The following is a 139,263-nucleotide window of genomic DNA, read 5'->3' on the forward strand; positions in this document are numbered from 1 at the left end:
ACGACAAAGCGGTCGCTAGTACAAAGGCTACACTAAACCGAAACATAAACAAAAGCTGCCGGGCTGTACTGCACCCGCTCCCTCTCCGCTCAGAGAATCTCTGTACCCGCAGCCCCATATTTCCAGAGCTTTTAATGCCCTCTCAATAACTCTCTCCCCTGCACACCAACAAGGCAACAACCCATGCAGTGCAGCTGTAAAAAAAAAAACCCATGCAGTGCACGGCAGGCGGCAGCGCTCCCCCGCTCCGCTCCTCCCGTATTCCCCAACCCTATCAATTCCCTGTTTGGAAATTATTCCTGATTTTTCTCGATTGGATCCCTATTTAATTTGCGGGCTGAAACATTTCTCTGCGGTGATTTATGAGCAGTATAGGCGTAGTAACCGTTACTAGTTGACTCGTTTTGTCCTCTTTCATTGTCGTTTGGCCGTTTGCTGCCTAATTGACCTGATTCTTTCTTCTTTTTCCATTATTACCTTGTCGAGTTGGTACTGACACATTAAGTTAGTCTTAACGTTGTTCTTGGGACAAAAAGCCTCATCAAGAAAACAAAACACCACCAACTGCTCAATCTCTATCTCTTGGTTTCTGTGGGTGTGCGTGCTATAATTAAGAAGATCTCAAGGCAGACTCGTCAAACATAGGTTTCTGGGGAGAGAGAGAGAGAGAAGCCAGCAGGGAGGATCAGGCCACAATAGAAACTGCCCCTGCCGTCTTCAAGAAGAGCCCCCCACCTCCTCCAACTATTCACTCACCTGCTGAACTTCTCCCCATTGTGATCCCCCACCATTAACTGCCTGAATTGTTGGTTTCTTCAACCCCTGCTTGGTTTATTGGAGTGGTTGGATCAGCGGGTGCCCAAAAGGGTCCACGGATTGCTGACCTTGCTCGGCTTTCTATCGTGGGGAGCCGTTTCCGGCAGTGGGAGGGAGAGAGAGAGAGTTCTTGGAGGCGACAAGGCCAGCCCTGCCCAGCGATGGCTTGAGTTCTCGAGTGGTGGTTGGGGTTTCTTGTGCGCTCGGCTCCTACTTAAGCGGCGTCCTTTGGAAGAGACCGGCCTGTGCGAGCTAGCCGTCGTCCAGGATGGCCGCGTCCGTGAAGCTGGGATCAAAGCCTGATGCTTTCAGAAGGCAGGGTCAGGCATGGTATAGTTCTTCCTTACTTATCAAGTTCTTCCCTATTCATATTCATCCCAAGTTCTCCGCGTTAGTGAAATTTGGATATACATGCCCCCCCCTGTCCGGGATAAAGAATTGGGTGCTGTTGTCTTCTTCCTGCTGTTCTTTTGCTAGCCGAAACCTGAAAGAATTAGGGGAGAAACTAGGCGAAGATTATGTGGATGTTGTTGTGTTTCTGGCCAAATTGGCACCAATTTGGCGTTCTGTCTGGAAGTGTCATTATTCAGAAGTCAACTAGGTTGGCTGGACGGCACTTCTGCACTGTACACGCGCTTTCCTTCCGTGATTCATCCGTTGCAGTTGTTCTTTTCTGTAAATATATAGCCATTTTCAAAGAAAATTTAGGGACATTAATTTCGAATGTTATGCCAGTCGCAAAGTAAATAAATGAATTTCGCATATTTCTCAAGAAACCATGGAATACACCTAACTTGGTTCCTCATAGCACATGCTAGATGCATTTTCACCATTAAAGCATGTCGAGATGTTATTTACTTATTGTATCCACAAAGATTTAATTTGATTGCAGTTGACTGCTTCTGCAATTAGGTTGTGGTGGGGATACCTTGGAGCTTTTCATGGATCCACATCACATTAGCTGGCAGTGGGATGCTATCGCTCCTCATTATGTAGGAAGATGTAACCATCATGTAATTATTTAGTAGGGAGCAGGTTTATATTTGCTTTCAGTGGAAACTTAAGCTTCCCATGTTTCATGAAATCAATCTCATTCAGCATCACTGTTCGTGACCTTGATGGACTTGTATTTTAAATCTGCTCAGTCAAATTTTGTATTTTAATATCTCCAGATGTTGACTTTTCTTCTGCTTTTGAACCACCTAGGTTCTGCACAACTGGGCTACCCAGTGATGTTACTGTTGAGGTTGGGGATATGTCTTTCCACCTTCATAAGGTAATCTGCACTTCCTATGAATGTCTATAGATTATCTCCCCTTTTAGGGCGATAGAACTGATGGTGTTTAAAGCTACTGTATTAATTGTTTCACCAAAGCACTCTTGGTGAATATTATTGAGTTTTTGGAATTAAAGAGAAATATGTTTGACAGTTTTATGGAGGGCTAACAAAGTTTAGTTGGTCATGACTATTGAGTTGCTTGCTCCTACCAGTTCACCTAAAATCTCGAGCCAACAGGGAGTTGTACAGACATTATAGTCGACACCTCCCCCCCCCCCCCCCAAAAAAAAAAAAAACCCTCTCATTTTGGGCTATGGTGAAGCGCGGCAGCCAGCAGGCTACAATTAGTTTTTTTTCCATTAAAAAAAACTCTTGGTTGTAAGTTGTGTCCCAACATTATCCATGCAAAGTCCTATTGTAGAATTAAAGAGACCAGAGGGCAAGACGTAGCCTAACTTTTAAATTAAGTGGGTGAGACCTCGAACTCGGGTGTGTGGGTTCACAAATCACAACCATGTGTGCCCACCATTGCACCCCAAGAGACTATTGTATGATGTCCCATGCCAATTGTGCAGGAAACATACATAAGGGAAAACCACTATTCACTGAAAAACTTGAAAACATCTAATCCTAGCCATTCGATCTCTAATCACGAGTCCCAACTCGGTTTGTGTTATTTATACAATACGTTTAAGAGATTAGGGGTTCCACCTTTCATCTAATCCGTTTATTTGAGATCTAATGAATGTTTTCAAGTTTTCAGTAAATAGTGGTTTTCACTTGATATGACTCCCATATATAAATATGTTTATATTTACAAGAATACCGAATTAACAGTCATATCTGTTGTTTGTATGTGATCTTCGATCAGTACTACTATTGAAGTTTGGATGATTGCCAGTCTGTCCATGGGTTGTTTGCACGTGATATTATGTGCATATGTGTAAAGTTTGAATCACAAGCCGGTTGCTTGATCATTTGTACTAAACTGACAAGTTAGTTGTGCACGGTGTCACATCAGCACACATAACTAAAATTCAGATCACGAGTCGACCGATCATTTGTATGTGATATTGTAGGTGTCCACCAGATCAATTGGTTGTTTGCGATTGGTTTAGGACTTAGGTACAATTTTGGTTATTCATGTACGTTTATTGGTTTCTCTTGCCTTGTAGACCTTTAATATATGTCTGTTGTTTTTCTCCTAAATGCTGGTTATCCCCCTTGCAGTTCCCTTTACTTTCCAAAAGTGCTGTTCTCGAACAGTTGATCGAGGAGAGTTCAGATCAAGAAGAATGCACCATCACACTAAGTGATATCCCTGGGGGTACAAAATCATTTGAGCTGGTGGCAAGGTTCTGCTATGGAGTGAAAATAGAACTTTCTTCTGCAAATGTTGTCTACCTACGTTGTGCCTCTGAGCATCTCCAGATGACTGAAGAAATATCTGAGGACAACTTGATTGCACAGTCAGAAATGTTCCTTAATCAAGTAGTCCTCCGTAACTGGAAAGATTCTTTAAAAGCGCTGGAAACATGTGATGACCTCCTCCCTCACGCAGAAGATCTTCAGATTGTGAAGAGATGCATTGAGTCATTAGCGGCGAAAGCTACTACTGATCCAAACCTCTTTGGTTGGCCGATAAGGGAACATGGCATCATGCAAAGCCCTGGTGGTAGTGTGCTGTGGAATGGTATCAGCACTGGTGCAAGGCCCAGAAACTTCAGTTCAGACTGGTGGTATGATGATGCATCAGCATTGAGTTTTCCCATGTACAAGAGATTGATCTCCGCTATGGAGTCTCGAGGCGTACGACCTGAGACCATTGCTGGTTCTTTGGCATACTATGCGAGGAAGTACCTCCCAGGACTTAATAGGCGCAATAGCACGGGAATAGCTCCCCCGACTGCTACTCTTTCTGAGGTTGAACAGAAGAACTTACTCGAGGAGATCAATACACTACTACCTGTTCAGAAGGGTTTAGCATCTACAAAACTTTTGCTCGGGCTGCTTCGCATAGCCATGATTCAAAGAGCCAGCTCCACTTGCATTTCTGACTTAGAGAAACGGGTTGGCATGCAGCTAGACCAGGCCAGCCTGGAAGATCTACTGCTGCCAAATTTCTCTTACACCATGGAAACTCTGTATAATGTCGAGTGCGTGCACAGGATTCTTGAGCACTTCTTGGCAATGGACCAGGCTAATGGTGGCGCTTCCCCATGCATGGACGATGTGATGGCATCCCCATCGATGATACCAATCACTGCTGTTGCTAAATTAATTGATGGCTATCTTGCAGAGGTTGCATCTGATGTCAATCTGAAGCCTCCAAAATTCCAAGCTCTGGCATCTGCTGTGCCTGAGTATGCACGGCCATTAGATGATGGCCTCTATCGGGCCATTGATATATACTTGAAGGTAGATCTTTTATCCTACCAATTTTTTATCTTTGTTTGCAACAACAATTAGTTAAGTCTTTTGTCTTTAGAAACTGAACGTTGGCTTCTGTCTGCATGACTTCTCTACAGTCTTCCTTCGCAGTTGTTTAATAGCATGATTGTGTTGCTCACAGGCACATTCCTGGCTCTCAGAAGCTGAACGAGAGCAGCTCTGCCGGCTAATGGACTGCCAAAAGCTCTCCCTAGAAGCATGCACTCATGCCGCACAGAACGAGAGGCTCCCACTGCGTGTCGTTGTACAAGTCCTCTTCTTTGAGCAGCTCCAGCTAAGAACCTCGATTGCTGGGTGCCTGCTCGTATCTGATAACCTTGAAAGATCTAGGCCACTACGGAGCGGCATCGCAACATCTGGGGAGGCTGGGGGATGGACCACAGCAGTTAGGGAGAACCAGGTCCTGAAAGTCGGCATGGACAACATGAGGATACGGTTGGCCGAGCTCGAAAAGGAGTGCTCAGACATGAGGCAGGAGATCTTGAAGCTGGGGCGTGGCAAGAGTGGGGGCTGGACTTCTCATGTCCCCAAGAAGTTCAATCTGAGGATCAAGTCGCAGATGTGCAGCGCCCAGGAGGGCTCGGTCAGTGAGCAGCAGAAGAGCATGAGTGCGAAGATTGACAAGCTGCAAGCAAAGTTGTCGAAGCAAAAGAAGCAGCTTTCTGCAGATGCCTGAAAATCCTAAACCCCCTTCTCTTGTAATTTTAACCTGGTCCTGATGTTAACTGTGTTTACTTGTTTCGTTTCCGTAGAGGTTAAATGTACTAGTACCAAGTGCCAGTGGTTTGAATTCCTTGATGTGAACATTTTCTGATGTTTTGGAGTGTTAGTGAGAATGGAACTGTGTAGCGAAGTTTGATGTTTTCCATTGACTGAAGTAGCACAAGTGGTATGTTCTCGTAGTTCCATTGACTGAAGTTTGATTGTTAGCTCTTGTACTACTCCGTACTGTATAAGGTTCTATTTGGTTGGATTTGTGTGAAGCAAAGTAGTTCAGACACCCAAGCCTAGTCTCGCTGGCATGATTGATTCATGACTTATCTCTGAAAGAGGAACTACAGAAGTCCAGTTGATTTCCTTGACTCCTGTTGCTAGCGTGGCCGTCCGGTTTGTGAACGTGAGAAGAGATGCACATGGGTTCAGAAAGGAACACTCTTCGATCTGACTGCAAACTCCGTCGACACCGAAGAGTCTTTGATGCTCCAAGCAGGCCAACAAGCAAATAGCTGACCAGATCAAATAGGCATGATGGAGTTGGCGATGCATATCTGATGAAAAAATAAATCCGAATTGCTAAATTGCCACACCATAAATCTCTATGTTCTTTAGGAAAAGAAAAATCTACACGTGGTTTAGGTCTTGCCAATAGCGCCAAGCGACCACGGCAGCAGCAGACAATATATGGGCAGAAATAATCAAGATAGCACGCTAATTTGGAGTAATCCTTCCGACCCATATTACTTGCCTCAAATTTACCCAAATATAAATGTATGTATGTTTAAAAAACGTCTAGATACATGTAATATTTTGACAAATAATATAGGTCCAAGGGAGTACTATAATTGACACAGTTGGAATACTTTGGCATTGCCTGCTCTTTTCATTGCTGTACGTATTCTTGCTTTTGTCCATCGACTGGCTCCACGAGCACGTACATGTATGCATCAGCTGGGCTGCAAGCTACATTTGTTAGTTTGTTATACTGATACTACTACTATATTTATCCATGAAAGGAACCAGTCATGCATTCATTTGTACTAGTACTATACGTTGCTCGTCTCTCGTTTTGTCACCTGCAGAAGACAGCTTAATATAGGTTCATTGATTATTCGGTGCATCATTGCGTAGTCCGAAGGGATTATACATAGCGTAAAAGACAGCCACGCGCATTCTTTTCTAAAATCCTGTGATGGATGCATCATGCATGTGAACCCTTGGAGACAAAAATAGCTGTAATTCTGTTGTAGATGGGCAGTAGCTTTCGTCGTATGTTTATATTACTCTCTTCGTCCGGAAATAACGTCACCACCGTGTATTTGTATAGATTCTTATATAAATCCGCGTCACTTATTTCGGGATGGAGGGAGTAGAAAATAAAGTTTCCCAATGCACATCGATATGGACCCATAATCTGGGAAGAATTCTTTCTTGCTCTTGGGGACGAAGAAGTTGGTTCGACTCATGAAATTTTTTCATTCTCCAGACGGATCATCAGCATGACAACCGACAAACTGAGATCACAAGAGGTGGAGGGGATGGAGACGCTGGCGTTTGGCGCGCTGATTCGTGTGTGCCGACGCGTGCTGGATTCAAATTTTGGTTGCCGGCATACGTGAGGAGCTATCGCGAAGGTGCGAGCTGGTTCGAGCACACGTGTTCCGGAGGTGCGCCGAATCCAGGGAAGATTAGCCGTTGGATCCAACGATTCAGTGTTTGATGGAGGGTGGATATCAGTGAAAGAGAAAGAATTAACGGTTAGGATTGGTTTCATATTGTTAAAGCAGCTGGAAAACTGAAGCGAGGGTGGTAAATCCGAACTCAAAAATGCTACACTATAGTTGACAGATAAAAAAAAAACATATTGAGATCAGTACGATCTTCCGCGAGTCTACTCTTTTTCTGTTTTCTCGGAGGAATGGACAAGTCCCAGCGAATGCAAGTACTCCTCGACAAGTCAATGCGTGCGTGACTTTATCGCGTGCATTCACATGGTACTTCCGGCCGGCTTTCCAACGTTAGCCGTTGACCCAGATTATACTTACACATCTGATCTGTGCTGTATATCTCGTTATGCACGGTTAATTTACTGATAAAATCATGCAACGACGATGTGCTCCGATCATGCGAGGGAGGGTTGACTTGATTCGGTGTATCGGATCAGATGGTCTATCATTATTGGGCCCCTCTGCTCCCTCTGGAACAAAAGAAATTTGCAGAGAAAACAGAGGACTGTGATCCTAAGTTTTTTCTCTTGTGTCCTTTGGATCATAGGCGTTTTTTTTCTCCTTCAAATTTTTTTACACGCATCTTCGCGCTTTGAGTTAAACATTTCCGCAGCTTGCTTGCCGGCCGGACTGCCTGTATTGAAATGAAGAGGGTTATGGTGCTAACCAAATTGCCATCTCATCGCCGGCATAGATCCCCACGCCCAGGTTACCCAGCCCAGCTACCCTCATTAGCTAGTCATTCCCATTCTTAAAGTTAAACCCCGCGCGCATCAGCTGGAGTATATATTAAGCGGACACCACAAGGCCGGGGCGAACCCCAAGCCAAACCTGTCCACAAACAGAGTCAAGCAAGACAAGAAGAAGAAGAAGCAGAAGCATGGCGGAGGCGGAGGCGGAGGCCGATGTAGGCGGCGGCGTGCGGCGGCGGCAGCGCGGGTGCGCGGGGGAGTTCTTCCCGGAGGCGTCGTTCTCGAGCTGGGCGGCGTACGGGCGCGCGCTGCGGAGCACGGGGCCCCGGCTGGCGGACCGGCTGACGTCGCGGTCGCTGGAGGCGACGGAGCTGCACGAGGTCCGGGCCCGGAGCGGCGCCGACATGAAGCGGGACCTGACGTGGTGGGACCTGGCCTGGTTCGGCGTGGGCGCCGTCATCGGAGCCGGGATCTTCGTGCTCACGGGGCAGGAGGCCAAGGAGGTCGTCGGCCCCGCCGTCGTCATCTCCTACGTCGTCTCCGGCGTCTCCGCCATGCTCTCTGTCTTCTGCTACACCGAGTTCGCCGTCGAGATACCCGTCGCAGGTCTCTACACATCTACTGTACCTCTCTTCCTCTACATATTTTGGCCTAGTAGCTTGCATTCAAAATCGTAAAAGAGAAGGGGAAAAAAGAAACGCCGATCGATCCAGTTCAAGAAGTCTCTCATCTTGTCAAGATTAGGCCGCTTTTAAAACACAGAGTGAATGAACGTAGATCGTAGTATAATTCACAGCTATTTATTTTTTTGCGAAGAATAATCCACAGCTAAATTGGTTGATGAAGATATAGCATCCTTTTAAATTAACTTCGCGCGCTTGATGGATAAACATGCACCTACTGAGAAATTGGAAAGATTCTTCTCACATATGTTCATTGAATAAAGAAACTAGTACTCCCTCCGTTCCTAAATACTTGTCGCTGTTTTAGTGCAAACTTGTACTAAAACAGCCACATGTATTTAGGAACGGAAAAAGTATTATTTCTCGGCTAACCGTAAAGCTTCTAAATAAGTCCAAACAGGGAGAGTAAATCAGAAAGATTCTAAAACAACCTGAAAAGATTCTAAGCTGCTGCTACTACTAGTAGTAATGTGCTGCTAACGCATACAAGAGAGTGTGTTGTAAATGACTGGTATATGCGTGTCCGTGTCACCGTGTGCACGTACAGTTGATCTCATTAATCTGCACATATCGAGATGTGTTTACACTCTTCCGGTCGATATCTCACTCACTTGAATCTATCCAACAAGTCGCTAGCAGCTGGAATTGAAGTGACTATGGCCTTTATACTAGCATAGTCTTCAGAATACGGCGCCTACTTGTCACGATTTCTAAGCGATCAGTCAAAGCTAGCTAGGCCAGAGCTACTCCCTCCGTCCCATAAAGATTGGTACGGATCTGAACTACCGTCCAAATCTTTATGGTTTGGCATTTGAAAATTAATGCATGGTGTGGTTTAAAATGGAGTCGACCACCGCATCAACTAGTTCATGGACTAGCACAGTACAGTTGATTTGGTCCAAATACTCTGCTTTGTCGCGATGAAGATTCTCTTTGCTGACCAAAATATCGTCAGTATCCCCTGAAGTCGAGAGAGACATGAACGTTATCGGACTTGCGAGTTGTGACCTCATAATCTAGTAACATTGAGGTTATATGCATGGGTATACGTATTACAGTGTTTTGACATGCTATATGCATCAGGTTTCACAATATGAAAAAAAGGACCGAGCATAATTCGTTAGTTTAGATTAGTCGAGTGTTATATAGGAGTATGTTGAAATTCAAAAGTTCTGTAGCAGATTTTCTAGCAATCTGAGTCATTCTTGCGGGAACAAAACAAAGTGTAATTAATGTTAATGGCGACAACAAGATAATTGAAGTGTTGGACGAAATTCTCGTGATCGATCATCCATTGGGGAATTTGGACATGCAGGCGGTTCGTTCGCGTACCTCCGGGTGGAGCTGGGCGACTTCATGGCGTTCGTGGCGGCGGGGAACATCCTGCTGGAGTACTGCATCGGGAGCGCGGCGGTGGCGCGTGCGTGGACGTCCTACTTCGCGACGCTGCTGAACCACCAGCCCGCCCAGTTCCGCATCCACGCCTCCTCCCTCGCCGCCGACTACTCCGAGCTCGACCCGATCGCCGTGGTCGTCATCACGCTCATCTGCGCCTTCGCCGTGGTGAGCACCAAGGGCTCCTCCCGCTTCAACTACGTGCTCTCCATCGTCCACATCGCCGTCATCCTCTTCATCATCGTGGCCGGGCTCACCAAGGCCGACACGGCCAACATGCGCGACTTCATGCCGTACGGGCCCCGGGGCATCTTCGCGGCATCCGCCGTGCTCTTCTTCGCCTACATCGGCTTCGACGCCGTGAGCACCATGGCCGAGGAGACCAAGGACCCGGCCAGGGACATCCCCATCGGCCTCGTGGGCTCCATGGCCATCACCACGGCGCTCTACTGCGTGCTGGCCGTCGTGCTCTGTCTGATGCAGCCCTACGGCGACATCGACAAGGACGCGCCTTTTTCCGTGGCGTTCGCCGCCAGGGGCATGGACTGGGCCAAGTACATCGTGGCGTTCGGGGCGCTGAAAGGGATGACCACCGTGCTGCTCGTCAGCGCCGTGGGGCAGGCGCGGTACCTGACGCACATCGCCCGGACGCACATGATGCCGCCGTGGCTGGCCGAGGTGCACCCGCGGACCGGCACGCCCGTCAACGCCACGGTCGTCATGCTCTTCGCCACGGCCGTCATCGCCTTCTTCACCGACCTCGCCATCCTCTCCAACCTGCTCTCCATCTCCACGCTCTTCATCTTCATGCTCGTCGCCGTCGCGCTGCTCGTCAGGAGGTACTACGTGGCAGGGGAGACCACGGACGCGAACCGGAACAAGCTCGTGGCGTGCGTGGCTGCCATCCTGGCGTCGTCCGTGGCCACGGCGACGTACTGGGGACTCGACGCCAAGGGGTGGGTGCCCTACGCGGTGACCGTGCCGGCCTGGTTCGCGTCCACGGTGTGCCTGTGGGCGCTGGTGCCGCAGGCGAGGACGCCCAAGGTGTGGGGCGCGCCGCTGGTGCCGTGGCTGCCGTCGGCGTCCATCGCCATCAACATCTTCCTGCTGGGATCCATCGACGCCAAGTCGTTCGAGCGGTTCGGGATGTGGACCGCCGCGCTGCTCGTCTACTACCTCTTCGTCGGCCTGCACGCCTCCTACGACACCGCCAAGGCGCTCGATGCCGAGACCGCCGCCCGCAGGGTGGAGGATGGCGGTGCCTCGCAGATGCAGATGGCGCCGTCCTTCTCCAACGGCAAGTGATATGCTGATTTCAAGGTTTGATTGTTGCATGCTGGATGTGGAGCTCTATATCTTTGGTGTCAAGTACAGCGTGCTGGCATGTTATGCAAGACCAGAACTTGCTCGCATGCATATATACATGTGCCAGCAAACTGTTTTAACTAGGATGCACATGAAACCATAAGAGCGTGAATGAGTGATATACTCATGTAAGTTTGTACAGCTGTTGGTATGTTCCGTGCATAAGAGAGTGAATGGGACGCTTTCTAAAAATAGATACATTCATATTATTTGGACAAATTTGAGACAAGTAATATGGGTCGGAGAGAGTATCTGTTTTTCCGTCACGGGCAATCTCATGCACAACCACCGTGCGTTTGGAGCATTCCTTCTATCACCATCGCGCACGCTCCTTGAAATGTCCAATTTCATATCGGCGGATTTTTCTTCTTTTCATAATATAACTCTATAACATATTAGGGCTTTTTGGACCACGAGAAACCAAAAACACATGAACAGAAAAAATGTAGGATTGAAACGTTACGACATATTGTATACTACAGGAATTGAAAACATGAGGATTGCTTGAAAGAGATTTTTGGATGCTACAAAATGAATTTTGTCTTTGAAAAAAAAAGGAATTTTGAGATTAGTTAGTACTTGATTAATTGGAGTATGAGAGGTGAGAGATAGAGAGAAAAGCACCAAAACTTTCAAGGGAAAATTCCCATGAGGTTAATATCCTACGAAATTTCTGCATAACTCGTTTGGCTCCCATCATTTAGATCTGAAATCTTGAAAATTATTTTGGATTTTAGAAACCAATGTATTTGGTTAGCATGCAACTGGGTGCATCATCTCATTGGATTTGTCTATCATTCTATTAATCCATGTGACACATAAACATGATTTTGAATGTAAAATTCAAATTCAACCAAATGAAATGCATGTAACGTGGGCAACCAAACGGGCTGTTAGTGGCAATCCAATGATTAAGATGACATGTATTGAAATTTTTCATTGATATCAGAATCGTCCAGTTTTTTTTTTAGAAAAACCATATGATCAAAGAAGCCCTTGACCTAAAAACAAGGAGGTGCTCCACGTCTTGCTCATTCCTTACTTGAAAAATCGCCCTTCAAATTACCCTTTAATTACCTTAACTCTCAGTTCATCAGCCCGCCCAGTTCATCGGCTTGCGGAACTGGGCGGGCTGGGAGCGACGCGGGGGACGGGGTTGCGGCTTGTTCATCAGCTTGTCCTGTACCTAGCTTGGTTAGGTTGTTTGCTTGTAGTCAGGATTTTTGTACGACTTTTCTTAGTAAGTCGTGCTTTCTTTAGTTTTTAGACCCAATTTTCGGAATCAACTCCTCCTTCTATATGAATTACGGGAACGTCTCGAAGGTCCCTCGAAATAAATAAATTACCTTCCCGATTTTCTCTCTCCCGTCTCCTCCGTCCGTCCGTCTCCCCAACGGCTCCTCCCCGTTTTCTCCCAAAAGAAAGGAAAAAAAAGAACTCCTCCCCATACGTCGCCGCCTCGCCTCTTTCATCTCTTTCTCAACCCGCCATTACTGCCGCCGTCTCCTTCCCATCCGGGCCGAATCGCCGCCGCCGCCGCCCCTTTCTCCTCAGGGCCGCTGCCTCCTCCTTCCCTGCAATCTCCAGCTCTTCCGCTCCACTGGCAATGGCGGAAACCCTCGTCCGCCTCCGGCTAGCCGCCTCCGCCGTCCAGCAGTATCAAATACGGCGGAATCTTATGTGCCACGCGGGCCCACTATCGTCTCAGCCCGTTCCGTCGCGGCCGACTGTGCCTCCAGGCGGTGGTCGCGGCGGAGGTGGACGAGGACGACGCGATGAGAATCGACAACTTGTGCCGCTTCTTTGACCTCAACGTTGGCAAGTGGAACGGCTTCTTCTACGTATGTTCTCCGGCCTTTTAGTCTTGACTTTTCATGTTTCTGGGTTTGTAATTTGGTGGCCAAGTGCTGTTTGTGTGTTTGCCTCTGTTGATCTGTTCAGCAATTCGTTGTGCATGGGAGGGTGCTGCAGGGAATTAGCACGCGGCTGCCCGTGAGCACATATGGGGAGGGAAAATCGTCTCTCTCAGGTACCATCATCTCAATTCGATTTTGGTACTCCCTCCGATCCTAAATTCTTGTCTCAAATTTGCCCAAATATGGATGTATCTACTCTTAAAAGGCGTCTAGATACATGTAATATTTCGACAACAATTTAGGATTGGAGGGAGTATCATATATTAACCATTGGAGTTTGTTTTAATTATGATTGTGCATTTACCATTTGGATCAATTACTCTACTGATCTGTTTAATGATTTGGTGTTTGTTGATTTAATCATAGCTGTATTTATCATTTTGGATATGTTGATTGCACCGTAGGCACACACATAGTTGGACAGTTGACAAATAAGATAAAATGTTGGAACGTAAAGTGCAATTTGGGTTGTTTTTGGTGTTGTGTGGAGAAGGTCTGAGTAGCACCGGACAAAATTCCGGAAAAGCATTTGATATGTAGAATGGCCATCTTTGTACCCCCACTGCAGATGGTTGCTTCCCTTGCCCCCTAACACCTAAGGTCGGCTCTTTCTTGTTTCTGATTTGTTTTTAGGCTTATCAGTTTATGGATTCGTGCAACAGTTGTGCATGCATACTTCACTACATACTGCCATCCTACTGGTTACTTATGCTGCTAAATCATCTACATGTACAGTAAAACCCGTGATATTAAATCTAGAAAACATTTTTACACTTTGTCTGCAGTTGATGTTGTATTCATCAGAGAACAGGGTAGATATGCCACTATATATAGCTGAAGTATGCTTTCACATATATATCTTCAGTTTGACCTGGATAAGACTTTCACTGAATTAGCACTCTATGGTTCACCGAACCAAGACTCACCAATTTCAGGAAACATATAGTTCTTTCTGCTTGAGCATAGAGTGTTTTTAAGATGCCTGTTTTTAAGATGCCGATACTGAAGTTGACTGGTCTGCCGACAGAAAACTAGAGGGGAGTGTTAGTGTTGCTGATGTGTTATGATAATGCCATAACATTTTCTTACATGTTTGTCTAATTTAGTTTAAAACTTTACTTGCTTAGTTAAGCATAATATCTAACTTTGGACAAATCTACTCAATATTTTATTAGAACATGCTCCCTCCATTCCTTAAATTAGGGCGTATATTGTTTTCTTTGACCGAGCCTTTGACCAAGTATTACTCCATCGACGTGTGACTTATGTGATATAAATCATAACTATAAACAAGTACTTTTGAATATGAATACAATGATGTCAATTTTAAAAAAGGGCAAAGGTCTAAAAGAAGTGAACTTATGTAATGGTTCCTTTCCGCTTGTAGATTTTCTGTTGGAAAAATGTACCTCATATCCGATATCACATGCTTAACACATTATCTTCTATATCTAATTCGTAGCTCCTCACGAAACCACGTCACTTCTTTGTCCCACCACCCTGTCCTCGCTCTCGATCCCGTCCCCGCATCACGTCTGCTCTGGATTCCTCGCCATCTGTTATGGGCTATTCCCTCGACCTGGGCCCCCAAGCCAGCAGCCCTACGATATGTGCTTTTCTTCTTCGTTTTCCTCCCGATGTTTCTGCTTCCCGTACCCCGCGCCATCATGCCTCCAGAGAGGCCGCTCTGGAGGGACACCACCGCCAGATCCACCAGCAGCATGTGTCGGCGTCGTGCCGGGGAGGTGAGGAGGAGGAACCAACCAAAGGAGGCGGGATGGGGACATGGGGAGAGGAGATGGTCGGAGACCGAGTGCTGGTTGCTAGGCTAGCAGAGACAAGATTTGAAAGCAGTAGAAGGAAGGTGTTGATGAATTCTGGAGATGACCGCCTCTCTCTCAACAATCTCTCAAGCAGCAGCTCCTGCAGTTGGTCGCTGGTTTCTCTCTCTGATCTGTTTTTTTGTGAATTCTGTCTCATACCATGTGTATATGGTGTTCCTTACTATGTTTAAATGAAGATAGTGCTGTGTAGAAACATGTCACTTGGTCGGCCACCAACTGTTTGTTAAAATGTAACAGTACCCTATTATGCAATATGAGATTGGTAGAAAAAACTTATGATGTTCCATACTTTCTCATCTCTGTCATTATATATATTAGATATGACAGTAGCTAGGGCTGTATTCAATCAGAAATTCTAGATTTTTTTTTCTGGCAGTGGCTAATACTACCGATGACATATGTATGTTTTCTATCTTGCTTGCAGTTGAATATTGTAGATCAACATAAATATAAGCAAGTAACAGAGATGGAAGGAGACACTACCAGGTACAAGTGAAAATACTCACAATAAAGGCCTAAGAGGTCATACTATGTACCTTCAGATATCCCTCAGATATTATGCTATTTGATTTCTTTCCTATATGGTACATCGAGGGCTGTAGTTCCATCATTTTGTTTGGCCTATAATCTGCTGGCTATTATGGAATGAGAAGAAACAAAAGGTAAGACGCTGAATTGTCCTAGCTATTTTGCCCATTTTTTAATGAACAAGTGGCTGATAATTTAGCACGATCCATTGTTGTCTTCTACAAGTTTTGAATAAAGTAATGGCTGATACCCTTAGATATTATACTATTTGATTTCTTTCCTATATGCAAACAATGAAGGATATATATAGTTATGGTACATTGAGGGCTGGAGTTCCATCATTTTGTTTGGCCTCTAATCTGCTGTCTATTATAGATGGAGAAGGACAAAAAAAGGTAAGACGCTGAATTATCCTTAGCTATTTTGCCCATTTTTGAATGAACAAGTGGCTGATAGTTTACCACGATACACTATTGTATTCTTCAAGTTTTGAATGAAGTAATGGTTGATAATTTACCATTGATTTTCAAGTCAAACCATCTAAATCCTCCTAATTCCCGCCTGAACACGTGGGGTATCATCTAGTAATTATAATTTAGGTGCCCATTGTAATGAGCTCTCAAGATGGGTTTCCATGGCTTTCTGATAGATGGACTGTGGTTTTGTCTTCTGTTTGGGGAATCAAGGAAGTAATAATTTCTGTCAACATTCCAAGGTAACCACATGTATCTATCTGTTCTCTTTTGGACTAATATATGGCTAAATAGTGTTTATTTAATCGTGAAATAACTGTTTCCCTCCACGCGAGATGTTATTTCTTATTCTCATCTCTACATGGAGTACTATTTTTCCACATAATGTTATATTTACTAAACTAGCAGATCGTCCATATGAGATTGAAGGGATACCAGATGGAGAACCAGTAGAAGCATTTTTCTATCCACTACATTTAGTTACTCGAGTTTTCTTGATTATGTTGTACTAAGTGTTATCGAACTTTTTTGGCCAAGAAAAGGTTAAAAGCCCTACAACATTTGGTTTTGATTATGCTTGGCCTGAATTATCTTGCTAGTTGCATCTTAGGTTCAGGGTTCACCAGCATACAGATCCTCATACACTACTAAAAAGGATGTACGGCATTGTTGAGTAAATTTTGGTAAACCATATCAGTTGTATTTTGTGTGGCTATAGGTATTTTGAGCGAAATGTTGTTATGACATCTACCGTCTCACATATCTAATTTTCTCTACTCTTGTGATTGTTCTTGAGTTTACATTCCTTAGTTTTTTTTTACGAGGGCTGAATTTATTGTGGTGTTCATCTGTGCTCATTTTTCATGCTATCAATCAGCATATATATAAACACTGTGTATTAAAACTTATTACGTCAAGACACTCTAAATTTCTGCATCTTCGCGAGTCAATCTGTCATGGATTTTTTTTTTTAATCTTGGATGAAGGAATCGATGGATTTTGTTTCCTGTTTACTGCTCGAGTCTTGCCTTTTTTCTTGCTGTTAAATTTGCAAGCTTCCATAGTTCTGCCTTGGCTGTTGCTGTCAATTTTTCTGGGCAGTGGTATGAATCCAGCTTACAAAGCGTACATGCTCATGTGGCCCTCTACTAAAAAAAAAGCCACAATTTTTGTTGTTCATGTTTTTGTAGCTGCCATTCTGTTTATTTGTGTTCGCAATAATTGTTGCCAATCTTGTACTCCCTCCGACCGGTATTACTTGTCTCAACTTTGCCCAAATACGGATGTATCTATGTGTAAAAAGTGTCTACATGTAATATTTCGACAAGTAATTCCGGCCGGAGGGAGTATATAACTTACAGCTTATGGCATTGAAAGATAGAGGGGGCGAGAGAGAGAGAACAGTTGTGATGGTTTTTTTTTTGTCATTTAGATGATGAGGATTTTAAACTAACATAGTATCTGCATTTCAGAGTGTCATGAAGAATATACCTTACGAGCTAAATCTTTTTGGCTGGGCACAATGTAAGCAGGGTAAATATTTTCTACTCTCTAAATAGTTTGTCCCAGTGTTAATGTAACTAATGAGATGTAGTTTGTATATGATTCTGTAGAGAATCATATAGTTTTGCATGCCGGTCCTTTTGGTCAGACGATAGGATATGTCGTGCTATATCAGCACCCAACATTTAAATTAGACTGAGCAGCATTTTTTAGCGCACATGCTGAATGTAGTCCGATTGGTCATTGATCTGTTCATAACGGGAGTCCTTGGCAATTTTTTATGGTTATTACGTCGTATTGCTTGACAACACATATTAGATTAGTTTTCACCTGTAGCAGCTAGCCAGCTACCAATGAATCACTCGAAAGCACCCATACGGCCCGGGCAGCCATGTTGGTGCCGCGCACCTTGTGACACTGGTGTCCCCAACGTGTCCCGGAATTTTCGAGAAAAAACAAATCGGGACACGGTTGAAAAACGCTGTGACACGGTTGTATGACACGGCCGACGGGATTTAGGCATACGGCGCCTTGTCTTGTCAAACCACAGTGAGGCAACGTCCGATCTTCTCTCGCCTGACGGGCTCCATGGACTCCCTTGCCTTCTGTGAGATGTAGATCTTATATGTCTCCATGGGCTCCCTTGCCTTCTCTGAGAGTGGTTGGTGTCGAACCTAGGGTTTATATAGCCCCGACACCACTAAGTTGTTTGTCCTCTTCTTCCCGGCATCGTGGCACGTGCCTTGATCTTATCCTTCAACCCAGGGGACATTGTTGCGGCTCACGCGTCCGTAGCCACAGGTACGACAGTAGCCCCCGGGCGTGGGCCAGCAACTGCCCCGGGCAATTTGAATGCTGATTATGGGGCAGCGTGCTTCTTCTGGTTACGGGGAACGCCCCAGGCCAGTTGCTGGCCTACACTCTCAATTGACTCGTGGGTCCTCGAGCCAGGAGGCTTGCCTGATCGATGCGACTCGCCTAGCCGCGTAGCCATGTGCCCGATGAGGCAGCCACATGTCCACCAAGGAGGAGCGGTTGAGGAAGCTACGCCCTGATCACGCCTTCTTCGGCGACGGCCTGGACTGAGTGGGTGTGGGGAAGCTTGAGTTGGCCCGCGCCTCTGACGGCAACGAGCACGGCAAGACCATGATCTTCCTGGCCACCTTCCTCCCCGCGTCCAACCTCGACGTCCGTGTCTTCTAGCTCTAGTTCTTCGCGGGGATGGTCCCGCCGATTCTCAAATTCCTCTGTGCCGTCATAAGATGGTACGGCCTCCGCCTCACCCAGGTGCACCCAAATTCGATCGTTTTCCTCGCCATTGTTTTCAAGCCCTTGCGGGCCTTGTTCCGGCAATACATCCACGACCGGAAGAGTGGACGCGCGCCGGGGACTGTCAGCTTCTGCTTCCGCGACGGGCTCATCGATACTTTCATCGTTGTCGGCAAGAAACGGTGGGACGAGCACCGCCACGCGTGGTGCTACCTACACTTCCGCGAGTGGGGCGGGTGCCTCCGGGAGCCCGACGGCCTCGCCTTGAGGCTGAAGACCTAGAGCGCCTGCATATGCGCGCGCCGCCGATCTTCGACCCATCAACGATCGCATCTACATGTTGCAGCTCGCCGGGCTGGTAGGCAATCAAGTCCATCGCCGACTTTGTTACGCGGGGGGTTGCCCCGCTCGAGGAGCGGTAACACCCCGCGTGGCTATACATCGGGCTGGACGGCCCGACCCGGCTTACCTCGGGCATATTTCTGCAGATTATCGTTTCTCCTTAGGGATTAGGCGATCTACAATCGAGTTTCGACTAAAGCAAGGGTTGATCGAACGTAGGGGATAATATGCAATCCGAAAAGAATGCAACAATCTAGCACTAAACAATATTTTTGTGATTTTCGTTAACCCAAACAACACTGAACAAAAATGACTAATATGCACAATAATTATTCACGAGCAGACATATAAGAAAATTAAGCCAGAGTCACTAGTACATATTACACACAAATCTCAGGACACATGGACAATTATATGTAGTCACGTTCACAAATCTAACAGAAGAACAACTCAATAATTAACAAGGTCTCACACTGACATTTAAAAAAACAGGTTGCAGGTCCACAAAATAAGCACAAGTTCTGAATTTCAGTTCACACAAACAGCAAGTAACAGGGAGAAAAGGGATGGAATTAGATGGGGATAAATTCATGAGATGATGCAGCACAAGTTGGAGAACGGAAAGAAGTTGCAGGTGGCGAGCTGGTTCCCTTGGCTGCTGCTGGTCATGCGTGGAGGAGCAGTAGACGTCGGCGGAGGCGGCCTGGAGGAGGAGCAGTAGTAGATTGTGGGGGCAGCAGCAAGCTCGGTGGCGCGCCGCCACGCAGGCCTGGCTGCTGCGGCGGCCGGTGGTGAAGAAGCAGCCTGGAGGTAGGGGAAGAAGAATGCCAGGCTTGATTTGGTACGGGTGAGCAGCTAGGGATTTAATCCCAATGGCAGTTCTGCAACCCGGCCCTTTCCTTTCTTCTTGTACTGCTGCCAGGTTACTTCCTGGTTTTCACGATCAGTGGCAAATCGTCTTTTGGTCTTCGACCCATCTTACTCCGAGAAAATGTCTTGTCTCTTCACCCTAACTCTTCACCGACAGAATGTGCAAACATTTCAACAACGACGATGAGCCCATTTGCAAGTCCGATTCCACCCCCATCCTCGTCCCACGACTTCCTTTCTTCCCCTTACTCGGTTGCAGACACACACGCGCTGCTACACCGCAACCGCCAAAGCCATACGCCCCGGCGAAACACCGCACGCGCCCTACCCCATAAAACCTAGGGCACAATCTCCCCCTTGCCTGCGCCCGTAGCCCCTTGGTGGTCGAGGCGGTGACAATGAGGACCCCTTCTTCGAGTCCAAGCCCAAATGCCAGCGAGGAGTCTGCGATGAGGACATTGAGAGCAATGATAGTGGTGATGGCGCATGGCAGTCCGCGGCGTTGATGATGAGGACACGGAGGAGGAGATGGAGGGGAGAAGAAGATGAGGAGGGTGACAGACGCCACAAAGAGGTGTGTGTGTGTGGGTGGGTGGGGGGGGGGGGGGTTGTGATGAGAGGAAGACGAAGATGGAGAGACCTGAGGTGGGCTGCTTTGGCTTTTTAATCTATATATAGTTGTGGGGGTAGTTTGCAAGCTACTTCTAGTACCCTGACTCTGTCCATGGCCATGAAAACTGTATGGTTGGGTATTGCGAGAATCACAGTTAGGAAAGGAGCATCATTTCACTTGGGATCGTATAATGGAGTAGAAATTGTAGTATATGCATCAACTAATTCCGTTGAATGGAAAACCTCTTTCGGGTGGTTGCATTTGGGAGGGGGTGGATGCTGTCAATCAGACTGCAAGAACAGAAACAACACTGCCGCCAGTTTTTGGTGATCTGAAGATGGAGAGTGTAACTATATAGGTTCCCTAGGTTAAAGCAACCGTCCAGTTACCAGCTCTACTGGCGGCGTGATAGGTTCCATACCGAGCGGAAAGAGGTGCTCTCAGGCTTGGACAAGTGTGTTCTACACTGAGCTGAGGGCTCTCATATTAACTAATGCTTATAGAACCATCAACCATAAATTTTGTCATATTCTTACGAGGTTGGTTTGATTTACAAGATGAGAAAGCTTGTTGGTGTAGCACTGTTTGCCTAGAGGGTTCATTTCTCTTCTTTCTTTTGCCACTGATGTTTACATTTTATCTGGATCATATGTGAACTTTGGATAGTATCTGAAACTATAAGGATACATTCAGTGTGGAAATACATACATTTTGACTCCTTGGGGATGCATTTGTGTTCATCATGAAAAAATAGAATGTGCTGTACTTGTTAGTACGAGTCATCACTCATCAGTTATGTGAACTGGACTATGTAAACAGTTGGAGCGTCTAAATTGAAATCCAACATGTATTCGGCAAGATTTTATTAAAGCATATGATAAAAAGAATGTCACTGTTATTTGAATTCAACAAACTTTCCAATTTCAGGGTATTACCACCTGACCCCAAGGATGGATTTAAGCTTCTCGTGAAGCACCAACAACCAGTTACTGCCATTGCTTATTCCAAGCTCCAAGGGTAGTGAATTAGTGATAAAGGTTTTTCAGCATCGAAAGATGGTGTCATGGTCCAACGGGATGTTGAAACTGGAAAAGGTGAGAAGTACTTGTGCCCAAGTGAAAAAGGTATTGGTTTCTCATCATGCTAAACCACCTCTGTCAGCTAAAGGAAGCAAAACAAGTTCTGGCTTTAGCTGTCAGTTCAGATGGTCATTACTCCCTCCGATCCACAATAAGTGTCTCAGATTTAGTACAAAGTTGTACTAAATCCGAGAGACACTTATTATGGATCGGAAGGAATACTTGGCAAGTGGGAGCATATACAGTTAGAGATGACAGGAGAGTTGGTAACAGTTTTTGGGATGGAACTTGAAAAATGTTCTGTTTTGTTAGTTTAGTGAAGTTATAAATTATTTATATTCTGTGTGACCATACATTGTGGTTTCTTTACTAAGGTGTACTATGTTACTAGTGTGAGATTAGAGACCTGAAAAGAACAACCAGACGATGTGTAGGCAAGAGTAATGCAACATCTACATGGCAACATCTAATTTTGGATCAACTACGGCATGGCTATTTAACATCATTGTTCCCATTTGAATCTGAATTTAGTTATCTAGCCGACACCGGGCTGTTGCATGCAATCCGTAACAGCAGAAATATTGAGGCAATTGCTAATTTTTACATTGTATAAGATTTGAAGCAATTACTTCTGTTATCGACATTATATATTCATTTAAACTGAACGATTGTATTGTATTTTCTGCGGTCCAATTTTGGCTTGACAAAATGTCTTATAAGTTATAAATGAGGTCAGCGGGAGTAATATTTAATAATACTGTTATTCTGTTTGAATTACCAAGGAACATTGTTTTTTTAGACCCGTTTCAAATTTAGTACTCCCTCTGTTCCTAAATTTTTGTGTGGTTTTAGTTCTCTATTCTCAAAATAGATATTACTGTATTTGGTTTCTACCTTAATTTTACAAAATGGCGTTGTAGAATCTTACCGGGAGGTGGCTCTGGCAGTTCCTGTTGTTGAGTCTGTATGAAATTCTGAACTAGCTAATCACAAATTCAGCGAGTTAAGTTAAGTTACCTCTTGGTCCCAAAGCTGGGGCCAGATTGCTCAAGTTTTAGGTCTGAAATCTGTACGTGCCCGAGTTTTCTTTGATACGGATTAACTGAACACGATTTATGTTTGATATACAGCATGCAACTTAGTACACTGTTAATTACATCTGTACTAATGAGTGTTTCTGCATTCTAGTTTTGGGCGCACACATGGTTGTAGGGAGCGTAGATTACTCGTCAGTCTTCGATTCAACAGTCATATGGTCTCTAACAGAAACGTTATCTGTTTTACTGGGCTTGAGGGAATTGAGCTCGTTAAACTTGTCACTCCTCTCTAGACTCAAATGTCTCTGTTTCTTGGATACTGACACGAACTGCTCTACCCCGAGTTTCTGGTGCGTGGGCCTTCATGTCCTATTAATATCAAGGAGAAGAACTGACTAACAGACTTGGCCTGGCCCATAGACAACAAAACCTGGGTAGCAAACCTAGTACGGTCCCGTTCACCTCGCCATCTTGGCGCTGTGAGCGAACCTCGGATGCTACGTTTTCATAAGTATTTAGTATTTTGAGTTTTGCGGTCTTCGTCAGCAACGCTATGGCAGAGGATGGGATGCCGTCAAAAATAAAAGTACTCCGGTTTTTTCTTTGTTCCGGCGGTGCCTTATCAAGCAGTGCCATGGGACCAGAAAGTTTTACAAACCGCAGATTCGTTGTGTCCAATTTTGCGCATTTTGAGTTTGTGTCCTCGCAGATCTGTCCTTAAGGATTTGATGAGTTTTGTTAGTATGTCATGATGCTTTTGTGGCTTTGGAGTCCTTCTTTGACGTTCTGGTGAAGATCATGTGATTCGACAACCTGCACCTTTAGGGGTGGCCTAAATACGTTCAACGCTCACGGCTTCCCATCTTTTTTTATGGGCAACTCATGGGGCTTTCTGAAACCTTTGAAATTAGTCAAATCCGTGCAGGATTACGAGTGGTGTTGTTTCCGTTCTGGTCTAATTGCAATCCTTTTGCAAAGCCTAGGTAGTGTTTCGTGTTGACTCACGAGGCCATGCCTATGCAGCTATGCTTCAGCTCCGTTTGAAGCTTCCCCAGCAAGGTAAAGATCTAACTAAATTTGTTTTGCTTGAAACCAGTGATCAGGTGTGCACATATCATTGGATAGCCATGGGTTAGTAATCTGAGAAACCATTTCCAAGAAGAGCATTTCTTAGCTTTCTCGCGGAACAAGACGATCATGTTCTCCATGCCCGTACCGGCAACACAACAACGCCTTTGCTAATTCAACTGTTGATGATTGTGAAACTCCGTGCGTATGAGTTAATTAATTTAAACCTCATGTGCTCTGCAACTTAGAACTTGATTTGGTATTGGTCTGTCCGTAAGCCTAGGATTCTCATGGAAATCATGATGGATTTTTTTTGTAATCATGAGTTTTTCCTAAGATTATCCAGCATATATATGTGGGGTGACCCACTGACTTATCTTAAGCAAGCTGCAGAGGACTTTGATTAATTACGTGGGGGTGTTCACCAAAGGTGAGACACACTGCCAGACACACGAGAATACTCCCTCGTACCTTTCCCTTGGCTCGCAAGTTACGAAAAGCAAAGCATACATCTTGCTCCTCCGTATCATATAAGTGACTCAAATTTATCTAAATATGAATGTATTTATATATTAAAATGCATCTAAATACATGTAATATTTCGGCACTTAATATGGGACGGAGTGAGTATATATTTTACAGTAAGAGGTAATTGCATCACTGGTCCAACAACTTGAGAGGTGGGAGTAGTTTAGTCCAACACGGCCGCCGAGCCGGACTAAACACCACATTTTCCACCTCTCAAGTTGTTGGACCAATGGTGCAATTACCTCTTATAGTAACTATTTTTGGAGCAAATACCAACCCTGCATCCACCTAAAATGATTTATTTATTGTAACTTTGTAAGAACAAAGGAGTTTCGTGGTATTAATATATGGTTTTAGGTCCTGCTTGGAAGTTTGATAAAAAAATCCACCCGAAAACATTTATGAACTTAGAAATCTCGGCACCAAATAAACCCTTGGAAAGAAAAAAAGAAGGTCCCGACATGAGTTTTGTTGAACTATCGGATTTGAGAAAATGACGGAAACTTCATGTCTCGATACGACCATCCAATCGGACTTTTTCAGCAGGAGCGAATTTTTTCTACTGGGCCGTAAGTTACACCCGTATTGGGCCTAAATACGGGAATTCAAGCAGGGGCCTTTTTTTTATACCGGAAACTGTAGGGAAGGCCCCCCCGACAGTAAGTCTATTAATCATTTTAAAAGTATGTACATGGTGATTATTTACAAAAGAGGCTAAGGCAAGTTCCTCAGCCAAAGAAGAAAAGGGCTAATCCCAGGAGGCTTAAATCTATATTGCAACAGAGAAATGTCTTCAATGAAATCCCTTCGTCAAGATCTGAAACTAGGTCGGATGCCCTCAAAAATCCATCTATTCCTTTGTTTCACCTAAAAGTCTAATCTGATGGGGTAATTAAGGAAGAAAATATATTTTAATACTGCTACTCATAGTGAGAGTAACTTAGGTAGTAACATAAGATGCCAACTAGACATTTTGGTGACATGGCATGGTATTAAATGAAAAAAAAGAGGGAGGTGGTAACTAGATATGTTACCATAACATCACACAAACCAAAGCAAAATGATTTTACAACCTAATAAATGACACAATGCATGACACCACATATATGTTACTACCCACTATGGAGGTGGTAACTTACACTAGTAACATATACATGTTACTACTCTATGTTACTTTCCACTATGACCAGGGTTGGTGTATAGTGCACAAATATCTAGAAATATTCTGTTTGACTAGGCTTGTTGAATCTGATGCCATATTGAATCGCGTAGGCACATAACCAGATTACCCAAAAGCTCGACTTGTTAGTGGCAGATGTGCAACATTGTCTCTTTGTGCCTCTTCCCTCCCACCGCCTGACAACCGGGGGTCGTCAAAATGGCCATGAAACAGCACCAACAACATTGTTGAGAACTTGACGATGACAGTTCCGACATTGACATAGGTTGACGATGAGAACAATGAAACCAATGAGAACAATGAAACCAGAGAGAGGTAATCGAGAAACCCTAGATGCTCAAGATTGCTTATGGGATCCCTAAATGATCGGGCCGAACTTTTGGTGTGGCTTGAAAACTTTCCTCTGATGTATCCCGTCCGGCGGCCGGCGATTTCGCCGTGTTTGCGAGTTATAATTTGGAATGTCTGCGTTCCTTTAAAAATAGTATATCATTTTCCCAACCATACCTTTTCTAGGGAAATCAACGTTCGTCGGCTGGTTTATGCACGCAGAAAGCGAAAATCATGTCGTGCTTACCATGGGCCCTCGCATGAGAATTATGAGTTACGCATGTCTGCCTAGATTGTACGAAAGGTAGCATGCATGCAGGCTACATAGCTGGCTAGCATGCAGATCTTTGCATCCACTCTTTCTTATTTCCATGGTATTGATAATTATCATGGTGAGCGCCCTTCACGTACCGACTGCTTAATCATTTTCATGTACATGCACGGCCTGGATTCATGCACGATATGCATCAAACTAGGCTAATTGGAGCCGTTCCTCATCAGTCATGTGAATGCATGTAACTCCGTTGCTGATCTGTCTGATAGATCTGTCCATCAATTGATTCGATCATCAGCTAGCTAGCAAAGGTGCCGTCACATGCTTCAATTCTGAACGCCATTTTTGTGATAATTTTGAATTAGTCTAACAAGTTGGTTTACACAATTCATATCCGAGAATCTTGGCGGCCTCGACGGTGACATTCTTCGTCGGCAGCCAAGTAATGCCGACGCCCTCCAACTTAGCCTGAGTCTGGCATTAAGGTGGGTTATAATAATACGGGTTCTTCAATCAACTTTTTTCTATTTTTTGTTTGACTAACTAAATTTTGTCTGTTTTAATGTACTTCCTCCGTCCCGAATTAACTGACGTGGATTTGTATAGATTAAAATCCACGTTGGTTAAATCGGGACTGAGAAAGTATATTTTTTCAAAACGGATTATAAAAATAATTTCATCGCAACACCTTTCAGCAATGACGAATTGAACCTTTTAGATGGAACGTTAAATTCAGATCTAGCTCTAGTCTTTCACCCGTCGTGCATCTCCTTTTGAACTAACGAGGAAACCGGCCTTATTTTTAATACTCCCTCCGTCCAACAAAGAATGTCTCAACTTTGACTAAATTTGAATGCATCTATACACTAAGTCATGTCTAGATACATTCAAATTTTAACAAACTTGAGACATCTTTTGTTGGACGGAAAGAGTACTAAAGAAATTCAAGCCATCGGTTACGCGGATCTGGTGGCTGATATTACCATCACTTTTCGGAAGGTAAGAAGCTATCAGTAATCTCATAAGGTTAACTGGACTTTCTCTTTTCACGGACAAGAATTTATTAAAGCGTTGTGCTAAGGGCATCCACAAAGGCCGACTCTTGATTGACTATTATTTGGAATTTGCTGGTGTTAAAAAAAATAGAAGAGAGAAGATAATTGCTTCTTTTTCGTGGAGAGTCAGACTCTTAAGGCAAAAATCGACTGAGAGTCAAGTAAGAATCAACTAAGAGTCAATCTATTTACCATTGTACTCCATCCGTCTCATATTAAGTGATTCAAGTTGTCTAAAAATGGACGTATCTATACATTAAATACATCTAAATACATGCAATATTTCGGCATTTAATATGGGACGGATGGAGTACATCACTGCATTTAATGCTAACATCTAATATAAGTAAGTGTCGACTAAAGACACAACCCATTGTATATGTTATTTTCTGCTCAACTCTAAATGATATCGGTCAATATTGTCTCTACTGTTGTAGATGTCCACAACGCAATCTGTCACTCGTAGTGATAATCTGTGAATTTTCTTATTTCACAATTTTCCTACATAGCACGTTCTTGCCAATTTTTTTGTTCTTGGTTGATAGTTTGTCGATCAATTGGATAATACATACGCGTGCAAAAATTTACCTACAAAAACACAAGTTGTATATATTCATGTCAACGAGGAAAATACAGCATCTATAGTTTTCCCATAAAATGCTATCTATGTTTTCTTACAACAACACAGGGCTTGCTCGCCTTATCTGCAAGAACCGATCGAATTTACTTTAGTTTCGTGCAAAAAATAAAACAGAGGTGTGATTAGTCGGTAGATCGGTTCCAATTATTTTTATTTGCAAACAATACCCCAGCCAATTAAACCCCAAAAACTAAAAACTGAGTGTGACAAATTCTGTACTCCAAACAGAGGCTCGGTTAGGTCGTCCCTCACGCGTACAGTACCACACCTCACCGTCCGTTCCGTCGCGCACAAAAGGAGCGGCGCCGGCCTTTCCTAAGCTAAGGGCCCATGCATATTTTTCATGGAGCCATAGGGAATAAAGCAAAGCCACGACGCAGGGGACCCGGCCGGCGGGAAATATATGCACGCGTGCTGACAGTACTTCTAGTCTACTACGTGGCGCGCTGGAATGACTCGCTAGCTCCACCACCGACCACCCGGCTAGGAATGAAGGTGATCAGTTCATCTTCGTTCTGAGCCATCCGATCCTGGCCTAACAACTCGCATTATTTCCATTTCCTACTACGACATATATGGATTGATGAGTACAGTAATATTTACACGTTAACCTGAATGCAAAGGAAACAAATTGGAACAAAACTCAGACAACAGAGAGCTCATTAATTTGCATTTAACAGGCATGTGTGTGCACTAGATGACCTAGCTAGAGATCTCTATATCTAGCTAGGCCATGAACCCGGGCCGGCCAGAACCCCCCAAAGGGTGGTGACATGCGTGCATGGACGCCCACATACAGTACACCGGGCATGCTTTGCTTGCACTACAATGCCAAGGCCCCCACATGCCCCCCCAGCAGCTGATCTCCCTTTCATATTTTCTTTTTGCTTACGAGGGTCGACAGAGATGAAGACAAGGCATGGGAAAAGTGACATGAGCACTCATCATGCCATGCCACGCCAGGGCCAGGGTCGACAACGGCCTACACACACACACACACACACAGAAAGCATACATGGGCATGTACAAATTAAACTGTCTCTTATATGTACACCTGCACGACACAAGCTAGCCAGCCCGTCCCCTAGCATTTGAACCCTCTCTTTCTGATCAAATCCTCTATCTCCAGACCCATCATGGGCCATTAATTTTGTGCGGTTATATATGCATGTTTAGTTGGTAACGTACTTGGTGCTCGCAGTGGTTGCCACCCTTGTCTTTTCCTTGGTGCATCCCTGCACGGGATAAAAGAAAAGTCCCTACCTATAGTAGTACGACGTACCCACCTTTAATTCTCCTTGTGCTTACCACGTTCTTCCAACAGTCTGCAGCCCTTAGTTAAGATCCAGAACGGCCGGTGTCTATTAATTAATTCTGATCGACATGACCGGCCATCATGATGTTTTCAATAACACCAAATTAAGGTATCTACGTACGAACCAGTTTACATACATGTAATTAGCTATAGCTGTATGGCATCAACAATCATAATGCCAAACTTTTTGCATCTTGTAATTATGCAGGCCATGCATATATTCTAAGCCTAGGCTGCTAGTACGTACACTCGGTACGATCGACGATGCAAGTCTTATCGATCCTTTAATTATGAGACGTAACATATATTCTCTGGTGTTGTTGTTGTTGTTATTAGGTTTTGTCCCATTCTTGCATGCACACACGCATTGCGTGCTTAAAGTGACATGACATACGAGAGTATATCTGTATATGCATGTGCTGTACATGCATGTAACTGTAAGGGCACGTATCATTGTTCCCCCAATAACTTTAAGTGAAAATTGTTGCCGGTATGGAGTATGGAAAGCACAAAAATCAGCAGCTAGCTATCTATGCATGTCAAACCTTGGAAATACTCAAAAGGAAAGGGAAAGCCTGTGCTTTTGCGCTCCCATCTCACGCTCACTCTCTCATCTCTCTCCTCCTTTTGAGTGCATAAAGCCAGTGACAAGCTTGGGAGCGAAGGGATGAGAGGGTGCTTGGCCAGCCGGGCCAACACTCTCACTTGTCACCCATGCAAGAGAGGGAAAACAAAGAGAGAGAGGATGGGAATGGGAGAGAAGAAGGATTTTATTGGGAAGTGATGGTTGGTGCCTCCCTCATGCCAAGAAAGCTGCTAGCTTTTAGCATAAAAGAGAGGGTCCTAGTCATATGCATGCTTGCTAGCTAGGGTTTTCAAGGATTAAGAGTTAGAGAGAGAGAGAGAACTAGGGGAGAAATGTGTGGCCATTTGGGCTTCATGATCTTGACAAATCTCTTTTGCAGTGGATTTGAAAGGCTATTTTGTAACGTTCCAAGGGGCAGGAGTGCCTTTTGCTTCTCTTATTTTGATGTCACACTACTCAGCGTGTTCCTCCCCTTTTTGTTAGCCTCTAGCAAAAGCTGGCCACCAGAAAGCAATTGAGAGCGAGCATTCTTACCCCGTGGGATGCCTAGATAGGTTCGTTATCTTAAATCGATTGTGTAATAACTACTGCAAGAGAAACAATCATAGGAGACCTATGAGATTTGTCATTTGACCTGTCATGCACTCACTTGCAAGAAAAATAACCACGTTATATGTGTGCTTTCATCACGTGAACTCTCAGTGTTTGATTATTTTAGGCATTTGTAAGAAAACCTAAAAAAATAAACTTTTAAAAAACGACTCTAGTAACATAACTTGATTGTAAAAATCGCCCCTAGCTTGCTTGCTAGTATGTGTACAAACAAGATCGTTGCACGGCTTGTAGGCAAAAGGAGTTGCTTGCTCAGTTCATCGAGACCACATAGTAAATACAACTCACATCGGTGTCATAGCTAGCTAGCGCCAATTTGCGATTCATAGGAAATAGTGCGGGGGAATGGGGAAATATGTTACTCCCTCCGACCCATATTACTTGTCAAAATATTACATGTATCTAGACACTTTTTAACACATAGATACATCCATATTTGGGCAAATTTGAGACAAGTAATATGAGTCAAAGGAGTACATGTTTTTTTAATATATTTTGGACTTATCAGTGGTGTGGCAACCTAGCTAGGTTAATAATTTGCATGCGTGTGCTAAGCCCCAAGTATGGCATAGGTCACATGGGAAAATTAAGGCGAATAATTAATATTGGCTGGTTTATTTACAGAAAACTAGTTGGATGATCCCCATGATTGGGTGATTATATATATGTAATGGTAACAGTTCTGATACATGTATGGGGTATATGATTGAAATAATTTAATCTACATTGTTATAATCAAACCCAGAATAATATGTGGTGTATTTTCTCAGGACGATAGGTAAAAACCTCTAACCCCTAAACCCTAGTGTAGTAGTGTGCGAGCTAACTTGAAGGCTCCTTTCAACCACTAATAATGTAACAAATTGTTCAATTTTTTAAGCTACCAGACTCGGCTATTTGTATATGTCATGTTTTGATTAGCAATAATAAGTCGCTAAGGAATTCAACTGTATGGTCAGGATCATGAATCAACCGTAGAATTTATGTATAACTGTATAAGCTTTCGTACATTAATGTGATTGATTCCTATTAATATAGTATATACTACTCTTTAGTGATTCAGTGCTTTAACTCTTTAAGCTATAGCAGCAACAACAAACCAGAAGTAGCATGCATGGAAATCTGATCAGGCAAGTTAATATAGACATAGCTGGTTTTCAAAAACATTTGCTAATAATGTACAGGCCAAGCATGCACTTATCTGCAATGGATCCATTCATCCCCAGTTGCTAACCCTAACCTCAAGAATATCTTGCGTCATGTCAGCTTTTACATGTCTCCCTGTCTGCCGTTCTGAAGCAACAAGACGCAAGCATGAGTGCATTAATGCTTTCACCCGAATTATTTCGTCTTTGATATCGATCGTCGTTTCTGTTTCCAGAAACACTCCCGTGTCAGTGTCCGCGTGGCAGCTGCGTGACAGCGATGCAAAGAACTGATCTTGATGAATACTTTCTCCGTTCCTAAATACTGAACCGACGGAGTAGAAAATTGTATGGAAGAGTTAGCTTCTGGTTGCACTAACTTCTTGCAGATGTCAAAGGTGAAAGATGACACACGTATTAATTACAAGTCTTTCTTTATGTTACTTGTTCTTGTGTTTTTAGTTCAAGCTAGCTAAAATGACGATGCATTAACATAAATAAAAGTAGCCATATATAAATTCACATGCAAAAAGGTTATGTGAACTTTATGGCAAATCTTGGCAACTGAAAACAACGGAGACCAAATCTAGGTCAAAGTTACCAAATTTCGGCAAGACGACAAGCTTCCGTTTTACATGGATGCCTATGTGCGGATGTTTAACTGATTCAACACCTATGGATTAATTATTGTTTCCTCGGCACCTTCAAAATATGACTTTTTGATGCACACATTTTCCGCCGAAAACTTTTTCTCTTCTTTTCTAGACGGCCACAATCTGTGATCATGAGCTAAAGCCTGCATTTGTGGGGCTTAGTGGAATTGGCATCCCTTTGTGTGCAAGGCACACATCAGCGAAGCCCGAGAAAATTAAAGATGCAAATTGGTTCATGCGTGCATGCTTTGCTGGCCGGGCTCAGTGCTCCGATTACGTACTAAATGTGCTAATAAAAACAAACATATCTGAAGTACCCCACTAATTAAATACTGTTCTCTCTCTAATGGCATGCACTTTGAGGCCCTAAAGTTCTGTTTTGTTCTTTATTTCCTCTTGGAACTTGTAGGTCCCCAAGGTGGTATGCTTTAGTTTGTTCTGATAACACTGCAAGTGGTGGCTGTTTAGAAATTTCTATATTTGTTCCATTTGAGCACGTTGGATTTGTTTAATAATATATGCTGCTTCCATCCCATATTACATGTATTTAGAGAAATTTGAGTCGCTTAATATGGGACGGAGGGAGTACTATATATATGTGCATTGCTACGGACTAAGAAAAAACTTTACACTACTGCAGGAGTATAGATATAAATTATACGTTCAAGGCAAGCTTGCTTTTTATATACCCAGCATGCATGTGTAGGTGTAAGGAAAATATAAAACGCGAAGCTGCTACTTTTCTTCGGCGAGATTTTAGGGCGCAGCTGGGATGTATAAAGACCAAAAGGTTTCAAAATTTCTGTCAGAAAGGGTTAGGTGATTGCATGCGTCCCCTTCTCCGGGGTGCATGTGGCCTAGCTAGCACGCATGCGCACCACATAGAATTGAAAACTTTACCAGGTTAGGTGCAGCTCGTGCGTGCATTACAGCTTGATATATTATCAGATTTAATTAATTATGCCACTACGTGGTTGCATTTTACCTTTTCAGCCAGTCAATGCCCGAGAAGCAGCATGCACAGTACATGTGGAGGGGGGAAACACTAAAACCAGGCAGGGGCATGAAAAGAAGAATTAAAGGAAAGGAGCTACAGCTAGGACCGAACACTCATATCAAAAGGGGCCATGATGATCCAAATCCAAACATTCCCCCTGCTTCCTCTCGATCAGCTCGCCTCGCAGTTTGCACTGCACATTTGCATGCATGCCCAGGCCATGGATTTATGCAGCTAGCTATACACAAACAGAAAACACAAACGCATGCACATACATATGCACACAAAGAATGTAAAGGGAAAAGCTGATCAAAACTGGCCCCGCCTCGGAGTCAGAGATAAGATTGCACCACTACCTCAGTAACCAACATCACTTCAGTTCTGCCTGTTGTATGCACGGTGTGGCAAGCAGCAGTATGGGGGCCCCTCGGCGTGCGCGGGAAGCGCCGGGCGGTGTCGGCTGCTGCCGCGGCAAAGCCTGACGCCCGATGGAGCACGCGCGCCGGCCGGCCGGCACTCCGGCCCTCGGGCCCTGGCCGCGCGAGCGAGCGAGCTGTGTGCGGCTTCGATCGGTGGCCAATTAATTGGGCCAACGCAACGCAAAGGCGTCCAGCACCAGCTAGCTGCCTAGCTTTAACGTCGCCGGCCGGTCGCGTCACGCGTGTTTGTAAAGCAAATAAGCCTCGCTCTCTGTTGCGGTGGAGTTCTTCCGCCGGCCGATAACCTCTGGAACTGTTGGCCTCCTGATCGACCCGTGTTAGCAGAATCTTGAGTACGTACTAGTACGAGTAGTAATCAGGCTAGTTTCACATAAAGCTTTTCTTGTGTGTTTAGGATTGTAATTAGTCCAGGTCGTGAGTCCTAGTCCTAGTCTGTGTGCTCTTGTACTAAGGGTATATATATACACGTGTAGGCTGAGGTTGTAACGTGAAGCTTGTACCTTGTGATTTGAGAAAGAAAAAAAAAAAAAAGAAAGAGCACGGTACGCGTCCTTGGCCAAATGATCGTCGTGTGCGTGTGCATGTTCATGTGATTGATCTTTGAGCAAACCCAACAACCCGTCCATGATTAATCTCCAGCATTCCGGATTGGGGTAGCTAACATGGCATGCCTCTAATGGGGTCAGCTACTCAGCTGCCCTAGTTACTTGGCTGGTTAATTTGCAACAGCAATCGATCGAGCTACATTAAGACGGAGAGAAAAGTAATTACTTTTTTTGGTTTCTCAACTGGCAGCAAAGTTTAAAAATGGTTACTGAACATGAAATGTATACATTTGGTCTTTCAAATTGACAAAACTGTGTACTTTTGACCACTCTCTCGAATTCAAACAGTTGACTCCACATGAAACGGTTTTCCTCAGATTAATTTTTCCTCGTTGGCGTCAGATTTGACCAAGAAATGTTCACTGAACTCGAAATCGTATATATTTGGTCTCTCAGATGTGCATTGTGGCATCAGATGTGGAAAATTATGGGAGGAAACAACGCCACGTGGAATTAAAACCGATTGAATACAAATAAGGGGCGAAAAGTATCTAGTTTTTGCCAATTAAGTGCCCAAATGTATACGATTTTCAAGTTTTTGCCAATTAAGGGCCCAAAAGTATCTAGTTGTGCAAAGCGAGAGGGAGAAACTGTTGGGAGTTAGAGATTTTTTTTTTTCTTCAAGGGGTGGAGGGTGAGATTAAAGAATTAAGTAGTATGGAAAACATATGGATGCATGGATCGCAGAGGCAATATGTTTACATAATCGAGAATATTCTAACAAAAGACATGTCAACTAAATGTTAGACGGTAAATAAGAAGAAGAATACAAGGTGCCGCTGACCAATAGATCTGTCGGCTTACCGTTGGCCAACATGGCTAGCCGTCCAGTGGAGTGTCAAGCTAATTTCCTGTTGGTTAACTGACAAGCTCCTTGACGTATTTTTGGTAACCGACAGAGCCATAGTTCTTCACTTTGTGTATATTCGTGCTCTAAATAATTAGACAAAATTAGTAATGCAAAAAACCCTGGATGAGTTAGAGCTGTGGTTTGATGTAAATCAGTACTAGTTTGTGTGACATGAGATTGCAATCTAACCACCATGGACATAACCTGTCAATGAAATTAATGAACCAGATGCAACAATAATAAAGTGTACAATACTGTACAGTATACACACGCACCCTACCTCGTTCTTTAGCACTGGAGAAACACATGACTACATGCAAACCTATTATCGATCCATCGATCTAAAGACCGTAGCCGTTGTATACATGCACGAGCTACGAGATGACGATTTAACTCCTGCAGCTTGATTTGCAGCTTATCGTTCCATGCATTCAATAGAAGGAAGAATGCATGATGAAACATGCGAAGGCACCTCGTGCCATCTCCTGGTCTCAAGCCGACAAAATTAAAGCATTGAAGTTTCTGATCGAATATTCGATCTCGAATACTATTTGGGCTCCTCCAAGCATGCTCCTAGCTTCACGTGAAGAATTTTGCTTGGGTTCGTCCCGCAACAGTAACGAAAGTATGTACTCCGGTACAACAAAAAATGTCTCAAATTTGTCAAATTTTGAATGTATCTAGAAATGATTTAGTGTATAAATGCATTCAAATTTAGTCAAAGTTGAGACATTTTTTGTTGGACGGAGGAAGTACATTGATTCACTGTATTCTTCAGTAGATATTTCGTCTTTAACTATCAAAATTAGGTATTTTTCCTTCCTTGGCACTCTATAAGCCCATTTTCTCCTCCATGTCGTCAACACCTAGGGTCTAGAGCGTGAACCAACAGTTCTCCTTGGGGAGCGGGCGCCGCGAGAATCATCGTGATTTGGCGTATGATGCCCCCATTTGTTCACGGTGGATGGCCACGTGGAAAATTAGATTAAAAAACGTTCCATGTTAGCGCCAATACTGCTTTCCGTGAGCAGAGAGAGACCTAGATTGTTCATGTTAACGAATACCACCTTTCACGGGTATTCGGTTTTGGTAAGTAACAGAAAAATATATTTTTCCTAATGTTATTTACATACTATTGTAAATTGAACATGAGGAAAAATATACACATCCCCGCAAAGAAGAGAGGAAAAATATACATTCGATTGTAAATTAACATGATGGCATATGAAGTAGCAAGTCCAGCTAGTGAATCGTATGAAGTTCCGGTTGCATGGCAAATCCGGACCATGTTATTCATCTCAATTTTTAAAGAATGCCTTCCGCAAAAAATTAAATGTAACCATCACATTGAGTAATGAAGCTATCTTTTTCTTTGCAAAAGAAATAATAATCAAGCACTTAACTGATCAGAACAGTCAAACATGGGCTCAATATCCCCTTTAGCTAGGTCAAATTGACATCACCCTTTATCCTTAAATAGTGAGTAAATTTCGCAAAACCACAGTTTTTGGGGTAGTTGTGTCGTTGAGCAACATTGTGTCGTTGAACGACGGTTAACGAAAAACCTTTCGCAGAACTACACTTTTTGAGTCAACTCTCAGTCAGCCCAAAACCGGGTGGTTTCGCGGTTTCGTTTGATTTTTTTACCGGTGGGGCCCACCTATCAGACGCCACGTCGGCCCCGAAAACTTGCGGGAGTGAGAAGGAGGGCTGGGGCTTTAATCATGGGCTAACGGGTCAGGTCAGGTTGCGGCCGACATGGCGTACAACGGGTGGCCCCACGTGTAAGAAATCAAGCAAAACCGCCAAACCACTCGCTTTCGGGCTGACTGAGACAACTTGACTCAAAATGTGTCGTTCTGTGAACGGTTTTCCGTTAACTGTGATTCAGCGACACGACTGTCACAAAAATTATGGTTTTGTGATCTTAAATAGTAGAGTTTTAATCTTCAACACTGATTTGTGTCGGAAGTTGCAAACATGTTTGACGTCTGTGGTGTTTCCACAGATTGATGTGTGACTCTATCACTAAACAAATCAGTTTAGTTAGGTATGTGAAAATATCACTTAAGACTTCAATAGAATGGAAGCATAAAAACTCACATGATAGACCACGCAATCATAGCAAAATAGGAGTTCAAAACAGAGAAAGTACTGTTGAGAAGTATTTGGATGCTGCATAAGAGCACTGCAAGTATATTTAGCGAAAGATAAAGTTTGCTAGAAAAATGCAGAACATTGTCCCTAAGATATGATAAACTCATGTTCGAATCTATTATATAATTAAAACAGAAAGACATGAAGCCAATACGTTCTGCTACAGGCTAAATAATCTCCATCGGTAAAAATAGAAAATAAGATATTCAGATAAAAGTACACATATATAATCGTGCCACCCTAGAAAGGAAAACCAATTAAAAAATTAATAGAGATAGAATCACATTTTACTTCCTTAAAAATACAAAAATATATAGTGAGTCTAAGCGTGCAAACACATGGGTCCGGCTACTTCCTTCGGAAAAAAAAGTATAGATCGCGTTTATAGGAATCCTATAAATCGTTCAAAAGGACCGGCTAGATGTATGGGACCTTTCTAAAACACAGGATTCGTACATGGAACCAGCAACGGATGGTGAGACCAAGCTAGCGCATAGACGATGGCATCACGACCAGACCTAGTTGTGCAGCGCAGCAGTGCATTCACGTACCCCAACGGAATCAGATCAGAGCACAGCACATATGAACAGTTTTATACGCTCTCTCCTCTGCTTGTTTTGTAACACAACCTACCAAGCGTGGACAAGGCAGAGAAAGCACGTATCAGGTGGGGGTGGATGCGTTGGAATACGGATATACATCTGGATATTCCAAAATACGTATCCCATCACAAGTCGGCGTCCTGATCTCTTTGATCCAAATCTATTTATATCTTAAAGCTAGTTGGCACACGAGGAAAATAATAATCTAGGACGGAATTTTCCAATACTCTCACTGATAATTCAGACCCATATGTCATATCCATTTTCGTGCTCAATCTCTCTTCTATTATTTATCTTGCTTCCTAATCGTAAAACGGGTCTAACTGAACAATGCGTAGGTTATGAACATGGGATGTATGCGTCCTCGGCATGTATTCAATCAAATGATTCCAAATCAGGAAGCGTTATCACAGAAAAACAATTGACCAAACGAATTTTAAGGTCAGGAATTAATAAAGTTAGCGCCCTGATTTCAGGGAATAGAATTTTAAAATTCATTTCAGGCTTCCTCTATAAGGTGAAGATTGAAAATGGACTTTTCTCTAAATTAAATCAGATACGTTGGGTCCCATGAAACTTAGTTTTACAAAAAATTGAAAAATATTTGTAGCCTCGTGAACTTTACTCAAATAATCATTGACACGCCCCGCAAAAAACATGTACACTAATGGGTCTGCAGTCAGACAATGGGAGCGGGATTGTTCATTCGTCAGCCTTGTGCACGGCGAGAAAAAAAATCAAACAACGGAGAAGAATCTCTTCTCGTTCGCAAGTGAGGGAAAAAAAAGAGAAAGATGAAGCTGACTCGTATTACCAAAACGCCCCTCCTCCCTGAACACCTCACCATAGTACTCTGCTTTCCCAGAGCACAACACTTGTATAAACAACTCCAGAGCTCTCTGCTTTCCCCTTGTTCCTCCTCTGTTCCACTATTAAACCAACCCCCTCCTCTCTCGCTGCCTTTCCCTTTCCCCTTGCGCGCTCCCACTTCCTTCCCCACCTCACCGGCGCAACAACTCCCCGAAGAGACCACGACCATGGCGTTCACGGGAGGCGACGTGTGCGCTCTCGCGTGGAGGACATGACGCGGCGACGCCCGTGGCCGTGGCTCCTCTCCTTAGTACTCACTCGGTTGGCGGTGGTCGTCCTGGTAGCGGGCTCCGGATGGCGGGGGCGATGGTGGCGGGGTTGCATGGCGGGGGCAGAGACAGAGACCGGGATAGGTCGTCGCCTGGCGGCGGTGGGGCGCCGCAGGTGGACACGGGCAAGTACGTGCGCTACACACCCGAGCAGGTGGACGCGCTCGAGCGGGTCTACAGCGAGTGCCCCAAGCCCAGCTCGCTGCGCCGGCAGCAGCTCATACGGGAGTGCCCCATACTCAGCAACATCGAGCCCAAGCAGATCAAGGTCTGGTTCCAGAACCGCAGGTGCGCACTTGCTCTTCTACAACTCTCGATCTGACGCTATCTCAGTGCTTCCTTTGGGGGTTTTTTGAGTTAAAATTTTGCCTTCTGGTGGAACGCTTCGTTGGTTCGTTAAGCGGCCGTGGCAACAAAACAATTAAGTAAAAAAAATGGTGTTGGCCCTCAAGTTTTGGTCTTATTCTTATGATGTTTCTTTCTGATCCTACCACTGAACTGGCACGCATGTCTGCTTTCCGCGCGGCGGCTTTCACTTTGGCCTTTTTTTGGTTAGTGGTTCTGGGGTATGTCTCGTTTAGTTTGTGGAAGCAGGCACCTAGACACCTAGTAGTATGTGTAACGCCCAAATTTGAGTTTGGTTTTTGGTTTGAGTGGTCTAAAAATTGCTAATGCTTCGTCATGGTTTCCTGTCAATACTGAAAATCGAGTGCCTGTGCCTTGCTCTACTAAATGACTCTTCTCAGGATTATTGCCATTTGTGGCGTGCTGGGGGAGGAGCAGACACTTCCTTATTTTGCTAGTTCCTTGTTCTTGCAAAGTGTTGTTCTAGGAAAGTTCTTTTGTATTCTGTATCTTGACTCAACTAGTTTGATTCTTCTAGAGCGCTTAGAAGTATTGTGTTCTTGTTTACATTTAGAGAGAGTTACCCAACACACTTGTTCATATATATTTACGCAGTATTTTAAGAGTGGCAGGGATATATCATTTTCAGGTTGGACAAGGATCAACATTAGAAGTTATTATAAATTAGAAGTTGCTTTCTGCCACAACAATGTGTAGCTGAAATACCTTTACCTAACACACTTGGTACTCACCTGGGATGTGATATGTCAAATGTTAGCAATAGCACAGGAATCCCGTGCATTATAACAATCGCTGTCTTGGTTTTCTTCATGAGCAAGTGACATTTTTGTAGCTCTTGTTTTGATGTGGCTGGCGTTTGATGTTCCTTGTGTTTGCCAGATGCCGCGAGAAGCAACGGAAGGAGGCCTCTCGCCTGCAGACTGTGAACCGGAAGCTGTCTGCGATGAACAAGCTGTTGATGGAGGAGAATGACAGGCTGCAGAAGCAGGTATCCCGTCTCGTCTATGAGAACGGGTACATGCGGACGCACCTCAGTAATGTGAGATTCATCCCATCAAATACTACTCAAATTGTGAATTTATCTATAGATTCTTCGAAGAGATCATTTGAGAGCAATTTTGACCATGTGCTTAGCTACTGATTTGAAACCTGATTGCCCATGAGCTGAATGGTTGTCGTCTTGTAGGAAAAAAAAACTCATTTGTGTTTTGGATTTATGCATTTTCTGCTGTTCATCTTGATGGTTCCTGCCCCCCTAATGTTCTATGTAATGATGTTTGCAGCCTTCTGTAGCAACTACAGACACGAGCTGTGAGTCTGTTGTTACAAGTGGTCAGCACCAACAACAGCAAAATCCAGCAGTTCCGCGTCCGCAAAGGGACGCGAACAACCCAGCAGGGTAATTGCGGTGCCTATTGCCCTTCATTTTTTCTAAGACCATTTCATGTTCTTTTGCTTAAGTTTGATAGTATTCTTTATTTTTGTTAGTCTACTCGCTATCGCTGAGGAGACCTTGGCAGAGTTCCTATCCAAGGCGACGGGAACTGCTGTTGATTGGGTGCAAATGGTTGGGATGAAGGTAATGTAATCATTGCAAGTGGTGGAATTGTGGCATGCGTTGATTATTTAAACTCCCTTTTCCCGGTGAATTGAAATGGGCATTTCTTTACAGCCTGGTCCGGATTCCATTGGAATCATTGCTGTTTCGCACAATTGTAGTGGCGTAGCAGCCCGAGCTTGCGGTCTTGTGAGCCTTGAGCCCACAAAGGTATGTTAATTCACCATCACGGAGCTTTATGTTTCCATTCAGCAGACATCTCCTAATAGACTACTACATAGGTTGCTGAGATCCTCAAGGATCGCCCCTCTTGGTACCGTGACTGCCGGTGTGTGGATGTTCTCCAAATTATCCCTACGGGTAATGGCGGAACTATTGAGCTTATCTACATGCAGGTATGTGCATCCTCTTACAAGTTATAGTTAACATTGCTTTATTTCTGTGTTGCATGTAACATGGTTGTTCTTTCAATTATGTAGACGTATGCACCGACGACTTTGGCGGCACCACGTGACTTTTGGATACTCCGCTACACTAGTGGTCTTGAAGATGGCAGTCTTGTGGTATTGATTCCTTCTTTGCTAGTTGTGATTCTGTCATTTATGTTGGGTTATTGGTCTATTTTCAACTTCTCTGTTGGGTTTGGTCTGTACAAGCGCCTTTTCTTGGGACATTCTACTGTGATGTTGATGGTACTGGGTTGCCTCCTTCAAACTGTTTATGCTGAGATTTGGTACCTGTTACTCTGCCTTCTTCTGTAGATTTGTGAGAGATCATTGACTCAAGCCACTGGCGGTCCATCAGGACCTAACACTCCAAATTTTGTCCGAGCTGAGGTGCTGCCTAGTGGTTATTTAATCCGCCCTTGTGAGGGGGGTGGCTCCATGATCCACATTGTAGATCATGTTGATTTGGATGTAAGCAGAAGCGATAATTTTCTAATATTTTTTATACTTGGTAAGATTTAAATATGTGTCATATGGTACATGCACCTTACAAATCCCTATCTCTTTGCAGGCTTGGAGTGTGCCTGAGGTTCTAAGACCACTTTATGAGTCTCCAAAGATTCTTGCACAGAAGATGACAATTGCTGTATGTTTTAGCTTTGCCTTTCCCTTGAGATTTACTAGTTGGTACCAAGTATTTTCCTGTTTTTATGGCACTAACATGTCAAACATAAAATGACAATTGCTGGCTCATTTTTGTGCAGGCACTGCGTCACATTAGGCAAATTGCGCATGAATCAAGTGGAGAAATGCCCTATGGAGGTGGGCGCCAGCCAGCAGTTCTAAGAACATTTAGCCAGAGATTGAGCAGGTTTGTAGCAATACTCAGACTGATGTAACTTCTAAAAAAATACGACCCATGCATGCCCCATGACAAAGGTTCTTGACATAATTTGCAGAGGCTTCAATGATGCTGTTAATGGATTTCTGGATGATGGCTGGTCATTGATGAGCAGTGATGGTGCCGAGGATGTTACAATTGCTATCAACTCATCTCCAAACAAACTTGTTGGATCTCATGTCAACTCCTCCCAGCTGTTTTCTGCAATTGGAGGTGGTATCTTATGTGCAAAGGCTTCGATGTTGCTGCAGGTTTTGACTCATAAACCATCTATGTTTTTAGTTAGCATAATTAGTTGAGCAGCTGATGTTCATGTGACCTGACCATAACTAAGCCTGGTCAACTTGTTTTCATGATGTAGAATGTACCGCCTGCTCTACTTGTGCGATTTCTGAGGGAGCACCGCTCTGAATGGGCTGATCCTGGTGTTGATGCTTATTCTGCTGCTGCTTTGAGAGCTAGTCCTTACGCAGTTCCTGGTCTACGAGCTAGTGGGTTTATGGGCAGCCAGGTTATACTGCCACTCGCACACACCTTAGAACACGAAGAGGTATTTCAAGTTAGCTAACTTTTCTATTTATAACATCTTAAGTTATTATAATGGCCTTATGCTAATTAATAATTATTAATTATTAACCAGTTGTCATTCGTCAAACTAACTTATAAATTGCAGTTCTTAGAAGTTATTAGGCTCGAGGGACACAGTCTCTGTCATGATGAAGTTGTTCTATCAAGAGATATGTACCTTCTGCAGGTATGTTTTCAGACAGCACTAATTTGCATCTTTTTTATTTTATTAGTTGCATTCGGCTTACAAAATTATATCTTCAATGCAGTTATGCAGTGGTGTTGATGAAAATGCTGCTGGTGCATGTGCACAGCTTGTCTTCGCACCCATTGATGAATCTTTTGCTGATGACGCACCACTGCTACCTTCGGGCTTCCGTGTGATACCACTGGATGCCAAGACGGTTAGTATAGTTTGCACTGCTTGCATTGATCTTGCCCACTGTCTAAACTAACAATGGCCTGGTATTATGCACTTGACTGCAGGATGCACCATCTGCAACACGCACACTTGACCTTGCATCTACTCTTGAGGTTGGATCTGGTGGGACTCGTGCTGCCAGTGACGCACCCAGCACCAGCAACACAAGATCAGTCCTTACCATTGCTTTCCAGTTCTCGTATGAGAATCACCTTCGAGAAAGTGTTGCCTCAATGGCTAGGCAGTATGTGAGAACTGTGGTGGCATCGGTGCAGAGAGTGGCCATGGCAATAGCCCCTTCCCGTCTGGGTGGACAGATTGAAATGAAGAACCCTCCAGGATCTCCCGAGGCTCATACACTTGCAAGGTGGATTGGCAAGAGTTATAGGTAATTAAAGGCTAGCTATCTTCTTTGTTTCGTCTTTGTAGAACCACCTTGAATTGCACATTAGAGAAGTGACAGCACCAATCCAGCCATCAATTTAAGCAGTGGTAGTCATTTTCTTAATAAAAAATTTTTAACCGCTGGTAGTTTTTTTTTAGAACACTGGTAGTTGTATTGACTTTCTTGAATTTGGCAATGTAGTGATCGGTTGCATTAAAATTTCCAGGTTTCATACTGGAGCAGAACTCCTTTGCACCGACTCACAGAGCGCGGATGCTTCCTTGAAAGCGCTGTGGCAGCACTCAGATTCAATCATGTGTTGTTCCTTGAAGGTCAGTTGTGTGCTTGCTCATGTTCTCATCCATATGCTCACATTATTGGTGTTGCGTGGGCCTAACAGAAGACTTGACTTGCAACAAATTTAGGCTGCCCCTGTGTTCACCTTCGCCAATCAAGCCGGCCTTGACATGCTGGAAACGACGCTGATTGCTCTACAGGACATTTCGCTTGAGAAGATCCTCGATGATGATGGCAGAAAGGCACTGTGCTCCGAGTTCCCTAAGATCATGCAGCAGGTATGTGTTGTGGATGACAGCCTCGCCCCATCTCCTTGTGCAAGCTCAATAGTAATTAACAACACTGAACTCGTCTCGTCTCCAGGGTTTTGCCTACCTCCCAGGCGGTGTGTGCGTGTCGAGCATGGGGAGGCCAGTGTCATACGAGCAGGCGGTGGCATGGAAGGTCCTAAGCGAAGACGACACCCCTCACTGCCTCGCCTTCATGTTTGTCAACTGGTCATTCGTGTGAGAAATTTCCCCCTAGCAGTCAGTCGCCTTGTATTTGTTGGAGCTGTCTTATATAAATCTTAAATACTTATGTACCGGTACTCGGTATCGCTTTTGTCAAGACTTTGTCACCCTGTGGAATTGGAACACGCTGCTAGTGTACTTTGTTGCTCCCTGTATCAATATCAAATGGGCTTGCGTGTCCTGTGAGTTCTGATTTGTGATGATGAGTGGGTTCTTGTTCCAGGCTTTGCCATCTGGTTTGCTTGCTGCCTCCGCATGAAATTGTTTTGCCATAGTGTGAATGAGATGTGATGAGGCCGTTTGCCGACCTCGGACGTCCGCCAAAGATGTGGCGGCAGCGTGGCGCTGATGCGATGGGTGCCGGACTGCCGGGTCCTGGGAAGGTGACTGGCGGTGGGCTAAAGCTAATGTTGTGGCCACATAGCATCCAATGAGATTTGGTTGGCTGCTATGATGGGATCCGGTGGTCAATCGTCAATGGCATGGTCGTGAAAGACTGGAAGTAAGGCGAGAAAGCTGCAGCCCGGGACACCTGAGGATGGCGACGGCCCTCCCAACTACCCGTGCGCCTTGCCAACTTGCCGTGTTTTGACCGGTTCCTACGAGCCGAGAGCACCGCGTTGTCAACACAAGACTGGTGGGTGGTCATGGCCAGAACTCGGACCTTAGAATTTTAAGTCTAGGTCTTGCTTGATGCTTCTTCCATCCAACATCCATCCAACAAACGTTGCCGTATTTTGTTTCGTTAAAACAAAATTTTGATCAATAAAAACTCTATTGATATATGTTTTTTCATACATGGAATTTATACCAACGGATTTGTCTTTAAAAATTCTTTCTAATGATCATGGTTTCGTATCATATAGCTTACATATTAATAAAATAATTGTATCAAAATCTTGTCTTAACGAAATAAAATACACCAGCAATACTTACTCCTGGTTTGAAGTAACAGCCCCAGGCGTAATGAAATCCTGGCTCCGGCCGTGCACAGAGGTGACCACGGAATGACGGAAGTGGAACCGTAGATGGGTTTTCTTGCTACAGTAGAGGAGAGTTGGGTTGGTTCTGAGTTCCGTGCACTAACGCTATGTGTCAACTTGGCAGAGTTGGTTTCCAAACTAGAGTAAGCAAACAACGAGTTTGATCTTTAATTATGCTACGAAAAGACAAGTAGCTCGGGAGCATTCATGCATGCATGAGTATTGGCCCGTGCGATGCGATGACGACCGCAAGCAGCGAGTTGTGCTTTCGTGTCGCCAAGCGCTCCCGCATGACGCCTCAAGGCAAAACCAAGATTTTTTTTTCCATACGCTCCTCGACCTCGTCCGTCCGATCGGCATGCAAAGCAGCAAATGAACGGCCCGCGACGACAACCGCGGTAGGACTAGTACTTTGGAGCTTTTTTGTTGCTGCCCCGTGCTCCCGGATAAAAGGAATACGTGCGCCGGTGTACGTGCTACGGCCGCCCACGCCCAGACTTGCAGTGTATAGCTAGCAGAGCTGCTGCTGCTGCCGCCTTTGGTGGTGTGCGGCGGGGGCCCCGCGCGTGCCACGAGCAGAGCAGACACCCCGCGTCTTGTCAATTGTGCGTAATGGCAGTTTCATTTGTTTCCCTTGTTCCTTCCTTGGACGCTCCCTAGTCCCTGATCTCCGTTCTGTCTGCAGACTGCGGGCCGCCTGCATTGTTTGCCGCGGCGCATTTACGCGTGCTGTACAAATCGTTCCATCCCTCCTGTCCCTATCCCGTTCCATTTACTGCTCCCTCCGTCGGCAGCACCCGTACCGTCCTGCCTCGCATGATTCATCGGCTGGCTCGTTGTCAGGCACATTCAGCGTGTGTGCAGCGAGGCAGTGATGTGATGCGACCATGCAAAACAGTCACGGGGACGAGCCGTATCCAGGGGCCCCAGGCCCAGCCCGTTCGTGGTGCAGGAATAATCAGGAAAAGATCAGACGGCTTCGGTCCGCCGGTCGGGAATAATCGGGAGCCGCGCTGCCTGTGCTGGCCCGCGCGCGTGCGGGAGCGGGGGACAGCCCGAGGTGGCCTCGCCGCTCGCCACGGACGACGCTACCGCAGTACTTATATTGCACGCGAGTCGTGGGAGTAGGAGGAGCAGTAGTACTGCTACGTTGTTTCACGCCCGTGTCGTGCCTTTTACTCTTGTTCTCTGGGGCTCCGCGCGCGCGAGGGGTGCGCTGCGGTTGGTTGGGCGCGGATTCGGCGACCACGCGGGTGACGATCGAGCCATATCTCCCACGGACCGGAATGCCCCTGCTGTTGCCGACAAATCACCATACGGCCACTCGCGGGAAACTGCGGTCCAAAGCCAGGCACGCGCGCGCCTGGGTGAGCTGTCGCGACGGACGCATGCAGGCAGAGGTACAGCGTACGCCTGGCCGAGCTCAGCGGCACACAGACACAGGCTATGATGATGGAGCCTCTACCGCTCTACGCATCATGCAACGTAGTAGCGTACAGGACGAGCTTTAGGTTGGGCCGGTAAGCTGTATACTGTGTGTTTCAGGCTTTTAAAGTTTATAAACTCTGATGTGATCAGAGGGGGGGGGCCGGCGCCAGCCAGGGAGGGAGCTTTGAATGTCGCCGGGTGTGGGGGCGATTTGACCTGACCCGTCGTCCCTGTGCGAGCGTGCCGGTGACCACGGCGGCGCAGCCGGCTGGCCAGACACTCAGCCAGCTGCTTCCCTCCTCATGGTAGGTCCGGTCGGGAAACCGGTCCAGGGCGAATTAAACGTCGGGCTGGTTGTTGCTACTCCTGTTCATTGGCTTCGTTATCTCGGTTTTAATCACTCGAAAACAAGATTGCCGCTAGATATTCCAAACAAATTAACGTTGTTGGTACTCCTGTTCATTGCCTTCGTTATATCGGTTTTAATCGTTTGACGTCGACTCGAAAACAAGATTCCCGCTTAGACATTCCAAACAAACACAGGAATAAGAAAAACCTAGGGTAAAAATATTACGTGAAACAAAAATAAAGAAATTTCTTGAAACAAGTGTTTGGATTCTACAGACTAGAATTATATATAAGATTAGATGGTATTTTATTAGCTACCTCAGCAAGTTTGGAGGCTCATCCAATTTCCGGATAGCTTATGCACTCAAGTCATCAAGAAATTCGAAATAAGAGAAGAATTTATTTTTTGACAATTTACGTAACTCATATGAAGTCAATATTAGCAGTTACAAAATGTAGAGTCAGCACTTTTTTGTATTCGAGATCAATGCATTTTGTATGAAGAAAAACTCATGTGAATGTGACATGACTAAGTTTGGACGAGAGCTCCATCTCGTGTGAGTGCACACTGGATAGAGCTCTTCTACAGTTCTACTGCATCACCACAAGAGGTTCAACTCATCATTGCTCCCTCCGATACATAAAAAGTGTCGTCCATTTTATATTAAGTTAGTACAAAATTTGTACTAAGTGAATGACATTTTTTATGGATCAGAGAGAGTACTTAGGGAATCCTCAAAGACAGACTCTTAACTAACTCTTTTTTAAATTGCTTGTGTGGAGGAGAGACAAGTTAGACTTTTAAGAAAAGAGACGACTAAATCTCAGCTTTCTTTTTTGAGGGAGTGACTAAGAGTCAGCTAAGAGTTAACATTTTAACCATTGAACAACACTGCATTTAATGCTAACAAATCATCTAGAGTCAGTTTAAAGACGCAAATCATTGCACGTGTTATTTTACCGTTGACTCTAACTCGTATTATTGCGGATGCTCTTGGTTCACTAGACCTGCTTGAGATCGACGTCGTAAATAATTCAGAGAGCTTAAGAAACATTTTATAAAATGTGATTAAAAGGTAAAGAAATAGACAAAGTCTGAAACATGAGTCAGATGAATTCCTAAACAACTACCCGTTTTTTTAGAGAGACCTTTTTTTAGAGGAACCCGTTTTTTAGAGAGACGAACCAGCCGGCCTGCTCTCCCACTTTTCTTCCCCTGGGCCGGAGCTCGTGTTGGCCCGCACCCCCTCCCTCCTTCTGGCCCATCTCGCTGCCGAGCGCCCCAGATGGCCAGACCCCTTCGGCCCTTCCCTCGCTCGTCTTCCCCCTGGGCCCTCTCGCGAGCGCCGCCACACCTCCCTCCTTCTGGCCCATCCAGTCTCCTCGCTCGTCTTCCTCCTCGCACAAGAGCCGCCCACCGACGGTTGATCTCCCCTTCGGTTCTCTCACTCCCGACCGTTTCTCCTCCCATCACCCCACGAACCAATTCCACTCTTTAGCTCCCCGTTTCATCTCCTTAATTTTCCCCAATTCGTAACTGAGGCAAAAATCAAGGTAGGGCGGCCGCCCGGCCTACCTTGCCGTACTGGGTCCTCCGCCCGTGGCCACAGCCCCACGACCTTGCCATCCGCCCCACAACAAGGAAGAGGACTGAGCTATGGAGAGGTCGCCGGTGGCTTCGCCGGAGACGGCTGCCGCCGCCGCAGAGGTGGCGGCGCAGTTCAGATCGCTAGTGGACGCCGAGGACGTGGGATCCATCAAGCAGGCGCAGCACCTCATGTGATTCCCCGCCCCCTTTTACCCTTCTCAATATACCTTCACGCGTAATATATCACAGTTCGATTTGTTCTGACCCATGAACTAAAACAATGACAATAATTTAGGATCGGAGGAATAGTAGTGATCTACTGACACAGAGCAAATCATCACTCCACTCTGTCACTAGGGTCTAGGGCACCTGTTAGTATTTGGATCTTACTCCCTCCGTCCCGAATTAACTGACGTGGATTTGTACAATTCGGGACGGAGGGAGTACATGTTAACATGAAGAAGGCAAACTTGTGTCCAAACATGATTATGTGCTTTGGTGATCTTTTCGTCCTTGTATGGTACTTGGAGCTTTTGAACTGGTAACTTGATCTTCTAAGGAATCTGGGCAGCTACTGAGTCGATCAGTAGTCTTCATTTCTGGACCCATGTTTATCCAGAAGTAAGATGTCCTACCACCTCTTAATTGGCCATTTGTTAGCGGCGACTGGTGAGTGGAAAGAGCTTACAGAGTTAAGCTATTGCGGAAGTGATGAGCTGTCAAATGTATAGGTGGTTGTAAATTATGTATAAAAACTATCAAGTAATATCCTGCTATTCTATATGAGGACACCATAATCTCTGCCATGATACCAAGATAATCATATTGGTTGTCCCCTTGCCATGTGCATATTTTGATTGTTCTACTCATTTCATCCTACACCTCTTAAGTCTTAACTGGGTATTTCTCTGCGTGACTGACCAATTGAAAGAGCTTAAGCTTATAGAGTTAAGCTAAATACTTGCATTTAGTGATGCATCATCAAGTATACTAGACAATAGTCTGTTCATTGCTGCAGAAGTTGTTGACGATATACATGAGCTACATTCATGTAGTAAGTACAATTTGTGCACGTGGACTTCTACTCCTGTATGCACACACCATGCAAGCATTGATGTGTAGTAACTGAAATATAGTCAAATCAATGTTGAATAGGCCTTAATTGCCTAGATGGAAATGTGTTGACAGAAATGTAATGTGCAGACAGAAGAGTGACACAATATGCGAAGCGAATCGATGGCTGTTAAGGTGGTAATAGGTAAAGTGGTAGAATCGTAATCCTATGGCTATGTGACATTTGGGAAAGAAATGGATGGATAAGATTTATCTTATGATGCTGTTCAATGAGATACTAAGGAAATAGCTATTTAATGATGTCGGTGGGGCTTGGCTATAAAAATAAAATAAAATATATATATATATATATATATATATATATATATATATATATGTATATATGTAGGAAGGTGGTATAAACTCAGTATTAATTGTTTTACCAAGTACTCCCTCTGATCCTAAATTCTTGACTCAAATTTGCCCAAATATGGATTTATCTATTCTTAAAAGCGTCTAGATAAATGTAATATTTCGACAACAATTTAGGATCGGAGGGAGTACTATATTACTTATGTTTATTAGCACTAGAATCTCTGTTGTGACACTTAAGGATAATACTTTTGATGGTGTCCTTTGGCCACATGCAAATATTGCCTGTTTTCTTAGCTGTTGGATTGTCTTCCTCTTCGCATCCTGAACATCCATATGTCCCTACTTTGGTGTCCAGTTGCCCCTGAACCGCTTCAGGAATGAAGTCTGGTAGATATTTATATAGGCAGAACAGGAGTAGACCCCATTTGCTGGGACTTATGGTACTATTAGTATTATGGAGCCACCTATCCCGTAATCTTACTTTTCAACTTTTGGGTACCATTTTCCTCTCTGAGTCCTTGTGGTGTTTCTGTGGTTCATCTGCTGTATGCCTTGTTTTGCACTGGCATGTGGGTCCACCTTACCCAATACCCATACACGGTATCTGATTCTATTCAATTCATATTATTTGTAATGATTGCTTTGAGATTTGAGTCGACCTAAAGGACATTTGTTGACTGTACTGTTTAGTATTTTAAAAAAATCAATTACATATTAAGAGTAATGCTATTTTACTTGTAGACAAGCTCATGTGGTAGTATATTTTGCTTTCGGAATGAATGTAGTTTGAAGTGGTTGTAGGCTTGTAGCTTGTGGGATCTTTAAGAGGTATGTATCTTGCATGTGTCAAATATATTTCATTGTTATACATGATTTCTCAGAAACTCACCGATGTTCTCTACCCAAGTAACCCTACTGGCTCAACAGCTTTGGAGTCCAACCTGCATAGGATGGTGATAGTTCCTAAACCTTGTTATTAATTGCAGTAATTCTCATAAATACATAGGCAATCATGTGCCACTTTCTTCCCTCTTCAACTCCATCCTTCCCAATAAAGAACAGCTTTCTACTTCTGGTAATGACATCTTCCCCCAGTAGATAGACTCACTACTCAGACATTACTAGAGAACTTTCTGTGCGTACTCTATTCCACAGTTAAGCATGCAGAATGACCTAGTTTGTCCTTTAGTGTGCAATTCTTGTTATTATTCTTATTTCCCCTATATATATATATAGGTGGACAATTGAATTATTCGTCCAGTTTCCCTACAAGCTGCCATTAGACATCGGCATGGTCTCCAGAATAGAACTTGTAACCACTAATTTCTATTTTATATACTACTCCCTCCGTCCCGAATTAACTGTCGTGGATTTGCATAGATTCTTATGATTTTAACAACAAGCTTGCACACATGATTTTTTGTTTACCTGATCTAATATGTCAAAGTATATCAGTAGCTAAAGTTTCAAAAGTATGACTTTAAGGATCTCTCCAAATTGACAGCTTTTACGGAGGTAGAGGGAGCATAACACAACTGCCGGTCCAGAAGTACTTGGGCTTTGAGTTCCTGAGTTTTCTTCATTGCCTTCATGTCTGTATAACATGCGTTAGGTTACTGTTCATCTATTGTCTGGCCCATTTTGTAAATGGTTATTGCAGATATTACAAAAAGAGCTCAGGCATAAATTTTGTCCATTCTTCCCCGTAGACTCGTGATACTGTAGTTTCCCCTTTCCATGGACTATGCTTTAGTTTGGGATGTTCAACTTGCCCCTGTCACATGCTAAACTTGCAGCCAGTCCTAAGACTAATGAACATGACAAGGTTGGGGGTACAGCTCTGAGTGAGAGTAGGCCGGCCATGATGCTGGCGATGAAAGGGACAGAAGGTTGGGGACTGAGATTAGTTAGATCTTAACTGAGTGTCCATTCTCATTACTTGATAATCCATCTGGGGTACACGGCGCCCCTTTTATAGGGAAGATTGATTTGTACCTTATGAGTATCTCCTAACCACATCATTTTGTATTCCTTACTGAATTGATATATTCCCTATCTTTATAATTACGTCTAATGGGTATAGGGAGATGGATCACACCCTCTGACAATGCCGGTTAAGTGAATCAACATACTAAGTGCAGGCAATTGAAATAATCTGATCTTTGGTTCAAGGCAGTGGCGGATCTAGAATTTTACCGCTGGGGGTGCCACACTTTACACGCACAGCTTGCTATACTCTGGAACATAGGCAACAGGAGAAATCAATTTATTATTGTAGATATCAGTGCCTAGCATTAATGGTGCCTAGTTAGCTCAAAGCTAGTATAAGTGGGTGGCCTGGTGGTTCAACCATGTGGATTACTAGTATTGTAGTGGATTGAACATTAGTGAAACTTGATTAAGTGTAAATACTAGTATATGGTATAAATAAATTAGCATTTTTGGAGGGGGTGCCATGGCACCCGTGGCACACTGGCACCCCCCCTGGATCTGCCCATGGTTCAAGGGAAGTCACTGTGCCCTGTGGATCAATCTGAGCTTCAAATTTTAATCAAGTACTCCGTACTATTTTGCAGCAAATGCTGCTATTCTCAATCTTGGTTAGTGCATATTGTAATGCAAAGCCAGCGTGTGTCCCTCCCCCTTTCTGCAAAGATTACCATGGTATAATAACATTTCTTAGTAATGGGACTCCTGTTTGCTTTTTTGGTGAGAAAGCTTCACACTTTCCTACTTCGAGCAATTTTGCTAAGGAAACAGTTAGGCCGGCATGCAACGTGAGATGCTAAGTGACACGAATCTATTGCTAGAAGTCATCAGTTGTTGCCTTACTTTTCATTTGTCACTAACAATCATCCATGTTGTAATGATCTCTTACTTTGCAGACTTGGGAGATTGCAAGATAGTAATGCAGTTCTCACTCATTTTAATGAGTACTCTGAACAATGCTTTGCGGAGGTGTCCAGTGACTTTGCTAGTAAAACTCGCCTTCTGAAGTCGATGAAGGATGATCTTGACCATATTTTCATGAAGCTGAGGTACCTTCTAGTGTGCTTATTGTTCTTCTCCCTTCTGTTGTGACACGGACAAATATTTGTTATGGAGTAGTAAAACTCGCCTTCCAGTGCTGGTTTGTCTACGTGCTATGGTTCTCTTATCCACAAGTGCCCATTAGAGCTGTACTTATACAACATTTTCCCTATGTTTCTCGAACAAAAAAAGATCCGTTTTCACACACAACTAATTTTGTCTTACTCTTTTGTTGTAAAAACATGAAATCGCCTTTTACAACATTTTCCCTGTGTTTCTCGAAGAAGAAAAAGAAGAATCAGTTTTCCCACAGAACTAACTTTTTTTTTCTTACTCTTTTGTTGCAGAAACATGAAATCGAGGTTAGTAGCAACTTATCCGGATGCTTTCCCTGATGGTGCGATGGAAAAGACAATGGACCAAAGGCCAGATCTTGAAAGGCCTCTGGAATAGTTGATTTATTAGTATACCTACAATTTTCAGTGACGAGATCTGCAGCAATTAGTCCTTTAGTTCCTCTTCAGCCCTTCTTGAGAAGTGGATTTCAAAGTTCTATCCGCGCCTATTGTTGCAGAAACTTCACAGCTTGTAGGAACTTTCTCAAACAAAGTTGTAACCTTGTACATAACTGGGCTTAGTAGAACTTTGTCTTAGCTTCTGTACTGTTAGCTGTATGGATTAAGGTTATGTTTTCCATATATGTTACTACCTCCATATAAATATACTACCCCCTCTGTCCAACAAAGGATGTCTTAAGTTTGACTAAATTTGAATACATCTATACACTAAGTCATGTATAGATACATCCAAATTTTTTGAGACATCTTTTGTTGGATGGAGGGAGTAGGATGTTCCAAATTTACAGATTCTCCAATATTTTTTTCTGGAAAAACTTATAGTTCCTCTATAAAGCTGTAATTTGCTCACCCAGCAACTCAATCAGCGTCTCTCTAAAAAAAAACTCGATCCACGGTTCCACGTTTCCTACCAATTTTGCTCCGAGCGACAGGTGTGTCTCAACGCAAGCGCAGCTGCGCAGACGGAAGGATACAGCTCATAGCTGGGCCTGGGCCTCTCGTCAAGCGACAAGGCCCAACTACGTGTACCAACCCGATCGATAAACCCTTTTGTAGCTTTTACACAATTCGCGACCTCTCTCGCGCAGCCGCAGAGGCTCCTCGCTCCTTTATCTCTCCTCCCTCTCGGCGCAGCGCCCCCCCAGTCTCTTCTCCTCCCGTCACGCTCCCCACCCCCTCCCGCCATTTCCCCGTTTTACAGTCCAAAACCCCCGCCCAAATCAAACCCTAACCCTAGCAAGGAGACGACGATGCCGAAGGCCGGCGGCGGGGGCGACGAGGAGGAGTTCCGCGCCGAGGTGGAGGAGCGGCTTATCAACGAGGAGTACAAGATCTGGAAGAAGAACACGCCGTTCCTCTACGACCTCGTCATCACCCACGCGCTCGAATGGCCCTCGCTCACCGTGCAGTGGCTCCCCGACCGCACCGAGCCCGCCGGCAAGGACCACTCCGTGCAGAAGATGGTGCTCGGGACGCACACCTCCGACAACGAGCCCAACTATCTCATGCTCGCGCAGGTCCAGCTCCCCCTCGACGACGCCGAGGCCGACGCGCGCCACTATGAGGACGACCACGCCGAGATCGGCGGTTTTGGGGCTGCATCCGGCAAGGTTTAATACTTCGCACCCGCCCCCTTTCTTAGTCTCACCTTCTTTCTCATGTAAGAGTAATCGTCGTTGTTGTGCTTGGCTCGGCTGTGCTGTCGGATGGAATTTAGTTCTGGATTGATCCGCTTGTCCCTGCGGGTTAAGGTTTTAGGTTTATTGTTTGGTAATTGGATGTGTTTTGGTCTTTCAATGACGGGGAATGGTAATTTGGGATGGGGGAGAGGCGACTTATGCTGATCTGATACTGTGACCAGATGGGCTTTGAATTGGGATACTTGCTACGCTGTATCATGGCAGGCAGATTTGTTATTTCGAATTAAGGACTCGTATATCCAGGATAGTGCTGATGTTGGGGTCTTGCGGTGTGGGTTTCAGTGTTTCAAAAGGTTTGGTGGGCTTCTGTGTTGTGTTGATTATTGTCATGCCTTGTTGATTAGCTGGTAGCTGCAGACCGCAGACGTTTGGATGACGGAAGTGGGTGGTATTTTGGTACCTCCCATTTTTTGCTTTGTTAATTCTGCAGTTGCGGGTTAGTTGGTTGTGCAGATGTAGTAGATTGTTTCTTTTGGAGCAGGTGTTCCTGATGAAGTTATCTGATCCGCTTAATGAATATAAATGTGTTCTTTAGATTTTTGTGAGATATTTACAGATGTACTGTGTTGGCTTTGTGTGATGATTTGTGTAAATTTAATATAATGTGGAAGGAAGCTCCACTTAGTAATCGTGTGCTTCTAGGAATGCCACATCCCCAATAGTCCAGACGGTGTGTCTAGATCTGCACTTGAAACTGTTTCGTGTTTGTTGGTTTAGCAACCTAATTTCACATGTCGGTGATATGAACTGCAGCTACAGCTAAACATCATTTGGTTTGGCAGCACTGCGTAATCCACATCCTTTTTTTTCCCTTGAGGACATTTAGCTGTAGGAAATCAGCTCGGACAATTAATCCACAATTGAGTCGTTGAGGTTTGTTTGATAATCCCAAACGCAAGTATAGAGGCTGCAGTGTAATTTTTTGCCCCCCCCCCCCCCCCCCTGCATGTTCTAAGTGCATTGTGGAGTAGTACTGATTGGTTGGTCTCTCGGTTTGAGTTGTTTGCTATACTGGTTTGTATCTCTTGTATGTATTTTTTTTCCTTCTGCGGTAGGAACTTAGGTCCTCTTTATGAATGATACAAGGGTCTGTGGGGGTGTTGATGGTTTGCATCTATACAGCGAATCAATTACAATCTTTTAAGTTTGATGTTGATCTCACACAGTTCTGTTACCAAAACAATAGCTTAACACAGTAAATCAAACTCAAATGAGAACTCCATCTATCCACATGTCCCATTATAATAGCAAATACGAGAGGAATGAACCTTGTTGGACCATGCAGTATATAGCTATTGTTGGCATGGTCAAATTTGAATTTCTTGTATCCAAAGGCTAGTTTGATTTTGCCCATTATGAGGTAACTGGGGTAGTTTATTGTGTCGTGCATACCAATCAACATTGTGTGGACAGATTGATCAGGGCTAGGAAACCACTAGGCATTTAGCGACAACCACTCCCATATTTGGTTCTCATTTACATCCTCCTCTCCTTGAAGCCCATCTCTTGTAGCTTCTCCCCATAAACCCCCCATAAAACTTTCTTCTATTCCCACCGATATTTTCCACGTTTCCCTCTTGTCCTCAGAAGCTCACTTAGTCGATTGTGATTCCTATAGTTTTTTGTCTAGGGGGCTTTGTTGGGAATATGCTGGAAGGAGATCAGAGGTTTATTGATTGTTGGTTTGAGAAATTTTGATAGGAATTGATTGATCTCTCTCAAAATGGTATAAGGTTCTTTGGGGATATTTTTGTTGGATATTGATTGCACATGATTACTACCTTCTAACTTCGATAGTGTTTTTAAAAATCTGTTGCTGTTAAACCTAAACAAAGGGAGAAGCTAGCTCGCTAATTGGGCATCATTGACTTTATCTTGGCAACATGTTAGCTGAATGCTAGAATGAACTCAGAAGTCCTCTCCGGTCCTGGTCTTTAATCCTACTCCTCAAGCTTGCTTAGCCCAACCAACGAATAAAACATTGGCCTCCTTCACACCATAACCCCAACTACCCCCTAGATCCAAATCCTAGCATCACAATCCCCTACATCCAATACTTGACAAGAGGAAGAAGTCAGAGATGTCTTCTTAGGTCTCATTAAGACAAGGCTTTGACCAAGAGTTAGTTTATTGATTTTTTTTTTGTGACCTGAAATTTAAGTCACTAGTTTCATCTTGAGAAGTTCTTACTGATGCTTGTAGTTTCGTATCATATAAATCACATATTAATGAAGTAATTATTGGTCAAAGCCTTGTCTTAATAAAACCTAATACACCATGTGTTGAGAAAAGGAGGGAGTATAAGAGATGCATATTTATATTTGTGTTTTTTCAGAATTTTTTGCACTTAAATAGTTTGTTTCTTTGCACCCGGGAGCACGTGCTCCTAGGTGCACCTGTGAATTTCCTAGATATATTTGTGTTTTTTGGTTAGTATCTCTTAATTTAACTCATTTTTGTTTTGCTTACTAGTATGAGTTCTCCAGTCACTACATGGAAGATGTTTAATCATTCTAACAGTGGTATTGCTTTGTTGGACTCATGTTTTAGTAGCACCATTCTGTGATATCAATGGACATTGGAGTGGACATTCTTTTGTTTAATTCAAGTGTCCTTTCGACATCTATCAATGTTTGGATGTGTCTGTGAGTTGTCTATTTGATGATCACCAAAAAAGTGGTATTATTGTTTGTACCTGAAGGAAAGTTATTTAAGTATCCAAAACTTATTAGATACTATCTAAGATTTTTTAATTTGGAACTGATGATGCTGCCCCTTCAAATAACATGGAGCATATTTTCTTGTATATTTCTAGAACAGATTTTTTGGTGAAGAGGCTTTCATTGCATGTAGATAATATGCTGTGTACACCTGTCTTGCTCTTAATCTTGTTTTTGACGATGCCAACTATCACGGTTGTGACATGTTTTCTGCCTTTTCTAGGTGCAAATAGTTCAACAGATAAATCATGATGGAGAAGTTAATCGGGCTCGATATATGCCCCAAAATTCATTTATAATTGCTACTAAGACAGTCAGTGCAGAAGTGTACGTCTTCGATTATAGCAAGCACCCATCCAAGCCTCCACTGGATGGTGCATGCAATCCTGATTTACGGCTAAAGGGACACAACTCTGAAGGATATGGCCTGTCTTGGAGTATCTTTAAAGAGGGCCATTTGCTGAGTGGATCTGATGATGCTCAAATTTGCTTATGGGACATCAAAGCAAATGGTAAAAATAAAACCCTTGACGCATATCAGATTTTTAAGGTATGGCTGATGATCTTCTTCCCATTTGAATGTGTTAATGCATAGAACCTGGCTTGCAACTTTGGTTAAAGCATTCTTCATGTTGTGGCATTCTAATATCATGTTTCTCTGAATGTTTTGTGTTAGTTATATCTGGTATGCATGCTTGGATGGTTCTCATACTTTTGCTACCCAATATCAATACTGTTTCATTTGCACCCCCCACTATAGAAACTGTTCAAATTGGGTCTAGTAGCAAATTTTTGTGGGCGGTTTGTGTCTTGTGTTGTTCATGTCCACTTGTTATGCTATGTTATCCTCCACTGGGCAGCAAGGGAGGAAAGATGTGAGGAAACCAATGAGTAGCACTGGTAAAGAGGCATGGATAGAAGAAAACAGAGAGAATGGAAGTGGGTAGGAGAGGAAGGGAAGGAAGGAAGAGGGGCACTTACACATGGTCAGGGTTCAGGGTGGACAAAACAACTTCAGTCAGTGGTAGGGTGTACACTGATTCACTACTGGGAGTTGAGGGTGCAAAAACTATTCGGTATTAAGCCCATGCAATAGTCGAGGAAAGAAAAGCAGAGTTTTTCATGTACATGATGTTTTGTGGTTCAATTTAATTATGAAAAAGTTTACATTCACCATATTTTTACATCCAAACAGAAAGATATGCTGTATTTTGCACTGAAAAATGAGCTTGTCAATTACTCGTCTGTTTGGTTTTCTAGCTGCCAGTCGGGGTGGGCATTCGGTTATACCCGAAATTTCGGTTCGGTTCTTCGGGTTTTCATGAAATTCGGTTCTTCAAATATGAGGACCGAAGTTATCTTAAAAATTTTGAGAACCGAAAGTTCGGTTCGGTTTTCGGTTCGGAACCGAACTAACCGAACATTGTGTTTACGGCAAAAAAAATAATGAAAACAAATTTAGTTCAATCTTCTACTTACAACAGAAAATAGATTTAAGTTACACGCAAAAATAAACACATAATCTTTTGTGACACAGACACGTAATGAGTAAATATCATCTAACATGCAATGAAAACATTAAATTTTAAAGATGCAGCAATGAACTTCGGTTCTTCGGGTTTTTTCGGTTAACCGAGGCAAGAGACCGAATTAACCGAACAAACTTCGGTTCTTTGAGTTTGCTGACCGAAGTTTTAAACGGTTCTTCGGTTTCGGTCCAATCGGCTTCGGTTTCCGGTTCTTCGGTGATCGGTTTCGGTTTCTCGGTTTTTATGCCCACCCCTAGCTGCCAGTGACATAGTCCAGTCAGTTAAGCATCATAATAACAGTATTGTTTCATGCCTCAATATGTTTACTGTTACTAGTAAAATTATTTACTCCCTCCATTCCTAAATATCTGTCATTGTTTTAGTGCAAATTTGAACATAAACAACGACAAGAATTTAGGAACAGAGGGAGTACATAGTATTGGCGTTAATATGGTATAAAGTTTTCCCTGCTTAGAAGCTGCGGTCAATTCTTGTCTGAACTTCTGTGTTATAGATTGCAGCGCCATCCAAATTCAGTAGAGTTACAGTATCTCAAATAGAAACATATTGGCTGAAGTAGTGCAGAAAAATAAAAATTCAGCTTTTAGGGAAATGGGGTGTCTGTTTTTTGTTTTCCACCACTGCTAATAATAAGGCTTTTGCGTACTTTCAGACATCATTTGACATGATCCAAAGTAGAAGCTGGTGATCACAATTTCATTTATGCAGTGTAAAATAATTCCTGGAAATATATTTTTGTCGCACTCAGTTTTTTTTGGCTGGTGATTCTATTATGTGGAGTCATGCAATTGATATCAATTGTTTACTTGTGTTGATGGCTTAATGGATTTTTTCTTGTTTTGTTCTGTGCTTAGTATCATGACGGTGTAGTTGAAGATGTTGCTTGGCATTTGAGGCATGAATACCTATTTGGCTCAGTCGGTGACGATCATCACCTGCTAATTTGGGATTTACGCAGTCCTGCACCTACCAAGCCTGTACAGTCTGTTGTGGCACACCAGGGTGAGGTATGTATTGTTTGGATTTTGGAGCCTTGAAGTCCTATGTACTCTTGGTATTATATGGGACAGTAAAAATAATTTTTTTTCATGGTTACATATCTTCATTCGTTTATTTGGGCTTCCTAAAGTCAATGGTAGTTGAATTACACGGAACAAGTTATTGTATGTTTGTATACAACATCAGGTGTTAGTACTTTTGTTCTAGAATATACAGCTGATTTTCAAGCATTCTTTCTAAACAAGTGATCCAGCACCCTAAATGACCTCATTTTGAATGTCACGGTGACTGGACGGAAAGTGCAATCTGTTTATCTGGCTGCTGGAAGTAAGGGCTATATCCTGTCCAGAAAAAATAGAACGTGACATTAATAAGATGATCTCTGTCCACACCTTGCTTTTCACTTCTTTCTCGATCTTCCTTCTGGAAGAGCCCATTGCTTCTTTGCTTTCGTTTTTCTAAAAAGAGCTTGCTCTAAACATCTTTCAATGTGTTTCCTTATGTCATATTAACGGGCAGTTACTTGGATGTCATATACTGAAATTTTAATGTTTGTATTGGTCTGTTCTGCAAGTGTATCACAAGGGCTGTGCATGGGTGCATCATAGACTTGCGTTGTGCTTATCGCTCGTTCAGGCCACGAGCATATGGTTCATGAAAGAAAGGTATCTAGTAGATTCTTGTTGTCTGATGCATTCTTCTTGATGTTTAGGTGAATTGCTTGGCGTTCAATCCTTTCAATGAATGGGTTGTTGCAACTGGTTCAACTGACAAGACTGTGAAATTGTTTGATCTTCGGAAGATCGATACTTCGCTGCACACCTTTGATTCTCATAAGTATGTTGTCACTGTCACCTCTTAGCTTGAAGCTGCTTCCTGTTTAAATATGCATCTTTCTTTTATGAAATAAATGTGTTATTCTTGTTCATGAACACACTGTTAGTTGGTCATTATTGGCCTTATATATTTTTTTATTGTGTAATCAGAGAGGAAGTATTTCAAGTTGGATGGAGCCCGAAGAATGAAACCATACTTGCATCTTGTTGCCTGGGCAGAAGGCTGATGGTTTGGGACCTAAGCAGGTAAACAGCCGTCCAGCTTTCAAAAACCGTTAGTATTTTTCTTGTAGTCCCCACCTTCCTCTTGATATGAATACTAACATGTCCATTGTGATAACAGAATTGATCAGGAGCAAACACCAGAGGATGCTGAAGACGGTCCGCCTGAGCTTCTGTTCATTCATGGAGGCCACACAAGCAAGATCTCTGACTTCTCCTGGAACCCGTGCGAAGATTGGGTGCTTGCTAGCGTTGCTGAAGACAACATCCTTCAGATATGGCAGATGGCGGAGAACATCTACCATGATGAGGATGATCTTCCGAGTGATGAGCCGGCAAAAGCTTCTTGAAACCATTAATTGTACAACACCTAAGGAGACAGGATACTACCTAGTCTTGTTGATTTTAGGAACCTTCTGTGATTGAACCCGTTGGCCTAGTTGGATTTGCAGCAACAGCGTGTATGTCAGTTATACTCATACCTCCAGGTCCAGCAGTACATACCAGTTTGACTACCCGTTGTGGTTGGATGCAATTACCTGTTTTTTTTTTCGCGGCTGCAAATGTTCCATGCTGGGTCTTTGGGGGTTATACCGTTATAGACGTCTAATCTTCAAAGTTGAGCATGGTATTAGAATGTCTTTTCGTTTCTTGGTAAAAAAAAGGAATTTCTTTTCGTTTCTAAACATATTTGTTGAATGTAGTTTAAGATTTATTTTTCAGTATTGCCAAAATAGTATGGAGTACTCCATATGGTAATTTGGGATATTTGTTGAACGTAGTTTAAGATTTATACGCTGCTCAAGGGCATTCTGAGTTTTTCTACGATGGGGCCTTGTGGTTACAGCTAGTTAGGGCATCCAGTCTTCAGAGTTTAGAGTTAGTTTTAACTCTAAGACGTGATCCACCCCTGTCTCACCAAACGTTGCAGTCCTTATAAGCAATTTTACTTTTAAGATGGACCCGTCTGAGGATAAAATATTTGAAATCTATCCTGATTTATAGACTCTCTTTCATTTTACATTCGTTACATTGATTAGACGTTACCTCCATGAAAGGAGACATTTGCTGTCTCTAAGCCTTAGAGGTATCTATAGCTGCAGTATTTCTAAAAAGTGTGGATGCTCCTACCCTTACTCAGAACAAGGTGCGCCTTTTTTTTGCTTATATTAAATCTGCAGCACACGTCGTCATTCGCCGTGCAACAAGTTGATGTGTGCCTGTGCAGGATTCGTATTCTGAAACTACTCTTGGATCATCAGGCACTGCTTCTGCAGGCACTAGTCCACAGCGTGCACGTTTTTCTTTGCCTTTTGCTATCACTATTATTATCCTGAGTGAACTGGTTGACGTTCCAACCAATTTTCTGTGTGTCGACAACCGTGCAACGCCCAGGCCAATAAGTTCGGATAATAGGATTTCATATACTGTGTATCCGTTGACGTAGACAAATTGCATGTATGTCCCAATCATCCAACTTCTTGTTGATATTCTGGATATACGTCAAGCTCTTCATAGCCGTACGGAGCAGTATCTTGCAGATACTATCATCACCAATTTGACTATCAGAAGAGATTTTAGATATCTCTGTTTGAATAAACTGGGGCATCGCTGTCTGCTTCATCTTCCTACGGTATGACTATCAGAAGAGATTTTAGATATCTATCAGAATTTTACCGTGGTTAGCTATAAGTTTTGCCACGATCCACTAATTAAGAAAAGATATTTATTTGGATAATTAGGGAAAACCAGAAAATCGTTACACACCCACATTATCACCATTGAGCATGATGATAATACTAAGGGCACCGTTGGCCAACCTGGTTGCCGAGAAGAAGGCCTCATCAAGGTTGCCAACAAGTATCATTGTCATCACACATCATTCCTCTCAAACCGACAACTCTAACTTCATCACGGACGACCATCTGTGAGGCCCTAACCGCAACAACCATGCAAAGTACATGTTGGCTTGTGCCAAACAACTGGCCAATCACGTCGACGACCATGCAACTCTTGTTCTAATGCCGAACTTGGAAGGAACAATATGGAACACTGATCAAAATGCAATGGTCAGCTCACCAACGCAACAATTCCGACTTCACGGTGATGAAGGAAAAACAAAGCACGTTGACCAACCAGACAAGTTGGAGAGGCTACTATGCCAAAACCTTCATCGCAACCCTAACTCCAAATATTATGCTTCCGAGGAGGAGAGCACCGCAAGAGTGCCATCATGTTTTCCCATATTTAATACTCCCTCCGTCTAACAAAAGATGTCTCAAGTTTGTCAAAATTTGGATGTATCTAGACATGATTTAGTGTATAGATGCATTCAAATTTAGTCAAAATTGAGACATCCTTTGTTAGACGGAGGAAGTATTCAAATTTAAGCAATCCCACATTCAATATAGCATCGCCGGTCCCGCCCCCCCCCCCCCTCTCGCACCATCCTCCACGGTTCCACTTCCACACGACCATGCCTCACCCTCAACACCGGTTCAAGGGGTTCTCGTGTTCTGTCAAATATATGTTTCCATACCATATTCACTTTGTATTTGTTTCAAGCCATATGTGTGCACTACTACAAAATAGTGTATATGTGACGAGTCATCAGTGACGGGCGGTCATCATCAGTAACGGGCCTACCACGCCCGTCACTGATGAGGTGTCATCAGTGACGGTCGCGTGCTCGCCCATCACTGATGAGGGTTCATCAGTGACGGACGCACAAAACCCGTCATGGATGACCTATCATCAGTGGCGGGCGTACCACGCCCATCACTGATGAACCCTCATTAGTGACGGGCTTTCCGTGCCCGTCACTAACGGCCAAATATGAAAAATTATAAAAATCACAAAAACGCACATCAGTGGCGGGCTTTACATCTAGATCCGCCACTGATGACCATTTGGGCCCAGCCCAACCAAATGGCCTTTAGGGTTGGGGGGACACCCCTATAAAAGCCAGTTCCTTCTCTCCCCGTCGCCATCTCTCCTCCCAACCGCCGCATATCACCTGAGGCACCGCCCCTCCTCCCTCCCCGATTCTCTTTGTCTCCGGCCCGATTCCTCTCCTCCCAGCCGCCAGCCACGCTGGATCGAATCCCTCTGTTCTCCCTTTTCTCCCTTCTCCCCTCCCGATCGAATCCACCGGCCACCCTCCCCGCCGGACTCCTGCCCCCGGCCACGCACGCCCCGCCACCGGCCCCGCTACCCGCCACGCGCGCCCCACCCCCGGCCATGCTGCAGGTAGATCTCGAGATCCCCCTCTCTCAATCTCTCTCCCTCTCTCAATCTCACCCCGCCCCCTCTCTCTCTCTCTGTTGTAGACCCGCTCGGATCCGGCCTCCAAAGGGCTCCCCGCCGTCGGATCTGCTGATCCCGAGCAGGCCCGCCACCGGATCTGCCGTCCAAGACCTCCCGCGCCGTCGGATCCGCCGCCCCCGAGCCCGCCTACCGCCGGAATCGCCTCCATCGTCCTCGGTACGTGCGGTATTCTTTCCCCCTCTTGCTTCTCTCCCTCTCTCTTACTCTCGGTTCTTTCTAATGTTCATCCTCTCTCTCTACTCTCATAGATTTCATCGTGGCTGGCCTGGCGAGCAAGTTTGGATGCAAATTGATCTGGTGTTTTGTTTCGGTATACAAACTTGTAATATCTACGATCTGTACGCATATACAGATTTCTTGTGGTGTCGAACATACTGCTTGCATCTATATACATATTTGTTGTGATTAATTGCTTTTTTTATTTGTAATTCGGTGAATTGATGAACGTGCGGGCCTGGGGCCTGCCTTTTTTTTAAAATCACGAAATGCATATTAGTGTCGGTCGGGGAGGGATGCCCGCCACTGATGTTCATACTATCACTCACGGGTGTTGAGACCGTCACTGATGACATGCTCATCAGTAACATCCAATTAGTGGCAGGTGCCCTGACCGTCACTGATAGCGTTTTAAGCCCGTTACTGATGTCCTATTTTGTAGTAGTTTGATTTCCCTTTGATTTCCGCATTTTCCCCGCCAGATAGAGAAATTGTGGAATTTAAGATTCGCCACAATTTCGAATGCTAATTTTGGTTTCTATTTTTTAGAGTGTAATTTAGGTTTATATTAGGAGTTCAGATGGAGAACTTACACAGTGAAGAGAAAGAAACTTCCGTGCACTACCGTCGTTGTTTCGAACCAAAGGATTGCAAGGAGTGCTGAGGTTTTTCTAAATGAGATTACGTCTGTAACTATGACAATTAATGCTATTATAGACGAGCGCACGCGATGGTCTATATTAGGTTTGAACGTTCGAACCATAAAATAGCCGCGTGCGTGTCTATTTATCCTCTGTTGGATAACTCTACCCATGAAGTAATACTATAATGATGGGGATGCTCCCCTATGTGATTATCTAAAAAATAAATAAAATGAGAAACCACTTAAGTAGCGGAAAGCGAAAACCGCCTTGCAAAGACAGGTTTTCCGAGGGAGTGTCGATTAAGGATTAAGACCGTCGATACTTTAGGAATAGATAAAGTGGTCTTCTTGGCCGGCCTGTTTCGTTTTCTGGTGGCGCCGGCACTTTAAGTGGCATGAGTGACAAGGCCAGTTGGGCAAGAGCTGGCTTTGGCTTTAGCTTGACATCCGATATTCAGTTGCACGTGTGCGCGGTTCGTTGTTTCCTTTGTCGTGTTGACGACTCGAGGAAACCTCACGGAAGGAGCAGAACAACCACCACCGCCAAGCTATATATGTATCCATGAATAGATCTGTCTCCAAGCAACACCTAGCAGATTCAACCACTCATTAGTTGTTAATTCAACCTCAAATCAGATGCATGCATGCATGCATGAATGAATGTACCAGATTTTCAGCACGAGGGTACTACTACTGCCCTGGTCTCTGCCTCTCTGGCTTCAGTTGTTGAAGCCGGCCGGCCGGCGGATCGCAGAAAGTTTGTTTCTCTAGATGAGAGTATTTCAACATGATTAATTTGGACTAGTCCATCCATGGCAATCATTTAGTAATAATCATGCGTGCAGATGCGTGGGAGTAGAGCATATAACTGAGATTACTATCATTCGCGTACTGATCATGAGACAATATACATATCGTGATTGCAATGATGGACGATTAGTGTGTCGCTCGTTTTTGAAGTTCTTTGATGCTCGCATCCACGAGCAGAGACAAGTGGCGCAACCCAGAGAAAATGGAAAGAACAATTAATTGCTCCCTTCAAGTCCAACCAATTGGGAGCAAGGCAAGCCTCGAAATCGGTCGTAGTAAGAGAGATCCGAACGGTTTATCATTTAGCCCAGAGAGTTTAATCTTATCTGTTTTACTAAATTCCTATTTCCGAGTCCCGTGTCAAAAATTGGCTTAGCTTGTTTGGTTGGTCAGGGGTTATGTCCAAACACATTAGCCAAGTACTACTCCGTACTACCGGTGTCGCCGATGCATTGATGAATCCTTGCCAGGCAGTAGATCGAATCTATCACTGCACGTAGCTATTGTCTGGTACCCGCTCCAGTCAGTCAGTCAGTCAGTCCTGAAGCGAAAGCCAGTAAAGAAAACCACATGACAGAACAAGCAGCACGTGCGAGTGAAGGAATCTACCCGCCACCGGATCTACTACGATCGTACGGCGCGTACTTCCAACCTGTACAGTGGTAATATTTCCCCCACGTCGACGTTCGTACAGCGGCATGGCGCCATCTCCAGATCCAGCGCCGACGCTCCGCCGCTACTGCCCATTAACTCCGACGTGTCAACTACTTAAGCACGAACTTATTCTCTGGACACCGCGTGGTGTGGCTGACACGTCGGGCCCCATCCAACGTGGCGCGCGATCCCAGTGGCCCCTCACCCGATCGCCCCAGGTCAGCCGCTGTCTGTCCCTCCCAGAACACCCCCGATCCCGTCGGTGCCCCTCAATCAGCTGCTGGCACCAGGGCCCGCAGGTCAGCGGCGGGCCACGAGGCGCACGCACGCGGGGAAGCTTCCCGTCGGCCCGCGTGCCGCGCCGTGATCCCGGCCCGCGAGGGTCGAGTTGAGGGCGACGCTTCCTTGCAGCCTTCACGCGCTTGCATCTTACGCCGTAGATCGCGTGATCGACGGCCGCGGCGCGTCCGTACCGAGCTGTCGGGCGCGCGCTTCCCTGTACGAATGTGCGCCACGTACACGTGGCTCTCTCCGCTTGCCTGCGCCCCGCGACTATATATAGGCTCGGCTTTGGACTCAGTCGTCGCATCGCACTCGCCGAGCATCAGCATCACACGACCTCCTGAGCTTTCTTTCCTCTGGCCATTCATCACTGGCTCGTTTCCCTGTACAAGCAGAGCACACAGGAACGCACGAGTTAGTGTGTAACCTTGCGGCATGGCTGGAGTGGAAGCAATGGCGTCGCCGATAGCCATGGACGTGGACAAGCTCAGCTACGAGATCTTCTCCTTGCTGGAGAGCAAGTTCTTGTTCGGCCCGGGGACGCCCGCGAGCCCGTTCCTCCGCGACGGGCGCGTGCGAGTGCTGTCCGTCGACGGCTGCGGGGCGGGCGCCGGGGACGCGCTGCTGGCCGCGGCGGCCCTCGCGAGGCTCGAGGCCGGGCTCCGCCAGCGCGCAGGCGACCCCGACGCGCGCGTCGCGGACTTCTTCGACCTCGCGGCCGGCGCCGGGGCCGGAGGTGTGCTCGCGGCCATGCTCTTCCTGAAGGGCCCCGACGGGCGGCCCAGGTACTCGGCCCAGGAGGCGCTCGCCTTCGTGGCCGGGAGCGTCGGCAAGGAGGACTGGGGCGGCCGGCGCCGTGGCGGGCTCGCCAAGCTGTTCCGGGGCGGCACGAGGAAGGCAGACAAGTCCTTCCGTCGGGTGTTCGGCGACGCCACGCTCAGGGACACCGTGGCGCCCGTGCTTGTGCCGTGCTACGACCTGGCCACGGGCGCGCCGTTCGTGTTCTCGCGCGCCGACGCCGTCGAGAGCGACAGCTTCGACTTCCGCCTCGTGGACGTCTGCGCGGCCACCTGCGCCGCGGGCGGCCGTTCGCCCGCGGCCGTGAGGTCCCTGGACGGGCGCACGGCCATCGCGGCCGCGTCCGGTGGTGTGGCGGCCATGAGCAACCCGGCGTCCGCGGCCATCACGCACGTCCTCCACAACAAGCAGGAGTTCCCCCTCGCCCTCGGCATGGACGACATCCTCTTACTCTCCATCGGCACCGGCGCGTCGTCATCCGGCACCAACAACGGCTGGAACACGCCGATGCCCACGCGCTCCCCGTCGCGGGACGAGCTGGCGCGGGTGACCGCGCAGAGCGTGGCGGACATGGTGGACGAGGCCGTGGCCATGGCGTACTTCGGCCAGGGGAGCGGCAGCAGCAACTACGTGCGCGTCCAGGCCACCAGCAGCAGCGGCGCGGAGGCCGGGGCGATGCTGGCGCAGCGGAACGTGGAGTCGGTGCTGTTCCGCGGGCGGAGGCTCTCGGAGCGGACCAACGGCGAGAAGGTGGACGCCATGGCGGAGGAGCTGGTGAAGGAGCAGGAGCGCCGGATGCGCAGCCCGCTCCCGAACGTGCTCATCAAGCAGCTGGTGGCCTCGCCAAGGCTCTCGTCCGCGACCACCGCCTCGTCGGACGTCACCGCCACGGTCAGGACGGCGTCCACGATGCCGTCGCCGGCGTCGTGGGACTCCCGCTGCCAGTAAAAAGCAAATAAGTGTACGGAGTAGTTAATTAAGAAGCTGTGGTAGGGGCCTTTCAGTTGACGTGACGAGGAACTCGTGTACGTGCAGCTATGCATGAGGATGAGGTGCTGACAGAGATCGATTGAGCGATGTGTGTTGTTTTGTTCTTTCCACTCGTGAGAGGCTGACGTGGGGGGTGCATGCTTGGAATTGTAATTTGGTTATGCAAATTCGCTGGAGTGAACTCTCCCATGACTCAACTGTCGATCTGGATTTTTGAGATGAAGGAATTGAATGCCTGAGATCATCATGATGGGAAAGTGGGTGATCATTGTGATCTCTAGTCCTCGGGCAATTTCTTATGTTTTTGCTTGACCGGAAATGAATGACACGTGGCCATATGCCTTGAGGCTAATATGACAACGCTCATTTTTCTAGCAAGCAATATCTATACAAAATAACACTTCAATAGATTCCGCTTTGTATCCCAAATGTCCAAATTGGCACAAAGTAACTTATTTAAAAATATCGACCACGTTATACCTCATTTAATACCTTGTTTGCCAATTCAATTCAATAGATGAGGCTTGTTCGCTGGTTATCAGATGCCATGTTGAATACGTGACACGGTGTGTTTTCATTGTGCCCTAAACCGTCCCACTAGGCCGCGATGTCCGAGTCACGTAGGCTTGATTGTTGTTGGGTATCTATGTCCATGTGCCGTACACTTCACTAGTGTCGCTTCGCCATTGCAGCCTGGGTCCTTGCTGCTGGGTTCGAACCGTCCACTCCTAAACTTAGGCCACTCAATCGACAGCCGGACAATGTAGAGGGAGGAGTTGGTCGCTACTAGTTGAGCCTAACCAAGCCGTAAGTCACTTAGACAACAAGTGTGCAATAATGAAATGGGAGCCACATTTATCGACAACACCAAATGTTGTCACCTTTCTTCGCATCAAAGAGCCTGCGACTACAACTCCACCTCAAAACAAACACTTGTAGACACATACCACAATGATGATAGAGGGACGAGCGGTGGGAGCTGGATTTCAAGATTTGTGTTGGATCAAGAGATATGACGATGCGGTGATGAATCCAATGAAGAATTCTTTTGTGCCGGGTTTTATATTTTTTCGTTCGACTTCTTCTCGACAGGGTATTGCCGAGCGCAAACTTTAAGTTTTTGTATTGTATGTGAATTTTTAAGTCAAAATTTCATGACTTCGCTCGCGCAAGATGAATAGCGAGGTCTTGGCGTAGGAAGTTTGAGAAATTTGAAGTCTAGTGGCGCCAGTTTTGTAGCGCATGCACCACCAACACCCCAGCTGGCTGCAAGCCTGCAACCACCACTAATATATATTTTTTCGAGATTGTCCACCGCTAATCTTAATCTACGTTTATTATTTCGCTGCTTCCCTACTAACCTACAGCCAGATTTGGCCGCACTAACTAATACTCCTGCCACTACCGTGTGTTCCATCGCATGTCTGCTAGCTGCGCGCGGCGGATGTGCGGAGCTGGACTCGTCGGACGTGCGCGCACTCGGCGACGAGTTTGACTAGGCCGAATGCAGCAGCACGGGGCGGGTAGGTAGGTGGTGGGTGGACAGCGCCGGAGGGGGGGGAGGTCCCCAGCCAGCGCGCACTCCCCCATGATTTGCGCCGCGTCGAGTTAACGAATTCTGTTCGGCGATACGTGGCCGGCCGGCTGCCGGGGCCTGCAGGCACAGCTAGCGACCTACTGGCACCTGACCTCTCAAAATTACTCGACCCAGCAATAATGATCGCTCAGGCACTCGGGGCTGACATCGCCCAAGAGTCATCCACGCATCATTCCACATTGGAACGTGAAGTTTTAATTTCGGACCCGGTATGGTATTTTGAATTCGTCGTACGGCGGGGGCGCGAGCTTGATTTTGTTTTTCAGATTTGGTGACGATGAGCCGATCGATTGATTGATTTATGGTCCAACTTTTTGGGGTCCGATCATGCCTCGAAACTCGTGCTCTGATGTCTGTTCTCGAGTTCACCGTGGATTTCGGTAGCAACAGACAAGGGTTTGAGCCCAGGACGGCACCTGTGCGTCCTAGTATAATAAGCGGAGCGCAATTGGCAACCAGACAAAACCTATGCTAGCACGTAGCGCCGCTGTTAAAACCCACAAGTTCGTACCCATCTATACCGACCACCCCTCTTGCATGCTTAGTGATCCAATCATCGTGCATGCGGATATCTCCCTTGCTGCGGTGCTAGATCTTCTCACCGCCGTCTGAAGAGCTGCAAATGATGAACTGATTACTCACAATGGCCAACGTTCAAGCGTGCGAATGTCTGCGAGTTTGCGACCGCTTCCCCAGAGTCATACAAAAGTTACCGAATATAGTTCATTTTGGGACTCCCTCGGCACAGATGGTTTAACGAAAGCCCTTACACATGAACATATCGCATGCTCCCTCCGATTGGAGGGAGTATCAGGGAAAAATTGGAAGCTAACTTGTTGCGGTCGTTCACCACTGGACATAAAGTAGTTTACGGAATTGACTAGTAACTCTTTCTCTGTCTGCCCTGATGACCGTCGAATAGAAACGTGGAGAGCCGTATGCTGAGCGTCTTATAAGAAGTAGTATTGAGTACTCTCTTCGTTTCGCAAATAATTTTTTTTCTTGTTTATTTTTAACGGTTTTGCTATTGAGTAGTCGCCTGTTTTTAGTTAGAGATCAGTCAGCATGTTTAGCCGTTGGATCTTAATCTCACGATGGCAAGCGGAAGATGAGAGAACGAAGATGACCCTCAGATATTAATCCAACGGTTTTGAAACGTCGACTGAAATTTAAGGTTTATTTCTTAAAATCAGGCGACTTAAAAATAGCCACACACTATTTTTTAGTATAGCTCATTTTTCTCTTCACTCCCACACCCGGCCAATAACTACTTACACCTATTTAATCTCTGTCTGGTCAAGCACTGACAAAGAAAGATGTGTTGGCCCAACTGCACAAACCTATCAGATGTTACGCGGAATGGAGGGAATACGAAACGGTGAAGAAAGGTTGGACTGTGCAAGCCTTTTCCTAGGTCTAGCGGACTTTTTCCCATTTTTGTCAAGTCTTTCTCCATTGAGCTGGGCTTTCCCCCATAATAGGCCTATGTTTGTTTTCACCAGAAAGGCTTCGTAGGCCTTGAAACCTGGGCCACTCAGGTGATTTTTCATTTTCCCCTAAAAAAAGAGAGGTGATTTAGCTTATGTTGCAATTGTGTTTCTAAAGTTTCTATTATTCCTTGTTTTCAGCAGTTGCATGTTCACTAGGAATAAGTTGTACACTACGAATGTGCAACTATGGCTTCCAAATTGCGCAACCTATTATCTGATTCTCGTTGGTGTTTCTGAGTAGTAGATGCAGTTTAATATGATTATTTTTCAGTGCGTTTTACCGTTGAAAAACCACATTTTCCTTTCCACCTAGGACGTGCTCCAATTTTCAGGCCCAACGTTTTTTTATATTTCGTGTTACAAAAAATAAGGTTGTCATTTAAAGAATCCTTGTTTAGCTAGATATCCAGTTATTTCTCGTTGGTGTTTCTGAGTAACATTTCTCCAAGGGACTAAATCTCGCTGAGAAGGGAATGCAATAAATTTCTGAAATTTATGTCAAATAATCTTGGAAACGTTGCCTAAAAACTAATACAGTACTGTAGTAATAGAGGAAACAAATAAGTACTCATACACAAAATCAGTATGCTTAATAAAAAAGAAAGAAAGAGAAACGCCTCAAAAACAAAAGGAAAGAGCAGCTGACAGGGAGAAGTGGGTGCGGTTCGTGCAATCCCAAGGCGCTCCTGCCGTGCTGCGTGTCTATTCACACGCGATCCTCTCGCAACCCACCTAAAGTTGCCTCGCTGACAAGGTGGACCCGCGCTGTCCATGGACCCATGCCACATGGATGAAGCTTGGAGTAGCATCTGTGTCTCTGGAATCGCCCATCTTGTTCAACGTTGCAACGGCTAACTAAAGCCCAGAAGCCTGTGAACTGCCCGTTGGGCTCGGCGGCGCCTTCCCTAGTTCCCTTCCCTCGCACAAGACAGGCGGAAAGGAAGCACCTCTCTCTACTACCAAATCCCAAATCTTCGAGACAAGAGAGAGACAGAGAGGTTTTCCCTGTGCTCGGGCGATCCAGCAGCCATGAATATCTTCAAGAAGAAGGTTGACCCCAAAGGTCGGGTTTGTTTCCTGGATTCGCCTTTTTTTTTTCTGCTTTTGTTTAGATGGGGATTTTCAGAGATTCTAGTGCGGTTCTACCGTTCTACTCTCGCTTCGACTTACCCCTTTCCGTATCAACGATTTGGTTGAATCTGGAGTTTTGGCTTCACGATTCGGTGGTTCTGTGATCCAAAAGGTCAGATCTTTCACGGGAACTGGCCTTATTGAACCGGAACGAATTTTCTTCCGAGTGCTTCGATAGGTAGGGTTTTAGGCTGACGTAGTTCTTGTGCATTTTCTGGCTGAAAGAAGAAATTGAGAATATTTTTGGTTTCAGGATGGAGAAAGCCCTAAATTCAGGGGTGTGAAAACTTGTGAACTACTCCCTCCGTTCCATAAAGATTGGCATGGATTTGAATTAGCTCTAGTTCAAATCCGTGCCAATCTTTATGGAACGGAGGGAGTAACAGACAGTTTGGAGTTTGGTGTAGCTAACTAATGGTCTGATGTTCGTGTCGCTTGCAGAAGCTCTCAGGACAAGCAAGAGAGAGATGTCAGTGGCCACAAGAGGTGAACAAAACCCCCTCTTCTTTTTCATTCTGTTGTTGAGTCAACTTGTTAAGTGTTCTTGTGACTTCATAATGCTCCCAAACTGAGCCGCAAGGACCCGTTGATTTAACATTGTAATATATGACTTTATGGTTGCCTTGTGTTGCATTGAATCAAACTGGCACAGGTTCTGAAATTGGTGCAGAGTTGGGACGTTTGATGATTTATCTTGTAACAGAACAATATTACAGCAGCTAGCCAACAAAATTAGCTTAGGAGCTATATTACTTGAAGAAAATGTAGTTGGCATTGGTGTTGTCCTGATTTTTTGACAATTTTTTTTACTACAAATTTTAGGAGTTGAACGAGAGATTGGGTCCCTGCAGATGGAGGTATGTAGTTCATGTCTTCATGACGTGTTTTAAATAACTCAAGATTTTTTTTATTTCTAAACATAAACAGCAAGCAGTGACCAGATGTTGCTAATGTTCTTTCTACACTCTTAGCTCTTCAAGAAGAAATGAATTTTGTGTTCTAGAGTGTGATAGAAGTCCCTCTGCCATATTGGATCGTAATAGAATAGGTTTCAAGGTCAAGCTCCCACCACACACTAGAAACAAGACTCAGTAGAGATTTGGTGGCGCTGCTATCTTGCCAGTGTATGAAGGACGTGAAAACATAGTTATTTCCAGTGCCGAGGTGCTTCTGTTTGCAATAGTCTTATTTGATTTGGATTCTTTTTCCAACAATTAAAGCATCTAATTTCAAATCTTCTCAATGCTATATTGAAGTTGCTACTTCATTTTGGATGATACACAACAATTTATCTTTTGAGGGAATACAAGGCAAAATATGACATGTCATCTCCAAAAACATCCTAATAAATATGTCTTATCATATTCATCTTCATGTTATAAAACAAGCGAAAATTGTGCTGTTAATATTTGTTTGCAACTAAAAATTTTAAACAGTAAAAATACTCCTAATAAAGGTGTGAGGTGCCTGAAACTCCTGGAGGCTTTTGATACACTCTTCTGATGCCATACCCCCATGCTAGAGTGCAAAACTTATCAGTCTGGTCCAGGAATCAGTGTTACTTTGGACCATTGTTTATTATTAGATCATTATGGTAGTTTCACTACCAATCTGCCATTGAATTGTGTGTATTGTATCGTTTGGTTTTGTAATGCCATAATGATACCCTTTCAGGAGAAGAAGCTGGTTGCCGAGATCAAGAAGACTGCTAAGACAGGAAATGAGGTAAGTATGTTAAGATTTTGTGAATGATCTCTAATCCCCAAAGTTGTTCTTTCTTATGTTTTACGATGCATGTTCTGTATTGCTCTAGGCAGCAACCAAAATTCTAGCTCGGCAACTTGTCAGGCTTAGGCAACAAATTGTCAATTTACAAGGAACACGGGCACAGATACGTGGAGTAGCTACTCATACACAGGCATGTCTAGCTTTCAGATTGATTTATGCAACTCTATGTTCTGGTCATGGCCTTTTTGCAACTACAAGTTCTAATCATGGACAAAATGCACTTGTAAAACACACCCATATTTGTGAAGGCCATGTATGCGGGCACTTCAATATCTGCTGGAATGAAAGGTGCAAGCAAAGCAATGGCAGCGATGAATAAGGTATGATGAAAGGGTGCCATGTTTGGTTGGATGTTCACTATAAATTATCCAATCTCCAATCAATTTTGCCCGTGAACTCTCTTTAACTGTGTATCCTGAGATAGTTTTGCATCCTACTATTTTTGTTTCAGCAAATGGAACCAGCAAAACAGATGAAGGTCATGAGAGAATTCCAGAAGCAATCAACTCAGTTGGACATGACGGTAAGAACTGTCTGGACACGCTTTATTTGTTCACTGCATTTTTTGTAGGAACCTTCACTCCATTGTACATTATATAGATCTGGGTGTAGAACGACTTGCAAGTTAGCACCAGATGCAATCATTCTAGTTGCCACAAAGTTGTTTTGTAGGGATGATTCATTTTTTACTATATTTGCTGCACCCTTCTGATTATGTACACTGTATAAATATCGTGAGATACATTAACCCAAACTTTCAGCGATTTCACTCCATATCGATGTCTTTTGCCATGTTGCTTTTGTAATTTTATTGTCTGCACATTAAAAATGCTTCCCTCTTGGCGTCCTTTCAGATAATCTTATGATGTATGGGCCAACTGCATCTTAGAATAATGAGCTGTTTCAGTACTACTACAACTGTTAGCAGCCTTAGTAATTGGTGTTACCTTTAGAAATAGTTATTACAATAGTGCTTAAGTAGTTAAAACCTACGATGTTGATATGGTCAGTTTGTCAAAAAGGCTGCTGACAATTTTTTTATCTTTTGTATCAGATCCATGACTGATGAAAAACATTTGAAAATAGATACTAGCTGTCAGCATCCATCTACCAACTAGTACCAAAATCCCTTTGACATGTTTTTTTTTCTGTACAGCTTGAGATGATGTCTGATGCCATAGATGAAACACTGGATAAAGACGAGGCTGAAGAGGAAACAGAAGAGCTCACGAACCAGGTAAAACCCTACCAATATTCTGCCATGCAGGAATTTTCCATTTGGATATATGTCTAGGTTTTTGCCCATACTCGTACAAGTTGCCCCCATTTAGGCTATGTGGATGCTTGGAGCTTGTACTCCAATGGCCCCAAAATCTTAAACAGTTTGAAAGTGTTGTTTAGAAGTTTCAAAACATTCTGAAAAATTGTGCATGTATGTATAGTCGTGCACTACATATAAATGCACATATTTGTTTTTTTTCTTGCATAGCCCACAAATGAACATATTGCTCAATGAAAAATTATAAGTATGTGGTACACGTCTAGTACATATAGATTTTTTAACAGAAGTTTTGAAAACTTTATTTATTTTTTTGCTTTGAATAACCGGGCTCATTGGAGGGATCCATTGGGAGAACAAGGCAGCTATTGTGTGCACTGCGAGTAATGGAGGGTAACTAGTAAGGCTGGTGTCATGACTGTTAGAGATATGTCTTTCTCTTGTATATGCCCATTGTATAAGGGCCTCCTTTGGCACAATAGCTAATCCCAAGTTGCTCAGCTAACATTATCAAAGCCCTAGGCTAGGTCTTACCTTTCACGCCCACATCTTGTGCTCCTCCTGCTCCCCCATGCCGTCGGCGAGATTATCTCCGCCGCCGCTCCTCTGCCTCTGTCCGCACCGCTTGCCTCTCCTTCCTCCCTAACGGCTCCGAGTCCTCTTCCTCCGTCCAGCCCCTTCCCCGAGGTCTCCTCTTCATCCCCGATTCGACCGCCTCCTCTCCTTTTCTGGCTGTCCGCTGCCTAGGATCCAGCTCCTCAGCTCGCAGGTGCTAATCGGGTGACTAGTGGTCGTACTGGAGTGTTCTGGTTTATGTGATCAAAGGGGCAAATATACTGTGAATGTGATCATGTCTTCGCCGGGCTATGTTGTTCCTCGCTGCCCGGTGACCTTTGATGGCACCAACTATGCTGAGTTCGTCGCCTTCATGCGCATTTACACTCGTGGCATTCGACTTTGTGGTGTTCTCTCCAGCGAGGTTCCTTGTCCGCTGCCCGCTATTGCTCCTGTGACAAGTTAGTCACTCCTACTTCGCCGACGCTGGTTACTCCGACTCTCCTCTTGTCAGACAGTACAGGTGCTATCAGCATTGCACGTGATCTGGTGAAGCATGAGCTCAACAAGCACATTTGTGCGCACTGTTGTGCAGGATCAGGTTCTCGCTCTTCAGCATGTGCCCTCCGAGTTATAGTTGGCGGATTTTTTCACGAAAGCCCAGACCAGAGCGCAACACGGTTTCTTTCTCTCGAAACTCAGTGTTGTTGACCCACCATGAGTTTGAGGGGGGGGGGGGGGGTGTGTCTCAAGTTGCTTAGCTGACAATGACCACCGTGCTATTTAATAATACAAAGTAATTTGACTTAACTAGACTTGCTGAATTTTATCCCAAGGAACATGAACCACAAATTTTGTAACACTTGAACTTCATCTTGCTAACTTCATTTGATGACACCAGAAAAGATGGTAGGTTGAGGTGGCACAAAAGTGTTTTATGATATGCCATTACTTTCATGCGTCCATTTGACCGAGCTACTTAGGGCGTGAATGGCGGTCCCATCCTTGGCTTCCTCTCTTCTCCTTCTTTCACTCCTCTTACATCTGCTGCCACCTTCCCATAATTGTTTTTGTAAGTATGCATACCTGACAAAAAATGTGTTTGCTGATGAGGGAGAGATCCTTAATGTTTTAGCTTTCCACAGTGGACAAATTTTTGGCAAGTTGTTTAGCTGTTTCTAAGGGCATCCGCAAAAGTTGACTCTTAATCTACTCTTATTTGAAATTTGCTGATGTGGAGGAAAGAAAAATAGGAGAGAAGAGAACATCGACTAAGAGTCAGCCTTTTTACCATTACACACAATCGCATTTGAAGTTTAATCATAGAGTCAAATTTAAAGACACAACTCATTGTACGTGTGGTTTTACCGTCTACTCTAGGTGATGTGGAGAGTCAATACTGACTCTACCATTATGGATGCCCTAAGAAAGCTAGATATGCCCCTTGCCTAGGATCCAAATGTTCCCTAGTTCTTTGATGCTATGATTTGATATACATCTGTCTGCCCCTCATGTGCAGGTTCTGGATGAGATTGGAGTTGATGTGGCTTCGCAGGTAAAATTTTCATTGATATGCTTCATTCTCTGCATGTCAACGGTTGCTGCTCATGTACTAAATCTGAATCCTGAATGCTGATTTTGATGCTTTCATGATAATGCAGCTGTCTTCCGCTCCTAAGGGGCGTATTGGGTCCAGTAACAAGAAAGCCGAGAGTAACCAAGCACGGTATACAATTTTTTTCGTTCCTATCAACAGATGATGAACAAATTGCGTTCTTTTTTGGTTCCAGCCAACCTGATGAAATGTTGTGGCTACAGGAATGCGGCTCCAGCGAGAAACGCGGCACCTGAATCCAATGCTGCTGAAGTTGACGACCTGGAGAAGAGACTGGCATCTCTTCGCCGCATCTGAGCTGCTAGAAAAAAAAATTATATGGTATCCCCTACATATGTAAATCCGTTGATGTGTTGTAGTCAGGAAACAAGCTACATGTGACATAATAGAACCTGGAATTTGTTTGATGCACCAAAAGATTTCTGGAGTTACCAACCTACAATATCGGAACCGTTGCCTTGGTTGGGTTGAAATGCATCTCAACTGACTAAACTGAGTTTATTTTTGGAGCTTGTTTTTTTTATTGAACACGAGCCAAAATGCATTTCCCATAAAAGAGAGAAAAACCACAAAACAGAAAGAAAGAACAAACCAAGGAAAGGAAAAGATTACATATACCACAAATTAAGCACGGACTCTGAGCACAAAGCCATGTCAGGAGACCTGGTGTGCATTGGCAGAACCCTGAGTGCCACCAGCGACCTGCCAAAGCTCCGCCTCACTAAGAATCAGCACGACAAGAGAGTCGCAAGCACTGAAAACGTGGTGAAAATTAGCCAAGTTGTCAATGGCGGGTGATGCGGGTGATGTTCACCCTCGGCTCTTTCAGCATGGCGCGTTCTGCGACCGCCATGAACTCATTGTCCTACTGCAGCTGCAGGACCATGCCAGAAACACCACCATAGGCGTCTAAGGCGTGCTCATCCAACCCTCGCTGTCTCCAGGCAGGCGAACTCCTTGCACTTCAGAACCGCCCAGCGCTGCCAAACCTGCTTCCAACGCGGCGATTCATAGGATGCCCAGGCGAATTGAGGCGCCGAGCATTCTTGATGGATTAACAGATTAATTGACAATATCAGTTTCGAGCTAATTCTATTTTAAAGGTAGTTCATGAGAACGTTGCACGGAAGAAACAGGAGCAGATATTGAATCACTGGTAAATACGGATCTGTGCATACTTTCTTTTTCTTAGAACACTGGGCAGAAATTGCACACATGATGCCCCAACTAATGCCAAAGATGGAACAAAACTGACAGAAATTTCCAGCTTCATTAATCTGGAAATATCAGTATTCATTTCTTTACAACAAATGCCCTTCCGCCAAAAGTTACATGATGGTGGTACAGCGATGCTGTTGCAGCAAACAGTAGCTCACAAATCAAAACCCCAACTAACAGGGCATGCCACTGTGGAATGTTCAATTAGGTTTAGCGATTAAGGCCACTTTTAGCCTCGCCTGTCGCCATGAGATCTAAAGGTTGGGAATTGTAGTGCTAGACAGACGGATTAGCAGCTGTTCGTCATCAGAACTTGATATGTATCAAGTGCGTTTAAGCTAGCTATTCATCACTCATCATATACTTCTTCCTCTTCAGTTGGTGATGATGACTGCCCGAAAGCTAGCAGGGTCATATGCCTTGTTCCTTCTGGTATCATAGCTCGAACCACCTGAACGGGTATCAAGCTTCAAGCATGTCTAAGTAAATAGATACGACACTACTATTCACAGTTTCAGACAACTACTCTTAAGGCCAATTGTCAAGTAAATTAGTCCTACTAATCAGAAATTCAGAATAGCATGCATGTCCAAATGCCTAAGACCTGAGTTGCATATAGACGACTTCAAGTATGACATGTAAACCGTGTGGAAGCAGCTAAATAATACCGTATAAAGGTTTCAAAACAATTATCTCATATAAGGAATGCTTAACAATTATCATATTACGGAAGGATGGGATAATACAAATGAAACTCAAATATGTCAATAATTCGTCAGTTGAAGCAGATCATGTCTATATGACAAATATACAATGAACAGCCCAGGTAGAGTCGAACAAAAACCTTTTCTATCTCATCACAGATGGTTGGGCTCTCCCGGAGATACTGTAGTGCCTTTTCTCTACCTTGACCCAATCTGTACCAAAACAAAATGGAACACATGAAAGCTACAACGACACGGTATTGTCAAAAAACTATTAAATCACAACCTATACATGAAAGTTGAAGGTCAAAATCAGGAATATACTCGTACGGATATTGCCATTTCAGTTTGGATGAAGTTACAGAAGTACGATAATGTTGGATTAATTAAACAATGCCACTGTTTTGGATTGTACAGATCCACGACTGAATTCTGATGCAGTACATAAAAAAAATCATTAAATCTGAAAGAAATCATGTGAGGCGACCACCAAGGAGTTCAAATCTTCGTAATCTATATGGTTGCAATGAATCCTCAGGAGTACGCAAATTAAAGTGAAGCAAACTTCACACAGGATAGGCTGTATAAAGTTACTGTAAGCCTCATACAGAAAGAGCTGGAATAAAGTATAATCATATGACCAAGACCTTCCAGAATCAGATGGCGGCATATAGCCAACCATAACACATGAAGTTCACATATGGAAATGGCACTGTAGACTTGTTAGAAATAGTGACAAGGGAGCAGACGATCCTATGCTATCAAATAAGCGGTAGATCCCTTTAATAAGGACTATCCTATAGGTCGTTATCAACAAGGGCTGCGACTTGGGTTTGTTCAACCTCCCCCTGCAGACACATGATCCAAATTTCCCAGTTATTCAGTATGCGGATGACACTCTGATCATTCTTGAAGCCTCTGGTCGTCAACTCCTCTGCCTCAAGGGACTTTTGGAGACCTTCGGTCAAGCTACGGGACTTAGGGTCAATTATGCTAAATCTTGCTTAGTCCCCATCAACACCTCTCGCGAAAAGGCAGAGCACCTTGCGGGTGTTCTTGGATGTCAAGTTGGGAGTTTTCCTTTCACTTACCTGGGTCTTCCCCTTGGCATTGTCAAACCTAATCTGCAGCATTTTATGCCTTTGATTGACCGTATCGACCGTTGATTAGCTATTTGTTCGTCGGCTCTTTCTTTTGGGGAAGACTGCAGGTGGTCAATTCAGTTCTTTCGGCTCTTCCTACTTATACAATGGGAGTTCTTTCCCTCCCTGAGGGTACGAAGGCGGCAATCGAGAAGACATTAAAAATCTGTTTATGGCAAAAGTCTGAATTTACTGGCCGCTGCAAAGCTCTTGCTAGATGGGACTTGGTTTGTATGCCTAAATTCAAAGGAGGGCTGGGTATCATGAATCTTACTGCCTTCAATGACGCTCTTCTTCTGAAGCATTTGTATAAGTTTTTCAATAGACAAAACCTCCCGTGGGTTCCGCTCATCTGGCACTCTTACTATGCCGGCCTGGTGCCTCATGCTCTAGGCAATAGAGGCTCCTTTTGGTGGCGGGATATCATGAAGTTAGAGGGGAAGTTCAGAGATTTTGCTAAAGCGATTCTTGGGGATGGTAGATCTGTTCGCTTCTGGGAGGACGATTGGGGCCATGGTGTTCTGGCTTCTCGGTTTTCAAGATGTTATTCATTCTTCAAGGGCAGAAACCTCGCGGTCAAGGATGTTGTTGATTTGATTCGGATAATCTCCTCTCGCTTCTTCATCTGCCAGTTTCTGTCCAAGCTTTTAATGAGTTACGAGAGGTGCAGGGTATCATTTATGCCACTAACTTGGATGCATCGGTTCCTGACGCCTGGAGATGCGCCGGGGGGAGTTCTTCCTTTTCTTCCAGAAATATTATGCTTCCTGTTTTGATGGTCTTCAATCTGATCTGGTCATGGGTTGGGTTTGGAAGAGCAAGTGTGTTCTGAAACTTAAAGTTTTTGCTTGGCTCCTGCTCAACGATAAGCTCAACACTTTTGCAATGATGAATAGAAGACATTGTAACAGATCTGACAACTCTTCTTGTAAGCTCTGTCTTCTGAACGTGTTGGAGGATTGTGACCATCTCTTCTTTACGTGCCCTTTTAGCGTCTCTTGCTGGGGCAGTTTGGATATCTATTGGGACATGTCAATGGACAATAGGGATAGAGTAAGGGCTGCCAAAGCTTCTTTCAGTGGTCCTAGTTTCATCATGATTTTCCTTTGTGCAGCCTGGCACATTTGGAAGCAGAGGAATAGCTTTATCTTTGATAGGTCTCCTCCCTCCTTGTCTAGTTGGTTTGCTGGTTTCAAGCAAGAGCTGTCCCTGTTGAGTCATGGAATTAAGGAGAACCATAGGTCCATCTTGTTGGCCTGGTTGGAGTCTCTTGTCATTCCTTCTTAGTGTGAGGTAGTCTGTGGCTTGTTGGTTCGGTTCGTTGGTGTGTCCTTGTGTTCGGGGGTTCTCCCCCCCTGTATATTTGTACATTCTGTTTTTTTTTCTATTAATAAAATTATACTGTCGGAGTCTCTCCTACAGTTTTACTTCAAAAAAGGACTATCCTATTAGTTAGGAGTAATATCTTTATTGTTAGGAAAGTACTCCCTCCGATCCTAAATTGTTGTCGTGGTTTTAGTTCAAATTTGAAATAAAACCACGAGAACAATTCAGGATCGGAGGGAGTATCATTTAGGTAAAATTAGATCATAATCCAGCGCAAAAAATAAAATAAAATAAGATCATATTGTTAGGGGCGAGCCATGGTCAATCAATCAATCAAAGAAGTATTTATCCTTTTCATAGTTTAGTTAATATCATGAGCCTAGCCTCATCTACCCTATGATCTAGTGATCATAACATACTTATATGGTTATATTGTACGACCACTTCTCATTCCAGATGACATGAAAGGATAGCTGCTGCCTGCTGGAAGGTTAAGTTTCGCAACATATTCACAAGCAGTCATGTAAAAGTTCTTCTAAAGCGGCTGGCATACCTTATATCTTTGTAACTGTACCATGAACCCTTCTTTGCAACGACTTCCATCAGCTCAGCACAATCAAGAATGCACCCCTGCATGAAAATATTATTTAGGCAAAGATCTGACTGAATCCCATGACAAAAGCTTCAAATTATTACACCGACCAATTTACTAACGCCCTCCCCAAACATGATTTCAAATTCAGCTTGCTTGTAGGGTCTGGAGACCTTGCAAAGAACAAGAGAAAAGATATTCATGCCCACTGTTAAAAAAATGGAGCATAATACAAAAGCAAGAACTAGACATAGTCTTGACATACTTTACTCTTCTGCACTCTGACACGGACCTTGACACCAACATCTTCATCTCCCTTGGCCTTGGAAAAAAAAATGAAATTTCTTAATTCAAGCCTTAGGTAAGGTGAAATTTACTTAATTGACTTACAGATTTTATCTTCCCAATGTGCCGTATCTCTAGGCGAACAGATGCGAAGAATTTCAAAGCTATCCCTCCACTAGTGACTTCAGGATTCCCATAGAATACTCCAATCTAGAACAAATGAAAATTATCAAGCAATAGAATAAGATGAAAATGAACAGTCAGTGTCAGCAGAAACTGTAGAACACCTTGTATCTTATTTGATTCAAGAACATAAGAGTACAACCAGCCTTTGAGGCATTGCCTGACATCTTTCTCAATGCTTGACTCATCAGACGAGCTTGTAAACCCATCTGCTGCATCCCTATCTCGCCCTAGCAAATAGATTAATAATACTTTTTATGCATCATTTTGAATATAAATCAGGGAAAACACAAAAAGGAAGGAGAAGCATACTTCAATTTCTGCACGTGGAGTGAGAGCTGAAACTGAATCAATACAGATGAGATCTATTGCTCCAGATCTACACATGCGGTCCGCAACTGATAGAGAAAGGGACATACAAGTCAAATTCACAAAAACAAAGGTCCTAGAGACTTCTACTGTCAATACTCCCTACGATCCAAATTAATTATCGCATCTTTGTGTAGATACGCATGCATAGACTATACGTGTGTATCTAGACAAAGTTGCGACAATTAATTTGGATCAGAATGAGTAGGACAAAAGAATGTGTTGCTGAAAATGTTTATGGTGTTACCTTTGAATTTGTTTGATCATTTTATCAACCTATTTGTTTTAAAGTTTCTAAGATTGAAAACACAGTTTAGAAACTATCTTTGAACAAAAAATATTTTTTCACTGTACCTCAGAGAGAGATGTACTCTTTATCAGTCGGAGGCTTTGAGCTATATGTGAATCTATATAACCAACTATGCGTTCAAGCGCAGCATGTGATTGAAACAGTATGTGTTTTTTTTTCAATAAAATGGATAGGTATTCATATTAGAGTACAATCCTAGAACTTCTAGTTATCGAATCAAGGTAACAGCTCTGAATAATAGAAATACAGTTAACTTCAGAATTGTTAAAGGAAGTCACTGGCAAAAGATGCTAAATTATAATTGATCCTTAAAATGGCAAAGACAGGAAAAAGATATTAAAGGTTCAAGCATGATTAATTAATGTTACATGACAAGCATTAATCAGATTTAGAACATAAAATGAATCTAACAAACCTCAAGAAGTGAAATAGAAAGTTTTGTGTGAAAAAATATCCAAATTAGTCACTATGCCACCTTCTTTACAAGTAGAACAACATAGAGTAGACGCAAAAAAGATTTAAGTAAACAAAGGTAGGCACGCCCTCATGAATGGAAAAATGTATTACTTTCTAGTGCCATCTCTCCATTGTCAGGCTGGCATACAATCAGATTTTCAATATCTACCCCAAGTGCTTTTGAATAAGCTGGATCAAAAGCATGCTCTGCATCGACAAGCATGGCATTTCCTCCTAGCTTCTGCATATAGGATGTTGAACGTCTTTTTAGTATCATTAAGTTCTTACTGCAATTGTGAAACGTATAATGCCGTCATACTGTTCATAAAAACAAACAAACCTGTATTTCAGCAATGGCATGCAGAGCTAGAGTAGTTTTTCCACTGCTTTCTGGGCCATACACCTTCAAGTTGTAACATATTAAATGATTTAAGAGGTTAGTACAACATTGTCAAGATACAAAAATCAGAGCAAATGGTGATCCAAAAGGTGCCATAATCAAAGTAAGAATAAACTATACCTATCTCATTGCTTCTAGGAAGCAAAGAAATAGAAATTACCTCTACTACTCTTCCTTTTGGAAGGCCACCGCCCAAAGCAAAATCTAGTGTTAAGCAGCCACTTGGAAAAGTCTCACTGGATAGACACAGTAACATTCATGAATAGGATGAATGAAACTTATGAAAGAATTTTGATAGATTTAAGCAGTAGGAAACATACACAAAAGCACCGCCAGCACTGCCTAATCTTGTAACGCTCCCTTTTCCAAATGAGTTGTTTATGTCATTCATGGCTGCATCAAGAGCTTTTTGCTGTAGATGAAATTGTAAAGAGTATGTCTTCATAAGAAGCAAAATAATAACTAATAAGCAATAACCTATTTCCTTGCATCAATTTGGAAAGAAACGTGGCGTAGAGATTCCACAGAAATATGTCTCGGCTTCTCAGGAAAGAGCAAATTCATATGTATGCCTTTAATTATGTAAAGTTGAGATATGATGCCTCTCTTAAGGCAACATATGTACTGTAGAAAACAGGAATACAACATTCGGAGTTCCACACGGAACTAAAACATTAGATAGAATTGTATCCTACCACGGTACTGTACAAAGTTATCTATCCAGTTAATATGCAGCAGAGTGTTGCCTTATGAGCAATGAAATATTGTATTTCCAGAGAATATTCTTCAGGTTGCAGTGTCCAGCACTGCCACTGCCTTAAACTAGTCACTTGATTTAGTATCATCTCATATTGGCTCCAAAGGCTTACATTTATACAATTGACGTGATCCATTTTGGTAGCCAGTACATATATGCATGCCTGCCTGTCTCTATTTGAAACTTTGTTTGCTTCGAGAAATCTCTATTTGAAACTTTTGGAAAATCCACACATCATCATTCTTTTCATGTCAAACTTAGCATAACAGAATTACAGAACCAGTCAATAAGAGAGACCAGTAGGATGTCAAGCAAATGCTTCATTATAATACAATTGTTTCTCTCGAGCATGGCGTAGAACTACAACTCCCGTTAGCACAATGCCATTTCGCAGGCCATATGTTCGACACAATGCACAACCCAAGAACAGGAACATATGCAACACCTGTTCGCTGAAAAACAACGCTGTCATTGCTTCCAAGTTCTACGTCTCCAGTACTCCACACTCCGGGTTCTGGAAGCCACGGAAACGGCAACGCGAGCAATACTCGCGGAGCGTTTACCACTTGTTCGACCAAATGGCGACACGAGACGAAAAATGGAAGGGCAAGAAGAACAAAGCAATGCAGAGGCTTCTTACTCGGTCTATGAGGCGAGGGTCGTCCTCTCCGGAGAGCGCGCCGTTCCCGACGCTGGCGACGAACTCACAGCGCAGCCGCCTTCCGCGCCCGGTGGTGCCACTAGCTGAGGCGCGCGTCGCTGAGACCCTCCTGCGGGGACGGGGCAGGACGGCGGGGGTGAGACGTGCTGCGGCGGCGGCGGTAGTCATTGGTGGCGTGGCGGCTGAGGTCCACGGCGCCGACTGCGGAGTGCTCGATTTGTGTGCGCGGACCGGGGAGAGTGAAGGGCGGTGTACTAGAAGATGTTCGAACTGGAAGAAGGGTTAGGCTACACAGTGGATCGATTGCGTGTAGATTCGTGCAGCGACCTTTGGGATGATAAACTTTTTACCACGGCCACTCGAATAGTGGAATATTTCATTACGATCTCAGGACATGTACATAAAAACCAGTCTTCTTCTGATAACGTTACACAAGATTTTTTTTTTAACAAATAGCAGCACTTTATTGAATTGTAGCAGAGAGGCCCAAGCAATCCTAGTACACAGCAGCAGCTAGGGTACCCGACTGAGCCACTTTTTTCATGGTATTGATAACTTTCAGGTTGTTTGCATTCACCACAAGCTTATGACAGCCGTAAGAAAGTGCCAGCTCCAATCCCAAGCGCAGGGCCATAGCCTCCGCGAAATGAGCATCAGGCAGGAAGGGATGCTCTCACCGGCTGCAGCAATGAAATGCCCTTTATCATCACGGATGACAGCTCTCATAGATCCAGATAAGGAATCCCAATCAAACGAGGCATCCACATTCAGTTTCACCAGACCCAGCGGTGGACAAATCCATCCCTGGCGTTTGATAGAGGCTCTATGGTTACAAGTAGTGGAGAATGTTGCAATCATAACTCTAATGCACGTGGCAGAGTGCTTTGGATCTTGGGCTGGTTTTTCATTCACAATCTGACGTCTTTCCCACCAAATATACCAGGCTCGGTGGTTAAGAGAAATGTAGAGACATGTTACATAAGTACAGCCCGTTATAAGAAGAATCACAAGAATTTGAAAGAGTAATTAATTTCATTCATTCAAGCATTAAGTCCAAGATTGGCAATAGGATAACGGGCTAAAGTTGCCGCCTGCACAAACTAAGGCATCTGCAAATGTTGACTTTTAACCTACTCTTATTTGAAATTTGTTTATCTGAAGAAAATAGAAATATGAGAGAAGAGAACTCACTCTTCATGAAGCGTTGGGCTATTAAAAAACAATCGACTAAGAGTCAGTTAATATTCAACATATTTATCATTGTACATTGTCGCATTTTAACAAATCATTTATGTTAAGTCTAAAGACATAATCTATTACACATGTTATTTTGTCGGTGACTCTACTATAGATTATAGATGATGTGGAGAGTCAATGTCGACTTTATTATTACGGATGTCCTAAAATTGCCAACTCACATAAAATAATTTGCCACTTCTAAAGGCTAAGTTGGTACAACACACGTGGCGCGATTGCACCCACACTATTTGCAATCGGACAATCAGCAGATCGTTCGCTCTATAAAACTAAAGAACGAACGTTCATTCATTATAAATTATGTAACATGTTTGTTTCGGTAAGTAACGTGAAATGATTTTAAAAAGACATGTTTTTGTTCTATTATATCTACCAACCAGAGGTAAGAAAACATTATTATGAAGAAACTAAGGCTCGTGTCTCAAATCTCATTGTTGACAATAAGTGATGCAATTGCCCGTCGTTGGCGTTAAAGAGCGAGCAGGGAGTGTCTATTTCTCAGTCGCCTAAAAATAGATATTTCTCTCTTGACAATCGTAGCCATCTACTAAAGATTTTCTTATCCATCGGATCTGCCTTAATCTTACACAAATCTCAATGATTGAATCAAAAGGTTGTTATCATCAACTAAAAAATAGGTACTCCCTCCATTTCATAAAAATTGGCACGGATTTGAATTAGAAACGGAGAGAGTACTTATTTCTCAGTCCGCAAAGAAAACACCATGACGAAGTCTGGTGGTCTTGAGTCAATGTCTTCGGTCTCTCACGTCAACTAACGCAGCCGCTTTATATTCCCGTTGATTTGAAAATAAATGATAGCGAAGTGGAAAATATAGCGCCACAGATCTACCAAAGTCAGCAAATTTAAGAAGGGAGCAATATTACATACCGGATTTATCCTCATATGATCCCCGCGAAAAAAAATGATTTATCCCCATATGCAACACGATATTGGGACACGGGCAGTTGCGTGGACATCTTGCAGGATACAGAGGGCAATTCCGGACACAGGACCCTTCTCCTTGCCCGCCGGCTTCAAGGGAAAAACAAAAGGAACCCGAAACCGCGTGATAAAACTGAAGCTTTCCGCTGTCCCCCGGCCTGAAAGCGTAAACCAAATCGATTACCAACCCTCCACTCCTTCCCCGCGTCCCTGCCAGGTAAAATACAGTCAATCCGAGTTCAACTTCTCTCGCTCTGATCCTCTTTCTCCCCTCACCCGCCACCGTCGCCGTCGAGAACCGCCTCCCCGCGTCCCGCCTTCCCGCAGCGAGCTCTTCTCGGAGCCACTTGAGCGCCGGGACGAGCGGCCAGTCTCGTCCAGAGCCGGTAAGTAGTCTCGACCATCTGCTGCTTCACGAGATCTCGGCTAGCGATCTGTACGGAACAGCGAGCGCACTAATTGTAGGGTAGGTAGGGTTGGTAAGCGTTGATTCTGTCGATCGATCTCGCTTCCCCCCAAATCTAGTTCTCATGCTCGGATCGTCGGATGATCAGATTCTTTTGCGGCGTTTGGTCGCTGATTTTGGAGCCGTATTGTTGCAACCTGTGCCGCGTGGCTCATTCCCCGTTCCCCGTCCTGATTATTGTTCTCTGGTGCGATTGCAGGTATGCACAGCCAGATCGTGTGCCATGGCTGTCGGAGAGTTCTATGCTACCCGTCAGGGGCGCCCAGCGTGTGCTGCGGGGCGTGCCAAGCTATCACCATCGTGCCACCCCCAGGTACTGGATGCAGCGTCATTTCGTTTCAGTTGTTCTTTCATGCTGTTGATGGTTGCACAGTCACACCTCGGAACGTATACAGCCATTGCCCATATCTCCCCAATCCTGAGGTTTAACTTTCATATTCTCGCTTTAAAAGCAAGATAATTGAGTCTTCCATTATAGGAAAAATGTTGTGGAAACATGTGTAGAAAGACGTACGAGGGCAGGCTAGGAAATTAACTCCATATGGTGTTTACATTTATTCTCTCCAGTATGCAAGGTGTTCAGTTTTGTCAGAACAAATCTCAGTTCAAGCTTCGTAGTTTTACTACTGTCCGAATAGAACTTCTTTATATCGCTCCCTGTTGAATGGTGGCTATCTAGCTCTACATGTGTTCTTCAATGGCCACCTGCCTCCCAAGGTATGACATTTCTCTGGCAAAAAGCTGTTGTTTGTGGCGGCAGCTGTACAGCCATGGCCCTTAGGCAAAGCCGTTATTTAGCGGTAACCGAGTCAATCTTCCATCGTTGGTGGCGAAACATTCAGTGGAAGTGGCATGTGGTTGGGATTTTGTGACTGTCAATGTCAACCGATCGGGGATGTAGTCAGTAGTGGCATGGAGTGATCAGTGGTGATCACGCATCCATGGTTAGGTCCGGCGAGGATGTCCTGTTGGGTCTTGATCAGGAGCTTCTGTATGTACCCACTCTGTGTGGTGAAAACCTCATCTGGCCTTAATTGGTCGGACCCAACGGCGACGAAGTTTTAGGAGTTTCCTTCTTGAAGGCGTTGTGGAGCACCAGTACTTGCTTCTGTGGTGGGACCCTAGATTTGACATTCACTGGTTGAAATCGGTGACAATGATGTGAGTTGTATCTCTCGCTAGAGGAGTCACCTTGAAGGTTGGGCCCCTTTGCTCCTTATTGTTGTGCAGCTAATGTTCTTGTGTGGACGATTGCTTGGCATGGGGGTGGCATTGGCAGTGCCTAGGAATAGTAATGTGTTTGGCATTTTATCTTCACGTGCCTTATTTTCATTTCCTTTTCTCAAGTTTCTTGGCATTTTGGCTACATCTTGCCACCCTTGTAATAATTATTGTTCTGTGCATCCTCAGTTGGTGCAGAAGCCATGAGCAATGAACTTTTTGCACCAACCAGGACACAGTGCTCATCTTCATCAGCATATTTTGATCCCTTGGTTATATTCTTGCATGCCTTTGTTATGGGGGATAAGTAAAAAACTTCAACATCGTCTTTGCTAAAGATCAACCCAATTGGCTGCAGTAAAAAGCTCAAGCTGTACAAGTGGCACAATCTTCTGAATGATCACCACCCAATTTCGTTCGTAGAAAGCTTCATGGGTGCACAACCTTATCTTCTTTACAGGCCACAAATTGTGCATGCTTTGTTTGGTACTTTGATACATTTCTTTGCTCTTTGCTTCACTATCCTACGCTCTCTAGTTATATCTTTTAAGTATGTAAAATGAGTCAGACCTCATTCCGTCATTCAAAATTTTCTGCTATGTTTCCAAGATGTCCAGGGGTGTTACCAGTTACCACTGTAAGGTTTGTATATACGATACATATTTGCTTTATCATGACAGAGGTGTTGCCACTTCAAGGTTTATACTTGATATATCTATTGCTTTATCATTAATATCAATGACATATACTTATAGACACTTAATAATAAAAGCTTATAGAAGTTATGTAATTTTTTAATGCAGCGCTAGAAATGGCTCAGCTTATATGTGGTGGTTGCCGAACCTTGCTGATGTATACCCGCAATGCAGACACCGTGAGATGTTCATGTTGCCGTACAGTCAATCTTGTGAGATCAGGTACTATTAATTTGTCTCAGAATTATGTCATCATCATCATTATTATCATATTGTTGGGTTGTATCATCCATGGAATCTGACATGTGAATCAATTGTCGCGGCGTCACCCCTGAATTTAATTGATCAAATAGCATCGAAAATCCTAATAGTGGCATATAATAATAGTGACCAGCCTGCATCTTCAATAAACGTCCGACCCAGATAGTATGGGGATGCCATACTGTGATGGGCAAATCCGCTTTGATAGTTCACTGTAGAATGGTATCGTTACATGGAAAAGTGTAAATATGGTTAGTCTAGTAGAGTCTAGGTTTACATACCAAACAGTGAATTTACATCCCTGGAGAAAATGTGTTTTACTCTTTCCTTCGTAGTCTAGTTAAATGCTACAGTTCGATGGTATGTGGATCTTCCTTCTTACTTGCGAATTATTTCGCTTTTCGTCATAATGCAGTGAATAATATTGCCCACGTGAACTGCGGACAGTGCCGGACAACTTTGATGTATCCATATGGAGCACCTTCTGTCAAATGTGCCTTGTGCAATTTTGTCACAAATACTGGAGTAAGTTAAGCTTCACTCCATGCCATCCTGTGATGTAAGCGTCCTTATGTTACAACAAGATTTACTGATTTTGAACCGCTTCTGTTTCGAATTTCAGATAAATACCATGGCACCAACGCCGTGTCCAGTGCCTACACCAAATGGATCTTCATATAATGTCCCATCTACTTCTGTTGTATGTCTATATCCATGTATTTTGCAGCCTAACATATTTTTCTTGAGGACTAAGAGTGATTTATTTCTTTTATGTTTCATCTTCTGGCAGTCTACAACTCAACCCCAGAATGTAACCGTTGTTGTCGAGAATCCTATGACGGTTGACGGAAAGGGTAAACTGGTAAGCCCCCTATTTTTCTGCCTCTACTGAACTGTGCATTTTACAATTCTGATCTAACTTGGTTGGGCACTCTCTAAACCTCTGTTATGACTTATTTTGTTCACATACACAGGTTAGCAACGTTGTAGTTGGAATTACACCTGGGAAACAATGAAGGGTTGTCTTGGCAGTTGCTGCATACTTGTTTTGTGTTCTATTCAAGAACCTGGAAATATCAGATATTACACTGCTCTTGGTGATTGGTTACTGGGCTCACCTCGAAGAACAAAGATACAATTTTTCTGGCATCTTGCAAAGGAAAACATGAATGTTGAAAGTTGAATTGTGAACCTGTTAATTCTTTTGTATGTAAATGAGCGCTGGTGGACTTCACTGTGTGGTCAAATAGCCAATGTGAATGACAAAATAGTTCGAGTTCTGTGTAGTTATACATACTTTGAATTCGTGACAGACGCTCTGTTAGTTCTGCTCTTTCATTTCTTTCTTATAGTGTGTCTATGCATCCTGTGTGCATTTCAAAAGAATTTAATGCCTTGAAGTTAATGGCAAAAAGGAAAAAGAAAATAGACTCAACTCAGATGATTGAACATCCGCACGTATAAGAATTTATACAAATCTATGTCAGTTAATTGAGAACGGAGGGAGTAACTTTTTTTTCTTGACCATATTGGAGTTCTTCTACTACAAAACACAAAATGACATGCATTTCGATGCATATTCAAGGGGAAAGAAAGATGCTCGGCTCATCAGAAATGTCATCGACAACACAACGGAATCCCAGTCAGTGCATGGCTGCATGCATCCCAGGTCGCAACCCAGCATTCCTCCTCCTTTCTTGAGCACCGCGGACCATTTTACTTCCCGGGATCGATTTGTCGTACTACCAGGTGATGGCAAGAAGCCAAGAACCGCTAATGATAAAAAATGTCTCATGGCGATAGTACATGGCCCAAGCTAGGATAAGGGAGCACGGCCGTGACTGATTGGTTACTTGTGTGCTCGCACAAAGTGCCACGGAAATGCAGCCTTTTCTGCTGCACCTGCACCTGCAGCATGGTTGCATTGCATGTACAGATACGTATGATGTATCCAGAACCTTCTTTTTTTCTTAACTGTACAAATGTGACTTCCATCTGAAATCTGAACATAAGTGTAGCAATTAATTCAGAGTCCAGAGTCCAGTGCTAGCTAAGCTTGCATAGCTAGCAGGAGAGAGGCACGGTCCGCTCAATTAATGGATAGCGTGGCCCATCTACTTTTGGTGGATCCATGTACATCCGGTGATCTATACTCCCACCGTTTCATATTAAGTGACTCAAGTTTATTCAAATATGAAAATATCTATGTTTAAAAAACATATAAATACATATAATAGAAAGTCAATTAATACGAGACGGAGTGACTATCATTTGAGCGGGTCCCTAGCTACAAGCTACCCTGCGCAATGCTAAGCTGCCTAGGACTAATATCAAGCTCGTCTTCTTGTTCGGCTTGTAGGAAGAGTTTCCAACAAGCGGGAAGAAAAACCACTGGTTAAAAAAAAGCGGGAAGAAAAAACGTCACCTAGCTAGCTACTCTGGCTGCAGAATGCTACTCCCTTCTACCTATATTATTTGTTTCAAATTTGTTCAAATATGAATGTATCTATGTTTAAAATCCATTTAAATACGTGTAATATTTCGACAAGTAATATAGGTCTGAGGAGTGAAAAATGCTACCGACGCGGCCAACCAAATCCATAACTACTACGGAGTAGTTTGTTGGTTAACGATTCATCTTTTTGTCAAACAAGTTTCTCTTTGCATGTGTGGGTGCCTGTCACACAAACACAGTACTATACCCACGAGCGGCTTGTGTACTTACTTCGTCACTCACCAGTAGACAGCGCAGTCCCAACGGGGTGACGAATACATGCATACGGGCAGTGCGGTGCAGAGTAGGCAGGCAGGGTCCAAGATCTCGGCGGGGACACGGATGGGTCTTGACTAGGTACGGAAGTATGGAACAACCCATGCCATAATAATTTCTCTCTCTGTTTTTCAGAGGAAAGAAACAACAGATACATGGCTGGATTCCTCGATCATTAGTGTACGCGCTTTACGACGAAGAAGCTTGGCTGCAATCAATCGAGAAGCTTCTCTCGATCAGGTCGCGCTCGCACAAAACAACTTTTGGCGATAAGATGATGACGACAGGATTCCTCGTGCTTTTCTCCAATGGCTCCATTCTTGGTGGCGGGTAACACCCTACAGAATCTATTTTACTGTTGCCTTTTTTGGTATTGAGCTAGGTAATTCGGTAATCATTTTTGGCATTGTTATCGGTTCATCTTCCAAGCATTATTTGCACTTTCCAAAATAGTTTGCTTGTTTTTCTTTTGTTAATGGAGCGATACGGTAATTCTAATGTTGTGATGGCTTCCTCGTGATGGGATCAGTCCACTCAGATTAAAGTTCTAGACTATGCATGAATGATTATATTTGTCTGGAGTTAGTTCATGATTTAATTGATAATTTTCTTTCAAAGATAGGCGACTTAACCGTCGATAGCGAGACGGCTTCATCAACCTCAAAATATGCCGACTCAGACTCTCGAAGGTGCTCATAAGAGCAGGGTATGCGTGCGTGTGTTCATATGAATAAATGCACGTGCATGTTTGTGAGCGTCCGTATTTATACAGGGTTTGCAATAAAACATTTTGTTGTGTTAGTTATTTTTTTGCTTTTGTTAGGCAGGCCCAAAGGAAGTGCCTAGTATGGTAAAGCATGGTGTCAGTTAGGTCCTTTGTGGTTCGCTTCGACAAGTCTTTTCTTCATCTTGTTGTAATTGTTTTATAATTTATTTTCTATTATTGAGGGCGGTGCTAAAAAAACCTAACACCAATTTTGTTCTTGGAATGTAATGTGTGGCCATTGTGTTCAGAACAAGAATACGCAATCAAATTGTACATCTTATGTTTCACCACATGCATGATATTTCCCAACTAATGTGTACTTCCTCCATTCCAAAATGTAGGGCGTATAACTTTTGTTGGCTGTTAATTTTTTTTAAAGTTTGACCAAGCTTATGGCAAAAAAAATCAAGATATAGATTGTCAAACCATGATAGTATGAAAATATATTTCACAGTGAATTTAATGATCCTATCCTCATTTGACATCGTCATGAAAATTATGGGTAGCGGAACTTCAATGCAATCTCATCATGAACTATTTGAAACATTATGAAACAAGTTTGCAAGCTACCTGCAACATGCTTGAAAATCTTTTGAATTATAACTAAAATGTCATAAAATTTGGCAAATCAAAAACTTTGATACAATTTTGAACTTGGATATTTGAAAGACTTTTAAATGGAGCTTCCAATTTAAAATTAGTTGGCACCTCTTAAGAAAGTAGAGCTTGTGTGCAACATGGACACCGTGCTTCAAATGACTCAAAGAGCAAAATTCAATGCTTATGTCATCTCTATCAGTATCACTACCTTGATCTATTTAATTCAATGATAATGATGTATCTCATCTTCTCTCTAACTGGCCCACAAAAAATATTGCGTAAAAATCTTAATCTATTGATAGGCAAACATCTAAATTAGGTGAGTGGTGGAGGGTCTATTGCATATGCTCCATAGTACCAGTTTCCCTTTCTTGGTAATGGTGGCCATTTTTGGTTCTCGGGGCTGATATTTTCTTGTCAGTCTCAATTATTGAACAAGCTTGTTCAATGAGTAATTGACTAGCTAGCGTGCATGCGAACATTTTAAAGGATAATAAAGTTGTCTGAACTATTAGCAACTAGTGAATATTCAGTGCTCGTTCTCGATATTCGCAACACAATTACACACCTAGGATAAGTGAATCCTTTGAAATCCATCAGATCCTTCATCTTTAATTGGATACATTGTGCATTGTATATATAGGTCTTGGAGACAGAACAAAGGTAACTAGAAGAAAAAAAAGGTGAAAATCTAAGAAAGTTCTGAGTATGATCGAATAGTTAGAAATTAAGGACTCCTCTACCAGTTTGAATTACTACCATTGCAGGAATGTAGTGAGAGATGATTATACAATTATACAGCAAGTTGCCAAGGTACATAAAAATGGACCATGGAGACTAAAATTTTCTACCCAAGTATAAGTAGCACGATAACAACTACTACGACGATGACAGGACAACATTCTTTCGGACGGGTGCTTATATTGTACCTAAAGAAAGCTGCACCGCGCATAGCTCAACATACCAGCATTAATTAGGTGCTTTAATTAGGTGTTTATCAGCTGCCAGAAATCATCAATCTTGACAGCTTCTTTTCCAGCAAAATATAAGTGTGAATCCTAATCTATTTCAACTCTCACTTGAGAAGAAAGAATTTAGAAAATATTTGTAAGAGGAGGGGCATGCCCAAATCAATAATAGACTACAATCCCAACTCCCAAGTATGAACTGAAAAAAAAACCTGAAGACTATATTGACAATTCAGGTTAGAGATCCGCACCAATTTACCAAAAACACTCCTGCACAGCTTTCAAACGGGGGCAGAAATTGAAACAAGACGCCGGGTCCCTTGTTTTCCCCTCAGCGTTTCCTCCACTCGACACCCTTCTGATGTGCAGCCGCAGTTCCTCTTCTTTTTATTGCCATACTCTTCTTACTCCTTGGTCTTTACAGGACCCGTGCAGCCATACAAACTTCCAACCATTTTTTTTTTGATAATTTGCCCTGTAAAAGTACAGTTGAAAGAAATTAGGATTCCAATAATGCCAAAAATCATGTACTCCTTCCGTCCAACAAAGATGTCTCCACTTTAACTAAATTTGAATTCATCTATACACTAAGTTATGTTTATATACATCTAAATTTTGACAAACTTGAGACATCTTCTGTTGGACGGAGGATACAACTGTACATGAAACTCATTTTGTCTGTTGATGGACAGTGATCGATCCTTCCTGTTTCCGCGAAAATAAAATCGTTGTGTGCAATAAAGACACAAGAGATATGTACGTACGCCTTCTGAAACCGCAAGTAATTCGTACGCTTGTGTAGGCATTGACTAGTATCCTGATGGCGACAAATTAAAGATTGGTACAAACCATTGACATGGCCAGGTTAGCTGCACGCGTACATGCATGAGCTGGCTAGCTAGCTGGAGAGACCTAATTCCTGGCATATGTAAAAATTGTCCGAAAATGACGGATTCCCGCGCCATACATGCAGCTAGCTATGCAAGTAAGCTTATCCTGTCTTGTGATATTTCTTTTGTTAAGGTGATTTTCTTGGCACAAGAGAAATGTAGAACCACTCGTTAATTGCCAGGTCGGATGTAGTTTTCGTATGTGACAGTAACACTCGATCGAACATATGCATGTTGATCATCTAGCTATGGTGTCCTGGTTCAGTTTAGTAACCAAACCTACGAGGGGCCAAGGGATCTGAAAGACAGGAAAATTCTGTTAATTAAGCTGACGAAGAGTTGAAACCATGTTTCCAAGTTTATTCGGTTTGCGTGGTGACCAAATTAATGGTGGAGACATGCACATGGAAACTTTCGAAAGTCGCTTTTGTGTTAGTTGTATTTTGCATATCAAGATGACAATGGATAGTCAAAATGTGGATATCCATGTATATCCAGTCCATGGTTCGTGGATATGGATCTGGTTTTCGATACATGGATATCCACGCATGAATACCTGCCAACTCGTGGAGCGACATGGATATCATATTTGATCCATGGATATCCATGGATACCCGGTATTTATTAAAATAAATAAATTACTGACATGCGGATCCACTGCTCGATAGATGTACTCTTCCGTTATTGTAATAAAGTACTCCCTCCGTCCCGAAATAATGACGTGGATTTGTATATCGTTACTTAATTATTTTGGGACGGAGGGAGTACTTTGTAAGTTTATATGGTCTTTTGGTTAATATAGATTATAAATCGGTCATCCATGTAAGTTTCATCTATTGAGGTATTTTGAATAGCAGTATCTTATTTTTAGATTATTATTATTTTTGTTGAACACAAAGTAATATATATATCTAGTAATCCAATGAGCTTTCGCATAGTTATGGATATAATTTTTTGCTGTGTAAACTCCACCACACCTTAAAATTTATTCTGGATCCGTCACAAATTTGAGTCACTTAATATTGGATGGAGGGAGGATATTGCATGGATATGGATAATCCATGGATACTCGGATATCCGGTGGATATGGATATGGATATTGTTTTGCATCCACGGATATTTTCGTGTATAGATAGTTGGTCCGGCGATGGATATGAATATGGATATGGATTTGGTCGACCCGTTCAGATCCGACCCGTTGCCATCCTGATTTGCATACATAAATCTACACTGAAAATTATGGAAACGACTCTGGGTATAAGTTTCTCGTTCTGTCATTGATATCGAAGCAAAACTAATTGAAAACTCTCAAGACAGCTGAAGTTCGACTGTTAATTTGTTTACTCCGTACTAATTACTGAGAGAGTGATGGAGAGCCGGAGAGCGTATCGGCTGCACGGGAGTTTGGGGTGCATCCTGATTTTCTCTAATAAAAATTATTTTTTGAGATTAAAGTAACCGATGATGTTAGAGTTACATGCATGCATCTATCATATTAGTATTTAGTACTCGCTGCCAAATTTATCTATTTAAAAAAAAGTTGAGATGATGGTTGCGTTTAGGTTTCAACTCTTATTATCGGGGTAGATACATTTTATGTCTACTTTTTAGTCTATGTTTTCTTTAGAAGTTTTTTTTTTGCAAAGCTTTTATAGCAGACATGCAGCTGGATTCAGGTGTGCGAAGTGTACCGCACATCTGGTGGCACCAGATGCTTTTCCACTAATCATTGGGCACCGAAAGTGGATCGTCTTTTCCAGTTCTTCCTTTTTTTCGTCTTATTTTTCTTGCCCGCATCAGCGTGAAAATCTTACTTGCCACGTAGAGTAGCAGTACATATCTATACCTATCTAAAAAATACGAACCGTTCTCTTCACCGTCGTCTGTCAAACTTTCCAAAAAATATTGTGGGCCCCTACGATTGCATCGCTTTTTCGTAAGCCCGTCGTCCGTTACAGGATCTTCCTTATCCCCTCTTGTTTGCCTTCTAAACCGATACGGCCTCCTCCTCTCCCCTGAATCCTGATATCCTCTTCCTTGCTCACCCTGCGAGCCGCGCGCGGCCACTGATCGCCTTTGGTCCGGCACCACCGACCTGGACCTCGACCTCCCCAACCTGGCAACCTCCCTCGCAGATCCTCCCCTGGCCCCCTCCCTCCCACGGATACCCCGCTCTCTGGATACCACGACTCCACGAGCCAGCACCACCTCCGGGCATTCCCCATCCTCGCTCCTCAGAGGCCATGGCCAATGGTGCCTCGACTGCTAGGGCGGTGACAGGTCCGGGATCCCGTCGATCCTCTCCTCCCCTGCCCAGCCTCACGAACTACATGCCAGGGACGGGTGGACGAGGCATTGCTGGGCGGCGAAGGCGAGGACGATGGCGCGGCCGAGCCAGGCTGCGCTGGTGCACGGGGCGAGCGCAGTCAAGTCAACGAGCGGGTCGCCGTAGTCCGAGACTGCCACCGCCGACCTCCGATCTCAAGAATCCCGACATCACCACAGCCTCTCGACGGGATCCAACGGCGTCATTTATAGAATCTGGGGTCCGGCGGTCTCCTCGACGGATCTGGCGTTGAAGTGGGTGTGGATATATATATCGATGGATGTTGCAGAAACAAGCAGACGTTTTGAGACTGCAAAAAAGTTACTGCTATCGTTTGGGATCCTCATGATAATTAAACTGTCCACTCGTGTTTAAGGACCTTAGGTTACAACTTGCTGCTGGTTCAGATATATGCCAGTGATTTTTGTTAGTTGTGCTATGCTTCTTGAAAGAGAGATAAGCTCATGCATCATTAATGTACGTTTATGTGAATTGCAAATCTTCTAAAGAGTTTCTTCTTTCAGATGAGGTTATAATTCATCTGTACAACCGGTTGCAATAGCGGAAGTTGTTCAGCTTTGGGGGTTTCCTGAAACTGTCCTGAAAACTAAGTATAGATCAATGCAATCATGATGGTGGGAGATAAGTAAAAAAATTGTAGGTATGAAGTGTTCAGTAAATTTTCAGTCCTGTGATACTTCCAAATCGCAATATGGCTTCTGATATTGTATTAAGACTTAATTCACATGGATATTTCTCACGTCCTTTTATATTATTATTGGAACCAAACTTACTGTATAAAAAATAATGTAGCGTGCTTATGTTGTTTCCTTTCAGTAGTATGCAAGGGCTGGAGACATAATAAAACATGTCACGTAAAACATTCATGTACTCACCACAATATAGCATGCTGAACTAGCAGCGGCACCGGGTGTACTGGAGGGCACAGGGGCATATGAGAGTAGAGAAATGCCGCCGGGGACCGAGGACGGAGACCAAGAGGTCAGTGCAGAGCTCTAGAGGCGGCGGCGGAGCTCTTGGATGGCTAAGCCAGTGAACTCTAAATCAAAGGGTGAGTGGGATGGAGAAGGCCGGAGACGGAGTAGGGAGAAAAGCTATCTTTTCAAACATGTGGAGCGGGATGCAGCGAGCCGTGACAGCGCACGGGTATTTCCGCTAGTAAATCAAATGTTTGATTTCGTAGCTAACCGCTAATGCTAGATTTTGAAGTTCTGTAAAATTAGCCGCAGGAAAGTTAGCCCCCTGTTTGATAAACCAAATTATGAACTAAATGATATAAAAACACCGTCCGGGAATAAATATAAGCACTCTAAATGAGAAGAGTTTCCCGAAAGAAAAAAAAAACGATGAGAGAGGCGTGCCGGTGTACGTGGCACATAGGTACGTACATACTTGATGATGATCATCATATTCTGTTTGGATGCATCCCGTTTCCCGGCGTGTTACTGTTGGTAGCGGCGGCGGCGGCAGCAGGGGCAGGCGTGGCGCCATTGGCAGTACTGTGCACGTGGTGAATCGGAAGCGCTGGACTTTGCTGCACGGCCTTGGCCCCCAACGGGTAGTATCCCATCCCCTGCGCCGCATAATGCTGCGTACGCAAACGAAACATATGAGTATCTCTCCATGTCAGCCAAAACGGCGCCGCAACACAGTATATGATTGCTTGGAAATGGATGGCACGGACCTGATGGTGGTGGGACGGCGGCTGCAGGTGGTGGTTGACGCCGAGGAAGTGCGCGTAGTGGTCCGGCAGGCTCTGCGCCGCCGCCGCCGCCGCGGGCGGCGGGGCCATGAAGGAAGGCATCCGCCGCGGCAGGTACTGGTGCATGCCCGGGAACATCACCGCCGGCGGCGCCATGCCGCTGCCCATCCACATCATCTGCACCTGCATCTGCAGCGTCTTCAGGTACTCGATGGCCTCGTCCAGCATCGACGCCTTGTCCGTCTGACCACACGAATACAAAACCAACAAGCAGATCAATTAATTACTACTGTAGGTTGTTGGTCAAAAAGAAAAGAATTTTGTGTGTTGTGCGAGCGAGGTTTGGCACCTTGTTGCAGTGAGGTATGAGTTCTTGCAAGGCCTTCATCTTCTCGTTGATCCTGTCTCGTCTCCTCTGCATCACAGACAGCAGCAGTGTCAGAGAGGAGAGTTAAAGATCGATGTAATAATCATCAGCAGTCTGAATTAATTACACGCCGGCCACGCACCCGCTCGGAGAGGTTGTGCACCTCGGCTGCGCGGCTCCTCCTGGCCGTGGGGAGCTTCAGCGGAGGCTTGCGCTCGATGAGCGCCAAGGACTCCGACTCCGCGTCCTCGCTGGGGCTCTCGGAGTAGTCCTCGGTGCGGCTGTCGAGCCGCTTCCGCTTGCTGCTGCTCCGGAGGCTCGCGCTCGTCGGCTCCGTGGACGTCGTCGTCGTGTTCGTGAAGCAGCCGTTGGAGCGCCCCGACGACGACGCCACCGTGGCCTCACGGCCTCTGCCGTTTGCATTAATCCCGCTGCCCACCGCCGACTGCAGCCGGGCGCTGCTGCCGTAGGCAGCGGTGCCCGCGGACTGCACGCGGCCGGCGTGCTGCACCTGCACCTGGTTGCTGCTCCCGCAGAACGACGACGCCGACGCGCCCTCCTGCTCCATGGCCGCCGCCGCCGCCTTCCCCGTGGACCGGGCCTGCACGAGGTCCGACAGCTCGCCGCCGTCCGCCATGGTCGACTTGGGCGGCGGCATCAGCTCGCTCGGCGCGTCGGACGACTTGCTGCCGTTGCCGTCTCCGTAGCAGTCCGGCTTGATCCCCACTGCCTGAGGCACGGCTTCGCAGAAGAGGTCCGAGAAGATGTCCTTGTCGAGCGAGTCGGCGTGCGAGAAAGGGAACCACAGCCCGGCCTCGTCTTCTTGCATCACCGCCGCCGCCGCCGCCGCCTTTTCGGGCCTCGGCGGCAGCTTCCGGTGAGTCTGGCTCTGCATGACCACATGGCCGTTGCACCACAGCAGCTCCATGAGGTCATCGTCCACGCTGCACACCCAAAAACACACATCATGCAACAAACGTCAGGATTTACCCTTCGATCAGTTTGGCCTATCATCAGATTACTCACAGCCGTTGATCAATTAAGCGATCGAGTACGAACCCGAGGGGTCTGGATGCGTCTCCCATGTTTGCTCCAATCAGCTGGAACGTACGAGTTGGCTAATGCCTCAGATCATACGACTTGGTGAGTGAGTGACTCGCTTCAGTGCAGACTGCAGAAGCAGAGGAAATGGTAATTTAGAATCACAACAAAACCAGGTTCATCAAACAATTAAAAAAAAAAGAACCACAGGAATATTACGAAGATAACTGTAATGTAACATGAATTTTTTATGTTGACTGACAACGATAACGGATTGACCATAAGCAGTTTATGTCGCTTTGTCTAGGATCCTGCAGCACACCATGATTTGGCTTCAGATGACGAAGGCAAAGCATGTGCGATAGAGCAGCCGACAGGCTAGCATTATGTAATGGCAACAGAAATCCCAGATATATATGAGTTTCCAACGCACACAAAAAGAAGAAGCAGAGCATCTGGACTATGGCCAGTCCAGGCAAGAAGAGGGTAGATGGGGCACCACGAAACCTACCGGTCATGAAAACCTGCAGACACAGGGGGGAGCACATGCAGAAGAGCAGCTAGCAACCAACAACACAGTGAAAAGACTTCAGAAAAGGTCCCCTTTCTTTTCTTTATTTAGTCTACTAATCAATCAAGTACGGAAAACTCAGTAGATATCATAGATCAATCAAGTACGGAAAACTCAGTAGATATCATAAGAAATTCTTCTTGTTAAAAACATACCACTGTACTAGGACTTCAGAAGCTTTCCTAAACTGTAAAACTATGGCTCTCCTCAGTCTCCTGTTAAAATTAATGGATAGGGTGAAATCCGTATCAGAAATTGCTCAAGAAATGGAAAGAAACGTGCATTAAGGATGTCTATATTTTAAAACCCAAAAGTTAGAACATAAGATGGAAAAAGAACCAATCAAGAAACAAGAACTAACCAATCCAGTTGCAAGATTTGACGGCCACTTCTACCTTCCTCCCTCTCCAAGGCTAATTCAAAACCCGGCTTTGCTCCTTCAGGACAACACACTCTCACAGCTCTCTTCTCCGCCCGGAAGGCTAGTAGCTACAGAGCAGTGGCTAGCGAACACAGCATGCAGCTAGCTGAGCTAGTGAGGAGGGAGGAGAAGAAGAACAAGAAGGGCAGGCAAGCAGGGGGACCTTGTCTTGGCACCGGCAGTGGCTTTGAAGCCGCTGCGCAACATTGTAGCTGAATTGAAGTGGATTCTCGCAGACAGAGACGGGAGAGAGGAGAAAGGGATAGAAGAGAGATATGGAGGAGCGAGAGAGAGAAAGGGAAGGGAGAGGTCTGGACAGGGGGAATGATTAGGGGATCAGACGTGAGTACCTTGCACCTGTATATAGGGAGTGTGCATGCATATATGCCGTTTCTTGCATCGACCAGGCGAGGGCTGTGAATGTGTCCCATGAGATTTTTTGCCATTTCGAGAGTAAGCTCGCAACCAAGCGCTGTGATTAAATTAGGCAGAACCACCCCATTGAAGACACCGGTAGAACATGACCACTGGTTTTTATATTCTTTTCGCAAAACCATCCCATCGGGTCAAGTTTTGTTAAAATCACACCGATTCTTGTGTAACACGTGTTTGGCGCCGTTTCTAACGAATCGTAGGTAGAATGGTAGATTAATCCAAGCCCTAAGGTGCCCCCTCATTGCCCTCCTCTGACGACACGGGGGAGCCCTAGCTACCACCAGCCCTAGGGCCCCCTCCCTCCACTCCTCCGCATCGCCGCCGCTGGAGGGGGTGCTAGCGAAGCCGTGCGCGCCCAGGGAAGGTGGCAGTGGGGCATTTTTCTCCCTTGTCGCGAGGCGCCGGCGCGGCACGCGGGTTGGCGCGGGGTGGCACCGACAGGGTGGCGGCGGCGCGGGATCTGGGCCGCGTGTCGTTGGCGGTGAGCGGGCCCGATCTGGGCCGGGCGGGCCGCGGCTAGGGCAAGTGTTGGATGCTCTCTTCTGTGGCCAGCGTTGAGGATCCGCGGTCGGGGTCACCGGATCTGGGGTTGGGGATGCCCGATCTAGAGCGTGAAGTGGTTGCGGCACCGTGGAGCGATGGTGGAGGTACAGATCCGATGCGAGGGGCAGTTGGGGTGTCCTAGCCGATGATGGTTGGGCCGTGTAGCGCGCGACGGGCTTCGTCGGCGCTCGTGGTGGTGCGGTGGCCTCTTGTCAAGCCTTGCTCGTTGCGGTGCTGCTCCTGTCCGTGTTGTGGTGGCTGCGAGTGAAAACTAGCACTGTCTTTGTCAGTGCCGGCGACGACGGCATCCTCAGACGTCGCTCCATTGTTGAATGCGTCGTCATGCATCCCTTCCACACCCACCCTTTGCAGTGCCTCCGAGCGAAAGCTCAGATTTGGCGTCCAGATAGGGTAACGCGGCATCCTTGACGTCGTGCCCTCCTTGGAGGCGTTGCCTCTGGCGGCGGAGTATGCTCGCAGTGGTGATCTTGGCCAGGGATGGCGGCATCGTGCAATGCGGGCTAGCTGATGCACGAGTTGTTCCTGTTGGGGCAGCCTCTTTTTTGCTCCGGTCATCGAAGAAGCTCCGTTCTGCCTAACTTCTTCTGGCGCAAGGAGTTGTTCCCTGTTCGGCATCGTTGGAGCGGGAGGGGTTTTGCCTTTGCAGTTGCGTCTTGTTTATGCGGTTTAGTCCTGTGTTTGCTCGTACGCAGGGTTTTTCGCTTGACTTTTCCATGCGGTGGCCCAGGGAACGATTTCCATATCATTGGATCCCTCGTCCCATGTACGGAGGTGTGGGTCCGGCGGCATCATTGTGAATTGCGTCCGACGAGGTTCACTGATTGCCCGTGGATTTCTCTGGGCGCCAAGACAGATTTGGGGGAGATGAACCGTTTCGGGAAGACGAAAGAATCCGTGGCTTTTTTGGGCGCTAATTGTTCCAGAATCGGTGGTCCTTTTGCTAAATTTGCCATGGGGCCTGATGGACGTCCCACATGGTGCCACGTCTCAATTCGGACTAGATTGGACCTTTTGCTCCCACCGCTCAACTATAGGACTAGCCCACCCCATTCATAAGAAGTTAGACTAATTTGCTCGCACCTTTCGAGTAGTTGGACCACGGAAGTATTTACCTCACTTTTTTCCTATTTTAACGTTAATGCTAACTGAGCAAACCTTGAGCTAAAAAACAGACTACTAAAGAGCAAGATATTATAGAAAGCTAAAAAAAATCAAGAAAACTAGCTAGAGAGTTTCAAGTTTTGAATGGACCAAAATTTGTTGGCCGTCCACGATGGCGGTGGCCCCACACCGAAGGCGTCGGGGATTATACCGTTGGTGTGATGGCCAGCTCACCCATTGGGAGCATCCCAGGTGATCTCTTGTGGCAACTGATTGCTGTAGGAGATCGGGAATGGTAGCAACAACCGACCGTGGTCGTCTGGACGATGCATCAGTTGTATCTTGAGATGGTGATGCCTTCAGTTTCTTGTTGCTTACAAGGAGTACGGATGTAAGGACGTCACCTCTTTGGACTGCGACCTCCATGGACTCTTGGCGAAGGTATGGAATGCCCGCTCCACCACCTCTAGATCGGGTTCGATCCGGCTTAGCAGGTAGTACATGAGACCTCTCATGTGGAATCTGTTGTCGGCATCAACGGTAATACGCCTCACTGTCGCCACCAGAGATGGATCAAAGGTGGTACGACATTGCCTGGAAATTGGACGGCATGGGACGTTTCCTTCTTCCAACATCTCCTCAAATTCTAGATGGCCAACGAGATGTCGCCGGTCGGTAGAAGAAATGATGGCAGTGACGGATTTTACAACAAGCATGCACGCACTCTGGTGGAAACTCAACATTATGATTTATGATCATACACTGCTGACGTGCATGTGTCGTTCTCTTGTTGAAGGTACTGCCTTGAGACTCGGCTTTGGAGACAAAAATGCCAAAATCGACAAACGCGTGGCGGGTCCTTTTTGATGGCTTTGCATATGAGCTATGCACTTTTTGTTTGTTTTGGTCACTGTTACGGAGTTTTATGGTAAGTTGGTGGAGTTAGTGTAGAGATATAGATAGCCTCAGTTATTTATTTATTTTACTTGTTCAACATTGCTGACTGATTTGGCCCGATACTTTTAAGTAATAAATATCCGGTGAAAACCTCTGTTCGGTGAAAACTTTTAAAACCATTAGATTCTAAATAAATGGATCAGATCAAAGATAGAACATCTAATCACTTAAGCGCATTTTTATGACCCCTAATCGTGTGGGGTGGTTTTATAAAATGTGTTTAAGTTATTAGATGTTCCACCTTTCATTTGATTCATCTCTTTGCGATCCAATGGTCAAGAATGAACGATTTCACGTGATACGTCGCCATGCTTGTATGTAATGCATCAACTTATGCAGAAACCTTGGATTTTCAAATTTTTGGAGAAAAAAATTAGAGGACCTGATTTAAGCTGCGAGGACAACACCCCTCGAAAAGCAATAGCAATATCACCCAAATCCCTCTCAATAAGATTTATTTGGACACTCTCCTTACAGTGCTAGTTGAGAACAACTGTACGGATCTCCACTTGGCCTCTACAAACAAGAAAAACCTATTCTGTCAATAAGATTTCCCTAGATCACTTTGAGGCAACATCTGGAATCCTAATAAATTAGGACTTGTAAAGATTTCCGCTTTGCCTGTACAAACAAGAAAAACCTTTTCTTTCGATAAGATTTCCCTGGATCACTTTATGGCAACATATGGAATCCTTATAAATTAGGACCATGTTCAACACAAATAACGCTGTGTCACCACGAGGGCAACATGATGGCGCCCGTCGTAATTTGGTCCCTCCAACGGAAGTGTTTGAGCCATCAATATTATTATAGCTTTGGCCACCGCCTGCACTTGGGCACTTGTATTCTTTTGCCTCCTACTCATTCGGGTTTGTATGAAGAAAGAACCAATCTAGTCTGAACTGACCATGTGCCAAGAACCTATATGATTCATAAACAAATGTTACATGTTTATCGAGCGTACATATTTTATTAAGAAACAATACTGAAAGCACACTGTACACTTATATTAATTAGCTTAGATATATTAGGTACTCCCTCCTTCTAACAAAAAAATCTCAAGTTTTTCAAAATTTAGATGTATCTATACTTCGTGTAAAGATGCATTCAAATTTAATCAAATTTGAGACATCCTTTGTTGAACGGAGAAAGTACATGATTTTATCTAAGCTCAGGAGATAGTTCCCCTTTATTCTTGAAGCACAAAAATAATACACCATCGTCCATAAAAAAGAAGAAGATCGTTTCATACATATAAGCAACAGAAGGCCATGCGGTCACATATAAAATCTTGGAAAATAAATGCGCACGTCCAACTTGGTGAGCAGCTTTTCTTGAAGCACATTCTGAAGACAACGAAAACTCAGACTTTCCATGGATTCTGTCTAGCCAACTTGGGTTTATCCACATCATCAGAGCAGCCCCGGCCACGAAACAGATCCTCCAAATCTTGGCCACATCTTTTCGTCTTCCCTCATTGAGAGGGCCGGCCTTGGTGTTGGTGGCATGTGAGCCAGGAAAACGTCCAACTTGCATGTGGCGGGGATCTCTCGCTGCCCAGACTCAGACTCACGAGTCACAATCGATCTCAATTCTAAAACCCAATTAAATATACAGGTCTTGCTTCTCACATGCCATACAGGCTATACAGCCATGCCAGAGCAAAGCTGGGCCATGGAGCCAACCAGTTGGCAAGAGGCCGCGTCGGGTGATCGATGGCATGTGAGTGTGATAATTGTCTGTCTTTATGAGAACAAAGGGTTTGACAGATTTTTCACGACATTATTTAGCTTCATTTTCCATATCGCCTCCGGGATGCATGGATATATTAATAAAGAAAAAGTTTGTGTTCTCGAGTTTCGTTTTCTAAACTCTAAATTATAGAACAAACAAGTTTAATATGCAAGTAACTGAGTAGATTTGATATGTGACCATAGTCAAAACAGTATAACTGATGACGTGTCACTAGTAAAAATAAATAAATAAAGACTATAAAGACTACAAAACATAGTTTTTGTTTTTTTGCTAAGATGGAATAAAAGAATTTTGTTAAGCAAAATCAAGAAATAGTCAACAAATATGTAGCGGCTCACTCAACCGATCAAATGTTCTTTCATTTCTCCATGCAAAAGTAACGAGGTTTTGTGCGCCGCCAATTCATCAGTTGGCTGCAGGAACAATTATTTGGAAGCTAGATATATGCTTGATATACATGTTTGTGATGGAGAACGAAATGACAGGCGTATGGGAGTAGCACTCAGGAATGAGGATAATTCGTTGGGATCTATTTTATTCATTTTACAACTGCTTTGCGAGGGGTTTCCGAAGCCTCTTCAGTTTGACAGTACTCTCTCCGATCCTAAATTGTTGTCAAAATATTACATGTATTTACACGTCTTTTAAGAGTAGATGCATCCATATTTTGACAAATTTGAGACAACAATTTAGGATCGGAGGAAGTAGGTTGTAAAAATGCTGGATCATAAGAACATATAATTGTAAAGTTATTCAAACTTCTTAGGTCTTGTTTGGTGTTGGTGTATTTTTTAGTCACTAGTGTGCCCAAAGCACTCAAAAACCCAAAACACTAGTATTTTTCTAAAAAACACTAGTTTCAAAAGTGTTTTAATTTGGTACAAAAATGGAGTATTTTGTTGGGAAAACTAGGGATAATCCCCTCCAAACTCTTCCTACCAAACAACCATTTTGGGTTTGTAGTGTTTTTCATTTTGGAGTGGATAATACTCTAGAAAACACCCCAAAAACTCTAATACCAAACAAGGCTTTAAAGTTTAATCAAATTTAGAGAAAAATGTGCTAATATCTTCTTTATCAAGTAAGTACACAATGAAGACATAGATCATGATAAATTTAATAATTGATACACCTGCGTGGTGTATTTTTGAAAAAAATTGACGAGTTTAATAGACTAATAATTTTAAAGTTGTAGATGTTGATAGATTGTTTAAAAACTTGGCCAAACTTTAACAAGTTTGACATATAACAAAGGTAGAACATCTTACATTTAGGAACGGAGAGAGTATATATGTTTAAATACCACATCAATATTTACGAGAGGCCATTAATTACACTATAGTTAAAACACTGTAATCTTCAGTCCCACATCTTTTGATGGATAGTACCTTTTCACGTGAATAATATTTCCGCTTCTATTCATGTCAGACATTTTTTTGTTTCTCAACTTCTATGTGGAATTTACATTTGAAAATTTGTGACGTTGTTAATACTCATGACCTCAATATATTTAAATTTTTTAAGTGGGCTGTAATCTACGATGTACTGGTCAGAAAGCCTCAGAAGCATGCGCGAACGAAAAAAACTGCGGTCTAATTTTATTTTATTTTGAGCGCAAAACTGCGGTCTAGTGTGTTGGGCTGGATCATATCATCTTGTTCGGCTAGATTGGGCCTGATCACACAGTTACTAATGGATTGATTGATCATTGATCCTAAACCAAATTTGCTGGGCCGCCTGGCCTAAACAAAATTCAATTACGTTTCTATTAACCGTTTTAAGAAAATCTTTTTTATGAACCTCGTCAAGTGGGCAGAACCAATTTAAGATGACAACCCGACAAAAAAGCACAAACAAGACTCGGTTAATCGAGAAAACAACACGAAGACACTGGTAAAGGCTGTACTAGCATTGAAATAGTCATTCGAGCCATGCTAACAATTCTGAGAAATTCCGACAACGAAACAAACAAATATAGGCCACTAATTTTTCATTACAGAAAAAATATATGTTTTCCAATGAAATATTTAGTAGCAAAGAAAATGCTTGACAAAAATATATTTCGTAACTCATGAAGTTAATGGGACGATCACTACATCTGTCTATTACCAAGGTATTTTGATTCTTTGGCACAATTAGCCAATGTGATGGAATCACCACATTGCACAATTAGGCTGGATCGGAGGCAGTACAGAGTAGTTTCTAACCATATGCCAAAGATAACATAATTATGAAAGTAATGTCGATTATCCGCAAAAAAAATGGAAGTAATTTCGATGACATATAAGGCTAATAACATTGCTTCCATGTCAAAATTGAAACATCGGCAGTCAAAGTTCTATAAAATCGACTGTGCAGTACAAACAGCCATTGAACCCAATCTATTCGAGAAGAGATCTAGAAGTTTAATCCGCTGTGTGCTACTGCTAGCGCAGTAACGCCATGCTTCACTTGCCATTGTTGTTAGATCCCTCGTACACCCCCCACTTGTTCTGAACGCCGCCGCCGCCGGCGGGCACGTCCATTTCCGCTCCTTGGGCAGCAGCGGCGTCCAACGCCCTGTTAGGCTCGTCGTGGGCCTGGTCCGCGGCGGGCTCGTCGTCGCCAGCGGCCGGCAGCCAGGCAGCAGGCGTGGTGGTGGGCCTCTGGGCCGGGTTGAGCAGCGAGGCCCACATGGCGACCTGCTCCTGCCGGGTCACGTCCACGTACGGCGACGGCGTCTTCCCGGCGCCGTAGGCGCCCAGCGACGGCGCCGCCCACATCGCCGGCTTTCCCTGGGAGGGGTACCCCGTGTAGTACCTCGGGTACCGTGGGTAGTGCGCGCCCCCGTATTGGTACGGGTACGGCAGCCACTTCCCTGCCCTGGACATCGTGTCGGCGTCATGCCGCTGCGCGCCGTTGGAAGCCGACGGTGCCACTGCCAGCGCGGATGTCCCGGAGCTCGCTGCCGTCCTCGTGGACACCGGCCGTGTGGCCGCGCTCGGGCTGACATTGAGGAGGAGGAAAATGCTGAGCGCTGTGGTGACGGGAACGGCGAGGGTGCGGCCCATGATGGAGTAGTGTCGTTATTAGCTGCTTGTTTGTATTGAGAATTTGAGATTAGCGCGCCGTAATTATACAGGAGGGGAACTCTGTTCTCCGGGGAAAGTACGTGAGAACTAGCTAGTGAGCAGGTGGAAGCACTGAAGCTGCTTACGGAGTGTGTGGATTTACTTGTTTCCTAGCTACTTCTACAGTGTTGCTTCAACATTGACCGCGCTACTGGAGGCAGTTGACAGGCCAGTAGGTGTAGGTTGGTCACGCATTCGTTTCCAGCGTGTACTATGAACCTTCAAATTCAGGGGGATTATCATTCTTGCAGCTTGGACCATTGGGACGACCAGGAATTGTTACGCACTCCAGCAAAACCAATAGAGGTGCACGCACAAGTTCAGAGAGATGGCCGAAAATTGCATGCTACTACACAAAACCACACATTTTCGAGACAGTTGTGTCCTGGAGCCACACTTAAAAAACCGTCCGCAAAATCAAATTTTTTTAAGGCAATTTGTAACGGTAAGCCCCAAAACCGCTTATGTTGGTGGTTTTGCTCGAATCTTGACAGGCGAGACCCATATGTCGGTGGGTGGATTTCGCGCTAGGGTTTCAGGGGCGCTGCAGGGGGCCCATCATGGCCTCGCCGGCGTCGGCTGGGGGTGGGGATGCGGCTCTGATGGGGAGGCGGGGTGCGCAGGGTTCGAGGAGCTAGAGCGGCGGGAGCAGCTGCACGCACCAGCAGCTCTTGGACCACTTCGCATCGCTAGAGCGCGGGCTGGCAGCGTGCTCCGACGCGATCGTCCACACGCGATCGAGGCACGCACAGGCCGCGCGCTCTGACTCCCTCTGCCGATGCGATCTCTCCATCGACGGCTCTGTCTCCAGCGCGCTTGAGCAGCTTGACTCCCTTGCAGCCGCTCCCGCAGGTTGGGTTCGGGTCGGGTTGATGTGGTGACCGACATGTGGGCCCCACATGTCAGGATTCGAGCAAAACCACCAACATAACCGGTTTTGGGGCTTACGGAGGCTATGTTTGGCATTGCAATGGATTATCATAATCCCATTTTTTTCACCCGCTTTTCACTATTTTCGTGTTTTGCTAACCAATTTTTTTCTACTTTCGTGTGTATTTTTCCACAACAGATTATAAAATAAGTTCAGCGCAACACAGTTCAGTAATGCCAAACTGGGCCTGAGACAATTTGACTCAAAAAGTGTGGGTTTGCGGACGATTTTTTTTAACTGTAGCTCTGCAATACAGTTGCCCCAAAAAGTGTGGTTTTGTGAGGTTCTCTAGGAGTTCTTCACCCTTTGGAATTGGACGCGTGATCTCCTCCTTGATGATTCGGTGCATGACTCCTTGACGTGGAACTGGTCCAAAGACGACTGCTACACGGCCAAATCGGCGTACCTTAACCTCTTCGCCGGGCGTGCCGGGGACCCGATGGCAAAGGAGGTGTGGGGCTCGCGGCCCAAAAAAGAGTTGTTTCTTTGCTTGGCTTGCGCCTTGCGACAAGGGACCGATGCTGGACCGCGGACCGGCTTGCGAGGCGTGGTCTTCAAAACCCTCCCTAGATGCCCACTCTGCGATCAGGACATGGAGACCATATCCCATCTACTCTTGGAATGTGTCGTGGCGAGGCAGGTGTGGACGAGCCTCCTTTCGTCTTGCGGGCATGCGGATCGGATCCCCAAGGCGGATTCGAGGCTTCGCGATTGGTGGACCTCTCTCCCCCTCCCCCGCCAGATCCGCAAAGATTTTCGGACAACGATCATCCTTGTCCTCTGGACCATCTGGCGCCACCGGAATGATGTGGTGTTCAATGGTGCGCCTCCGGCGGCGGCGCGGATCCTGCAGTGTATCCGGGAGGAGCTTGTGCGTTGGGAGTTCTCTTGCGACTAGCGTGGCAATTGGTTGGATAGATAGCAAGTAGTCCTTTTCTTGTTTTTTGGCCGTTAGTGGCGTTGTTTTCCCATGTGGCGTTGTAATAGCCGTTTGGCTCTTCTCCTTTAATCGATGATGTACCCGCTGGGTGCATTCTTGAAAAAAAAATTAATCTACAATTTTTACGAGGAAAGCTCAAAATCCAATCAGTCATAAGTTGCATAGAACATGGCACTTTGCGGATGTTAAAAGCACAGCATACCACATTCCAGAGGTACTTAGCAACAGGGCAAGCTACAAACTAATGATCTGTACTCTCAGCATTACCAACAAAAACACAAATGTTCTGCCCCTTCCACCTTATAAACACAATGTAGGTCGCACATAAGTAAATATATTCAGAATTTCCATATTTTGTTACACTTTCTACACTTGAAGCATTGTTTCGATCAAACCTTTGATCAATGGACTTTAGGAGGCAAGGTAGAGCATCTTAAAAGAGCTCAATAAGAAGTCACTCAAGCTGAACCCTTACCTCGTTACCTGTCGCCCCAAATACCTGGAAAATGAACAGGAGCATCGTCCACGCGAGCCTCTCACCGCATCAACCAACCACCCATCATTGTCGCCCAATCAATTACCCGTGCATCATTTTACCTTGGCCTGCAAGTGACTAATCACCACCCTCATGAACAGTGAACCCTCTCGTGGCAAAGGTTCCGCAGAAAAAAACAAAGTGATATATTCTCTCAGCTTGTCCAAAGAGGAATTGGAATTGCTTGGACAAGCAAGAAAGAGATTAATTAAAGAAAACAAAGACCTGGGCCACCATCATGTCATGTCTGATATCATATCACGTTTAGTACTTTCGAGCTTCAGAGACGGATTATTGATGGCAGACATACATGGATCGCTGTTGCTGGGAGCCTTTCCAGGGTGTTAATTGTGCTGATCAGCCTCTTTTGCAGACGATGATGATATACATTTTACTATAAATGTAAGCAGACTTTAATTGTTTTTGCCTACCCTTGGTGTAGCTCCCGCGCGCCCGACCATAATTTATTCAAATTAAGTATGTACCGGAATATTGCAGTAACGATTATTTGGTTTGTGTCTATATTTGCTCTACTAAAATTTTAGTAACTTGTGGAGATTTTGTGTTTGTTTGTTTGGTTGGCTATGAAATCTCTAGGACTTGTCAAGATTTTTTTGTTTGTTTGGTTACCCCTATCTAAATTTAGACAGCGAAAGTTGTACCAAACTTTATCCCATTCGGCAAAAGTTGCAGTACCAGATTTTATCCCATTTAAAATTTTGACTCTATCCTAAAAAGTTGGGCCCAATTAAGAAAGAAAGAAAGAAATGAAGGTCGCTAAGCACACTAAAACTGATGGTACTGATTTTTCCTAATTAATCAGCTCACCTCCTCTCTCGTTTGGTCGTCCACATTTTGCTGCATTGTTTTCGCTGTCTAAATTTCCACAGTTATAACAACTCTTTTCAATCTGCCCAATCCCGTGCTTTGGAAATTAAAATGCTCAAACATTGTTTTTTTTTTGAGGAATCACCCGGGGAGAATCTCCTCATCTGAATATATTACTCAAACGAGCCCGATGGACAATAACAACAGCCTCCTAAACATCTTAAATAAGGTGGTTGAGATTCGCTAGTTTGATTCTCCTTAGGTGGAAGGAAGTGCATGCGTCGTGAAGATGAGACTGAATAACGAGTTATAAATTGCGGGAGACCTATCAAAATCTTAAATAAGATAAAATCTAGCATAACTGTCGCTAAATGGTGTAAGATTAAAGAATTTTCACTAAATAGGATAATTGATGTAAAAAAATCAAAGTAAAGGAGAAAAACTGGAATTTTATACTCTAAAAAGAAAAATATTGATCAACAAGTAAGAGAGCACTAACGTCACCATTGGGACGTCTAATTGCATCGTACGTACGTGTTCCGTCGTAACAAGGAAGTTAGATGGTTTCTAGAAGACATCTGCATCACATTCAATATTTATGCAGGCTTTAATTCGGATTCACGAGGGGAGGAAAACGACCGACGGCTCTAGTTTTCTCTAGAGAGCAAATCAAGTGATCTGAAGGGCCCAGGAGCCGCATTATCATATACCAATTAATTAATTAACTAAGGAGTGGCAATCTAGTTTTCGTTTCCCAATTATCTCGTGAAGTAGACGTGCGTACGTTAGCCGCACTGCTGGACAAGTTTGACGAAACCCATCTCCATGTTCATGTTTACGTGTTCACGAGGAATTATGGGCGGGCAGGAAAGCTATGGATGCTCATCAAATTGATTTCGCAGGTTAGCAGCAGCTGGATGGGAAATTATTAGGTCAGGGGTCCAGACGTCCACTCGTCCAGTAGCCGGCCGGTTCGGTCAGTTTGTTCTTACAAATGCTAACTCGAATACCTAACCGGACGGAAGTTACCAACCATAAATTTGGACCGTCCGTTGCAAACTTGGAACGTTTTCCAGGCCTGCTGCTTTGTTCTTTCCTTCCTACTCCTTCCGTCCAACAATAAGGGACATATTAAGTTTCGGTTGACCAATCATTTGACCACAAATTACTCCATTAATATGTGACTAATGTGATCAAAATCATAACCATAAGCAAATATCGTTAAATAGGAATATAATGGAATATCAACTTATGTCCTATAAATATATATTATTAGAGTAATTTTTGGTCAAACTATAGGTCAAAAGAAAGCTAATACGTCCTGTATTGTTGGACGGAGGTAATTTTTTTTTCCTCCCTCTGCTTTGAACAGGAGAATTCGAAGAAGCTTCCAATTCTATCGTTTTTGCTTTTCCAAGGCTGTCAAATGGTGGCTTGTTTCGAAATGTTCAGCCTGGGTGAAGGTTTTGTGCCCCGGTACGACGAAGACAATACTACTAGGCGGCGATCGAGAAAGGTCGTCGTACCAAAGCAAGTAGAGTGGACCAGTGGAGACAAGTTTAAATTAGAAAACGGTAAGAATTCACTCAAATTAATTTTCCAGAAGAAAAACTCAGAACCAACGGGTGCCGGAATTCAGTGCATTCACCTGGCGCTGGCGGAAGCCAACGGTCATTTGAGTTTTGTCTTTTTCAGGTGTCTCTTCTTGGACATCGTTTTGCGGTGGTCGGTGGTTTTCGGGGTGGTCGTCGGTTGTTGATTAATTTGCTTTGCCCGTGCCGTGCGTGACCTTCCGGTATGAAACGGATCTTCGCAAATGGTGTGGAGCGGAATCTATGTACTCCACTGTTGTTGGTAATATATCTTTAGTTCCACGCTAGCATGCGTTCTCTAAGTCCAATCATCCTAGTTATAGTAGCATGTTGATGCAAGTCAATGTTTGTGACGACTCGTATTTTTTTTCTAAGCCACCATTAACTACGCCAATCCTCCTAGCTACCTATGTTGATGCAACCCAATGTATTTGACGCAGTAGCTCAATGTCGTGGCGTTATCAGTCTCACGTCAATAACCAAAGGTAGATTAAGTTCGTGAGCCGCCGTGGCAAATCGGACACGCCAAATACGTGTGTTAAACCCCCACGATTAATTAAGGGTGTTCCACACGACTCTTTCGACAAATTAACATATAAGTATCTTTTTTTTGCGAAAAAAATAACATACTCGATCTAGTTCTTCCTCTTAATTGACAAGCAACGCCGGGCAAGCATGAGCTACTCGATGGTACAGTATGCGCGCCAGTTGACCGTCGTGTGTGAGTCATGTAACCACTGTATCTAGCTGCGGTCCAGAGGATCGAATGGCCGATCTCTGGACTCTGGTAGCGAGACATCGATTTCAACACACCGTTCGGCGTACGCGATGAACAGTATATGTGACTTTCTCTTAGCTAGGTCGATCAACGGTCCTCGGTCACATATGAAGTGACTCAAATTTGTTTAAATATGAATGTATATATATGTAATAGAAAGTCACTTAATATGAGACGGAGGGAGTACTTAATTGCACACGTGCTTTCACACTAGTGTAGTCAGTTGGGCACGAGAATATTGTACGCACTCGTGTGATATAACCTGAAATATCTATACCTTCCTCTGCCTGACCCCAAAATTAAAATCAGTGTGGCTATGTAGGTGCCGGATTTTTAAGAAAAAACATAAATCTAAGTCGAGGCATATTCAGAACTGTTGGATTAAGATCTACTCCTTCCGATTCATAAAAAGTGACGTACATTTTGTACTAAGTTAGTAGTACAAATTTTGTACCAAGTGGGTGACACATTTTATGAATCGGAGGGAGTATGTGTTATCTCAACTCCTCTCTTTCACGTGTTGTCGTTGGATTAAGATCGATGCACAAACTTCTATATAGCAAAACCAAAATTAAAATTATCTCTGTTGCTGTTGATTTTTTTTGGAAGGGTGTTTCTGTTGATTTTTTTTTTGGAAGGGTGTTGCTGTTGATTTGGTGAGCTCAGATCGACCTGCAGTGCTCGACAGAAACGCGTCACAATCCTGCGGTAAAAAAGAAAGGAGGAGTGCCTAGGTGCGCACCCTTAAATAAAATCACTTAGAGCATCTCCAGCCGCGCCCCTCATTTGGCATCCGGCGCGGCTGTTTTTTAGGCTTGGGGGGCGTCGGCGTTTTTTTTTGTTTAGGGTTCCGCCGCGCCCCCAATAAGAATCCCCCCAAAATTTCAAAATAGACAAAATTTAACTAAATTCGGTGGAATTTAAATGAAATAGGCGAAATCTAACTAAACTCGGCGGAATTTAATTAAACATAAAGTTTTTCATTACATAATTCTAAAAAAAAGGGCACCTAGCCGTCGAGTTCTTTGAAGTAGACGAGGGCTCGTCGGAGTCGATTTCGATCGGCTCCGTCTTCACCTCCGGCGTCGGCCTCTTCCCCGCCTTCTTCTTCTCGGTGGCCTCCCTCTCCGCCTCCTTGGCGCTCCACGCCCATGCCTCGGCGTCCGTCATGGCGAGGCCGAGGCGTTTTGCCTCCTCCGCCTCGCGCTCGCTGGCGCGCTCCGTCGCCCACAGCCCCGGGAACTCCTCGGGGTCGTCCTCCTGGCGCCATTCGAGCGGCACTTGCTCGTACTCCGGCTCCGGCTTTGGCCGGACGAGGCGGAGGTGGCCGTGAGGCAGCTCCAGCCCCCGTCGGCGGGAAGAAGATGCCCCAGGCTCCTCCGCCGGCAAGGTGGCGCTGCGGGAAGAGCCGGAGCCGGGGGAGCGGGGGCGTCGGAGCCGCCGGACCGGTGCCTTCCCGCCGGTGCCGGTGGGGGTGGTGGAGGAGTCTCCAGGCGGGGGTGATCGTCGGCGGTGATGTGCACGAGCACTGCCGCCACGGATCGCCCGCTCCAAAACCGCCGCCGGCTGTCGATGTTGAATCGACCCGACGGCGGGCACTCGCCCTGGCCCTCGTACCGGCGATGTTGACGGCGGGACGGTGGACGAAGAACGCCGCCCAGTTGGCCCCAGTGGCGCGGTTCCACCTGGAGTTGTCGCGTTCCGCCGCTGTCTGCCCGTGCCACCAGACGGCGGCGGTCCGGGCCGGTCTGTCAGCACCGGCAGCGTCGGGATGTCGTCAATGGACAGTGTACAGTTGACGCTGGCAGCCGGCAATCGGGCTCGTGGAGGGCCTCGGCCTCCACGAGCGTGAGCGTCGCCTGGCGCCACGGCTCGTCGTCGGCAGCCATGGACTCTCCGGCGGTAGGGTTAGGGCGAGAGAGAGAGGGAGGGTTTGGGAGGAGAGGAGGCGCAGCGAGGAATGCCGATGCTCGCCCCTTTTTATATCGTAGGAATGCGAACCGGCAGGCGTGTGAACACGGTGAAACGCGGCCGCGTGGCAACCGGCGGGCTCCCGCCATTAATTTCCACTCGGGAGTCGAGGAGGGGCCGGTGAGAAACTGGTGGGGGCGTTTAATTGGTCGCTGACAAGGCGGGCCCGCCGCAATAACGTGTTGCGCCGGCGCCCCCACTCGCCCCCCCGTGGGCTGGGTTCGGCCTGGGGGCGCCGGATGAAAAAACAAATTCCGGAGGCCGGTTGGGTAGGTTTTTGGGCGCCGGCGCCCCCCAAGCCCGTTTAGGGGGCCTTTAGGGGGGCCGAGTGGAGTTGCTCTTAGGCCCCGCTTGGGAGCACTATATTATTTTTCAAGGGATCCTTTTTACGGCTGTAATCTACCGGTCACAAGAAAACAACTGAATACACCCGGATACTAAACAGGGTCTCCTTCGGTCTGTATCAATTTCCGTTCGTAACAGACCCAAACCGGGGGTGAAAAAAAAACCGAAAACAGTGATCCAATCGGTGTTTTGTGCGCTGGCCGGAAAATATGTATAGCCCCGACAAATAAGCAGGTATGGGCTAGAAAACGGCGAGCCAAGCGGGGCCTTAAAAGGAGCAGTTTTCTACTTATTTGATACTCCGTAACGATCTTTTTTTTTCCGGAAAGCTTTAGGTCACGGGACCTATTTTATAACTATCTAATATTAAAGTCAAAAGTGAATAATTGTGGGCTGCCTCAGATGTGTGTAGACTATTTCCCTATAGGTGCATCATCCGTATCTCGCGGAGATAGGAGTATGAGTTATTCATTTATATATCATTAACAATTCGATCTCTCCTCTCAATCTAAAAATATGTCTCTGTCAATCTCCTTTGCCGTGACAAAAGTGGAAAGGACCCGACCCCCGCGTCGCCCTCCTCTGGCGACCCGGGGGAGCCCTAACCTCCCCAACCTGGGGCCACCTCCCTCCCTCCTCTGCACCGCCGCCGCCGGAGGGGGAGCTGGCGAAGCCATGCGTGCCCAAAGACGGTGGCGACGGGGCTTTGTTTCCCTCTCCCGCGGCGCGAGGCGACGGCGTGAGGCGAAGGCGTGCGATGGTGGTGCCGCAACCTGCGCGCGGTGGCGTGGGCTGTGGGCGGGCCTGGTCTGGTCTGGCTTGTGCTGGGCGGGCCACGGCCATGGTGCAGGTCTGCGTGGGTCGCGGTTGCGACGTCGTGGTGTGGTGGAGGTGCGGAGTGGTTGCCCCGGGGCGTGGGCTACTGCCTGTTAGCCGGATCTGGGCCGGTGCGCCTGGATCCGTGCGGTGGCGGCTCGATCCTTCCCTTCGACGGTCAGATCTGGTGCGTGAGGTGGTCGGGCTCCGTGGTGTTCGGTGGTCTCTGTCGGCGCCCTAGAGCAGTGTTGGTGAGGCTCTAACCCTTGTCTTGTTGCGTGGATGTCATCTTTTGTCCGCGGTGGGTTGTTTGTGACTGCGGGTGAAAACCATGCTTCGACTTTGTCGGTGCCTTCTTGAAGGCGTCGCTGTGCACTCCCTTTGCACCCACCCTTTGCAGTCGAGGTGCCTTCGAGCGAAAGCTTAAGATTCAGCTCATCTGGGTCGAGCAATGGCGACGTTTTTGGACGTCGTGCCCTCCTTGGAGGCATTGCCGTGGAGATCTCGACTGGCGGCGAAGGACGCTTGTAGCGGCAAGTACGGTTTGGGCCTGGCCAGGGTTGTCGATATCGAGCAGCTCGAGCTCCCTTGCACAAGCTGTGCCTTCGGGGTGGCCCATTCCTTGCTCCGGTCGTCGGAAAAGTCTAACTCTGCCTACCTTCTCTGGATTTAGAGTCGGTTGCCTATTTTTCGCCGTCGTTGGAGCGGGTGGATGTTTGTCTTAGTGGTTGCATTTTGTTGTAGGTAGCTTTGTACCTAGCTTTGTTAGGGTTTTGCTTGGTATAAGGGTTTTTGTACGGCTTTCCTTAATAAGTCGTGCTCTTGGTCTTCGCCCGGTTTCCCCTTAATTAACCGAGCTTTGTATGGTTTACAGGTCCGGTTTTCCTCATAAACTGGATCACCTTTGCAGCAATCGGATTCTTTCGGCTGCATCTATTGACAATAAATAACCTGCTGATGGTTGTTTCGTCAAAAAAAAATCTCCTTTGCCAAGCCACGGTATCAAATTTTGACGAGCAGGCCGGGAGCAAGAAGGCCAAACCGATCGGGGATTTAACAGATGTAAAAAGACAATACTGTCTTATATTAACTAAAAACTAAGTTGCAATCTCAACCGTGTATATGGATAAAAAATCGTAATCTTTTCGAAGAAGGGTGTACCGAAGCCTCAAATGAAAGCTATACGTACACTTGTACTCATTCCAGATTGTTACTTCAAATTAAGAGTAAATTTCACAAAATCAAAGTTTTTGGAGCGGTTGTTTCACCGATCCTCAATTTTTGCTAATTTGTCAACAAAACCACATATTTTGCATAGTGTGTCTCAAGTAGCCCAAAACAGATGTTTAAATCCGAGGATTCCTTACATGTGGGCCCCACTTGCCACGTCGGCATAAACCTGGCCTACCAGACCCGTTTCCTTTTGAGAGAAGTGCACTTATTTTTCAAACGGTCAGGTCGGGTCGAGTTTACGACGAGGCAGCACCTGATAGTCTGGGCCTACCCGTAAAGAATCCTGTCAAACGGGTTTAAGCCTTTGTTTTGGGCTATTTGAGACAGACCACCCAAAAATATATGATTCCGTGGACAAATTAGCAAAACTGGAATTGGTGAGATGACTGCCCGAAAAACGTACTAGCTTTGTAAAATTTACGCTCAAATTAACACCAATCCAAGGAAAAGTTGGACAGTCCTTTTTGAGAAAAAAGTCTGTTACTTCAAATTTCATTATTAAGTTCACAAAATTATGGTTATGTATAACTGAACAATGCAGAAAAGGCTATCAAACACACCGTTTTTTGGTTATTGAGAAAAACAAATGTTAGAACCGAACATTGCTTGCATCTTTAAAGAAAGTGATTGTAGCTCTCTGCCCATGTGGTGTAATGTATGATGCCTGAAATCAGGATCTGAGACATCATACGTGTCTCATCAAGAAAGAAAACCATTTCGATGATAGACGACGCCGTCACCAACAAGACAATTAAATTTGACTTTGTCAGTCTTTAAGCTCTTGCAACTTTGATTTTCAGTACACGTGTAATGAGTGTGTATGTGTGTGTGTTGCGTGTTTAAAAACGTAAAATACATTTGAGGGAAGGGTCCTTGTGCCTTGCCTGCCGCAGCCCGCAGCCGGTGGCCGTTCAACGACGACGGGCAAGAGCGTAAAGTTTGTCGCGTAGCACGTGCGCTACGCTCTCAAACCAAACGCCGTGTCGCTGGTATAAAGGAAAAAAAGACACCCGCCCGGTCGGAAGCTTTGACGCTCTCTTTATAAAAGACCACACCACTTCCCATCTATCCCTCTCAGACCTCAAATCAAATTCAAGCCTAATTACCACGGCTAAAAGGGCACCTACCCGAGCTAACATTAATCTCTCTCGTTCGCAAGCCGCAAGCGCCCCGCCGGTCCATGGAGTGCGGCGCAGGGATCACCATGAAGAGGAGCGCTTCTTCTTCGTCGTGGGCGCCGTGGGGGGAGATGGAGACGGACTGCCTGGTGCACGTCTTCCGGCGTCTGCCGCTGGAGGACATAGCCGCGGCAGCCCCGCTGGTGTGCCGCGGGTGGCGCCGCGCCGCGTCGGACCCGTCCCTGTGGCGCGACCTCGACCTGCGCTGCACCCAGGACGTCACGCGCTTCATGCCCTGGGGCGCGCTCGCCACGGCCTTCGCGCGCCGCTACGGCGTGGCCCGCTTCGCCTTCGCGGGCTTCCTCGCGCTCTGCCTCGCCCGCGCCGGCGACGGGGGCTCCGTCTCCCGCCTCGCGCTCCCGCCGCTGCTCTCCTCCCCCGGCGACCTCGACCGCGTCGCCCTCCTCTGCCCGGGCCTCCGACGCCTGTCGCTCCCCATCAACCTCTCCCCGGCCGACGAGGCGCACCTCCCGGAGCTCGTCCCGCGGTGGCCTAAGCTCCAGCGGCTCGAGCTCGAGTCCAAGCCGGCCTCCTTCCCCGCCATGGCCCGGCAGCTCGCGCTGCACTGCCCGGAATTCTCCGGCCTGAAGATCGGCTCCGGGTCCATCAAGCCCGAGGACGCCGAGGCCATGGCGGCGTTCGGACTTCGGTCCCTGTCCCTTGACTCTTGTTACCTGCCCAAGCAACAGCTGCTCGCCATTCTCGCCGGCTGCAAGCAGCTCGTGGAATTCAGCGCCAGGGACTGTGTCGGGTTCGACGAGAAGGACGACGAGGTGATGGCACGGGGCGCTGGGATCGAGCGGTTCGACATCGGAGGGTCCAGATCCGTTGAAGACCTTGACGAAGAGATGATGCTCGATGACGAGCTCTGCGGCTCTTCCTACGTCGACGTCATGTGATCTTCTTCTCTGTTAAGAATTGGTTGATGTGCTTTCTCATCTTGTTGTTGTACCCGCCGCGTGCGTACGTATGTGTATTTCTTACTGCTAGTAGTATTTATTCGGAGGAGTAGTATTATTTGGAGGAGAGAATAATTACATTATTTGCGACCTTTAGTTTGTGTCATCGCGCCGGATTTTTCTTCGTCTAAGTATATGATCGGATTGTCTCGGTATTTCATCAGATCGGTCTTTTGGTTGCGTTATCTAATGCATGAAGTTTGACGTGGTATCAGAGTCAAATCACAAATTCAAGTCCTGATTTTAACAATTTATCTTAAAATTTACACGTGTTGACTTGTCTTTCCAGTCACACATGCTATATGTAACCTCACCAGCAAGTGAGTATATCATTGTCATCTCATTCCATCTCCCTAACCAAACACATAATGAAACCATTCCATTGCATTTCAATTCATCAATCAGACAGAATTTATAACCGTTACATTTCGCCGACCAAACAGCAAACCGTTACGTTCCATTCTTATTGGGATAGAACAGTTCTATTTCATTCTACTTGGCTCTACAACCAAACACTACCTTAATCGATGCCCATCAAACTGGAACATACGAATTTCACAGAGGGCCGTGCTAAAATATATCGACTCGGGAGTACATAATTCCCCTACTCCAGAATTGAATGGTCTTTAGTCGGGTCCCAAAGCATCGACCATAAAAAATATCATTCACGTCCCTAATGTGAGGAGAAGAAAGAAAACCTTTTGAATCCGCTAGTGTAGGTCGCATTCGAGTTGCTCGTCATGTTGTTCAACTTTGGTTGTCGGCCTAAGAGATAGCGCATTGCTTTTCTTAGCACGGTTAAAGATGAAGTCTTTGAAAATGATTCATATGCCCAAAAGGAAAATACTTCCTCACTCTCGTATTGCCGAAATATTACATGTATCTAGACGTATTTTAATATATAAATATACGTCTATTTTTTTTTTGACAAATTTCAGTTACTTAATATGGTCGGACGAGAGAGGACGTGATTTCTTGTGGAGTTAGGTTGATTGCTTCCGCTTACACTTCCATTTTTGCGACACGTTAGTAATTAATTTGTTTCGTTTTGGAATAGTACCACAAATTTTTGTCAGTGTGCTCCTAGCGTAATTATTTAATTTTGGTGGTAAGATGACAAATTTTTGCCTTCTCGAAAATATAGAGTTACACTATCACTTTTCCATTGAAAAATGTTGATCTGTACGTATGTATGCAAGTATCGCTTTCACTTCTGGTCATTGATCGGAAGGAGCGATAAGCAGTTCATAAATCTTAGCAATGGCGTCCTACTAGTCTTCAATAGGGTTGCAAGTGGGATGGGCTTGCCACTTGTCCCGTCTCCCGGCCCACCGAAAAAACCCACTTATCCCGTTTAGATCTGTCCACATATCCCGTACGGGCCGAAGTGGACCAGCCCACCAAATCCACCGGGAACCCACCTATCCCGTTAACCCCGACCACAGGGCATCGAGGGATCAGATCGGGGGCAGAACCGCCGCCTCCAGGCAAAGGCGACACGGCGCAGCTGCCCGTCGTCCCCCACCCCGTCCCCGGCCCCCGGCGTCCTTCCTCTGCCTTTCCTCGCCTCGGGCCGCCGGCCGCTTCTCTCCCTCTCGCCTTCCCCATCGAAGCTTTTTTCTTCTCTACAACAAGCGGTCTCTGGCGAGTTCTTAGATGGATGGATTCGTTCTTGAATGTAGATTATTTCTTGTTTGGGATTCTTTGGGTCTTGAGTGGTCTTATTCGTTTCTTGTCGGAGGGCTGTGTCGGATTAATTTGGTGTCACCGCCGCTGATTTGTTTTTTTGTTTTTTGAAAAAGAACCTCTGATTTGGTTTGATGGGTGAACTCAGGGGCAGAGAAACTGCAATTAATTGTGTCAGGCTCGTGGGGGTAGGTTTCTTCGTCAGATTTTAGTAGCTGCATCCGTCGAGGTTTCGGTGGATTTTTCTTGCTCGTCCGATGAGATGAGTTCGTTGTTGGCGAGCAGTTCACCGTAGCGGGTTTTTGCGGGATAATTGGGTTGCGCCTGATAAGTCCTATCATCCCGGCGGGACAGCTTCAAACGGGATGCGGGACTAGAATTTAATCCCGCCTGAACTCACTGCAAGTTGCGGACAGGCTGATCCCGTCCCACTTGCAACCCTAGTCTTCCACTCAGCTAGGAGGATAATCCAGCGCTAGCTCTGGTACACGATTTGGATCTTGACGGTCGCCAACCCTGTCCAGGATTTGACTTGGGCAACGCAAGCAGGCGAGGCTAGCGCGCGGACGGTGACTCAGTCAACAACGGTGACGAGAACAAGTCATCAGCTCGAGATGGGTTGCTACTTTGGTTCGCCTGCTCGATCTCCTGTTTAAACTTTACCAATCAGATTATAGAAGGGGTTTGCAGGCCTACTAGTGGTTTCCTAAACTTGATCTTGCACCTCCCATCGAAGCTCCTCTGTTACTTAGAACCTCAGCTTTCCGAAACTAATGCCACTGATGGATGGGCCACATGCAATTTTCGTTCAGCGTCTGTCACTGCTCACCTGCTAATTCTGTTTGACGAATCTTGTACAGTAGAGATGACGGCCTTATCCTACAATCAAACTACAATCAAACATACTTTGGTTCTGTCGCTCAATATAGTTTTGAGATCGATAAAAGTTTCAGTTCTCGAAAAAGAACCTAAATACAGGTTGCTTTGGACTTATTTGTTTTTATGGTTAGTACTGTAGTATGTTTTGTAATTACCTTGTACAGGACGCCCCTTCTTAAAAAAGAAAAACTTGCGTCATAGCTTGGCAGTGGTTTGTACGTCACCATTACGTACTCTGCTTGTGGACTCTGTAAAACTTCCGACTGCGAGCACTGCGTATGGTTGGCGATAGAACATCAAGCAAAAGTCAGCAATTCACGTCAGTGCTTACCCAATCACCGCAAAGATCTTCAGTTCTTCACAGATGCATGCATGTATTATGGACATTTTCTAGCTTAGATCACACAGATTTAGAATCGATTCCCCATCGAACTGAATTTGGGTGCTTTGGCGTTAGCGGTGTGCACTTGAGAACCACTCTCGATTGGTATATAGTATGTGAATACGGGGTGCTGACTCTGAAATAGAATAGGCATGTACAGTAAGTTGAACCGTATGAAGCATCCATGGGCTATGTATATATATCGATCGGTCTTGGTAAATTGGGTAAAGATAACTTGGAATCTTCTTGTACTCTGACCGCTGCTACAAAACGGGTTACATGCAACATCACATCAGTAACGGGTCCGACGCGACCGTTACTAATGAATAACATCAGTGTCGGTCGTGGTCCCGACCGTTACTGATGAACCGAACGGGCACCGCCTGTCTCCGGCCAGCGACACATCAGTGGCGGTCGCGAGAACCGACCGCCACTGATGTACACTCATAGCTCGCGAGTAACATCAGTGGCGATCGGTTATGGGGCGACCGCCATTGATGAACCATGCATCAGTAACAGTCGAGCCCTCGACCGTTACTGATGTGTACACGATTATCAGTAACGGTCGCGAAAACCTCGACCAACACTGATGTTCGCCGCATTTTAAATACGATGGACAGAGCCGCAGCTGGTCGCGCTGCGCGTCGTAACAGACCAGCTGCGGCCCCTTCCTCTCCGGCGACGGCGAGGTGCTGCCCGACCGCGCCATGGCCGCCGGCGAGCCCCCCAGGTAGCCCCTCCTCCCTCCCCCTTCCTCCTCCCTCCCCCCCGCGCCGGCAGCGCCGCCTCCATGGCCGGCGAGCGGTCATGGCCGTCGAGCTTCGATCTTCGAGCCCTAAGCTTCCCTCTCCCTCCCGATGTCTCTCTCCCCCCCGATCTCTCTCGCCGACCTCCAATTTCTCTCCGAATTTCTCCAATTTCAAATTTTTGAGCTCCGCGGCCGCCGGCCAAAATGCGGCCTCCTCGTCGTCGCCCGGAGCTTCCCTCTCAGTTGTGAGCTCTCTCTCCCTCCCGATCTTTCTCGCCGGCCTCCAATTTCTCTCCGAATGTCTCTAATTTCAAATTTTTAGTTAGCTCCAGTTAATTAGCACCTTAATCTCTTTGTCAATGATTAGGCTAACTATTTTGCTTTTTTTCTTTCTTGTGTATTGTGTTGTAGATCGAAGGACCGTTCTTGGATGTACGCCAAGGAAAGAATCAATGCTCGATGGATAACCAAATGGACAGTCTTTTTTGGAGTCGCGAAAGGTGATATGGAACGAAAAAGACTTTTGATGATGCGTTGCCCATGTCGCAAATGTGGAAACACATGCATGATGAAATCTGAAGATGTTCAGATGCACGTGCTGGCATCGGGTTTTGTGGATGGTTATTCTCGCTGGACTTGTCAAGGGGAGGATGCGGTTGATGTCGGTAGCGGTAGCGAAGATGATGATGTCCTGCGGTATGATCTTGCGAATGATTCCGATGAAGAAACAAGGGTCGATGAGGAGGCTAATGTGGAAGGTGAAGGAACTCCACATGGCAGGATTGCCGAAATGCTAGATGACCCGTACCTACGGGAGCAGCTGGAGGACCCCGAAGATGAGGCAGAGTCTGCTCAGTTCAAAAAATTGTTGGAGGACGCAAACACACCCTTGTATGATGGAGCTGGCGAAGAAAACAATGTGCTCGAAGTGACGCTCGAACTTTTGATGCTGAAGGCAGCATCATGCTGGTCAGACAAAAGCTTCACGGGCTTGTTGAGTTACCTTACTTCGGTTCTTCCACAGCCAAACAAGTTGCCCAAGAGCACATACGAGGCGAAGAAGTTTACATGCCCGCTTGGATTGGATTGCGTGAAACATCATTCATGTCCAAACGACTGCATGGTATACATTGGAGAGTACGAGAACCATGAGAGCTGCCACATATGTGGTGCATCGAGATACAAGAAGAAGTGATGAAGGGCAAGCCGGCAAAGACTGTATGGTATCGTACGGCAGGTGGCCGAGTTGAACGTTGGATGCAGAACGTTAATGATGCGAGGTATCTCGTCCATCACGATCCGACGCAGGCTGCATTCGATCCTGACGGGCACTACCGTGTGGAGAAACCTGGGGTCCTAAGACATCTTGCCGATGGGACCCAGTGGAGGAATTTCGACACGGCATTTCCGGATTTCGGGGCAGAGCCCAGAAACCTGAGGCTCGGTCTCAGCACTGACGGGATAAATCCTTTCGGAAACATGAACAACAAGCACATCACATGGCCAGTGATCTTGTTTGTCTACAACCTTCCTCCATGGTTAATCATGAAGAGAAAGTACATCCACATGTGCATGCTCATACAGGGTCCAAAGCAGCCGGAAGCTGACCTAAATGTGTATCTACAGCTAGCGAATGATGAGCTGAAGCAGCTTTGGAACCCTGGCAGAGTGGTTTGGGACACAAACAGGAGGGAGTACTTCACGATGAGAGCAGCGCTTCTGACGGTGACCACGTGGTGTCGTCTTGCATGTTACAACCTGTATAAAGACGAGTTGCATAGGATGTGCCAGTGCCTGCAGGGCATTAAAGTCTCATCGAACTACTCGTTAAGCATCAAGCATCTAGTTGACATGAAGAGTCACAAGCTATCTGGCATGAAGTCTCACGACAACCACGTTATACTCACTCAGTTACTTCCAGTCGCAATCAGAGGTATCATGGAGCCGCACGTAAGGGAGACAATCATGAAGCTTTCTGACTTCTTTGACAGCATATCGCAGAAGTCAATCACCGTTAGACGATGCCAGATACTAAAGGATAGTATGATACAGATTCTGTGCGAGCTCGAGATGTTCTTCCCTCCATCATTCTTCAATATCATGGTCTATCTAATGATCCACATATGCGATGAGATCCTGTCCCTAGGTCCCTCGTTCCTGCATAACATGTATGGCCCTGAACGATACAATGGGGTTCTGAAGTGATACGTTCATAACAGATCGCGTTCGGAAGGTAGCATCGTGGAAGGCTTTAAGGCAGAAGAGTGCATCGAGTTCTGCACGGATTGGTTGGCCGATCAGAAATCAATAGCTATTCCTGAATCACGGCACAAGGGCAAGCTTGATGGCGAAGGTGGCCTTGGACATACATACCTTAATGTCTATGGAACAGGAAGGGAAGCTGACTTTGAAAGAGCACATTTGGTTGTGTTGCAAACTGTCGGTTGCTGCTGGCCTTATCACGAAATGCACATGAAACAACTGCGAAATGAAAACCCTAAAAGAGGAGAAGTCTGGATCCACTGGGAGCACAATAAAACATTCGCAGTGTGGCTGAAGAATTGTTGGTACGGCAGGGAGACGACCAATGTATTAGAAGAGATGGTTGCATGTTTGTCACGGCAACCTGCGTTCCACATCTCTACTTGGTAATCATATGCAATCAACGTCTATAACTTCTACAGTACGTCTCAGGACCGCAAAAGCACGTATCAAAATAGTGGTGTAGTCATGACTTCTGAGACCGCGACCGACGACAACAACAAAACCAAAGCGTTCTTCGGCGTTATCGAGGAGATCTGGGAATTGGAGTACTCGATCACAAAGATCCCAATGTTCCGTGTAAGATGGATCAAAGGTGACAAAGAAGAAAGTCACAGGTTCACGACGATGGTGCTACCTCCTGATATTCCTCGTGAACAAGTTGACGTGAGAAAAATCCCGGCAAGAGAGGAACCATGGGTCTTTGCTAAACAATGCAAGCAGGTTTTCTACATATACGACCCGACAAATAAAGGCCGCGTCGTAGTAAGAAGAGGGAAAAGAAGCATTGTTGGAGTGGACGGAGTTACTTCACAAGAAGACTACGAAGGTTTCCATGATCCGACGACCGCCGCATATGACGAAGAAACGGAACGCACGATATTAACGAGGAAAAGGAGAGGGAAAAGAAGAAGTGATGGGAGCGAGAGCGAGAAAATACCACAAAAACCCTACCTCAGAAGCAGTTCTGCGAGGAGTCAAGTTATAACTTACCGAAGGAAGGAGAAGCACTAGTAGTCACATTGTAAAAATGTACTCGTACTGAATCTTAATGCAAACTTTGTACTAAGTGAAATTATGTGTGAAACTTTGTACTGGTCAAATACTAGAGAAATGTGTGATCGATGTACTTTTGTGTATGCATGTTAGTACATGGCTTTGTCAGTCCAAAAAATTCAATCCAAATTTAGCAAAAAAAACTAGACAAAATGGATTAATTTATTCATCAAACTTCAACTTCATCCATCTCAACACATCAGTAACGGGCGAGTAACTAGGCGACCGTTACTGATGTTCTGTTGAGCATTGCTCACTTGAGCACATCAGTGGTGGTCGTTTTGTTCCGCGCCCGTTACTGATGATTGAAGGAACATCAGTAACGGTCGCGTTGCTTACCCGCCCGTTACTGATGGCCATGGGGTATATAAGGGAACCGGCCGAAACAGTTAGATTTTTTCTCGTCTACGCGTCCTCCCTAACCTGAGAGACCACCCGTGGGCGCTTCCTAACCCTAGCAAAAGCACCGCCGGATTTTCGTGCCGTCGCCGCCGCCGTCGACCCCCCGCGCTGCCCCGAGCCCGCCGCCGACGGCCTCGTCCTCGTCTCCTTCCTCCTCCGCCCCGAGCCCGCGCCGGATTCTGCGACCGGAGCCCGCCCCCGCGCCTCCCCGTCCTCAACCGGAGCCCGCCGCCGCCGGCCTCCTTCGCCCCGAGCCCGCGCCTCCCCGTCCACGACCGGAGCCCCGGCCGTCTTCCTCCTCCGCCCCGGCCGTCGCCGAGCCCGCGCCACCGCCAAGCCCGACGCCCCCGCGTCGTCACCGAGCCCGCGCCCGTGCCGTCTCCGTCCTCCCCACAGGTGCACGCCTCCTCTGCCTCCTTCTTTTCTGCCTCCTCCTCAGTTTGTGAACCCACAGTTGCTGTTAATTTAGGGTTAGGGTTAGGATTTGTGAATTTGATAATTGAGTTAGATAATATGCTGTTAATTTAGGGTTAGGGTTAGGGTTAGGATTTGTGAATTTGATAATTGAGTTAGATAACATAGTTGCTGTTAATTTAGGGTTAGGCTGATTTGAATTAAAGAGCATGAATTTGAATTATGTAGCTATATAATTTATATGCTGCAATATACATGTTTGCGTAGTGTTCCACGAGCCACAAAAGCATGTTAATTTGATAATTGAATTGTAGTTTGTCGTAGTGGATAATTGAGTTAGATGGGCACACATATTGTGAATTTGATATAGGGTTAATAGATTGTAGGGTTAATTTTTTACAAGTGTTAGGGTTTACTGTTAGGTTGCTTCTGCCCCTGTTTTACAAGTGTTAGGCTTCACTGAAATTAAAATTGTTAGTGTTAGTGAATTTACAAGTGTTAGTGTTAGTGTTAGGGTTACATGTGTTAGTGTTAGAGTAATTTAGGATTTATATACGTGCTGTTTACTTATGCTATATACATGCTATATATGATTTATATAGGTGCTTCATTTATTTGAATTGTGGGCCCGGCCATCATGTCGGGTCATTGGAGAAGGGGCCGGCCATCGTGCCGAGGGGGTACATATGCAGGTGGGTTTTTTATACAGGTTTCGAGCTCCTAGTAGAGAAAATTTGCTAAGTTTTTAGCCTAGGTCATGCCGATATTTTCGGCCGATATATATTTGATGGTTTTGATGTCACATAGGTACGAAATGGGCAAGAGTAGCCAGAAACCAGTTCTTGATCGAGAGGAGCTAGATCGTGTCGATGAAGAGTCTTCATCGAGAGAGCAAATTGCCAGCTTTGGCTCAGATAGCTCTCGTTCAGAAGAGCGCGACAACGAGCGACGGGTGGAAGAGAGTAACCCGCAGCCTTCTGAAACTCCCGCTAAGAAGCAAAGGAAGAAGACACCGAGGGGGAGCCACAACTTGAAGGATTTCTGTTACGTGGTCACCCGGCACTTTGAGAGAGGCCGCCTGGAGTCGCCTGAGAGGGCACAGAAGGCTTTCGCAACGACCTGTGGAGCCGTTGCACGCAAGTATTGCAAGATCACCGACGAGTGGAGTGACATCTCCCAAGTCATTAGAGACACGTGCATCACGGACGTTGCAAGGAGGTTCCAAGTCACCGACGAGTGGCGCGAGCGATTCCTAGCGGCCGTCAAGATAGCAGTCCGCAATGGACTTGCTAATTGGAAAACCACCGCTAGAAGGTGGATGGACAAACCGTACGAGATCATCAAGAAGAAATGGCCGTCGGTAACTGATGAGGCCGAATGGGAAAAGTTCAAGAAGAAATCGTCTGACCCTGCCTTCATTGCGAAGAGTGCACGCATGAGAGCGCTGCGCTTAAGGAAGCCCTTGAACCATAGGCTAGGGAGTGCAGGGAAAGAGGGAAAGAAGAAGGTTTGGCGCAAGCAGGACCAAATTCTCGAGGCGGCAGGCAGGGTGCCTCCAGTGCATGACATGCTGGAGGACCAACGTGCTAGAAAATATGCACGTCAGCACATGACACCCGAGTAGTGGGCGGGCATTGAGCCAATGCAGCCGCTTGTTAAAAATTTTACGGTAAGGGTTCACGTGCATTTAGTTGTTTTCGGCGTTAATTATGACACTCCTGATCCATATAGACTCACGTCCTATCTTATATGATAACAGGAAAATGCCCACAAATGGGAGGAGAGCAAGAGGTTAGAAACCTACGACAACTTCTGCAGAGCAAGAGGTGGGAGTCGGCTGTGACCGCCGGCTTGCAAAAGGCGGAGCACACGGGCCGTGTTCTAGGAGAAGGCGAAGGGGCCTGCTGGGATGATTATTTCCCGCCTGCTCCGAAGCGAAGAAGGGTCTAGAAAAAGCTCCCCGCTTCTTCTGAGATAATAGAACAAGCTAAGGCGGAGGCGCGAGAGCAGGCATCTATCGTGTCTCAAGAGGTGTCGTGGGAATATGCAGTGCAAGCCGTCCATCATTTGGTGTCGGCATTGGCCAAAGACCACCCCGCCCTTGGCGCCATACTCGGGGGAGGAGTGGAAGGTTTGAGGAACCTCCTTCCTGCTCTTCCTCCTCTTCCCCCGCGAAAGAGCACCCCGTTGAAGAGCAGCGCCGCCTCCGACACACGTATGGAGGACGAAGATACCTACACCCCAGGTTACATCCCGGCTCCTAGCATGGACAACCCCCCCGCTAGCCAACCTTCCCCAAGCGAGGGCAGCCAGGATAACGATCAGGGTCCGAGCGACAACATCCTTGTAAGCAATCTTTTCAAACTCTTTTTCAATCCTTACCTTCATGAATAAAGATCTTACACACATATGCCTTCTTCTTGTTATGCGCAGGCACCGGTGAAGTGTCGTATCCACGTTGACAAGCCTGGGAAGCCTGTAGGCACCATTGGCCGCCTGATGCCCAGACAATCAACGCCACTGGTGCATGGCATTCTCATGAACGACGCACAAGTGAGTGTGATGGTGGACTCCGTCATCGAGGAGCATGGGGATTATGCTATCCCGCTACCTCCAGAGGAAGGCGTGGATATCTTAGGCGGTTGTCCAAACTACCGAATTATGTGGCCTAGGAGCTTGGTATCTCTCTACAATCAGCGCCGACCCTCTATGACTCCATCTCCCTCCGCCCACAAAGGTACTTCTCATTCGCCGCTCGGCCTTTCCCCTAGGATACTTCCTCCTGTCGATGCTGGCGGAGATGAAGAGCGCGCAATGTCGATGCCTGCACAGCTCAAAGATAGCCAGACCACAGGGTCGGCACAGGCTGGAAGCGTCCCTCCCACCTTCTCTCTCTTGGGTGCCGCTGAGTCCATGGGTGGCCGCAAGATCGATGACAAATACAAGACAGAGTAGCGGAAGGCATAGGACAGTAAGAGGAGGCATAAAAAGAGGGGGCGCGGCGGCAAGACCATCGAGGAGTCCTCCAATGTCACTCAAGATGAGATGCACCATGTGCCTGACATAACTGGAGTCTGGGAGGACAATAGGCCTGACATTCTCATCAAGAACCCATATGAAGGCCAGACATTCGAAGACGGATCCTATTTCGTGGCCAGGGAGTTCGACCGGGTGCTTCTTTACTATAATGGAAGACCGATGGTCACCGAAGATTCCCTGTGTGCCGTGTCCAGAGAGATGCAAGAGCTTCATCAGCTCTACATGCAAGCATCAGCTGGTTCTCATCAGCATGCCTAACAGATCAATGTTAAAATCCCAAAATACTATGGCTTCTTTGACCAAGAAACCGGGAACATTCAGGAACGTCATATCACCTTTGGTGTGGAGTTCAACGAACTGTTTCACCTCTTCAATCGCCAAAAGCTTGATATCAACCTCTTAAGGCTGTGGTCTACCTACCAAATAAGAGAACTGCGGCGATTGGAGGTAAAAAAAGTAGCCATTCTAGACCCCGCGATGTTCAATTACGGTGACATCGGTCTTGAGGCAGAAAAGGATGCCTCAAGAACCATGGCATCTAAATACTTGGTGGCATGTCTCGAGAAATACGCGGACGACGACTTCATTCTCTTCTTCCTTAATTTGGAGTAAGTTCAATTTTATATATGAAACCGTTTGTTTTTTCTAATTCAGTCTTTCTTATACACCCTTAGATACTAAAGTTTGTTTCTTTTGAAAACAGAGACCATTGTGTGACAATACTAATTTGTTTGCCTTGGTCCGCGATGTACTACTTCGATTCACTACTTCCGAAGAAGAGCGTTCGAGGTAGGTTCTGGAAACCCATCAAATCACTCATTAACACTGCCTGGAAAGTGGCGACCAAGGGAAAACTAGCTGGTAAAGGCTATAAAGACGAGCCTCACCACAACCACAGGTTCCCTTGCAACAGCCGTCAGGCAGTGTGTTCTGTGGCTACTACTGCTGTCACATCCTTATGGAGAATATCAACATGTTCAAGCCTGAGTGGAAGGGGTCAGTCGCGGCAATGGAAGAGTACTGGCGGCCCCGAATGACAATGGGACACCGACCTAAATGGGTCGTCTATAACATTCAAAGGGAGTTCGCCCATCTCATAAACAATGAGGTCATCAAGTGTAGTGGGGACTTTTTCGAACGCGTGGAACAAGTCGTGTCTAGGGTTCATCCACGACAATAGATTCATTTGTATTCTTTATATGCTTTCATGAAATTTTGACACTTTGTAATTATGCTTCTATGGAATTTTGGCACTTTGTAATCAATGTCGTGAAGTGAGATACATTTGTATTCTTTATATGCTTTATATGATGCGGCTTATATACATTTGTATGCTTTGAATGATGTGATGTGATGTGATGCGGCTTTATATGTATTTTTCTGCGATGAGGTACATTTTTTTGTGATGAGCTACATTCTGTATATAATTTGCCGTGTATTTACTGTGTTTTTAATTATTTTTTTAAATACAGTGTCGACACTGATGCGGCGACGCGACCATTACTGATGATATATACATCAGTAACGGTTCGGGAGGAGCGACCGCCACTGATGTATATATACATGAGTAACGGTTAGGAAGACCGTTACTGATGATACACGAAGTTAGTAACGGCGGCCCGACCGTTACTGATAACCGTTTCTGTAGGAATGGACGGATACATGCACTACGAGTGGATGCCGTGATCACACACCTCCCGCTATATCCAGATGATGCCGCGGCATTTCCTTGACAAACAGGCCAGAAGTTCGATTTGAGAGAAATGACCTCACACCAAGTCACCAACATGTGTAATGAATGAACCTTGAGGCTTCAGCCCTTCGAACTAAGTTGTTGCTTAGATAGGCAGGCTTGAGCTCTTGTGTGCCGTGTGCGTGCCAATTCTCCCTGTATTTTTCTTTCATAGAAAAGCTATTACATGGTACGAAAACATGTTTTTTTTCCAAGTGTTACAAAAACATGTTCTTTCTCTGTAATCTCTTTTGTTTCATTTTGATTTTCCCGATTTTTTCTTCCTTTTTTTTCGTTCTGTAACTGTTTTGGCTCTCTCAAAGCCTGGTAACGGAAATTACCTTTCGTCTCAATAAACAGGTTCTTTCTGTAGATCAGGAGGAGGAACATCATCTTTCCATGAGTACAAAGTGACCATCAATTATAAGCCAACAATGAAACTGGACAACGAGGACACCATCCAATCACTAACAAGGATCGATCACACCACCTTTAATTTCCTTTCGGAAAAGGGCTTCAGTTATGAAAGAGACCAGCCGAACATCTGCACCGTTTATTTTGACAAGAGCCATGATGGTGCCACCCACGATGAATGGTATTTTACCACGGCAAAAGGCTGCAATCAAACGACTGATCACATCGATTAAACGGATTCTGCATGGAAAGTAGGCAGGGGATGATTTAAGTATAAAAATGATAATATAGGCAGCACAGCAGCACTCCACGCATGCTAGGAGAATTCAGCTGGTATTTACCAAACCTCCAAACGCATAAGCAGAGAAGCCGTGATGGCAGTACTGAAAAGTTCGTTAGTTTTGAGTACCCTCTGTCCCACAAAAGATGTCTCTAAGTTTGTCAAAATTTGAATGTATCTAGACATGACTTAGTGTATAAATGCATTCAAATTTAATCAAAGTTGAGACATCCTTTGTTGGACGGAGAAGTAGAAATTTGATTACAGTTTTTCAGGTTTTCATCGGAGAACAAGTTACAGATCAGCTAGAGCTCATATGTAGAGCCAAATCATTTCTGCTTCTTTCAGCTGCGAGTAGAAATACACTACCTATGGAAATTATCAAAGCAAGTAAAAATGGTCGATGAAGAAAATGACATCTGCTGAACACAAGTATATCAAAGCAAGTAAAAATGGTCGATGAAGAAAATGACATCTGCTGAACACCAGTATCTTTATGCCCTTTATTGCACTCGTTTCAGGTATACACAGCGAAAACCAGAAGACATATCAAACAATGCCGCCAAATAGACCTAGAAAGGCAGCAGCAGTTTCAAGAATGTGAGGCCTTTGTGACCTCAGTTGTAAAAATACAACAGGTGCGTATGCACCCACCAATTTCTATTACAACACCAGACTGCTATAGGAAGTATGACGAACACAGAGGGCTGCAAGGAACAACGTAAAGATGGCAAGGATACCATAGAGGACTGCAAGCAGCAACAGCACAAGTGACAATGGGAAGCATGCTATTGAGCTCCCAGTCATGTCGATGGGCAAAACGTCACAAGGGAAGAGAGCACCGTGAAAAGAATCTACGGGCCACGAGCCCTGGTGAAACATAAACATCCGGATGATTGACCATCTGGTATCATACCACCACCTTTGCTTGTGTCAAGAGCCTCCATAAGCTGCACCACCTCGTCCATATCAGGACGTTTATCAGGATTTGCATCCCAGCATTTACGCATAATATTTGCAAACGCACTGGGACAGCAACGTGGTACGTCTGGCCGCAAATTCTGCCCACACATGAGGAATTATTATAGTTGTTGTATCTGTTCTGCATGATCATAGGAGAGAAGGGAAATAACATGGCTGGAGTACATCTAGAACACATGACAAACCTGATGAACAACAGCAGATGAGACGTCAGCGAAACTAAGGTCTGGGTATGGCATGTCACAGCAATAGATTTCCCACAGACAAATGCCAAAACTGTAAACATCACATTTTCTGTTGTACGGTTTACCATCAAGAACCTGTAAATACATAAAAGAACACATTTTTTATTTTAAGTGGGAAATCATTTAGTAAAGGATGAAATTTAAAGAGACATACCTCTGGGGCCATATAACCAAGTGTGCCTGTGGCACCAGTCATATCCTTGGGATTCTGAGCCTCAACACGAGCAACACCAAAATCAGCAATCTTAAGGTTTCGCTGTGTATCAAGTAGCATGTTTTCCGTTTTCACATCGCGATGTACAATCTTTCTGGAGTGTAGATAGCTCAATCTGCGAAGGAAAATGCCAGATTGTTACTAGTGGATTCAGATAGAAACAATGCATAGCAATATTTGAGCTCAAGTGCTTATCACCCTCTGGACAGATCCAATGCAAGCTGAACTACAACTTTGTATGCAAGCTTTCGCCGTCTGTTCTTTATCAGATACTGCTTCAAAGTACCTCCAGCAAGATATTCTACCACAACACAACATGCTCTAGCCGGCAAGTTGGCACGCGCACCACTATCATTGGCTGGAATCTTAAGGTCAGCGGTCCCCATAGATGCACCAACAAACTGCAGAAGCAGAAGTGATTACAACATGTATTTAAGTACTTCTCAAATAGCCCAAGAGTAGTGTGGATGATGCCAGCAGCCAGCTATAAATGTTAGT

General features: G+C 45.1%; 13 protein-coding genes and 1 long non-coding RNA gene across 35 annotated transcripts in view; 10 read left to right on the top strand and 4 right to left on the bottom strand.

Moving 5' to 3' along the window:
• The first annotated feature begins 529 nt into the window (after nucleotides 1–529).
• On the top strand, nucleotides 530–5,519 carry LOC100829460 (BTB/POZ domain-containing protein At1g30440). The gene is made up of 4 exons (XM_003561946.4): nucleotides 530–1,146; nucleotides 2,023–2,092; nucleotides 3,326–4,513; nucleotides 4,668–5,519. Exons 1-4 carry the CDS (start codon nucleotides 1,085–1,087, stop codon nucleotides 5,220–5,222), a joined length of 1,875 nt encoding a protein of 624 aa, XP_003561994.1. The 5' UTR covers nucleotides 530–1,084; the 3' UTR covers nucleotides 5,223–5,519.
• A 2,100-nt stretch (nucleotides 5,520–7,619) lies between these two features.
• On the top strand, nucleotides 7,620–11,391 carry LOC100828239 (cationic amino acid transporter 1). The gene is made up of 2 exons (XM_003559600.4): nucleotides 7,620–8,288; nucleotides 9,681–11,391. The coding sequence occupies exons 1-2, from the start codon at nucleotides 7,871–7,873 to the stop codon at nucleotides 11,063–11,065; spliced, it is 1,803 nt and encodes a 600-aa protein (XP_003559648.1). The 5' UTR covers nucleotides 7,620–7,870; the 3' UTR covers nucleotides 11,066–11,391.
• A 1,116-nt stretch (nucleotides 11,392–12,507) lies between these two features.
• Nucleotides 12,508–22,067, top strand: LOC104582849. 9 transcript variants are annotated; one of them, XR_002961796.1, is made up of 6 exons: nucleotides 12,508–13,154; nucleotides 15,310–15,547; nucleotides 15,713–15,808; nucleotides 16,063–16,128; nucleotides 17,359–17,419; nucleotides 21,411–22,067. It is a non-coding gene; the product is annotated as an uncharacterized LOC104582849 (long non-coding RNA). The 9 variants fall into 9 exon arrangements; XR_002961795.1 differs by having other exon boundaries at nucleotides 15,310–15,808; XR_002961794.1 differs by having other exon boundaries at nucleotides 15,310–16,128; nucleotides 16,295–17,419.
• A 16,472-nt stretch (nucleotides 22,068–38,539) lies between these two features.
• LOC100834680 (homeobox-leucine zipper protein HOX32) lies at nucleotides 38,540–44,424 on the top strand. The gene is made up of 18 exons (XM_003561957.4): nucleotides 38,540–39,063; nucleotides 40,021–40,180; nucleotides 40,425–40,540; nucleotides 40,630–40,720; nucleotides 40,814–40,909; nucleotides 40,981–41,094; nucleotides 41,179–41,262; nucleotides 41,461–41,616; nucleotides 41,717–41,791; nucleotides 41,910–42,016; nucleotides 42,105–42,297; nucleotides 42,408–42,596; nucleotides 42,720–42,800; nucleotides 42,883–43,017; nucleotides 43,100–43,422; nucleotides 43,646–43,751; nucleotides 43,845–43,994; nucleotides 44,080–44,424. Exons 1-18 carry the CDS (start codon nucleotides 38,801–38,803, stop codon nucleotides 44,224–44,226), a joined length of 2,586 nt encoding a protein of 861 aa, XP_003562005.1. The 5' UTR covers nucleotides 38,540–38,800; the 3' UTR covers nucleotides 44,227–44,424.
• A 4,016-nt stretch (nucleotides 44,425–48,440) lies between these two features.
• Nucleotides 48,441–53,747, top strand: LOC100839272 (kxDL motif-containing protein 1). Its single transcript, XM_003561968.4, has 3 exons — nucleotides 48,441–48,766; nucleotides 52,889–53,041; nucleotides 53,381–53,747. Exons 1-3 carry the CDS (start codon nucleotides 48,645–48,647, stop codon nucleotides 53,484–53,486), a joined length of 381 nt encoding a protein of 126 aa, XP_003562016.1. The 5' UTR covers nucleotides 48,441–48,644; the 3' UTR covers nucleotides 53,487–53,747.
• A 461-nt stretch (nucleotides 53,748–54,208) lies between these two features.
• Nucleotides 54,209–61,689, top strand: LOC100837145 (histone-binding protein MSI1 homolog). Its single transcript, XM_003561964.4, has 6 exons — nucleotides 54,209–54,720; nucleotides 57,754–58,080; nucleotides 59,935–60,087; nucleotides 60,792–60,916; nucleotides 61,066–61,161; nucleotides 61,259–61,689. The coding sequence occupies exons 1-6, from the start codon at nucleotides 54,361–54,363 to the stop codon at nucleotides 61,485–61,487; spliced, it is 1,290 nt and encodes a 429-aa protein (XP_003562012.1). The 5' UTR covers nucleotides 54,209–54,360; the 3' UTR covers nucleotides 61,488–61,689.
• Nucleotides 61,690–67,373: 5,684 nt separating this feature from the next.
• LOC104582854 (patatin-like protein 3) lies at nucleotides 67,374–69,122 on the top strand. The gene has a single exon (XM_010233914.3). The coding sequence runs from the start codon at nucleotides 67,505–67,507 to the stop codon at nucleotides 68,813–68,815; it is 1,311 nt and encodes a 436-aa protein (XP_010232216.1). The 5' UTR covers nucleotides 67,374–67,504; the 3' UTR covers nucleotides 68,816–69,122.
• Nucleotides 69,123–72,813: 3,691 nt separating this feature from the next.
• LOC100840493 (vacuolar protein sorting-associated protein 2 homolog 2) lies at nucleotides 72,814–78,751 on the top strand. The gene is made up of 11 exons (XM_010233917.2): nucleotides 72,814–73,007; nucleotides 73,517–73,561; nucleotides 73,898–73,932; nucleotides 74,750–74,800; nucleotides 74,889–74,993; nucleotides 75,112–75,183; nucleotides 75,315–75,386; nucleotides 76,020–76,100; nucleotides 78,217–78,252; nucleotides 78,359–78,423; nucleotides 78,516–78,751. Exons 1-11 carry the CDS (start codon nucleotides 72,974–72,976, stop codon nucleotides 78,607–78,609), a joined length of 690 nt encoding a protein of 229 aa, XP_010232219.1. The 5' UTR covers nucleotides 72,814–72,973; the 3' UTR covers nucleotides 78,610–78,751.
• Nucleotides 78,752–79,554: 803 nt separating this feature from the next.
• On the bottom strand, nucleotides 79,555–87,002 carry LOC100841100 (DNA repair protein recA homolog 1, chloroplastic). Its single transcript, XM_003561970.4, has 13 exons — nucleotides 86,695–87,002; nucleotides 85,618–85,709; nucleotides 85,458–85,533; nucleotides 85,238–85,300; nucleotides 85,009–85,138; nucleotides 84,075–84,160; nucleotides 83,867–83,992; nucleotides 83,685–83,789; nucleotides 83,560–83,616; nucleotides 83,405–83,467; nucleotides 83,256–83,332; nucleotides 80,375–80,447; nucleotides 79,555–79,981 (listed from the first exon to the last, which is right to left on the bottom strand). The coding sequence occupies exons 1-13, from the start codon at nucleotides 86,881–86,883 to the stop codon at nucleotides 79,880–79,882; spliced, it is 1,239 nt and encodes a 412-aa protein (XP_003562018.1). The 5' UTR covers nucleotides 86,884–87,002; the 3' UTR covers nucleotides 79,555–79,879.
• Nucleotides 87,003–88,966: 1,964 nt separating this feature from the next.
• LOC100844237 (protein LOL3) lies at nucleotides 88,967–92,907 on the top strand. Its single transcript, XM_003561980.4, has 7 exons — nucleotides 88,967–89,303; nucleotides 89,583–89,696; nucleotides 91,408–91,521; nucleotides 91,976–92,085; nucleotides 92,183–92,260; nucleotides 92,351–92,422; nucleotides 92,535–92,907. The coding sequence occupies exons 2-7, from the start codon at nucleotides 89,585–89,587 to the stop codon at nucleotides 92,574–92,576; spliced, it is 528 nt and encodes a 175-aa protein (XP_003562028.1). The 5' UTR covers nucleotides 88,967–89,303; nucleotides 89,583–89,584; the 3' UTR covers nucleotides 92,577–92,907.
• A 3,535-nt stretch (nucleotides 92,908–96,442) lies between these two features.
• LOC100828542 (transcription factor PIF1) lies at nucleotides 96,443–104,366 on the bottom strand. Of its 14 annotated transcripts, XR_730895.3 has the most exons (9): nucleotides 103,944–104,365; nucleotides 103,738–103,797; nucleotides 103,030–103,141; nucleotides 102,113–102,914; nucleotides 101,953–102,018; nucleotides 101,586–101,846; nucleotides 101,290–101,489; nucleotides 100,777–101,112; nucleotides 96,443–97,139 (listed from the first exon to the last, which is right to left on the bottom strand). XR_730895.3 is itself a non-coding variant. In XM_014896883.2 (8 exons), the coding sequence occupies exons 3-7, from the start codon at nucleotides 103,053–103,055 to the stop codon at nucleotides 101,307–101,309; spliced, it is 1,338 nt and encodes a 445-aa protein (XP_014752369.1). In that variant the 5' UTR covers nucleotides 103,056–103,141; nucleotides 103,738–103,797; nucleotides 103,944–104,364; the 3' UTR covers nucleotides 96,443–97,139; nucleotides 101,294–101,306. The 14 variants fall into 14 exon arrangements, 13 of the variants coding, with proteins under 13 accessions (XP_014752369.1, XP_003559649.1, XP_024318781.1 ...); XM_014896883.2 differs by lacking the exon at nucleotides 100,777–101,112 and having other exon boundaries at nucleotides 101,294–101,489; nucleotides 103,944–104,364; XM_003559601.4 differs by lacking the exon at nucleotides 100,777–101,112 and having other exon boundaries at nucleotides 103,944–104,364.
• A 6,715-nt stretch (nucleotides 104,367–111,081) lies between these two features.
• On the bottom strand, nucleotides 111,082–112,047 carry LOC106865798. Its single transcript, XM_014896612.2, has one exon. The coding sequence runs from the start codon at nucleotides 111,863–111,865 to the stop codon at nucleotides 111,263–111,265; it is 603 nt and encodes a 200-aa protein (XP_014752098.1). The 5' UTR covers nucleotides 111,866–112,047; the 3' UTR covers nucleotides 111,082–111,262.
• A 10,904-nt stretch (nucleotides 112,048–122,951) lies between these two features.
• Nucleotides 122,952–124,194, top strand: LOC100828840 (putative F-box/LRR-repeat protein 9). The gene has a single exon (XM_003559602.4). It carries the CDS (start codon nucleotides 123,075–123,077, stop codon nucleotides 123,969–123,971), a length of 897 nt encoding a protein of 298 aa, XP_003559650.1. The 5' UTR covers nucleotides 122,952–123,074; the 3' UTR covers nucleotides 123,972–124,194.
• A 13,600-nt stretch (nucleotides 124,195–137,794) lies between these two features.
• The window catches only part of LOC100824262 (serine/threonine-protein kinase STY13), a 4,668-nt gene continuing 3,199 nt past the window's right edge, over nucleotides 137,795–139,263 (bottom strand). The window contains exons 3-6 of the mRNA XM_010233959.3: nucleotides 138,964–139,166; nucleotides 138,706–138,880; nucleotides 138,492–138,626; nucleotides 137,795–138,386 (exon numbers count right to left, since the gene is read on the bottom strand). Of these exons, the coding sequence (XP_010232261.1) occupies nucleotides 138,180–138,386; nucleotides 138,492–138,626; nucleotides 138,706–138,880; nucleotides 138,964–139,166 (720 nt within the window). The 3' untranslated portion in view covers nucleotides 137,795–138,179. The remainder of the gene's footprint in view (nucleotides 138,387–138,491; nucleotides 138,627–138,705; nucleotides 138,881–138,963; nucleotides 139,167–139,263) is intronic.

This window comes from Brachypodium distachyon, chromosome 1, assembly GCF_000005505.3.
Source record: "Brachypodium distachyon strain Bd21 chromosome 1, Brachypodium_distachyon_v3.0, whole genome shotgun sequence".
NCBI classification, from domain to species: Eukaryota; Viridiplantae; Streptophyta; class Magnoliopsida; order Poales; family Poaceae; genus Brachypodium; species Brachypodium distachyon.

Excerpts from the sequence above, each read along its gene's own strand:
- LOC100829460 (XM_003561946.4), top strand. The coding sequence starts at position 1,085 with ATGGCCGCGTCCGTGAAGCTGGGATCAAAGCCTGATGCTTTCAGAAGG. Across the intron at positions 1,147-2,022 it reads AGAAGGCAGGGTCAGGCATG|GTTCTGCACAACTGGGCTAC; the intron begins GTATAGTTCTTC and ends TGAACCACCTAG. Across the intron at positions 4,514-4,667 it reads CCATTGATATATACTTGAAG|GCACATTCCTGGCTCTCAGA; the intron begins GTAGATCTTTTA and ends TGTTGCTCACAG.
- LOC100828239 (XM_003559600.4), top strand. The coding sequence starts at position 7,871 with ATGGCGGAGGCGGAGGCGGAGGCCGATGTAGGCGGCGGCGTGCGGCGG. Across the intron at positions 8,289-9,680 it reads CGTCGAGATACCCGTCGCAG|GCGGTTCGTTCGCGTACCTC; the intron begins GTCTCTACACAT and ends TTGGACATGCAG.
- LOC100834680 (XM_003561957.4), top strand. The coding sequence starts at position 38,801 with ATGGCGGGGGCGATGGTGGCGGGGTTGCATGGCGGGGGCAGAGACAGA. Across the intron at positions 40,721-40,813 it reads TGCAAATGGTTGGGATGAAG|CCTGGTCCGGATTCCATTGG; the intron begins GTAATGTAATCA and ends ATTTCTTTACAG. Across the intron at positions 40,910-40,980 it reads TGAGCCTTGAGCCCACAAAG|GTTGCTGAGATCCTCAAGGA; the intron begins GTATGTTAATTC and ends ACTACTACATAG.
- LOC100839272 (XM_003561968.4), top strand. The coding sequence starts at position 48,645 with ATGGAGAGGTCGCCGGTGGCTTCGCCGGAGACGGCTGCCGCCGCCGCA. Across the intron at positions 48,767-52,888 it reads AAGCAGGCGCAGCACCTCAT|ACTTGGGAGATTGCAAGATA; the intron begins GTGATTCCCCGC and ends CTTACTTTGCAG. Across the intron at positions 53,042-53,380 it reads CATATTTTCATGAAGCTGAG|AAACATGAAATCGAGGTTAG; the intron begins GTACCTTCTAGT and ends CTTTTGTTGCAG.
- LOC100837145 (XM_003561964.4), top strand. The coding sequence starts at position 54,361 with ATGCCGAAGGCCGGCGGCGGGGGCGACGAGGAGGAGTTCCGCGCCGAG. Across the intron at positions 54,721-57,753 it reads TTGGGGCTGCATCCGGCAAG|GTGCAAATAGTTCAACAGAT; the intron begins GTTTAATACTTC and ends TGCCTTTTCTAG. Across the intron at positions 60,088-60,791 it reads TTGTGGCACACCAGGGTGAG|GTGAATTGCTTGGCGTTCAA; the intron begins GTATGTATTGTT and ends CTTGATGTTTAG.
- LOC104582854 (XM_010233914.3), top strand. The coding sequence starts at position 67,505 with ATGGCTGGAGTGGAAGCAATGGCGTCGCCGATAGCCATGGACGTGGAC.
- LOC100840493 (XM_010233917.2), top strand. The coding sequence starts at position 72,974 with ATGAATATCTTCAAGAAGAAGGTTGACCCCAAAG. Across the intron at positions 73,562-73,897 it reads GATGTCAGTGGCCACAAGAG|GAGTTGAACGAGAGATTGGG; the intron begins GTGAACAAAACC and ends TACAAATTTTAG. Across the intron at positions 74,801-74,888 it reads CTGCTAAGACAGGAAATGAG|GCAGCAACCAAAATTCTAGC; the intron begins GTAAGTATGTTA and ends GTATTGCTCTAG.
- LOC100841100 (XM_003561970.4), bottom strand. The coding sequence starts at position 86,883 with ATGACTACCGCCGCCGCCGCAGCACGTCTCACCCCCGCCGTCCTGCCC. Across the intron at positions 84,161-85,008 it reads TGGAGAGATGGCACTAGAAA|TTGCGGACCGCATGTGTAGA; the intron begins GTAATACATTTT and ends TTTCTCTATCAG. Across the intron at positions 83,333-83,404 it reads GGGAGGGCGTTAGTAAATTG|GGGTGCATTCTTGATTGTGC; the intron begins GTCGGTGTAATA and ends ATTTTCATGCAG.
- LOC100844237 (XM_003561980.4), top strand. The coding sequence starts at position 89,585 with ATGCACAGCCAGATCGTGTGCCATGGCTGTCGGAGAGTTCTATGCTAC. Across the intron at positions 91,522-91,975 it reads AGTCAATCTTGTGAGATCAG|TGAATAATATTGCCCACGTG; the intron begins GTACTATTAATT and ends GTCATAATGCAG. Across the intron at positions 92,261-92,350 it reads ATGTCCCATCTACTTCTGTT|TCTACAACTCAACCCCAGAA; the intron begins GTATGTCTATAT and ends ATCTTCTGGCAG.
- LOC100828542 (XM_014896883.2), bottom strand. The coding sequence starts at position 103,055 with ATGGGAGACGCATCCAGACCCCTCGG. Across the intron at positions 102,915-103,029 it reads GACGCATCCAGACCCCTCGG|CGTGGACGATGACCTCATGG; the intron begins GTTCGTACTCGA and ends TTGGGTGTGCAG. Across the intron at positions 101,490-101,585 it reads CGCCGTCCCACCACCATCAG|CATTATGCGGCGCAGGGGAT; the intron begins GTCCGTGCCATC and ends TTGCGTACGCAG.
- LOC106865798 (XM_014896612.2), bottom strand. The coding sequence starts at position 111,865 with ATGGGCCGCACCCTCGCCGTTCCCGTCACCACAGCGCTCAGCATTTTC.
- LOC100828840 (XM_003559602.4), top strand. The coding sequence starts at position 123,075 with ATGGAGTGCGGCGCAGGGATCACCATGAAGAGGAGCGCTTCTTCTTCG.